The 121,896-nt window shown below is 35.0% G+C and overlaps 3 protein-coding genes across 14 annotated transcripts; 2 read left to right on the top strand and 1 right to left on the bottom strand.

Moving 5' to 3' along the window:
* The first annotated feature begins 29,182 nt into the window (after nt 1-29,182).
* LOC127240908 (agamous-like MADS-box protein AGL61) lies at nt 29,183-29,860 on the top strand. Its single transcript, XM_051259758.1, has one exon. It carries the CDS (start codon nt 29,183-29,185, stop codon nt 29,858-29,860), a length of 678 nt encoding a protein of 225 aa, XP_051115715.1.
* A 3,622-nt stretch (nt 29,861-33,482) lies between these two features.
* Nucleotides 33,483-35,194, top strand: LOC127241087 (uncharacterized). 2 transcript variants are annotated; one of them, XR_007836454.1, is made up of 5 exons: nt 33,483-33,663; nt 33,768-33,856; nt 34,348-34,468; nt 34,567-34,689; nt 34,775-35,194. XR_007836454.1 is itself a non-coding variant. In XM_051259977.1 (4 exons), exons 2-4 carry the CDS (start codon nt 34,400-34,402, stop codon nt 34,913-34,915), a joined length of 333 nt encoding a protein of 110 aa, XP_051115934.1. In that variant the 5' UTR covers nt 33,483-33,663; nt 34,348-34,399; the 3' UTR covers nt 34,916-35,194. The 2 variants fall into 2 exon arrangements, 1 of the variants encoding a protein (XP_051115934.1); XM_051259977.1 differs by lacking the exon at nt 33,768-33,856.
* Nucleotides 35,195-57,246: 22,052 nt separating this feature from the next.
* LOC127241033 (putative late blight resistance protein homolog R1A-10) lies at nt 57,247-110,726 on the bottom strand. 11 transcript variants are annotated; one of them, XR_007836431.1, is made up of 15 exons: nt 110,585-110,726; nt 108,947-109,107; nt 106,554-106,713; nt 105,184-105,344; nt 95,500-95,570; nt 92,082-92,161; nt 79,798-79,958; nt 77,422-77,486; nt 67,610-68,090; nt 67,407-67,507; nt 67,161-67,286; nt 67,010-67,058; nt 66,387-66,929; nt 65,043-66,270; nt 64,799-64,933 (listed from the first exon to the last, which is right to left on the bottom strand). XR_007836431.1 is itself a non-coding variant. In XM_051259911.1 (14 exons), the coding sequence occupies exon 14, from the start codon at nt 60,157-60,159 to the stop codon at nt 57,481-57,483; it is 2,679 nt and encodes an 892-aa protein (XP_051115868.1). In that variant the 5' UTR covers nt 60,160-60,180; nt 79,798-79,958; nt 82,179-82,338; nt 90,268-90,403; nt 90,524-90,624; nt 90,730-91,113; nt 92,082-92,161; nt 95,500-95,570; nt 95,798-95,992; nt 103,739-103,898; nt 105,184-105,344; nt 106,554-106,713; nt 108,947-109,107; nt 110,585-110,726; the 3' UTR covers nt 57,247-57,480. The 11 variants fall into 11 exon arrangements, 5 of the variants coding, with proteins under 5 accessions (XP_051115868.1, XP_051115869.1, XP_051115870.1 ...); XM_051259911.1 differs by lacking the exons at nt 64,799-64,933; nt 65,043-66,270; nt 66,387-66,929; ... (3 more) ...; nt 67,610-68,090; nt 77,422-77,486 and adding exons at nt 57,247-60,180; nt 82,179-82,338; nt 90,268-90,403; ... (2 more) ...; nt 95,798-95,992; nt 103,739-103,898; XR_007836429.1 differs by lacking the exon at nt 77,422-77,486.
* Nucleotides 110,727-121,896: the final 11,170 nt, after the last annotated feature.

Below are 121,896 nucleotides of genomic sequence, written 5' to 3' on the forward strand. Positions count from 1 at the left end.
GGAAGCTAAGGCTTTGAACGTTATTAAAGTTGGAAGCAGAACTTTGAATCAAATTAGAGTCAGAAGCAGAGAAACAAGACTCTCAATGTCATTAAAATCGGAAACAAAACTCTCAACTATGTAAGGGTCGGAAACATGACTTTGTCTTTAGGAATCGAAGTGGTGGCAACAACATCGTGAAAATAGATCCATAAAAAATTATATCAACTAACACGGAAGATAACTGATCAGTCATGTACTTGGAGAGAATTTGACTTTGATACTATTTTAAAATATAAAGATAAAATTATCTATATCAATCATAAGAACTTGTACATATTTATATTGATACACAAATCGTCTACAAATCTTTTAAATAAGAAAAGATTGCGGTTAATGTGCTAACAAGATGAAATTTTGGATATGTTTGTGTGTTGTGTCTTGTGGAATGTGTATTTATTAATCTATTTATAACCCTAACAATTAGGAGCAGCCCACTTTCTAATTTTAAGATATTAATTATTCTAATTTAACTCCTCTCACGTCTTCATGTAGTTCTCATCATCATATATGGTCTCCAACTGGCTTTCCTATATATTACGGCCCATGATTATCTTTGACCTTGCCAAATTTTCTTTTGTTGTCGGAGGACTTTGGTGGCATGATGCCTGGCTTCACTACAAAAAAAAAAATGGAAATTGCAATGGAATATTGCTACGGAATATAATCTATTGCAAAATTGCAACAGAACTTGCTAGGCAACAAAGAAATAGTCTCAATTGCGATATGTTGTGAGAAAATACTGCAATAGAATAGATTTGTCACAAATATTTTAGAAATTACACAAGGAATATAATATTCCGTTGCAAAATTGCGACGGAAATAGTAACATATTAAACTTGTTGAAGATTTCCCAAAAATTATGTAAAGAATAAAATATTCTGTTGCAAAATTATGATGGAAATAGCAATAGATTAAATCTGTTGCGATAGAAATGACTGTCACTAATTCTATTGCAATTCTCTGCAACGGAAAATTTTAATTGTCACATTGGGTTACTACAATAATATTTACTACAACTTCCACTTGGTCGCAAATTCCGTTGTAATTGTAAGTTATGACAGAAATTTTGTCAGTTGTGACGGGATTTTTCCGTAGTAATTTGTAATTTTTTTTTAGTGCTTGTGGGAAGGCTCTGTATTCGGGAGGCTCTGACCCTGTCTTGTGCCCAGCTACTCGAGGTGTCTTCTTATTTTTTAGGTTCGGCCATGGGCCTCTTTCTTTGGGGTCCTCATAGCAGAGGCCTTGGGCCTTAGGCCCAGGTCCAACAATATTCTACATTCACCTTAAATATTTATTGTATTAAACTAATAATGGTAAAGACATCACAAACAATTAATTTACAACCTATTAAATTTTTCACAAATTGTTTGTGAGGGACAAAGAAGGCAGGCTGTATACTAATACTATTATTCACCAAAAATTTGAAAGGGGCATAAATGTCTCACAAATTCCCCAACAATCTTTGCTTGTGAAGATATATTTCATTTTTTATTCCAAATAATTAAGTTGTAAATCACAAGTTTATTTGGTAATGAAACTTATATTTATAACTTATTTGTACATATATTATAGATTTTTAAACAGTGTTGATAAAAAATAGTTGTTCATCGTGTAATTCGATCAAAAAATTTCTATTTCAACTCAGCAAAATTTAATATCAACTTATACTTAATTTTGGGTTTGTTCTTTTAATTTTTTTTATATATATTTTAATATTTTGGTGAATTAGTTATATATTAACATAAATGATGTGTTGTATGAAATAGCTGTATATTTTATATTTCTTTGATTTTTTTATTAAATAAAATATTATTTAAATCTACCATGGTGACATCAAATTACTCTCATGCTTCATTGCTTCGATGTGATGAATTTCGTTGACGGCTCTAAGAGGGCGCCTGCACCTACTGTGACTGAAACATTGGGAAATTCTTCTCCCAAACCTGACCACTCAATGTGGTTCACAACAGATCGAAAGCTTTTCAGCATTATCTTCTCCACCCTCTCTAAAGAATTGATGACCGAAGTTATTGACTGCACAACAACATGAGATGCTTGATTTGCCCTCCAATAACTCTTCTCTCATTCTTCTATCTCTTGCACACATCAATTGCACTAAGAACTCCTCTCACTTCGTCGTGGTTCTCTTCCCATCAAAGAATATGGTAAACACTTTAAGGTTCTCTGTGATCAGTTATCTGCCATTGGAATACCATTTGATGAATCGAACAAGTGCCACTTGTTCTTACAAGGTCTTGGTGCCTCATTTGCCAACTTTGCAGAAACTCGAATGTCCATGAACCATATTCCTTCCATTATGGACCTGTTACACCAAGCTGCTCAATTTTGAGTTAATGACAAAAGCAATGGATCCTCCCACATCCCAGGTTGCTCCAAGGTGGGACTCTCCCTCTAATTCCCATCAGCATCAATCTCGCAATCAACATCAATCTAGTTGTTTCTCTTATTGGGGCGGTAACGGTCTTTTGGGGTTCGTTCATAAGTCACGTTGTCAAATTTTTTTGTGGCGAACACTATACGGAAAAATATCCAAAATATCTTTGAATAACCGGCTCTGAACATTTTGCTGAGGGTTTCTCCTCTCCTGTAACATCTCCGGACCATCCTCAGATGCTTCTTAGACTTCTCCACATTGACCCATATGACTGCCAATTCTTTAAGTCTTCATAATGTTCATCCCTATTCTGGAAATGGTAATGTTGTTGGTCATGGGCATTTATTACTGCTATGAGAAAACAAAAAATAAAGCAAATAAAGAACACAAATATTTTACGTGGTTCGATGACGGTGTGTCAACCTACGTCCACGGGCAGGAACCGGAGAGATTTTATTATCCTGATTTAGAGAGTTACAATCATGTCATACGACTAGGGACCATAGCTATATATTTATAAGCACCTCAAAACACCCTAAACCCTAAGCCTATTTGTTATTAATTAGGATAAGCCCAAAAGGGACCCTGCCAATTAAAACAGCCCCATCGCTTTGGCTTTGGGTTGGATAGACAACTAAATCCAAGTCACGTTTTAACAATCTCCACCTTGACTTGGAGTTTCTCTAACTGCCAAAGGTTCTTCAGTATCTCTCAGTCGTCTCCTTTTTGCCAGATGCTCCGAGAGGACTTTACCTCCTATGAATATTCACCAAGTTCAAGCAGTTCTCGAACTTCTTCGTCGGTAGCGCCTTTGTCAACATATCAGCTTGATTGTGTTATGTAGCTATTTTTTGAATATAAAACTTGTCTTCCTCTAGAACATCACGGATAAAATTCAACCTTACATCAATATGCCTTGTTCTCTCATGATACACTGGATTTTTAGCCAAACTCAAAGCACTCTGACTATCACAGAATAACACCGGTTTCTCCACCTTCAGACCCAAAATCTGGACCAGACCATGTAACCAGATACCCTCAGTCATTGACATGTATTCCGCCTCAGTCGTTGACAGTGCAACCGTAGGTTATAAAGTAGACTTCCAACTGACTGTGCATCCAAACATATTGAAGATAAAGCAAGTCAGTGATATTCGTTTCACCAAGTCAGCCCCGTAATCAGAGTCTGCATAGCCAACCAGACCATCACCATGGCCTTTATCATCATATACCAGAAAAATATCACGCGCTCCTTTCAAATATCGCAAAATCACTTTATAGCTCCCCAATGAGCTTTACCCAGATTAGCCATAAACCTGCTCACCACACTAACCACATAAGCGAGATCTGGTCTTGTACATACCATCGCATACATAAGACTTCCAACTGCACTTGAATATGGAACCGGCTTCATGTAGCTAACCTCTCCACCTGTAGCCGGCATAGTGCTTCGATCAAGTTTAAAGTGTGCCGCCAAAGGGGTATTTACCGGTTTGGACTGATCAATAGAGAATCCTGCAGAACTTTCTCAATATACGTTTCTTAAGAAACCCATAGCCGTCCTGCTTCTCTATCACCCTAGATCTCCATACCTAGTATTTTCTTTGCCGCACCCAAATCTTTCATCGCAAACTCACCCTTTAGTAAAGCCTTCAAGTCATTAATTACAACAATGTTTTTAGTTGCAATTAACATATCATCCACATACAACAACAGATACACAAAGGAATCCGTAGATACTTTATTCGAGTAAACATAGTTATCAAACTGATTACGAGTATAACCATTAGACACCATGAAAGAGTCAAATCTCTTGTACCATTGCCTCGGAGACTGTTTCAAGCCATACAGAGATTTCTTTAACTAGCATACCTGGTCCCCTGTAGAACTGTCAAATCCCTCCTGTTGAGACATGTAAATCCGTTCTACTAAATTACCATGAAGAAATGTTGTTTTTACATCAAGTTGCTCCAGCTCCAGATCGAAAGCACCCACCATTGCTAAAAGAACCCGGATGGTTTTGTGTTTCACCACAGGAGAAAAGACTTCATGATAATCGATTACTTCCTTCTGTGAGAACCCTTTTGCCACGAGTTTGGCCTTGAACCTAGCAGGTTTAACACCAGGAATTACCTCATTCCTTTTAAAGACCCACTTGCATCCCACTGGCTTCATCCCTTTTGGTAGTGCAACAAGATCCCAAGTTTTGTTCTTTTCAAGAGACTGCATCTCTTCGTTCATTGATATAATCCAGGTTTCTGCATCTTTACTCGCCATAGCTTCTTTATATGTCTTTGGCTCATCAGAGCCAAGATCATCACCAACCACCAGTGCATAAGCCATAGAATTCATGTCACATATATTGACACATCCTGCAAACCTAGTTGGTTTCTGAATATTTCTCTTTCCCTTTCTTGCTGCTATGGAATCTTCAACCCCAGTACCAGCGTCATCAACATCCCCCTCAACCGGTTTCCCTTGAGGTTTTGACTAATCTGGTTGATCGGATAGATCAATAGTATTATCCTGTTGCTTTTCCTCTAACACAACTCTGTCAGGAGTCTCAAACTCCACCATCTGGTCAGCACCACAATGTTTTGTACCTCTAATACTTTCACAACCTCTACTCTAATCAAGTATAGCAGATTCATCAAAGGTTACATTTATGCTAATAAAAAATTTACCAGGATTTTTACCTTCTGTACACCACAGTCAATAACCTTTTACTGCTATTGTATACCCTAGAAATATGCATTTTACTGCCCTCGGCTCCTAGTTACCATCATTCACATGAGCGTATGCAGGACATCCAAATATTCTTAGATTAGAGTAATTAGAGGGTTTACTGGACCATACCTCTTGAGGAGCCTTTCAGTCAATTGCAGTTGATGGAGATCTATTAACCAGATAGCTAACAGTGTTAACTGCTTAAGCCCAAAATTGCTTAGATAAGCCAGCAAATATGCACATACACCTAGCACGCGCCATGAGGGTTTGGTTCATTTGCTCTGCAACTCCATTTTGTTGTGGTGTGTGTCGTACGGTGCGGTACCTCACTATATGTTCTTTCTTGCAGAAATCATCAAATGGAGCGTTGCAGAACTCCAACCCATTATCAGTTCTTAGAGTCTTGACCTGTTTACCCATCCATTTTTCAACCATGCTCTTCCACTCCTTGAACTTCCCAAACACCTCATCTTTAGTGTTCAGAAAGTACAACCAGACTTTTCTCGAATAATCATCTATGAAAGTGACAAAGTAAGAGCACCCGCTCTGTGATTTTCACCGGAGAGGGACCCCATAGATCTGAATGAATATATTCCAGAATTTCTTTTGAGGTGTGATGACCGGTACTAAACCTAACACGACCTGACCGTGTATTATTATAGCCAATATAATTTTCTTACCCGCAAAGTTCAATAGAACAAATGGATTGAGAATAAGAATAAAAGAAAAGATAGTGCAGAGAACATGAATTGGTATGGATGATAACCAACTACGAGAATAAGTCTTGGACCTGAAATCACTACATAGGTAAAACATAAACAATAGGCTAAATCCCACTGCAAATGATTGGAAGGCACGAACCGATGGAATCACTCCAAAGACCCGATTTGAGATTCTAAATGCGAGGAAATCACTCCCTAACACTAGAAAATTATAAAAGTGAAATTCAATTCAAGATGTAAAAAAGTTCCCATTACAATGATAGGCAAGGACCTTATATAGAGATCTTTGAGGAAACAAACCAAAAGGTAAGTCTAACTATAAGGAAATAAATAATTAGGAAAGTTTTAGATATGAAGTTATACTATATGGAAACTTATAATAAAAGGAAATATATATTAAGGTAACTTCTAAAAGCCTCCATAAGTGATGATTCCCTTTATAATCTTCCATGATTAGCGATTCTCTCCATAATTAATGATTCCCTTGGTAATCTTCCATGATTAACGATTCTCTCCATAAGTGATGATTCCCTTGATAATCTTCCATGATTAGCGATTCTAGCCATAAGTGATGATTCCCTGGATAATCTTTCATGATTAGCAATTCTCTTGATCTTTCAATTGGATTCTTGTGGGTCCTTTTGAAGGAGCGTCAGGTGAGGGCTAAGTGGTCTCCAAGCATCATCCTTATATTGATTCTCCATGAAAAATCGTCGAATCAATGCAGTGACGGATTTATGAAATTGACAAGCTTGGCTTCGAGTGATTGGTCCCACGGGCATTTGAATTCTTGATGATTGGACGTCCTCTTCATTCCCTCCTTCTTGAAAAGCTTTCTTGTTCTCCCGAACAATATATTCATCCGCTGCATAAAAAGCTTAAGTCAGAAACATTAAAAGTAGCGTGAACTTGGTACTCACTTGGGAGATCAAGTTTGTAGGCATTATCATTTATGCGTTTCAATACTCGAAAAGGCCCATCGCCACGGGGAGTAAGTTTTGACTTTCACAATTCTGAAAGTCTTTCCTTCCTTAAGTGTTCTCGAATACAACTTTCTTGCACCCACGGTTAGCTTGTTTTACGTAATTGTCAGCTGCCTTTTGTAGGTTATCCCGAACTTAAGAATGAAGTTGTTGGACAAATTCTGCCCTTTTTGTGCTCATTGCATGGCGATGACATAAGATCAAGATGAGTTAATGGGTTAAAACCGTAAACAACCTCAAATGAAGAACAATTCGTAGAGCTATGAATCATAAGGTTATATGCAAATTTAGTATTAGCTAATCAATCTCCCAAACTCTTCAAATTCTCATTAACTAAGGCACGTAACAAGCTACCCATAGTTCAATTAACAACTTCTGTTTGACCATCAGTTTGTGGGTGGTGTGATGTGGAAAACATTAATTGTGTACCTAATTTAGCCAAAAGTGTTTTCCAAAAATAACTTAAAAATCGAGAATCCCTATCAGAAATAATGGATCTTGGAACACCATGCAATCTAATAACCTCTTTGAAAAATAATAAAGCAACATGCGAAGCATCAATGGTTTTTGTGCATGGAATAAAATGTGCAATTTTTGAAAATCGATCAACCACAACAAATATCGAATCTTTAGCAGACCTACTCCTAGGCAAACCTAATATTAAATCCATAGAAATATCAACCCAGGGGGATTCAGGAATAGGTAGCGGAGTATACAAACCGTGTGGATGAATAGTAGACTTTGACGAGAAGCATGTTCTACACCGACGAATTGCGGCATCAACTTTGGCTTTCATTCGTGGCAAAAAAAATGTTCCTGCAGCAAGATTTTCTACCTAAGTGTCCCATCAAAACCCCCGAATGACTTTCCCGAATAAAAAATTCTCTCCAAGAGCGTTTAGGCACGCATAATTTATTTTCTCGCAGCAAATACCCTCATGTACATGATATCTGCGTGACAATGCATCCGTAATGATGTTTTCCTTACCCTTCTTGTATTTAACAACATAGAGGAAGGTGTCAATGAAGGAGATCCATCGGATGTGTCTAGTACTCAACTTACTTTGGGATTTAATATGCTTGAGGGACTCATGATCAGTGTACACAACAAACTCACGAGGACGTAAGTAATGTTGCCATGTTTGCAGGGCCCATACTAAGGAGTACAATTCCTTATCGTAGGTTGAGCAATTCAACGCAGCGCAATGTAGCTTTTCATGGAAAAATGTAACGAGTCTCTTTTCTTGCGAGAGGACGGCGCCAATACATACACCAGAGGCATCACAATCAAGTTCAAAGAGTTTAGAGAAATCAGGTAAAGCAAGTATGGGTGCACATGTAAGTTTTGATTTCCAAGTACCAAAAGCATTTTCTTGTTCACTTCCCCAATCAAACTTATCCTTTTTTTTGGTAATTGCAGTTAAGGGTGCTGCAATAGTGCTGAAGTTTCGCCCAAATCGACAGTAGAAACCTGCAAGGCCATGGAAACTGTGGACATCACGTACACTAATAGGTGTAGGCCACTCCTGGATGGTTGCAACCTTTGCAGGATCTACACATACTCCATCTTTTCCTACAATAAAACCCAAAAAATTGCACTTGTTAACAAAAAAGTCGTATTTTTTTAAGTTAGCATATAACTTTTAAGCCCGTAAAACATCTAAAACTGCTTGTAAATGTTCAACATGTGTTTCAATAGAAGTACTATAAACAAGTATCTCATCAAAGTATACTACCACAAAATTATTTATAAAATTCCTTAAAACACGATTCATCAATCGCATGAAGGTGCTTGGGGCATTAGTAAGTCCAAATGGCATAACTAACCACTCATATAGACCAACAGAAGTCTCGAAGGCAGTTTTCCATTCATCACCTTAATTCATCTGAATTTGGTGATAGCCACTTTTTAAATCATTTTTTGAAAAAATTACAGAACCACACAAATTATCAAGCATGTCATCTAATCTAGGAATGGGATGACGATACTTAACTGTTATAGCATTGACGGCTCGGCAATCCACACACATGCGCCAACCTCCATCTTTCTTTGGCACAAATAGGACAGGTACAACACAAGGACTTAGGCTTTCACGAATCCAACCTTTGCTCAGTAGATCCTTCACTTGCCTTCGTATTTCTTTTATCTCATCCGGGTTGGCTCGATAGGCTGGCCGATTAGGAATTGATGCTCCCGAGACAAAATCAATTTAGCACTCAATTCCATGAGTGGTTGGTAAACCATGGGGTACTTCATTAGGAAAAACATCATCATACGCCTGCAATAAGTTAGCAAAACTAGATGAAAGTTTGTTAGAGTCATTCATGGAAAAATAAGTAGATTTAGAAAGTAATAGCAAACAACGAACTCCATGTTCTAAGCATAAAGCTTCCTTCTTACACATAAAAATATTAGACCTCTCACTTTCGTGCTTAAGATTCCAGCTGGTTTCACCCTGAATCATTACACTCGTATTTGATTTTTGAGTAGAAGGGTAGAGTATTTGAGAGTGGCTCGGGGCAGATGTATTTATTGGCGAGGATGAAGATTTGAGAGGTTGTGGTGCAATCAAGCTATATGAAATAATAGATGCACTTGTATGCGGAGTACCTCTTGTTACGGGTGATTCTAAGGAGGACTTCAAATTGGACTCCTCTTTTCCTTTGTTGATATGTTGTGGAAGCGGCACTTTAGGTAACCCCACAATTGGAGAAAGTTTAAATGGATTACCTTGCATCCACTTTGATTTTAGTTTCTTCTCCACCTTTATGGCTAAGTGTACCATCTCCTCGAGGTCCACGTATTGGTACATCTCTACCGCATTAGCAATATCGCTTTGAAGCCCATTCGAAAATCTAGGCATCGTTTGATCCTGATCTTCATGGATATCGGCTTGTAGAAGAAGTGTTTCAAGCTCCTTATAGTACTCCTTCATTGACCGAGACCCTTGTTGTATACTCTGCAATCTCCGAAATACTTCACGATGGTAATGAGGAGGAACAAACCTCTTTCGCATGAGTGTACGAAGTTCTATCCAAGTACGCATTGGAGCCTCCATATTTCTGCGGCGGTTGATGCTCAATTGGTCCTACCATGCAAGGGCAGAATCTGAAAACTCTATTAAGGCCACACAGAGTTTTTGTTGGTCAGTTAATTGTTAAACATCAAATATTAGTTCTAACCTTCGTTCCTATTGCAAAAATACTTCAGGTTTGGATTTTCCTTGGAACGGTGGCACTTGAAACTTGATCGAGTTGATAGCCTCCGGTAACGGTCGGATATTCTCTTGTAACTTTTGTTGATTCTTTTCCAGTTGATCCATCCTATTATTCATCAATTCCAATCTAGAATGGTGAAGATTTTTAAACTCTTGTAGAATGGTATTGAGAAGACCTTGTACATCAAATTATTGAGAATTGGATCCTACAACCTGTGCCATTAGAAACAGAAGAAAAAAAAAAACCTCACAAGAACTCTCGTGTATCACTCCACACCTTATGTACCTCTCCATCTCGCAAAAAAAAAAAGACTCAAATCAAATCGATGAAATTCTCCTAAAGACGATAGCCAAAAAATCCAAAACAATAGTGAAAACAAAATAAATATAAGTTCATAATGAAGGTAGAAGACAAATAATCTAAGTAGATTTTTTATTTTTTTTTATAAAAGAAAAGATGATTTGAGAGCTAGAAGTAAATAACAAATATCTTGATATCTGATAATAACTTCCTCATTTTTATAGCCAATATAATTTTCTTACCCACAAAGTTCAATAGAACAAATGGATTAAGAATAAGAATAAAAGAAAAGAGAAGGAAGAAGAAAAGATAGTGCAGAAAACGTGAATTAGTATGGATGATAACCAACCACGAGAATAAGTCTCGGACCTGAAATCAATTCATAGGTAAAACACAAACAATAGGCTAAATCCTACTGCAAAGGATTGGAAGCCACGAACCGATGAAATCACTCCAAAGACCCGATTTGAGATTCTAAATGCGAGGAAATCACTCCCTAACACTAGAAAATTATAAAAGTGAAATTCAATTCAAGATGTAAAAAAAAGGTTCCCAATACAATGATAGGCAAGGACCTTATATAGAGATCTTTGAGGAAACAAACCAAAAGGTAAGTCTAACTATAAGGAAATAAATAATTAGGGAAGTTTTAGATATGAAGTTATACTATATGGAAACTTATAATAAAAAGAAATATATATTAAGGTAACTTCTAGAAGCCTCCATAAGTGATGATTCCCTTGATAACATGATTAGCGATTCTCTCCATAATTAATGATTCCCTTGGTAATTTTCCATGATTAGCGATTCTCTCCATAAGTGATAATTCTCTTGATAATCTTCCATGATTAGCGATTCTAGCCATATGTGATGATTCCCTGGATAATCTTTCATGATTAGCAATTCTTTTGATTTTTCAATTGGATTCTTGTGGGTCCCATTGAAGGAGCGTCAGGTGAGGGCTAAGTGGTCTCCAAGCATCATCCTTAAATTGATTCTCCATGAAAAATTGTCCGATCAATGCAGTGACGGATTTATGAAACTAACGAGCTTGGCTTCAAATGATTGGTCCCGCGGGCATTTTAATGCTTGATTATTGGATGTCCTCATCAAAACCTCACCCTGCGTTGCTTCCTTTTTACACAAGCCTCAGAGAATTGAATTTTACCTATCACATCCCCACAAAATAAACCCTGCTTGCTCAACACAGACAACCCTAGCTCACTCATGTGACCTAATCGACGGTGCCACAAATTTGTCCTGTCATCATGTTTATCTAAGGACTGGGATACCGTCGCTGTTCCCATCACTGAACTGCCCTGTAGAAAATAAATTCCATGCTGCAGTTTTCTCTTCATCGTTACCAGAGCACCTTTCAGGACTTTCACCCACTCACCTTCACCATGATATTTTAAACCATTCTTGGCTAAGGTGCCAAGAGAAATCAAATTCTTTCTGAGTTCAGGAACATAGCAACAGCCAAATTTCCTGACAATACCATCATGCAATTTTACATGCACTATCTCGCTCCCCTTTATGGCTAGAACCCCATTATCACCTAACTTCACCGTTCCATTCCATTCCTTAAAAGAAGTAAGTAGATCATAAGAGAACGTCATATGGTGAGAAACACCGGTATCCATAATCCAGGAATCAGCAGTACTAGCACTACACGCTGTCAGAACTTCACCAAAGTCCCCATCATAAGAACTGTCTTGTACCACAGCAGCGCTATTGCCACTGTTACTAGAATCAACTTTTGTATTTCCTTTCTTCTGTGAACAATCCTTTTTAATGTGCCCCTTCTCCTTGCAGAGATAACACTTAACTTTGCTAGAGGATTTTGATTTTAAACGCGACCTCCCATTCCCATTACCCCTCTTCTGTGGTCTTCCCCTACCTGCAAACAAACCTAAACCAGAACCCTCTTCTAGAGAAACCTTTCTTTTCAATTCTTCGGACATAAGGGCATCTTTCACATCATTAACATAAATTGTAGTTCTACCATATAGCATAGTATCTACAAAATTCTTATATGAACCAGGTAGTGAACACAGTAAAATTAGGGCTTGATCTTTATCATCTATTTTAACCTCAACCCCTTGAATATCAAGAATAATACAGTGAAAGGTATCAAGATGATCCTTTATTTGAGTATTTTCGGACATCCGGAGGGTGTAAAGATGTTGCTTCTGATATAGCCTGTTCGTGAGAGAGTTTTTTTGGTACTTCTCACACAGTTTATTCCATAGCCCAAAAGCCGTCGTCTGATCTACAACCTCCCGTAACACCTCATCAGTAACTGACAGCAAGATCGCAGAATGAGCCCTTGCCAAAATCTCCTTATTTATCTCCTCATTCGTGTCTTTAGGGAATTTGTCTTCTCCCTCCAACGCAGCCGCACATCCTTGTTGAATCAGAAGTGCCCTCATCTTCACCTTCCAGAGCGTGAAGTCATTCGACCCATTAAACTTCTCCAGATCAAACTTATACGAGGACATCTTCAATCAATGAGATATAGCTCTGATACCACTTGTTATGAGAAAAAAAACAAAGAAAGCAAACAAAGAACACAAATGTTTTACGTGGTTTGGTAACGGTGTGTCAACCTACGTCCACGGGTAGGAACCGGAAAGATTTTATTATACTGATTCAGAGAGTTACAATCATGTCATAAGACTAGGAACCATAGCTATCTATTTATAAGCACCCTAAAACACCCTAAATCCTAATCCTATTTGTTATTAATTAGGATAAGCACAAAAGGGACCCTGCCAATTGAAACAGCCCTTTCGCTTTGGTTTCGGGTTGAATAGACAACTAAATCCAAGTTACGTTTTAACAATTACCTATCTCTCATACGGGTTCTTCTTTATTGAATAATGTTATGCATTTACTTGATGTATTGGTGGTTCCTCACATAACTAAGAACCTGCTTTTCATTAGCAAGTTAACATGTGATTATCCCATTGATGTGTTACTCTCTGATAATAACTTTGTTATTTAGAATCAAGCAACAAAGAAAACCATAGCATAAGGCCATTGTGATCATAGGTTGTATGTCTTGAACCGTGGCACACTCTTCTTGTTGTTGTTCACTCACAATGCTCAATAGCTAGTTTTGAACTTTGACATCTTCGTTTGTGACATCGCCTGTTTCCAATTATTTTGCTACTAAATAAATTGGGCCACTTTTCATGACTTTGTAATGTCATCTCCTCGTATTTGCTCTTCATGTTAGTTTGGTAAAAGTAAAGAAACTCAGTTTTACTGTAAATAACAAATGTGTTGCGACTGTGTTAGAATTGATTCATTGTGACTTGTGGGGACCTACACCCATTACCTCTATTGATGGAGTTCGGTATTATGTTATTTTTGTTGATTACTTCCCACGTTTTACTTGGCTCTATCGTTTACATGCCAAGTCAAATTTCTATGATATATTGATCAAATTTCATATGTTTGTGTGCACTCAAGTTTTTGCCAATATGAAACAATTGCAGAGTGATTGAGGTTCTGAATTTGTCAAGTCTCGGGTTTGTGCGTTCTTTGAATCCAAAGGTATCCATCATTGTATGTTGTATCCTCATACTCCACAGAAGAAAGGGTGCATTGAGCGCAAGCATTGGCATGTCACTGTAATGGGATTATCCATGTTATTTCACTCTCACGCAGCGGCACATATTTGGTTTGATGCCATTGTAATTGTAGCTAACGTTGTAAATTGGTTGCCCTCCAATGTCGCATATTCCCTCATTTTTGCGTCTATTCATCCTACAAGCTTGCTCCTCAAAGTGCTCCATGTATTTTCTTGGGATACAATCCAAAATATAAGGGTTTTTACGATTCATGTACAACTTGTACTTATATTACACGGCATGCTCAATTTGATGAGTTGTTCCCTTTTTCTGAATCGAGTTCTCGCACACCGTGTCATGCTTTGGACATCTTCTCTTTCTTTGATCATGATATTGTCGATGCCCTTAAACCATATGATGTGGAGAATGTCACACCCTAACTCGACCACGATATGTCTTATGCACTTCTCATATACCCCCTACTATGCGTATGATTCACTACCAAAAAATTGAGCTTTTGTTGAGGACTAATGTCCGTAACAATTATTGCATCACAAAAAGTGGTTTATCTTACGTTTTATGTCGAGACAAAAAAAAAATTAGTGGTCAACCTTTTTTTCTTTTGTTATGAAAAATTATCAGTACCAAATACAATTTTGACAAGAAATTGTCTTATATATATTTGTTACGAGGACACACCGTAATAAAAAAGGTAAATATTATAAATTAAAAAATTACTGAAAATTGAATCTAAAATTATTTACAAAAAGAAATAAATACACGCTTTTCATGACTTTAAAAATTATTTACAATAATATTTTTTAAATCAAAATAAATTCAATAAAAAATTATTAAAAATAAAAAATAAAAATGAAAAGCGTAAATGTGCTTTCTATGACTTTCATATGGGTTTATATATACAATCAAACACTTAGAAATATTCTAAGTCTTTCTTCATCGACGAAATTACAGAGTAGCCTCCGATCCGAGTTGCCGTTGCCATTGCCTCCACCCATTCTCCGCCGTCGCCTCCACCCTCGCTCCTCCGTCGCTGGTGGAAGGTAGCCCAGAAATCACCATAAGCTGGCGACCTTCATCGGCGAAGTTTGAAGGCGGTCGTTTGCGCTACGTTTTAGGGAGCAAAATCGACGGGTGAGTTAAAAAGATAGGTTAACCTAACGTGTTTGTATGTTTGAGGTTTTTTATATAGTATAGTACTCATTTAGTTGATGTTAATCTGTTCGATTAAGCTTTTGCAACATAGATTTTTGGATATAAAACCTAGGTTTCCTATCAACTGCTTAAAATTCGATTTTGTTGCTTTTAGATAACACTATGGTTGAAATTATTTCATTAGTAATTACAAAAATGTAATGGGTATGATAACTCTTGATTTTGCCATATTTTATAGCTTATATTTATTTAATTATTTATTTATTTATTTAATTGTATTCATTTCATCTTGTTTGTATAATATAAAATTATTAGTTTTTAAGTGCAATTTATAATTATTTTCGTGTGTAAATTAAATTAATTGATGTGTTTCTTGAATTATATTTATGGCATTATTTATGTGCTATTTAAGTATTTAATTTTGGCTAAATTAATTTTATTTATTATCTATTTTAAATAAATATTTATAAGATGTTCATTACTTATATAGGTAAAATAATGCTTGAAAACTGATATGGGAGTCCAAAACTGGCCTTAAAAAGTGAAAAAAATGGCTTCAGAAGCGAAAAAATAGTCACCAGCGTGAAAGTCAACAAAAGTCAATGGTCAATGCCAGAAAGTCAACGCACGAAGTCAAAGTCAACCGAGCGCGGAAGACAAGCGACGGCTGCACGAAAGTGCGCAAGCGCGGAAGGCGAGGGGCGGCTGTATTTATGAGCGCGGAAAGCAAGCGGCGGCTGTATTTATGAGCGCGGAAGGCAAGCAGCGGCCGCATAGGAGTGCGCAAGCGACGACCGCGCGGAAGACAAGCGACGGCCGCGCGGAAAACAAGCGACGGCTGACACGGAAGACGAGCGACGGCTGACACGGAAGGCAAGCGACGGCTGACACATGAAGCGATGACGGTTGCGCGGAAACTTTGGCATTGAAGTGAGCGAAGCGATGGCGGCTGGCACGGAAGGCAAGCGGCGGCTGACACGGAAATATGAGCGGAGCGGAAAGCCATACGTGGAAGTGAGCGAAGCAGCGGCTGCATTAATTCTCGCTACATTTATTGCCGCTTGTCAGCGGTGCATTTACTACGCCGCCACAATAATTCCTACACAGAATTCCGCTGCATTTATATCTCCTGCACCCTCAGCTCCTCCATTTACTACACTCTCCCAGCTCCCTTAATTAAAATCCTGCACTACTTTTTAGCCAAATTTTGGCTATTTTTGTGTAATTTTTATTCTAGAACCTTCTAGGAAATAGGTAGTTATTAGTAGTTATATTAGTAGCTATTTTTAGAGTTAGTTATTTATGGTTATTTTTAGAGGTAGTTAGTAGTTATTTTTAGAATTAGTTATTTATTGGCGGTTGTAACCGCCAAGCTTCTAGAAGCTTTTCCCCTATAAATATCCCCTCTAATTGCACCATATAGAATATATATACCATAGATAGATATAGATACACCATAGATATATATATATATACATACACACCATATATACACAATAATATACATTCCATTTTCTCCATTTCTTTTCTTCCGTATTTTTATCCAGTTTAATAATACGAGATTTTCGGTTTTGTGTCGCGAGCAAACTGATTTTCTCCCCCTTTTTCTTTTAATTTCAGCAGAGTATTTTAGCTAGTAAAATTCCTATCATATTTCTCCACCTCACTTTTACCCAAAAATTCCATGTTCGATTTGAATTGTTCAAGTTGGATTTCGACAAGGTTGCGGAAGGGCGATAGAAGAATCGACTATTTCAGCCCTGTTATGCGCCAAAAGCGGTTTCCGGGTAGTTCAACGTAGCTAAGTACGCGGGAGCCTTGTCGACCTGCTTAGTTGTTGTTCTGAATTCGATTCCGATTAAAGAGAGGTAATAACAGGGGTAGAGCCACTAGCGGAACGGTTGGAAGAATAATTCATGGGGCATAGGCGGGGGTTTATTGGGTCACAGAGATTCCTAGTGACAGTAGGGTTTCTTGCTTATAATGTTCTTCGTCGGGTGTCGTTGAAACCTCGTTGTAAATCCCCCAAGATCAAGTACCAACCGAGTCGAGAATCGGCTTAAGCGAGCAAATGTGATCACGTTCATTTCTCTGTGCCGCCTCGCAATTATACATATATTTTTCGCTATCACGCCATCGTCATCCCGCTCATTTCATCCATGGAAATCTAGCCATTAAGGAACGCAAAAGTCAGACACAAACGCCTCGCTTCATCCTTTTCGAGATACGTGTATTTTATCATTTTTTTAGTTAGATTTAATTTCCGCAATTTATCTTTTCAGTTTCTTCGATTGCATTAACTCATTGCACTTTTTCTAATTAAATATAGGATATTCGCATATTCCCTGAGTTCGACCCGGACACTCACCGGTTAAAGAGATTTTTTATTTTTGACGAAGTTTTTGGAGTGACTACACGAACACACACGACACTATTTTCATTTTATACATATATCATTTTTTTTTTGTATCTTAAAAGATATTTTAAAAACTCTCCAAAAATATTCGATCAGGGTATAAAAGAAGTGGTATTAAGGTTTTCTCGAGTTTTTGAAGGGGATTAGTGGCATTTGTAATGTTTGAGTTTTTAGAGGGGATTAGCAGGATTTGTATAAAACATATTGTATTAGTTTGTTTATAGTGTAGAGCTTGTTTGGATGTGTTTAAGGAGAAGTAGTTTTTTTGTCTCAATCTACTCCTAACACCAGATTTTTGGTTTACCAGTTTGGAGTGTGTATTTGTATAGGAGGATTGCATTGGTAAATTATGTGTGGAATGTTGTCAGAGGAGTACGAACAAATCTCTATTTCTTACACACATTTAATCTATTTACTACCATTATTAGCATATACCAATTTCTATTGTGTATGGAAATGTTTTTTTAGAGTTTATAAAGCTTATGAAAATGTACTTAACTTCATCTTAAAATTTAACTTTTCAAGTGTACAGAGCGTTTGCATTATGCTGCATGTGCCAGTGCAGCTGGTTCATTCCCTCTTGGAGAATTATCCTGGACAAAATAAACAAGTACATTATGATAAGGCTTAGTAAGTAAACAGAAAACTTTAATGAGAATAAGGTTAACGAGACACCGACAACATTTCTTACTCAGCAGATTCTAATTTCTCTTCACCTACTTCAGACGCCATCCTTGCTTGCTTTAGCTCTTCATTCATTGAGAGCAAATCCATGCAGCGGTTAAGTTTCGGCAAATTCTACAATCATCATTGTTTTTTAACTATTTTAATAGAATTTGTATTCATATCATTTGGGAAATGATATTATTAAGGACATCATCCACAACAGAATTTTAGTAAACATACCTTTGGGATTAGAAATGGGAAGTCCTCTGTTAATAGATTGCCCCTTTTGGATGCAATGTCTTGAGCTTTATGGACTTGATAGTATATCATTAACAATGTTCCTGTAATGAATGAAAAGAGGACTACACTACCTATTGTATAAGATATAAAGAAGTTTACCAGCAAACACTTATCATAACTGTGACATACTCCACAACAATAGCCTCAACAAGCGAAACAGTTTTGGGAAGTGGCTGAAATAAAAAAAATTGCAACATAAGTGTCATTTCACTGGATGTAGAGGATAAAAACAAATTGATAAAGGATGCATCACATAGATTATAAGGGATAATCTTGCCAGCATCTAAGTTACATACTGCTTTAAGAAATATAGATATACTTCCGAATTGTAACCATGTATATCTCAAGATTAGAAACTTCTGTTGGCCTATAACTTTATAAACAGCAAGCATGTGTTGAATTTCAATGCCCTCTAATCACATTTTGGTAGTTTTAACAAGGAATTAAATACGTCAAAACATTTGGATCAGCTGCCTACATAATTAAATAGGTATATTGCAAGGAAAAGAAGTTTAATAGTACATGACAACAAATGCTGGAATTTCATTTCCATCTAATGGATTTGGAACAACTGAGCTTGCACGATTATTTTGCTTTGTTTAGACACGCATGCTGGGTTGCAATTATGAATTTATTCATTAGTCTAGAACATTCTAGAAAGAGTAATCTGTCTTATGAAATCTTTAAATCAGAATCTGACTATCATGCAAGAGCTTAGGCGGATAAGAGGAGGTCACTTCTACCGATGTGATCCTAATTCTGATGGTGCTGGTGCTCCAGTATTGTGATTTCTTACTCATTTTGGATGATATTTCTTTTTATTTTCCATATTTTTTTTTTATTGTTGGACTTATTTCATATTTTTTGAGAAGATACTTTATCTAGTTTTGTTTGATCTTAGATATTTTGGGTGATAATTTAACATTCAATCAATGTTAATGCATGTATTTTTATTATTGTTACAAGTTTGTTTATTGTTTAGGCTTTATTATTTTTAAGAATGGTATGCATTTCAACGTTGATATTTGATTGCTTAATATTTAGATATTGGAAAGGAAAAAATTAGGCGGAAATAACTTTTACTACGAAAAATTGCTACAAATACTATCCAAGGAATTTGCTACAAATATCACCCTAGAAATTTGCGACAAAATCATGTAGCAGTATTGTCTACAGAATGCCGTAGAAGATATTTGTAGCAAAAAAGTTTGTCACGGATTCCATCACAATTTTATGTCGCAAATCTTTGCTATAACATATTGTAGCAAATAGTTGTAGTAGATAAAAATGTTGATGCAATGCTTGCGTCACAATTATAATTGTGATTAAAATTTTGTGATAAAATAAAATGTGTTGCAGTTTCCATAACTGATTAGTATTTACTACGCCCAAAATCATATTTGCGATGAAAATATTCCGTAGCAAAAGCTGATTTTTTTTGTAGTAATTCATAGGGCTACAAATTGTTCACCATTCGAAATTATGTATGGCTTTAACCAACTAGCACCTTATGATCTTATGTCATTGTCTCGCAATGCGTAAACCAATCTTGATGGTAGGAAGAAAGCAAAATTTATACGGCAATTGCAAGATGAAGTCCGCACAAGACTCCAAAAGACAGTTGAGCAATACACAAAGCAAACAAACAAGGGTAGAGTCAAAACATCGTATAAGGAAAGCAAATATACGCGACTCAAAGTATATCCTGTATACCGTACAAAAGTGGACATGTCGACGTTGAAGTAGACGCACACTACCAAAAAAAACAGTTTTCTGCTACGGCCGGAAATTCGTAACAAAAAGCCAATTTTCGTGCAATTTGCGTATTTGCTACGCCTTAGTGACGACTTTTATCCGTAATGTGTACTCGCGTAACAAATGTTTTTTGCCACGCACATTTTCGTAACTACTACTCTTGGTCAACGATCTTATGGCAAGCTTTTTGTTACAATATTTGTTACAAATTTTTTCTCGTAACAAAAAGTCGAGCTTTCCACGCGTGTGCCAGGTCTTTTAGTCACGATATTTGTTACATCAATGCCCCGCGTTACGAAAAAATTTTACTTTGATCCCTTGTCAGAATACGGTTTTGTTACAATTTTTTGTTACGTCATTGAATCCGTAATTAACAATATATTCTCTTATGGTCACGAAACCGGCCATAACAAAAATATCCTTTCATATTTGTTACATCGAAAAACCACTGTTTGTTACAACATTTCATATTTTTGTTACATCATTTTTTTTTTTTACGTCATTGAACCCTTAACAAAAATATCCATTCTTATGGTCACAGAACCGGTCGTAACAACAAACACCAAAACCAACATTTTTGTTACGTCATTTCTCGTTTTTGTTACGAAAAAATAGCGTCTCATAAAAAGAGTAGTTGTGGAACAGTTGAATTTGTGCGTAACAAATTAACTTGTTGTGATCTTTCTTATACAACCATGCTATAAATATTACGATCGGCCATAATTGCAAACTATAAACACTATAAGGAAATCCCAACATAGGATAATAACATAACAGTATTTACTAGTCGATGTCCTCCAGCAAACAACAAAGTAAATTAACCAATCAAACAAGGCTACCAACATCTCCACTTCGACATTATGTTCCGTCAAACACAAGCATTTCAAACATCCAACCTAGTAATAAGCAAGTGGGGAGATCCATCAATCCATAGCAACAATTCTTACCACACAAAAGATACATCCAAATGTCTGTACATCTATTCCATAGGTATTTCACATAGCCATTAGAACCTACCATCCAACCACATCCACGCCATGCAATTGATAATGCAAACAGAGGCAAAATATAAAGGAACCGGTTGATATGCTTCAGGGGTGGCGCATGAGCTGCAATTACGAACAGAATAAGGTTTAGTTTAAGTAATAATTATTTTAATTTTGGAAGCCATATGTGAAAATTGTGAAAGTAGATCCATACATCCTTATAGTTCCACTCAATAGGATCTTCACCGACCACCTCGCGAAAGGTAGTGCCCCAGCAATTGTCGGCAAAATAAGAGGTGTGTCTGCGACTGCGACGGATGTAACGAAAACCTTGACCAGGGAAAGTGTGTCACCTACAACATTCACAAGAGCAATTTAAAAGTATGTAGTTTACCGTATATATCAACACATTAAACTGTACGTAAAACATGTCATAAATTATTTGAAGTGTATATTTCCCACCTTATATACCACGAGTATGTACATTCGGACATGTACTACGATACATGATATTTGACCCATTAATTAGGCACCAAACTACACTACTTTCTACTTTTCAATTCGTTTGCAACTCGAACTATAAACTAGCCATCCACAAATAAAACCTACGTAAAGCAGTAGATCATGTACAATATTAAAATAATAATTTCAATAATTAATAATTCCTTACGGTTACCCCCAAAACCGGGCTGCTCCATGTATGTGTTGTACTATCTTGCCATTGGAGATTAATTATCATTTATGCACTAAATATGAGCAGACCCCCGCAGATGAGTTCAAGTTCAAAGTAACAACCACTGATAAATCAAAATATATGTTAGTGGTCCTCATCACATAAAAACCTATTTTGTGCAGGTCGGGACTACACAAATACTCAATAATAAAGCATCCATTCATCGGTTTTTGGGACTGTAGTATGCGCCTAAATAGTATGATAACAGCATAGCCATAAACAATATCATGTCAGCGATAAAACATATAAGATCAGCACAGAATCAGCATTACACCAACATAGCCACTGTCCCTACAATAACAGCCTATATATACACAATACTCTAACTACCATATATGTCAAATTAAAGATACCCATACATAATAAAACCATAATCAACTGCACTATGACACATGTACGGTCACAACATCGACAATGCGGTATGAACATCATATTGACGAAACTGGTGCAAAAAGTCCCTTAGCAACAACTTCTTTCTCTCCGGTACGAGATAATATAAGCACACGGGTGCCAACCTACAATAGAGATTGCAGAAGAGTTGGAAGCATACAGGTTGGAAATGAAGGTTAGCCTAAAGTTGACACTTAGTTAACTTTAGGGTTTCACAAAATCATACCGTCATAGGTGATTCAGAGACAGGCCTAAGAAGCTCAGAGACCGTATCAATACGAGTTATGGCCTATGAAGAATAAACAGATCGTAGTGAGTTTTTTAGCCATTCAAAGCTCGTGGGATGCAATTAAAGGAAGTATGAATATTAAGAATACTTACAGATGGGCCACTAACTGCTCCGGAGTTTCTGTGCATGAATGCATACACATCAGCCTTGATGGTTCGCATCGTCTATCCAACTCCTATCCATCTAAAAAGGCAATATACATATGATTCCATCAACATAACACGCATTCAAACTCGTAATGTTTAAGTCTTGATACGGGCGTGCACCCTCAATTTAAAAGAACAAAGTTATAGCATCGGATTTAAGAAACTGCATTTCGGTACCTATAAGTCCATGTACTGCACTTATAAGTAAAACATAACATTCATCACAACATTAAGGCTCATGGTTTAAAATAAGCCATTTTCTCCACTTCAGAACCTTTTATGGATGCAATTGAATGAGAATTGAATGATTTCTACGCTCCACAAAAAATTCTGATCCGTCATCTCTAGATACTAGAGCAACAAGAATTATCCATACCCTACTTGTGTCTAGAAAAATTTCTAAATATTCTAAATTTTTACTTGCCCTTTTGTACGAATATGAAAAAACTCCTCAAATCTGATGTCCAAAGAATATTTCAGGTTTGTGGGAATGCACACACCACTTAACTACACCACGACCCGAAAAAACATAGACCACTTAGAAGCTTTGCACAGTGAAAATGCATTAAAAAGAAATCAGACCTTCCGTTAAACCCAAGTATGCTTATCCTGAATTCACACTGTACGCTTTTGTCTCCACAATTTACTATCCTATAAAAAAACACAAGTTAAATATGCACTCATTTTCAGTAACAATAGCACAAACTACTACAAAAGTTAAATACACACTACGTTGCAATATCCATTCTTTATTGTAGGATTGAATTGGTACATATATATCACTTTTAGTATAACATGCTGATGAAGGGACTGAAACTGCAACATAAGCCTTTGAATTAGTTTCTTCATTAATTTATCATAAGTTACAGTTCTTTCCCCTATAAATTCTAGGATGTCGAAACTATGTGAAATTAACACACATACTAAAACCATGTTGCATATTTTTTACCCAGGTATACATTGTTTCATAAGAAGAACGAGGTTATTCACATTGTTTAGAAACAAATGACATTTATGTATATGCAAGGCACATATTGTGTATTCATAACTAACAAAATCTTCACAATATAAAGGGAAAACCGACGTTGTATACCTCCCTAACAGGAGTAACAAATATAAAAAACATGGCCAAATACTTTTCGGTAGTCACAAATCTTTCTTATAAAACCGACACACAATATAAAGGGAAAACCGACGTTGTATTACATAAAATGTGTGTCGGGTCTCATACCAACTGTTTATTTAAATTTGAGATCAGAATCAACTTTGATGTATCGAGTTCCACCCTGATTTTAGGTGTTTTGTATGTTTAAAATCATCATTATCATGTTCGTCATCTTAACTCTATCCTAACTAGTCGTGGCTCTATTTAAGTCTAAGATACAAGGATTAAATACATTATACAACATAGTGTTAGTTTTTTCATCCATTTAGATGTTTGCAAATGAACAATGAGATACTTGAAGCCCATAATCATGCAGGATTTAGATAAGATGACCTCCAGTTTTAAGAGGTATTCAGAATTTTCTGCAGCAGACCTGAAAAGAAGACTTTAGAACCAATAGGTTTGAGCTGGAGAAAACTTAAAGAAAAAAAAAAATATGCTTTTCGTATCCTTATTTAATCGGTAAATACAGACTAAACCGCAACAAATACAACTAATTAACAAAAAAATGCAGGTTTTGCACCTTAGCAATCCATTTACAACTATGCTACCTCCAACCTTTTATACATCCCGGTGTCTAATGCCTATCCCTAATACTGAATCATAAGTTGTACAATAAATTCGCAGAACAGCAATATATTGTAAGATCGGAAGTGTAAACAATGCTATTTCAATCCATTCATAGAGATGAAATGGAAAACATATCCAACACTATAACATACAACATTTAAGCGGAAATCTGAACAATTATCAAGTGAGTTGTGTAAGGTATCTCCATTCCTGATCAACATTTTGGTTTAACCTATTATGCTTTATCAATCAGATTTCATTTACTAAATTTAAATCTCTTCCCGTTTTCTTTTTTTCCTGTTTATTGAATCCAAATTCACAAGCATCTGTTGAGCTGAACAAATTGATTCCTCAATTATACAAACTGAACATTGAACTACACCTAATGCCATCACTTGATCATTCATATCCCAAACTGACTAGGCGTACGAATCACACTAAGAACCCTTCTGATTTTATGTTTTCCTCATTGATTAGCAAATATCAAACAGTAAAAGCACAACAAATCACCATCAAAACTGTGATTATCCATCGTTTCCCTAACAAAAATAAAAAATGCCCATAACACATTACATCCGATATCGAAACCCAGAACGACAAAAGTTGCACATAACCTAGGGCAGCCCGCTGTGTAGATTTCAACTACGGAATCTCGTTCTAAATTTAGTTCAATTAAATCATACCAATCACCGGAGAAATCCTAGAGTCTTACTAGATATCATTAACAAACGATCTTTCTGCAAAAAAAATTAAAAAAATCGACCTCAAAAGCTTGCTCTAGACACAAACATGAACAAAGAGAAAGCAATCATGGCATACCCAAACCCGTATGAACCTAAAGAAGCCAATTTTTTGTGTTCCTCAAAATATCAGTTTGAGAATGCAACGGACGAAGAACCGTAGGTCCACACTGAATCTTATTGGACAAAACCTAAACACCTTACCTGAATGCCGGTGCCGGAGTAGCTTGTCAATCCAACCAATTTGACTATGAGGATTGTGTCGACGGAAGGAGGGGGGAGTACAGTGCAGTGCGAGGGAGGGAGGAGAACAGTGCGAGGGGGAGAAGAATATGTGCCCTAATTTCTGTATTTGAGATTTTTGGGTGAAGACTTACCAATGCGTGTTTATATATATATATATATATATTATCTTTGGAAAATTTCAAATATTAAATTTAAATGGAAAAAAATAAATTAATATCATTAGTCACGAATTTGATTGTAACTAATATTATTTTGACCAAAGTTTTCCTTCTTCTTAATTGTTACATAAAATTCTGCGTAACAACTGTGCCTGAAACGTTGACCGAACAAAAATTGTTTTATCACGGTTTTTATCGTAACCAAAATATCTATTTGTTACGATGATATTGTTACGAACCCTCAGCCTGTGGTTCATACCCTGTTTTTTTAGTAGTGGCAGCTGGAGCTAAAGTGGTTGCTGACCTGGCTGATAGACAATGATGACATGACAAATAAAATATTCATTTTTGTGTTTATTACTATTTGTGTTGATTGGACTAAATAGAAATTAAGACATTTGTATCTATTAATACACAATTAATTCAACCCGACCTCGAAATTTAAAAATCAATTCATACCCATTTCAATTTGATCCATGAACAAATGCAAAGCCAATGGAAGAGTAAAATCAAATAAATCAATAGAACTGTGGTAAGTTTATATTCTGGATTCGATCAAACCTCATAAACAAAATTACAAATTCAAGTATGAATTCGAATGAAGCCAAATTAATAAAACAAAAAAGAAAATAAAATTAACAATATTAAACAGAGGCAATATTCTGAAATTTATTACATGAAAACCAAAGGACCACAACCTTGAATTAAAATTAAAGCGAACTAGGTTTTCCTGTTCGTTGAGCTTCAAAAATTGGGGAGAAACCAAATAAACCCATCTATGATTTTAGATCACGCCCAGACCTTAGACGATTTAGCAGATAACAACAATGGTCATTCCGGAAGCGCGCGGCGGCCGGCCGTTTCAAGCGGCGATTGGCAGCACCTCGACGGCGAGAAGCGGCGACTCTTGAAGCATTTCCGGCAGCAGTGCACAATTTCCGGCGGATGGTTTTCTTTGGCGACAGCTCTCCACAGGGGTTCCAAATGGCGATTAGCTCCCAACTCAAGTAATGATGACAATAGTACAAACCAAATTAAACTAAAGATAAATTATTTTATTAGTTTTTTAAAAAAATAAAATCAATTTTCCATATCATCGTCCCTGATTGACCGGATAACGTGCTAGCTCTGACTACATCAACCTCAGCTCTAGGATGTTCACGTAGGTGTACCTGACTGTCAAGTGCTTATTTCTAGAGCCGGAGAACAAAAATAAGGTTGATGTGTGGACATATTGTCCTAAATTAAAAAATAAAACATGTATCTTAAAATTATAATTTAATTTACATATAGGACAAAATTTGCAAATTTCATGCAAAAAATTATGCATTTATAGTCAATAACAATTTGTTTTTTATGCATGACAAGTGGTAAAACAAAACCTTTATGTTATGGTTCTTCATGGTAACAAGTACAAGATGAGTGAATTTATTTCCAATAAAAATTTGTCCCGAAAGCTTGTCACTTGTTGCAAACTTAACCCCTTGTCATTACCAAGTACATGTTATAACTTGATTATTTGTATCGCTGAGTACATCTTATTTGTAAGGAAATGATTTAATAAACAATTACAAATGGAAAAACTAAAGAAGACTTAAAAAATTGAGTGAGAGAGAAAGAAGAAACAAAGAGACCATAGCCATGTTGTTTTAAATAATTAGATCGCTTTTCTTTAAGTTTAATTTATTTATTTATTTAAATTAATAATAAATTAAACTTTTGCTCTTATAGTCCGCAGTCTCAAATGAAATGGGTCATTTAGGAGTTTTATAAAATAATAATATTTTATTACTTAGTAGTACGTAAGAATTCTTTATATTTTTGTAATTTAAATAAAAATTAAGGGTATTTTAGTATTAATGCATGATTATTTTTTCTAAAATAAAAAAATAGATATTTGAAGTGCGAACAAAAATGGTAAAATAGATTCTTTGAATTGAGAAGGAGAGACTATTTATTTTGGTTTTCACATTTAATAAACACCTTCTAGTGTTCATATACATGTATATGTACATAAATCAATTGATATTTTCCGTTTTTGCATTATTGTTTGCAATTTTTTGTTTTCATTATTTATGTTGATATTCTCATCATCGAACAAAATTAAATTTTATGTTATATTTAGTAAAATTATAATGAAAAAATCCGTTCTTATTAAAAGGAATAGATACGTAACAATGATGTGTACCAACGTTTCTCCACTATAAATATTATTGTATATTTAGTTGGTATCACAACATCACAATAGGCTACCATAGCTACTATTTTGTTTTTCTTATTTTTATTATTCCGCGAGTGAATATTAAAATTTTCTGTGATCCCTTATGTATATTTATGTGTTTTCTAAATAGAACATATTAAACATTCTTAGATTTGAATGATTGATCCAAGCTTCAAAGATATATATATATATATTACGGTAATTGTTCCATTCATTGTTTGAATGAGATTTTTGGGTTGGATGTAATTGTCTCGATTAAATCTAAAACTCTAATCTACTACTTAGATATAAAAAAAAAAAAAAAAAAAAAAAAAAACATTTCATTTAATAAAATCATCAAAAAAAAAAAAAAAACAAACACCATTTTGGAGATAGTCTAATATAAAATTTGTTTTGTGAAAATATATGAAGTATATCATCAATTAGAATTGCGACTATATATACAAGCATTTTCAAAATTAAACTATAATTTCTTGTTGGAAAATCTTGAATGTCAATCAACGCTATGCTTTATTTTACTACAAAAAAATATCAATTTTGTAACAAGATTTTTTTGTTGTTAAATCCACTTTTTTCGTTACTAATGATATTAGAGACGGAATTTGAGATGGAATTACGTTAGCTACGTGAACTTTAGTAACGAAATTTCGTTACAAATATACTTTTTTTTGTAGTGTTTATACGAGAAAATATATATTTTGTTATAAAGTTCATTGGTGTATCTGTTCTTTATTTGTGTGATCATTATTTTATTAAAAGTATCAAATATTTTTCTTCCACAAAATATCTTATGCACAACTACATTTTAGTGTTTATATTATATTTTTTAAACTGAGAAGTTTTTTGGTTGAATGTTTTCAATGGAAAATTAATATTATATGCTATATATATTTTTATTAACATGATATAACTTGAGTAGTACAATATAAAAAACAACACTATCAGTTATTACTTATAATTCCATGATTTTGTGACAAAAACAAGGAAAATTTCAATATCCAAATTTGATTAACAATAATTAATAATGTAATTTTTTTTAATATGTTTTCAAATTCGTATAAATAAAAGTGGATATAATCCATCAATCCAATTTTCCTACCAAAAAATAAAAGTAATCAAGAATGATTGGACTAGTATAAATATTCAACATCCATGCATGAAAACACACACACCAATATACCAATGCATCCTTCTTTTGTTTCCTCTTTTCTTGTCTAAGTTCTTACAAGTTAGAAGCATTTCTTATTTTCCATCTTCGATAACATGAGCAGTTCTGAAGATCAATCGGGATCGTCGCAGCGAAAGCCTGGCCGTCGCAAGATCCCTTTGCAAAAGATAGAAAAGGAGAGCAACCGTCAAGTTACTTTCTCCAAGCGCCGAGAAGGGCTTTTCAAGAAAGCTAGCGAGCTCTGCACTCTTACCGGTGCAGAGGCTGGGGTCGTAGTCTTCTCACCCGGGGACAAACCCCATTCATTTGGGCATCCAGGTATAAACTCTGTATCCGACAAGTTCCTCACCCCAGAGAATATTGGTGTAGGTAATCAGCAGATAGAGGGTCAATACATGGAGGGGATGCAGCAAAATGGACTTGATGGTTTGGCTCAAGCTGAGGCCGGGATAACTGCGGAGAAAGCAAAAAAAGAAGAGCTAGAGAGGCTAAGGAGGGAGAGTATGATGCCCCTGGGAGGCGCAGGTTTGGAGGGACTCGGATACAACCAACTCCAAGTCTTGAAAGAAGCTGTTACCGATTTTGGAAAGAATGTGAGCGATTTAGTTGGGCGAGTGTCTGCTGCCCCACCAGCTGCGAATGTGAGTGTAGATTGTCCATTTGGGGTCGGTCCCAGCATTATGGTGCAATATAATGGAAGGACGGGGCAGGGTGCCAGTGGCAGCAGCAGCAGCAACAGCAACACAACCGACAAGAACAATAAAGGTGGTTAGTAAATGAGTCAATGTTGGTGCTGGGATTGTTTTCGTCGTGCGTGGTTATCATAATAAATCAAGAGTGAAAGTTAAATTTATGTTTGATTTACAGATAATGAATTTCGTGTCTATGTTGAACACTGTTGACGACAATAAATTGTTGGTCTTTGTTTGCGTTTTTTTTATTATTATTACATACTTGTTATTTTGGAATCTTTTTCTTGAAAAACTACATAATAACATCTTATTTTAGTTTCTAAATTTCATCCAAACATAGATTTTATTGAAATGCAACAACAAATGTTATTTAGACTAATGTCCAATTATACATGTTATTTTATTAAAACATCGACCTTACGTCACATTGAATCCTCATATTAATCTTCCAATTACTGAATTCAATACAATTCAAACTAGAAACAATACAAAACAACTTTTTTTTTTTTTTTATTTTTGATAGGAGTGCACAATAGTTTCTTGTATTCACAGTTTGTGGGGTAACAATAAGTATAATGCACAATAGTTTATAGTGTACTAATTCCTTATCCTTTTATCAAATTGATGATTGATATGTATACTTTCAAATAATTTCATACTTTAATGAACGTGCAGACATATATATTTATAAAATATTCTTAATAACTTTTGCAATACAATAATAATTTATTATATTCTGCATATATAATAATTGCGAGCTGATTGTAAATTTGTTTTAAATATATTTGATTTATTATTTAATGTTATAGAAAAAGTATTAAATCGAAGGCGAACTTATAAAATTGTATGAACATTAGTATTGAATTGCTTGATCGTTGTGTAAATTTATTAAATATTATGTACTAAAATGTCATAAAGATATTGAAGTGTGATGTAAATTAATATTTTCAACCATACAAGAAAATTTTTGAAGTAATACCAAAATATATTGAGAGATAAGTTGTGCCTAAACCACATAAAAATTTATTGCATTACGTATCACATATTGTAATATCGGTTCAGTATAAAAACCCAATGCGATAATAATACAACAATATACACGGAACGCTCAGGAGACATTCACAATTAATCATTAGAAGTTATAGTCTAATTGTTTCAATAATTCGATCATTTTTAGAAACTTAAAAGCATTGATTTATGTAATTTTTATATTTAATGATTTGCAAACAAGTTCATAATACACCTTCATAACACGATAGTATCTGCAAATTTCTGCATACATTATTAACTTCAAAATTCCCACATGAAGAAGGAGTTTGCTTGTATCTCTGCAAACTTAAGCATGCATTATTACATTCAAAATTCTTGAGATCAAGCTAGATCTTACCTTCAACAAGTACGTGCAAACCTTAGCAGATTATTCTGGTTAAAAACTACTGCCACTTACACAAATGCTTACTGGATTCACATGAGCCTGTTTGTGCAGACATGAATGGATTGTTTTACTTTCTGTTCGAGAAAGCTAGTTCTAGTGTGGGCCACAAAGTAGTTATTTCAAGCTTTAGTTCACTCTGATTTGAATAAGTTTGTTGAGCCCAAATTCGTTTAAATTACAACTTCATTGTTCTTCGTGTCTTCCTTATATATTTCCTTCTGGTTTGGGAAATTTCGTGCTAGTGAGATTTAGTTCGACCTAATAGTACACTGTACAAGTCTTAAAGTAGGATTGGACAAAAGTCTTGTGTGTTTTGATTTATCTTCAAATTAATATAATCATCACAGAAAAAATACCTTTAGTAGTCCAATGTAGGGTTTCTTTGGTCACCTATATTATAATTTATCTGTTACCTTAAAAACCCATCCCATTAACCTAGAATGTAGGAGTAATTTCATCAAATTATTCTGAAACCAATATAAAGGATTATATATATGATTTTATATTTTCGAAAGTTCATGTTAATTACTAACATATTCGTGTTTCTGCGTCGGTAAACATAGATGGTTCAAGCACCGTAATTAATGGCCATAACTTGGTTACTATGATCCCATAGATCAGCCATAGGATAAGTATACCGGATTTATTTGTAATCAAAGGTAAAGTATAGGAGAAACATAAATAGTTTCTAGTACTAAATAAGTCAACTAACATTAAATAATGGCGCTGGAAACAAAACTCAAAAAGTTGAAGAAAAAAGTGGGTTTATTTCGAAAAATTTCATGAAAAGACGAGTGTTTTGTATAGTATTTTGAATAGATTATATATGTTGGATGTAATATTTTTTAAAGAATATAACACAGTATATACTAATGTTGAAAAGATAGGTTGTTAGATATGATCTTTTTCCGAAAAATAAGCTTTCTGTATAATATTTTTTAGATTAATTAGTATGTACATTTAATAACTAATGTTTTCTCTTGTTTGAGTTTGTCTTACTCTTTCTGCTCCTTTGAAAGCTTTAGTAGAAATCACTGGGGCTTTTCCTCTTTAATGTCCAATAGTTACCCCAGCCCAAATATAAATTGTAGGTTCTCTCGCCTAGTTTATGCGGAGCACTTCCGGTCAAAATTTATTATGTACTACAAAATTAATTGTCATAAAAATTCTTTTGCTAGAAAATCTTATTTTCATAGAAGAAGGGCTTTACCTAAAAAATCATCATTCATAGCTAAAATCATTTGGATAAAAAAATATGCTTATTTTGTATTTAAAACTCTTTTATTATAAATTTTATTTTTATAGTAAAAAGAGGTTTTATCTACGAAATCACATTTTCGTAGCCACATCTATTTTTTTTTAACTTTCATTGTGAAAAACTTATTTTTCATTTCAAAAGTCAAATTTGTCACCAAAGATCATACCAACACGGTATAGACGACATAAACTTATTTCACACAAAAACCTTTATGTCATGAATTCATTACCTAAATTTTGACTTTTTTTTGTAGTGACCTTCGGGATAGTGATTCATTTTGGGTACCTAAGCCTATATTTCATTTTGTTAACTCAAGGTGAAATATTGAAATAAATATTTTTTCGTATTTGGTTTGATTTTAATCGATCTAATGTTTTCTTGAATTGTTCCTATTTGCATTATATTAGCTTGTAAAACTTTTTATTGATCTTTTGAAAACACTATAGTATTGTTGTTGTGTATAATAGAGTTCATATTTTATAAAAGAAATTCTACAATTAATTTTCTATTGTAATTGCATAGTTCATTACCCTATAACATAATAACATAATTGAAATTGTTAAGTAGGGAAGAAGCATTGACACATTCAATAATCTCACTAGGGTCTTTCAATATATTTTATATATAAATAATATAAAAAAATAATAATTAAATAAAAAAATATATGAAAAATAAACTTAACAAAAAATACATATATAGAGGAATATATTTATAGATATATACCAAATATAAATAGTAAATTATAAGGAATTGATTAAAAAAATTAGTAAGCGCCAACAAAGAATCTAGAACAAAGTTGTTCTAGAAACATCTTCTTGGTGCTATAAAAAATAAGTGTATTGAGTAAGTGACCAACACGAAAACATGAGGATTGTCTGATAGGGTTTATCAGAAAATAAATTTCTATTTTATTTTTAAGATTGTACTTTCATTCTCTGCCGATCAATTGTACAAAGGTTCCTATTTGGCTGTGATTTTTATCTTTTTTTTTTTTTTTTATATGAAGTTTTTGTTGGAACTATGAGATGAGATAGACGAGGGAGGCAGCAGATCCGATTCAGTTAATTTTCTTTGAGGCTCGATTAGGAACAGAACTATGGATGGTAGCGAGAGTATTCTTCATTGGTCTGGGCGGAGGCTTTGGAGATGAATCGACATCTACATCTGTTGCCAACGGCTGCTGCTTCCAGGGTACGTATATGTATATATATATATATATATATATGACTGACTGACTAACTAATCATCTCTCTCTTTCTACTTTCTTAATTATGTAATTGTTGTTAATATATCAGATAAAGTCGATCTGATACAAAAGAAAGGAAAGGTACAAATATTTGGAGAATGCTATTGGAGTTTAATAAAGTCCAGAAGAGAATAGATGGTAATGCTGTAATGCCTCAATTGTATTGTGTAATTTTCTTTATTCTCATATCAGTTTTTCAGTCATGGGATTTGTTGGTATGTTATTTAAACTGGGATGTTCAGATCTGTCTTCATCAGCTTCCTATAGTTTTTGTCTCTATTTCAAAACTCTGGTGCAAGGAGATCTGGTACTAAAGGCCATAGTTGTCAATGGAAGCCAGTCTCCATGCCTTGAGTGAGGCTTGCGTCACTTGTCCAACTGTGGTTAACAAATCCATGGCTTTGATAGATTTACATTCCTAAACCAAACTTGACTTGTTTCTTTTCATACCTTGCTACTGTCTTTCTATTATCCTTGCCTGTTGATTTTGCTAACAAAATCTATTTCTATTTATCCATTGTTTATATGCATTTTTATTAAAGTTGATTTTAGCATTTTTATGCTTCCTTCTATAGGTGCTGCTATTTTTTCCGAGCAAATATATTCAATGTATCTTCTTCTTTTTTCAGCTAATTTCCCGCAGATCGCCAGTATTTATAAAGAGCATACCCGAGATACATAATGGTTAACACTAGAAATCGCGTCTCGAGAACTCGTGTGTCTCAGCGTAGCACCCTCTTGGACAATGAGGTGATTAACCTATCTTTTGTTGTAGATTTTAGTTTTTCATATTATGTAAATAATGGCCTCACAATGATTTCCTAACCCAAGAGTTTTCTTACTCTCAGATGGTAGAATCCAGAAAGTTTGTTGAACAAGATTCAAAAATTCAATGGTCTAATGCGTCTTGGGAGTGTGGTAAGAAGCTGAAGCACTACAATTCTTTTCTCCGGAAAGGAATTTCCATATTTGTGAGTAGTATTCTTCAAATTTTGACTCCAATTTTGCATTCTCTCTGTATTCAGCATTTTTAATGTGTTAGAATGATCCTTGTAGATCTGGTCTTTCGTTTGCGTCTGGGGGGAAGATAATAGAAGCTACATCGGCTATGTAGAAGATCTGTTTGAAAACCGGAGAATGGAGAAAGCAGCCCTTATACACTGGTTTCTGCGCAGCGAGGATGTTGAAGGCCGATAGTTTCCGCTGAACAGGGCATCAGTGATGTCTTTCTGTCTGTGCTAGGTCTGCATCGACTATGCATTTTCGAGGTTGGGGTGTGCATAAGCGATGCATTCTCCAATAATTCCATTGATCACTGATGGTTTTTCCTTATTGTAAACAAATTTAGATTGTTTCAAATATTTGATTTTCTCATTTGTGACAAATAGTTTTCGATAGTGCTGATGGCATCCAGTGGGGCTTGCATTGGCTTTCGGAATGCGGTGGCATTTATTAATTGTAGTTGGTTGCAACGAATGCACTAGAATTTGAGTGTTGAGAATCGATATCTAGTCGAATCATGATATTCAAATTGTAAAAATGTTTAACATTGGGGACATACTCCAAAAAAACATTTATATTTCGAATGGTCGTTAGAACTGTCGGTCCTATATTTTGAAGGATTCTATGCTCGTATGGTTATGTTATGTCATAGAACCAAATATTTATAAATTCCAATTTGGTTAAGAAAAGAGTTTTCTATGTTATATACGATGGGATTAATCCTGTCTAGTGATAATCTTATTATAATGTTTAAGTGGTGTATGTAAAAACTAAAATGGAAGTATTATATGTTTGGAAATAATATTTGTCGAAATCTAAGATATGGCTAAATTCGAAAATACAAAATCAAATAGATGCAAAATCAAATTAGCTTTAAGATTGTTGGAAAATCGTTTTTGGAGAAATCTGAGATAGGGCTAAATCCGAAAATACAAAATCAAATAGATGCGAAATAATCAAATCCAAATCTCGCATGGAACACGATTTCCTTGAAGCGAATTCCGCCATCCACCGATCACCTCCCAAATAGAACGAATTAGAAAACTTTTGGAAGAAAATTTTCATAGAATTTTATAAGATTTAGAAGGACCAGATTATTTTGTATTTAACTATTTGTATTATAGATGAGATGAGGTCATAATCGTCATCCTAATAATAATAAGAAGAAGAAAATAGTAATTAGATAAATGTCTGTTTTAAGTAAACTAATTATTAGGCTAAAGTTTATGAAATAGTATTTTGTAAACTTCAATTTTTTAATAAAATTTTTGTGCTTTATTATTTATTTTTTGAAATGGTACAAAGCTCAAAACTTGATATTCCATTTTGACAAAACCCTAACAGTACCTATAAAAATCAATGCATAAAAATTGTCTAATTAGCTTCATTATATTTAGCAGCAAAATATTTTTGTACTTAAAATGTCATTTAGCAAGAAAAATGAATTTATCAGTAAAATTTATTATGTACTATAAAATTAATTTTATTGCTAATTATTTTGCTAGAAGATCATATTTTCGTAGCAAAGGGATTTTAGCTGCACAATCATCTTTCATAGTTAAAATCATTTGAAAAAAAAAAAAAAACTATACATATTTTGTTGCTAAAATTCTATTGTTATGAATTTTATTTTTAAGAGTTTTAGCTACGACATTATATTTTCATAATTATATCTTTTTTATTAACCTTCATTGCGAAAAACTTGTATTTCATTAGGATCATAAAATTTGTCCTCAAAGACCTTTACTAACACATTATAGGCGACGAAACTAATTTCATCGCAAAAGCTTTTTGCTACTTTTGCTACAAAATTTTTTGTACCTAAATTTTAATTCGTTTTTGCAGTGAACCCTTCTTCTTTCTTTGAAGCTGTAATAAGATATCACTGCTGTGGTTGGAAAACAAACAAGATTTACACATTTGTTGTTCTTATTCTAACACTCTACGAGGAGAAAATTCGGTCGGTACTTATCCTCTTTGTGATTTAGAGATACAAAACAAGCTTATAAAAAATAAGGTTATAAAAAATCTGAAATTGTATCATTCATCTTTGGGGTTAGATAGAAAATAGACCTTCAATCCCTTAAACGATTGGAAACTAAAGATCTATTCCCATATGTCAAAGAAAATCTAATCTGTGTATGAATTTCTCCGTCTTTACTATCTGCATAACTAGACCTATATAGAATGTGTATAATATTTGTTAAGATATTCTAGATATTCAGTCTTAGATTCAGTAGATTTATATCTGGATTTGATTTTATTCATAGATTAGATTACTTAGATTTGAGTCTATCGAGTCTATTTTGTATTTCCTAGGTTCCGTATTTTGATGATCAATAAGACAATCTTATTATTTTCCCCCAAAAAATTTCTAACATGGTACCAGAACCTACTTTTCTCGTGCCGTAGATACAGCCTATCAATCCGCTTTTCTCTGGGTACATTCAACCTGGGATGTACCCGGAGGACTCCCAATTTTGAAATTTTTTCTATAGTTTCTAGCCCTTTCTTTTTCTAATTTTAATTTTATCTTGAGTCCTGATTTTGTCTATGATTGAAGTCATGTTTGCGCATCTGTTTGAGATTCTGCGATCTGTCTGCTTCGTTTCTTCAGAGCCATATTTCTGATTGCAATGAGAGTTTTGTTGTTTCCGACTTTGTTGAGAGTACTCCCGTCGTTTTCGACTCCAGTAAAGAGTCATGTCGCTTTCGGCTCCGGTGAAGTCATCTCGTTTTCGGCTCCGATGGAGTCATGTCATTTTTTGCTCCAGTGGAGAGTCATCTCATTTTTTGCTCCAGTGGGTGGAGAGTCAATTGCTAATTTCCCGTCGTTTTCGACTCCAATAGAGAGTCATGTCGCTATCGGCTCCAGTGGAGTCATCTCGTTTTCGGCTCCGGTGGAGTCATCTCGTTTTCGCCTCCGGTGGAGAGTCATCTCATTTTTCGGCTCCAGTGGAGTAATCTCGTTTTCGGCTCCGGTGGAGTCATGTCGTTTTAGGCTCCGGTGGAGTCATCTCGTTTTCGCCTCCGGTGAAGTTATGTGGTTTCCGGCTCCGATGGAGTCATCTCGTTTTTTGCTCCGGTGAAGTCATGTCATTTTCGGCGGCTCCGGTGGAGTCATGTCGTTTTCGACTCCGGCGGAGTCATCTCATTTTCGGCTCCGGTGGAGTCATGTCGTTTTAGGCTTCGGTGGAGTCATCTCATTTTCGGCTCCGGTGGAGAGTCATCTCGTGCTCGGCTTCGGTGGAGTCATGTCGTTTTCGGCTCCGATGGAGTCATGTCGTTTTCGACTCCGGTGGAGAGTCATCTCGTTTTTTGCTCCGGTGGGTGGAGAGTCAACTACTAATTTTATTTATGTTTTCTTTTTGCGTTTATATTCAAATTTCTTATCAAATTCAAGTTGGTTTATGTTATACCACTTGAGTTTGAGGGGGACGTTGAAATATTTTAGATATTCAGTTTTAGATTTAGTAGATTTATATTTTGATTTTATTTTATTCATATATTAGATTACTTAGATTTGAGTCTATCGAGTCTATTTTGTATTGCCTATATATAGGCTCCTTATTTTGATGTCAATAAGAAAATCTCATTATTTTCCTCCAAAATTTCTAACATTATTATTTCCATAATTATTACTCGATAATCTTCTTATTTTTTAATTCTAACATATAATATTTAGTTACAATTTATATATGATTGTGTTACTAACATTATCGGTAATTAATAGTAACAAAAGTACTTTGTATAAATTTAGTAGATTATTCTAACTTTTATGCATCTAAATAAACGTTACGAAAAGTTTAATGAAGATATAAAACAACGATAATTAAAAGCATGTGAGATAGAATAATAGTATTTTATGTACTAAAAAATCGAGGCATTACATATATGTATATATGTAAATATGTGATGAGGATGAGGAGGGGATTTTGTTATCTGAAAACTACAACTGCATCGTGAAGAGGAGGAAACTGGATAATGCCATAGGGGAAAATGCTTTGCTGGAAAGATTCAGATGTTTTGGAAGAGATAGATGTAGTACATACATTCTCTTTCAATGATTTTATGATATGTAGGAGTTGTCTTACTCAAATTCTGTGCCGACATGCGAAAATCAAAGGGACTTTTTAAGGGTTGTAACGGAGATTTTTGTTGGGATAGGAAAAAAAATGATTTAATGCCTCAAGTGTTAATAATGCATATCAAGTTCATCATATAGCCTATGTTTTTCAATTTCACACCCAAAGTGAAGCATATCCTCCGCTTTAAATATACAACTTATAAATCCACATGAACTCCTTTTTTATTATTTTATAATAGTATTATTTTTAATAAAATATATAAATTTTAATATATATAGGGTCCGAGTTCGGGTCGAATTTTATAATTGTAAAAGATTTTTTCGGGTCTGTTGGGTCCATTGGGTCTTGTCGGGTATTATTCGGGTCGAGTCCGGGTATAACTTGGTCCAATTCGGGTCTCAGGTCCAGCCATGTGTGTTCGGGTGGGGTCTCGGGTCTTGTTGGACCCGACCCATTCCCGACCCAATGCCATCCCTAGGTTCAAAGGAGTTTGTTGGTTGAATGCATGACATTGGGCATTGGTTGTGGTTTTTAGAAATCTTCGTTAACCTCGTGATTAGAATCTGTGGTGGTGCTTTGTGTCAAAACGTCTTCTGATGTCGTGGTGATCAGTTGGATGTTTGGTCAGGCAGGGGTACCTTTGTGATAGACGGTGAAAGGTAGGTAGATCAATGAAATAACACTGGAGGAGAGGCTCATACATTGTTTGAGGGGAGAATATACAGCTGAGATGGAAATCCAAGTCTCATATGGAAAGATTTGAAGAAAAAATCTACTACATATAAATCCACACAAACTCCACTTGTATGAGGCTTTAGAAAAAAGTTTAAAAACAAATCCGTGCGAACTCGGCCCAAAGCGGACGATATCATAAAATAGTCTATAGTATGTATACATATTCATAAGATTTCATAAACCAAAAAGTTACAATAATAATAATAATAATAATAATAATAATAATAATAAAAGAAATAGAGCAATTTCATACGCAAAAATGCTAAGATTTTTCAATGTCATTAAAGAATAAATACACTACTTCAAAACAAGTATGAATGAATTCAAAACCTTCAAACATCTTGGGGGTAACAATGCAAGCCATATAAAGTACGATCTGCAGCAAAAAACTCTTTTTCGTCATTTGTTGCAACAGGAACACAATGAGAGATGAGCTAAAGACCTCCACTTTCATTGTAATCTTCCTTATCAGGCTTTACATTAATGCCCTCAGAAACAGTTGAGAATATTTTTAATGGAGGAGGGAGATTCGTGGGATGGAAAATTGCAGGAAATGATTGGTGATGCAGCTATGGATCCCGAAGAGGAGGCTGCAGCTCAAGATGAATCAAACTTGGGAAATTTACCTCTATACTCGATGGCAGGATTTACAGGACCTCGTACTATGAAAATTAAAGGACTTTTGCAGGATAAAAGTGTGATTGTGTTGATCGACAGCGGAGCAAGTCACAATTTCATTTCGCATTCTATCGTAACAGAGATGGGATTATTGACAGAGCCTACAGGCAAGTTTGGAGTCACACTAGGGGATGGGCGGCGTTTCGAATGCCGAGGAGTATGCCCAGGCTTACAGATTACCTTCGAAGGATGCATTGTCCAAGCTGATTGTTATGTTTTCCCGTTGCGTTGCGTGGGGTGGATATGATCTTGGAAGTTGCATGGCTGGAGACATTAGGGAATGTGCGGATAAATTGGCATGCAATGTCAATGTCTTTCAAAGTGGATGGAGTTCCGACCACCTTACAAGGAGATCCAGCTCTTAACCATTCCTCGGTAGCCATCCGATCCATGCTCCGCACTACCCAATAAGAATTTTGTGCCATCGTAGTGGACTCGGCATGGTGTTTGATGCTGCAGAAAGAGGATGCAGAAACCTCTCAAACCAGTGCAGCCCTCGAAACCTTGCTAAATACATACGTAGAGGTGTTTGGTGAGCCCACGGAACTCCCTCCAACCAGATCGGTGGACCACCGTATCATCTTGCATAATAGAGCAAAGCCTATCTCCGTTCGTCCCTACCGTTATGGGCATGGGCAAAAGAACGAAATCGAAAGACTAGTGGAAGATATGTTGTGCGCAGGCATCATAAGGCCAAGCTCAAGCCCATTCTTGAGCCCCGTGTTGCTCGTGAAGAAAAAAGATGGTAATTGGCGATTTTGTATCGATTACCGGGAACTAAACAAGCTTACTATCCCGAACAAATATCCGATTCCTGTTATTCAAGAGATGTTAGATGAGCTTTCGGGTGAAGTGGTCTTCTCAAAGATTGATCTTAGTTCGGGCTATCACCAAATTTGAGTTGCACCATCCGATATACCAAAGACGGCATTTAGGACACACAATGGCCATTACGAATTTCTAGTCATGCCATTTGGCCTCATGAATGCTCCGGAAACATTTCAGGCTACCATGAATGATCTATTTCGGCCACTCTTACAGAAGTTTGTCTTGGTTTTCTTTGACGATATACTTATATATAGTCGATCGTGGGAAGCCCATCTCGGTCACTTATCTCGTGTTTTAGCGATTTTGCAGGAAAATGAATTTAAAGCCAACAGAAAAAAGTACTCTTTTGGCTGCACTTCAGTGGAATACTTGGGGCATGTCGTGTCGGAAAAAGGAGTAGCGATGGACCCGGAGAAAATTACTGCAGTGGTAAATTGGTCGATTCCTAAATCGGTAAGGGAAGTAAGAGGATTTCTTGGTCTACTATAGGCGCTTTATCCGACATTTTGGAGTCATAGCTCGTCCGCTTACACAACCACTGAAGAAAACAGCCACGTCAGTCTTATGGACAGCCCCTGCGCTGCACAGGCTGCATTTGATGCCTTAAAGGCTGCTGTTACTACGGCGCCCTTACTAGCTATGCCTGACTTTCAAAAGCACTTCACAATAAAGTGTGATGCATCCGGAACGGGTGTAAGAGCTGTTCTTATGCAAGATTAAAGACCTATTGCATTCTTTAGTAAGGAGTTAGCAAGATAGAACCCTTGCCAGATCCGCCTATGAAAATGAATTGATGGGTTTAGTTCTTGCGATTTAACATTGGCGTCCTTATCTAATTGGTCGAAGGTTCACAGTATGGACATACCACCATAGTCTGAAATACTTGCTCACACAACAAATTGCTACCCCTTCACAGCAAGCGTGGATGGCCAAACTATTAGGGTACTGTTTTGATATCGTCTATAAGCCGGGCCGAGTTAACTCTACAGCTGATTATTTGTCGCGGCGTGGTGAGAAGGGAGAGGAGTTAGGAGCCATAAGTGCACCCACATGGCTAGGTTGGGAGGAGATACGCGATGAACAATGTAGAGATCCTTCTCTCCAAGCAATCCGAAAAGAGTTACAAAATGGAGGCACAACGCAAAGTAACTTTGAGCTGATTGATGGCCAACTGCTCTATTGAGGTCGGCTGGTCATCCCGGAGGGTTCTGAATGGATTCAGCATCTGCTTTGTGAGTTTGATTGAACCCCGGATGGAGGACATTCGGGTGTTTATCGCACATATCGTCGTCTTGCCGCTAGTGTGTATTGGCGGGGTATGTACCGTAAGGTACGGGATTATGTGGCTAGTTGCATCGTTTGCCAGAAGGCTAAATATGAAGCATCTTCTCCGGCGGGTCTTCTACAACCGTTGCCGATTCCGATGATGATTTAGGAAGATATCTTTATGGACTTCATCACCTCATTGCCTAAATCTCAAGGGTTCTCTTGTGTCGTAGTGGTGGTGGACTGCTAAACCAAGTATGCGCACTTTATTGCTTTACGCATGCCTTTTTCAGCCTGTTATGTTGCTGAAATATTCACTAAGGAGGTGGTGCGCCTGCATGGTGTACCTCGTTCGATAGTTAGTGATCGAGATGCGGTATTCTTAAGCACATTTTGGAAGGAACTTTTTATGCTGCAAGGGACTACTCTCAAATTCAGTTCTACATATCACCATGAGACTGATGGGCAAACAGAGGTACTTAATCGTATCTTGGAAACATATCTTCAATGTTTTTCATCGGAGCAACCACGTAAATGGGTTGGGTTTCTTCCATGGGCGGAGTATTGGTACAATACTGCTTTCCAAACAGCTGCCAAGATCACCCCATTTGAAGCAGTTTATGGGCGGCCACCACCAGATTCACGTCGCTACCTCCCAGGGGAATGTAAGGTAGCAGTTGTGGCTGAACTTCTAGGTGGTCAAGATGCAGCGCTTCGGCTGTTAGGATTCAACCTAGAACGGGCGCAGATGCGGATGCAAAGGTACGCAAATGCGAACCGCCGAGAGGTTGAATTTGATGTTGGGGATGCAGTGTTCTTGAAGGTTCGACCGTATAGGCAAACATCGATTCACACCACAAGCCACCACAAGTTGTCTGCACGTTATTATGGCTTTTTCCGAGTAGAGAAGTATATTGGTGCTACAGCATATCCCTCGTGACTCCAGGAATCCAACCGAATTCACCCTGTTTTTCATGTCTCACAACTAAGAAAAGAGTAGTCGGGGATCATCCAGTCGAATCTGAGCTGCCCCATGGGTTAGATATTTCTGACATTCCTTTATTTGAACCGGAGCGAGTGTTGGGGAAGCGAGTGCAACACCAGGAAGAGAGAGATGTAACTCAAGTTTTGGTCAAGTGGCAAGGTCTTTCCGAGGATGATGCCACCTGGATGGATATTGAGGATTTGCATGGCCAATTTTCAGAATTTCACCTTGAGGACAAGGCTTTTTCGGAGGGGGATAGAGTTGATATGAAACAACCGCCAAGTACCGGAAACAATGGCCTGGTACTACTGCGTGTCTATACACGACGCGGAAAAAGGCATTTTGGTCTAATCTCTGCATTACCATAATTACTATATATTTGCATTGCAAATTAGTCTTTATCTTATTTATAATTATATTTATAAGTTGATATAAATAAATGGAATTAGGGTTAGAGAAGTTTATCGAGAACATAAGAAATGTGAACGGCTAGGGCTGGGCAGAAGATATCAATCTTCTTCTGAGTAATAAATTTGGTTCTTAATTCTATTAAATTGTGTTCTTGTTCGTATCAGTAGTATCATTGGATAATTTATTCATGACCAGCGAGGAATTTGGACTGGTATGTAGAGTCTGCTCTAATTTATTACACATCCCCGCACCCCATTTTTAATGCTTGGAAATTATCTTGTCTCAAGTCTTTCCCATCACATATTCTCTGCATTATTCCTTTGCTAGTATTTCGGTTTATTTGGTCCAAAAGAAATGATACAAAACATAGAAATACTAATTTTCTTTGGCGCAAGATTGTTTTGAAGATTTACAAACATTTACATGTTATACGTAACTGACTCCTCACCATCGGAATGGCGATGAGCATGCTGCTTTAACGCCCGACAGTCGCTTACAAATAATTGCTCCAACATTTCCCTGTGTGGTTACACAGCGAAACCAGCCGAAGGATGGGTCAAACTCAACATAGATGGAGCTTTGATAGGAAACTGACAACATTTGTTACACGGTGCAAAATTAAATATAATTGTTGATGCAATTTTTCAACAATAAAAAGTAAAATCCGAAAATAGGAAACTATCTTCGAATTTGATATAATTAGTGCCTGACATTAGGAATCTCTAAACACTGTAGGATACATAAATAAAATAGGAACATAAAACTACATATTGAAAAAATAAAGTGGTGATCCCCAAAGGCAATTCTTTTGAATTTGATGTCGATTGAAGATGATTTTTCAGAACAGACCCGAATCCTTAAATAACCCCTTAAAGAAAACATTTCAGAACCGTCGCCTGGTTGATTACAGCAACCGCCCACCAATTCCTCATTCATTGACACGTGTCTTTAACCGTCTCGCCAACCGCATAACCCAACCGACCAATCTAGAGACTAACTGATCGCTAGACCAAACAAATCCTTGGCCGCCCCACCAAGCGACCACCGTCTCGCCAAACGTTTCAACCAATTCCAGAACTCAACTGGCCCGACCGACCATTCCAGAGACTAACTGGTCGCTAGACCAAACGACTTATCGGTCGCCCCATCAAGCGACCAACATCTGATCTCTCCAGACGATTCAATAGTCGCCCTAAACTAGCGACTGAACTACTGTTCACTTAATTGGGCGACCAATTAACAGACCTTTCTTCGCCCTACTTCCTCTTTCGACCGACCTCCGTGTCAGCCGTCCTTCTTTGTCCGACTTTCTCTTTCGACCGAGCTCTGTAACAGCCGTGCTTCTTCGCCCCACTTCCTCTTTCGACCGACCTCCGTGTCAGCCGTCCTTCTTTGTCCGACTTCCTCTTTCGACCGACCTCTGTATCAGCCGTCCTTCTTTGCCCGACTTCCTCTTCACCGTATCAACCGTCCTTCTTCGCCCGACTTCATCCTGCCCGATCTATATGCCGTCCGACCTTGATGCATATCATTTCCTTCATCCGTCCGATCTCCGTGCCCGACCTTGTCATGTCCGACCTTTGTGTCTGACCTTATTACGTCCGATCTTCCGTGCCCGACCTTGTCCTGTCCGACCTCCGTATCGGTCGATCATCCTTCTTTAAGACCCTGCTACCATTATAATTATTATTATTATTATTATATTTTGTGCTCAACAACTTGTCTCCTCCGTCCGACTCCTAAACGTCACTTCTCGTGATGTTTAGGAGTTTGCAGGCCAGCATCCGAGGCTACGTCAGCCTCGGATACAACCTCTATCGTCCAAGGCTACGTCAGACCCGACCTTCATTTATCGCGGACTGGTGGTGGCCTGCATGTTGGTCGATCTTGCACTACCATTTCTTCAGCACCTCCCCCTTGACGGAAGTCATGATCATTTTCTCTAAAAAGGGATACTAACCTCCCTGCCTTGGATGCGAGACTCGTCAGATCTTCCACATCATGAGTAGTGAGTGCCTCTCTCAACCGAACATGCATATTGCAGACCACTAAATTGGTCATCTTTTTTTCATTGATTACTGTAGGACATCGTCCTTTCATCAATCGTATCCTTTCGATGAACTGTGAGGCTGACTCTTCTGGACATTGTTTCATTTCCAACAAATCGGAAAGAGAGACGGCTGGTAAAGGGTTGAAGAATCTAGCATGGAACGCCATCTATAAACCTTCCCAGGTTTGTATTTGCCCAGGGGGCAGATTTACAACCATGAAAAACTATCCTGGTAAGAGACAAACCAAATAGTTGCAGTTTATAAAAAAAGTTATTACCGACTTCTCCTAACTGTGCTGTGAACCGACCCACATGCTCTATGGTGGAGGATCCGTCTTCTCCCGAGAAAGCATGAAATTCTGGCGGTCGATAATTCTTTGGGAGAGGAAAATCGTTAATGATCCTTTCTGGAAAAGGTCTTTGATATGCCGGCCTATTCACCATTTGCGGATTCATTCCAAAACGCACCCACAGAACTTGAGCGATGTCTTATGGATCTACTCTAGGTGGAACAGGGTCGAATACAGGAATGGGATTATGAGCCTGTCCCCCCAACTTCTCTTCCCTAGAGAAGGCTGGCTCGGCTGGGATGGGATTATGAGTCTGTTCCCCAAACCTCTCTTCCTTAGAGAAGGCTGGTTCGGTTAGGATGGGATTACGAGTCGGTTCCCCCAATTTCTCTTCCCTAGAGAAGGCTGGTTCGGCTCTGACATCCAATGGAACATTATTTGGGTATGTTAGAGTAGTTTTTCCCTATCAACCCTAGTAGTGGCACTTGGAAATGTGTTATCTACATATAAAGGCCCCACCAAATTTGCTTGAAATCTGGATGGTGATAATTCTGGCGGTGTCTGGGTGGGTTGCAGAGTAACCCTTGATAACGTCTGATATAGCATATTTTGCATAAGGTTTTGTTGCTCACGCAAGATTTGTTGTTCACGCAACATGTTTTGCATAGCCAGATTATGCTGATTGTTCAATTGTTGAACATAAGACACCTAATCGGCAGGTACTTGTGGTGCTTCCCCTGCATTCGGCATAGCAGGTGGTGAAATTGTTTCCCCCATTGGTGTTGAAACGACTTGGGGCTGTGAGCCTGCTATATGGATCCTTCTGATGATTCGGCCGGACCTCAGTCGTATAAAATTCTTGCTTGACGTAGGATCAGCAATCTTACCTTTCTCCCACTGTGGTCGCCAAATTGTTGATGCAATTTTTCAACAATAAAAAGTAAAATCCGAAAATAGGAAATTATCTTCGAATTAGATATAATTAGTGCCTGAGATTAGAAATATCTAAACACTGTATGATACATAAATAAAATAGAAAAATAAAACTACATATTGAAAAAATAAAGTGGTGATCCCCAAAGGTAATTTTTTGAATTTGATGTCGATTGACGATGATTTTTCAGAACAGACCCGAATCCTTAAATAACCCCTTAAAGAAAATGTTTCAGAACCGTCGCCTGGTTGGTTACAGCAACCGCCCACCAATTCCTTCTTCATTACGTGTCTTTAACCGTCTCGCAAACCGCATAACCCAGCCAACCAATTCAGAGACTAACTGATCGCTAGACCAAACGAATCCTTGGCCGCCCCACCAAGCGACCACCGTCTTGCTAAACGCTTCTACCAATTCCAGAACTCAACTGGCCTGACCGACCATTCCAGAGACTAACTGGTCGCTAGACCAAACGACTTATTGGGCGCCCCATCAAGCGACCAACATCTGATCTCTCCAGACGATTCAATGGTCGCCCCAAACGAACGACTGAACTACTGTGCACTTAATTGGGCGACCAATTAACAGACCTTTCTTCGCCCGACTTCCTCTTTCGACCGACCTCCGTGTCAGCCGTCCTTCTTTGTCCGATTTCCTCTTTCGACCGAGCTCTGTATCAGCCGTCCTTCTTCGCCTGACTTCCTCTTTCGACCGACCTCCGTGTCAGCCGTCCTTCTTTGTCCGACTTCCTCTTTCGACCGAGCTCTGTATCAGCCGTCCTTCTTTGCCCGACTTCCTCTTTCGACCGACCTCCGTGTCAGCCGTCCTTCTTTGTCCGACTTCCTCTTTCAACCGACCTCTGTATCAGCCGTCCTTCTTCGCTCGACTTCCTCTTTCGACCGACCTCCGTATCAACCGTCCTTCTTCGTCCGACTTCATCCTGCCTAATCTATATGCCGTCCGACCTGGATGCATATCATTTCCTTCATCCGTCCGATCTCCGTGCCCGACCTTGTCCTGTCCGATCTCCGTATCTGACCTTATTACGTCCGATCTTCTATGTCCGACCTTGTTCTGTCCGACCTCCGTATCGGCCGATCATCCTTCTTTAAGACCCTGTTACCATTATCATTATTATTATTATTATTATTTTTTGTGCTCGAACAATAATAAACTTACTTCTACGATGAAGATAAACGTAATTATTATTAGCTTTTTATAATTTTTCTTCTCATATAACATGTAACTTTTCATAGTTATGATTTGTTTAGAAAAATAAAAAATAATTTTATTAATAAAATTTCTTATTTAGCAAAAAGTAAGAAATTTGTTTATGTCAAACTACTTCCAACGTCTAAAAAGGATTAAAATTTTTACTAACGTCCATAAAAGCCAAATTGTACTATGAAAGCATTGCGGGGCCCACATGTCTCTTGATTTTATTCAAAGTTAAAAACGTTCAAAAATTAATATACAATCATATTTTCCACAAAGTGTCTATACATAGAATTAATAAGAATGTAACCATATAAACTCTAAACTTATTGTCACTATTTTTCCATTTATGGTCTAACTTTTGTGAAGTCTTTTTATTTTAAAACTATTGTCACTATTTTATTAATGGGTTCAATCATAAAATAAAATGTGTATGGTTAAAAATTATAATTCACTTGTAATAACGAACAAGTTATAACTATTGGTTTGATGCAGGACATTTTGGGTTAGTTTGGTTAGGTTTGAGCTGGGCATGTGATTAAATTTTTTTTATGTAAATAGTATTTTATATTGATATTTTGTGAAATTAAATAATATATTTTTATTAAAAATTATAGGGACGGAAGACTGGTGATTTGAATTTGAAACTCAAACCAAACCAACATTTTATTTCCTATCTAAAGAATAGTAAGTCCTTAAATTGCTAAACTATATTAAATTAGTAAATGCATGTATATACAATTTCCCATAACAATCCAACAATATAAGTTAATATTGTCACTTTGAGTTTGTTTGATTTTGATTTGAATTTGACATTTAGTTCAAATAGCATTTTGATTTGATATTTTTGTGAGAAAAAATAATATATTTTTATTAGGAATCTTATGAACTGTATAGACTAAATACCAAAAATATCGGCTTGAAACCCAAACCAAATACACCTATATATATGAAATGTATAATATAGTCAACAAATTCCACTACAAGAAAAAATCATTTTTGTAACAAAATTTTTTTGTCTTTAAATCTAATTTTTCCGTTACTAATGACATTAGAGACGGAATTAGGAACGGAATTACGTTAGCTACGTGAACTTTAGGGACGGAATTCCGTTACAAATATATTATTTTTTTATAGTGATTCAGAATCCTACTAAAATAATATACATATCAAAATAAATTTTTTTATCATGTAAATAATTTAAAAATTCACATATAATGTAAGTTCATGTTCCCTTCAACAAATATAAAAATATATATTGTTGGAAAATGAAATTGAATATCTCTTAAATAAAAAATAAAAAATAAAATAAAATTGTTTAACATACTATATATATTTTTAAAATGAAATGCTTAACATCTCTGTTCAAATTTAAGAGAGAATCATACCAACTTAAGTTTACCAAGAGAGACAAAATGTAGACTATATTATCCACTGTATGAAAGCCAGAAGCTAGACTCCCAGTATTGTTAAGTTGGAAGAAGGTTTCTTAATGACATTAGAGTAAAAAACAAAGCTCTAAACCGCATTAGAGTTAGAGATAGGGCTCTCAACTTTGATACAGTTGGAAGCTAAGGCTTTCAACATTATTAAGGTTCACTATAAAAAAATAATATATTTGCAACGGAATTCTGTCCCTAAAGTTCACGTAGCTAACATAATTTCATTCATATTTCCGTCTCTAATGTCATTAGTAACGGAAAAAATAGATTTAGAGACAAAAAAGTTTTGTTACAAAAATAATTTTTTCTTGTAGTGGTTGGAAGCAAAACTCTCAATCAAATTAAAGTCAGAAGCAGAGCTCTCAAGATCGTTGGAATCGAAACAAGACTCTCAATATCATTAAAATCGGAAACAAAACTCTCAACATTGTAAGAGTCGGAAACATGACTTTTTCTTTAGGGATCGAAGTGATGGCAACAACATGGTGAAAATAGATCCATACAAAGTCATATCAACTAACACAGAAGATAACTGATCATTGATGTACTCGGAGAGAATTTGACTTTAATACTATTTTAAAATATCACTACAAAAGAATAATATATTTGTAACAGAATTCCGTCCCTAAAGTTCACGTAGTTAACGTAATTTCATCTCTAATTCCGTCTCTAATGTCATTAGTAACGGAAAATTTGGATTTAGAGACGAAAAAACCTTGTTACAAAATTGATATTTTCTTGTAGTGTATGAATATGAAATTATGTTATATCAATCGTAAGAACTTGTACATATTTATATTGATACACAAATAAAAGGTTGCGGTTAGTGTGCTGACAAGATCAAATCAGCACCTTGGTTATTTGACCAAATAAGCAAATCAACATGAAATAATTAATAATTAGTCACAAAGCAGATAAGTTTTTGGATATGTCGTGTGTTGTGTCTTGTGGAATGTGTATTTATTGATCTATTTATAACTCTAGAAATTAGGAGCAATCCACTTTCTAATTTTAAGGGGATCATCATGGTCTCCAACCGGGTTTCCTATATCTTATGGCCCATGACTACCTTTGACCTTGCCAAATTTTCTTTTGTGGTAGGAGGATCTTGATGGCATGATGTTTGGCTTGTGAGAAGGCTCCGTATTGGAGAGGCTCTGACCTTGTCTTGTTCCCAGCTACTTATCTCTTCTTATTTTTTAGGTTTGGCCATGTGCCTCTTTCTTTGGGTCCTCATGGCAGAGGCCTTGGGCCTTAGGCTCAGGTCCAATAATATTCTTCACTCACCTTAAATATTTATTGTATTAAACTAATTGTAAAGACATCACAAGCAATTAATTTGCAACCTATTAGATTTTCCGCAAATTGTTTGCGAGGGACAAAGAAGGGCAGGCATTATACTACTCCATCCGTCCCACATAATTTGTCTCTATTTTCTATTTTCGTCCGTCCCACATAACTTGTCATTTCTATTTTTGAAAATATAATTATGCACTTTAATCGCATTTTAAATTTTAAATTTTATAATTTTCTTAATTTTAATTAAACTATTTACTTATCTTAATCTTAATTTATAATAATTTTTACTAAATAATAGTTATTTTTACTAATACACTTCTTAATTACTTACTAATTATACTTTACCTAAATTTCCGTGTCTACATTAATACACCCATATTACATGGGACGGAGGGAATAATACTATTACTTACCAAAGATTTGTAAGGGGCATAAATCTGTCACAAATTCCCCAACAATCTTTGCTTGTGAACATATATTTCATTTTTTATACCGAATAATTAAGTTGTAAATCACAAGTTTATTTGATAATGAAACTTATATTTAGAACTTGTTTGTATATATATTTAGATTTCTAAACATTGTTGATAAAAGATAGTTGTTCATCGTTTAATTCGATCAAAAAAATTCTATTTCAACTCAGCAAATTTAATAGCAACTTATACTTAATTTTGGGTTTGTTCTTTTAATTTTTTTTATATGTATTTAAATATTTTGATGAATTAGTTATATATTAACATATATGATGGTTTGTATGAAATAGTTGTATATTTTATATTTCTTTGAATTTTTTATTAAATAAAATATTATTTAAATCTATACCTATACCTATATATATATATATAGGTATATTTTACAACAATAGAATATTTATTTGTTATATGTATCTAAATCCATGGTATCACCCTAACCACAAAAAACCCTATTTTCTTTCCTCTCATTCCATCCGAGCTCCCCCTCTCTGCTTCTTCTGATTTGCTCCCTATTGCCACCATAAGCCATAGGGCGACAATCAAGCTATCTTCCAGTAAGTTTCTGTTATGGTGACATCAAATTACTCTCATGCTTTATTGCTTCGATGTGATGAATTTCGTCAACAGCTCTAAGAGGGCGTCTGCACCTACTGTGATTGAAACATTGGGAAATTCTTCTCTCAAACCTGACCACTCAATGTGGTTCACAACAGATCAAAAGCTTATCAGCATCATCTTCTCCACCTTCTCTAATGAAGTGATAGCCGTAGTTATTGACTGCACAACAACATGAGATGCTTTGTTTGCCCTCGAATAAGCCTTCTCATTGTTCTATCTCTTGCACACATCAATTGCACAAATAACTCCTCTCACTTCATCTTGGTTTTCTTCCCATCAAAGAATATGGTAAACACTTTAAGGTTCTCTGCTACCAGTTGTCTGCCATTGGAATACCATTTGATGAAAAAACCAACCGCACCACGGCGTAGGAAACTAAAGCAGGAGGCGAAGACCGAAAAATGACGACCAGAGAAGGGCGGACGATGGACGGCGAACAACGGCAACGGCTAGGTTTTTGGTTTTGGAAAACCATGCTCTAAAACCATGTTAGAAATTTTGGAGGAAAATAATGAGATTGTATTATTATTATCAAAATAAGAGGCCTATATATAGACGATACAAAAGAGATTTGATAGATTGTAATCTAATTTATAGATAAGACCAAATCTAAATATAAATTATACTAAATCTAAAATAGAATATCTAATTTATCTAAGAGTTAATTTATTATATGAAGCTCAATTTCATGCACATATTTGGTCGAATTGTGTCCTTCTTGTTTAGTTTCGCTAATATAAACGTATACACAAGGTTCTTCTTTCTAGTAGTTTTCCACAAATTAAAAATTAGGGTTTCAGTAGTGATCTTTTGACAAGTTTGTTTTACACTTCTACCAATATAACTAAATTTATTTAAAACAATCGTTAAATTTTATTTTTACCCTATAAATACTTACACTATTGATTGATCCCCTATGCATGATCCTAATGTCTTCTCTTAGTCACACGTACTCTATAACTTTGAGTTTGAGTTTTTGTGTATCTAACTAGGTTTCAAGTAGTTATGGAGGCACTTTATTGAGATTTGTCTCATTTCTTTCTTTGAATCTAATTGAATGATTAATTTATTATATTGAAGCTCAATTTCTTTCAGATATTTGGTCGGATTGTGTTCTTCTTGTTCAGTTTGGGTAATGTAAACAAATACATAACGTTCTTTTTTCTGATAGTTTTACACAAATTAAAATTAAGGTTTCAGTAGTGATCTTTAGAAGAGTAAGTTTTACACTTCTACCAATACAACTAAATCTATTTAAAACCCTTGTTAATTTGATTTTTACCCTAAAGATACTTACACTATTGATTGATCCCTATGCATAATCCTAACGTCTTCTCTTAGTTGCACTTGCTCCATAAATTTGAGTTTGAGTTATATAAATGCTCACGTTTATTTTTACTAAAGTTTTTATCAAATGGAATCATCTATATACTATATTCAATCTTGTTGTCCGCTAGCTGGTAGTTAAGATTTTTGGGAAGTTAAGATTTTTTTTACCAATTGGTTAACAAATTCCTCCCTCTCTCTACCTCTCCCCAAATAATCGCTCTCACATTTTCTCGTTCTACACCTTCGGAACTCTCTCACTCTCCTTCCCCTTATTTTGCACAAGTGTAGAGGTATGTATATATATTTTTGTGTATCTAACTAGGTTTTAAGTAGTTATGGAGGCTCTTTATCGAGTTACGTCTCTTTTTTTTTCTCTAAATCTAAATGAACGGTTAATTTATTGTTTTGTAGCTCAATTATGTTCAATCAATTTTAAATAAATTATATTTTGTTTTTGTTTCAATTATTAAATATAAGTATTGGTAGAAAATTTTATTAGAGTTAATCCTTATACGAGAAAAAAATATTAAATGTGGCAAAATCCAAAGAAAACTTATTGCTAAATAATGTGTCAAAATTATTTTATTAATTGTGGCAAAATTCGTAGATTTTTTTTTTTTTTTAAATTGCCAAATAATGTGTTAAATAATTTTGTGGAAATGTTATTGCAAATGGTCATTTCAGTTTTTTTTTTTTTTTAAAATATCTATGATCATTTTAGCTACTAAATACTTTTTGATAGCTAATACATTTTTATGAATGATTTTATAACAAAACTATTGGTCACATATATTTTACAAAATTTTCATTACTTTTTTTTTAAAAATATTAATCTCTTGTTTTGTGAATTCTTAATTATCTAAAGAAATAGCAAATGATATCAAGGTGTAAAACATGACAATGTGCATGCATGACATTGTGATAATATTTTTCATCAAAGTTGTATAGTATTTCATTATTATTATAAATGAAATAACTTTAAAAGTATAATTAAAGAATACTATATTTTATATTCAAATATAATATAATTATATATTATTTTTTTCTTCTATAGAAAAATAATATTTGAAATATAGTTTATAGTAATTCAATTTTATCATTACAATAAGATTGCAAAAATAATTACATGTAAATAATTATAAAAGTGAGCCCATATATTTGTTACTTAAACATGTCTATATTATTTTCTTATTTTATTATACTTTGTAATAAAAATATACGAGGTGTTAAAATAATAGGACCTTGGTGTATTGCACTTGATGACAGAAAATCCAAAAACCCACCTCCCTCATTTTTTATATAAGATAAAAAAATTTCTGACGGAGAGTGCTAGTTCCTTTCTCTCTTCTCGTCAATTTAAAAGCTATTTTCTGTTCTACATCCACCCAACTATCTTTTTTTCTTCTAGCAAAATTGTATGTTTTCCAAATCATCTAGCTTTTATGTCTTTTTTTTAGATGAAACAAATAAAAATGTTAAAAGTTAAAATAGGAATATGATACTTTTGATGGAGTAGACAATGGAATAAATTTCATAAAACATGTTTTAATAATTTTACATAATAGAGGTGACTTGTATTATTTTTTTATTTGAATATTGTGATGAAGAAATTAGGTTTCAAAACTATAATATGAACTCTAGCGTTTTTTTTCTTTTTTTTAAAGCATAAAGGATAATCATACGTTGATATGCCTTAAATTTAGGGATATGATATAGATATTAAATATTATATCATATATTTAGGGATATGATTTGGATATTATTGACATAGGTTATCTTATAAATAGGCATGTATTTCCATTCTAATAGACGGCCAACAGGCTCAAATCTGTAACCTAGCCGTCGTGAATAAAATCTGTTCTCCATTCATGTCTGTGGATGTAGTCAACACATTGTTGGTGAATCACGTAAATCAGTGTCTTCTTTACATTTTTTGTTTGTTATTAGATCATCAACCCTAATCCATCACAACAAACTGGTATCAGAGTCTGGTCGTTTCGATCAGAGTTTTGGTTATTTCTGCACTGCTAGGGTTTCGAGAGTCGATCAACAATGTCTGCTTTCAAAGTAAAGGTTGAAAAATTCATCGGAGGGAATAGTTTTGGTTTATGGAAGATCAAGATGCTATATTTGCCAAAGCATCAGGTTTTGTGGGCGCCACTATCTGAAAAACCGAGAGGTGCAAACGTAGATGATGAAGAGTGGGATACCACAGAGGAGAAGGCCCACTCGACAATCATGTTGTGTCTGTCCGATGATGTAATTATCGAAGTTGTCGATCAGAAAACTGTTGTTGGCCTTTCGAAGAAGTTGGAGAGTTTGTACATGACGAAATCCCTAACTAATAAGTTGTTTTTGAAGTAATGCTGTTCAAGCTACGAATGCAGGAAGGAACTGCTGATATGTTCACCAAATTGGTCTCTCATAGCAAGTTTCTACGCTGTTTGAACTTGCTAAATGTTACAAGCTGGTAGTTGCCCGAGGGCCAAATCTGAGACAGAATGGAGGAGTCTGTTCATCTGGCATTGTAATAATTCATCTTGAAGTGAGATTCAAGTCAAGGTAGAGATTTGTTGATATGTCTTCTAGCTAATTTGTCACTTGTTCATCTGCCATTGTAATGATGCATCTTGAGTGGGATTCAAGTCAAGGTGGAGATTTGTTTATATGCCTTGAAGCTAGTTTGTCACTTGTTCATCTGACATTGTAATGATGCATCTGGTGAGATTCAAATCAAGGTGCAGATTTGTTGATATGCCTTGAATCTAGGGGTATGATATAGATATTAGATATTATATCCTAAATTTAGAGATATGATTTGAATATTATTGGCATAGGCTTACCATGTAAATAGACATGCATTCCCATTCTAATAGGCCGCCAAGCAGCTCAAATCTATAACATGTGACCTAGTCGTCCTTAATAAAGGTAGATAACACGTTGTCGGTGAACCACGTAAATCTGTGTCTTCTTTACGTTTTATGTTTTTTATTTGATCATCAACCCTAATCCGTCACAATATTATACAATTTATAGTATGAGTTGTGTTTCAGAGGTAGCGATAACGTTTGTTAGGTTGTTAAAGAAAAATCTAAATATATATATATATCGACATGGTTTTCCAAATTTGTTGAATGAAATTGCTAGGCCCGACATTCAAGTCATACTAGGTGAACCATGTGTGGTAGGTGACCTGGAGGCGTTGGGGTTTGAACCCATGATCTCATGGTCATAAGTCCATCCCCACACTACTAGGCCATCCCTTACGGGACGAAGGAGCAGTGACATTTGTTGCTGCGGACATACATTTGTGTTAAGAATTCGGTTATTAGGTTTTAAGTTTAGGTTTATTAACGGGCTTGTATAATAATTTTAATTGAAATTATTGGTGTGTAGACATTGCCACATGGGCATTACATTAAATAGGAAATATTTTACCGTAAAAAACCTATGCACATATACAAGTTTAAGAGAAACATTTTTGGTCTATTTTGTCCGTGTCTCGATTAGTTTTAATCTATATATTCTTGAAATAAGAATTTTGATCCCTTATCTATTAATATCATTCAGATACTCTTCTCCATACCTAAATTCCGAAGAAACAAACTGAAACAAATAGGAAATCCCATCTCAAATTCAGCTGGACATTTCATCGAAACATTGAATCCAAAACAACAATTTTCCAATAGGATGAATTGAATAAGAAAAATATAGCAAATAAGCCGATCCTGTAATGACCATCAGACTTTTCCTGCAAACAAATAGGAAATCCCATCTCAAATTCAGCTGGACATTTCATCGAAACATTGAATCCAAAACAACAATTTTCCAATAGGATGAATTGAATAAGAAAAATATAGCAAATAAGCTGATCCTGTAACGACCATCAAACGTTTCCTGCATTCTAAAACTACTTCTTAATCAATAAACACTGCAATCTTCGCATAGCAATATTTCTTAACTATTACAACAACATTATCAGTAGATACATTAACAAAAACAACATATCTTCTTGTATACCTGAGAAAGCCAGCAAGTTGAAGACAGAAAACAAATAAAATGATCACAAGTATTACAATTTCATATATGAAATAAACAATGGATCCTCAAAATTACCTGTTAATCATCTCCGTTTTTGTCTTCATGCTGGAACTCCTCTTCGTCTTCATGTTCAGACTCATGTTGTCGAATGAATTTACTGATAGGGTGCCATTCCCAACGGTACTTGACAAGAATCTCGAGGGTATCATTTTCCATGCTCTGTTGCTCCTCCCATATTTGGCAAGCCGAATCGAAAGCAGATGGACCGCAGTCTTCCAACTCAATTCTATGTAACGTTGGAATATCTCCAATGCCCGAAGGAATTTCTTCCAACGAATCTATAAACTGTAGCCGAAGCGCTTCAAGAGTAGGGAAATGTTCCCTATCAGCTCTCCATTGCACTAAATCAGAATACCAAATTGTCAACTTTTTCAGTCGAAGAAATTCCCCCTCAACTGGATACCATTCTGACCCCTCAGTGGCTTCCCTCAGTTTAAGTTTCTCAAGATTGGGTAATGAGCCAATGATCGACAATCCACTCCAGGGAATTTTGTAGGTGCTTCGCTCCAGACACAGCTCTTTAAGAGAACTCGGAAATGCAATGTTCTTCGGAGCAAATGCTATTTTCAGTGACTGAAGTTTCTGTAGTTGGATAAGATTACAAAGGGAATGGTTCGATGATTCAGTACTACCTTCACCCTTGGACTTATAAGAGACTTCCAGTGTATTTAGATTCGGAATTCTATCCAATGCATCCTTTGTCCAGTTGAAGTTTCGAATTCCAGAAAGGGTCTGCAACTTTTCGAGAACAATGGACTCTCTACCCTCAGCATGTGTAGCTGTGGCAGGATCTGGAAAAATAGCCATACGAGGAGTGACTACTAAATGCCTAAGTTGCGGCATTTCCCAGATTTCATCGGGAAATACTAATTGATATGATGGCTCATAAACAGTAATTTTTAAAGTCTGGAGATTCCAGAGTAATTGTAACGATGGCCATACGTATACCACATCTTCACGGGTTGTAACAGAAACATACCGCGCTTGAGTAGGATGCAAAAAGTCGAATTCATCGTGGCTACCGCTCATGATCCCCGCCAACCTTTCCCTCGTAATATGCGAATACATCATTCTGCATGAACCACAAATGGATGGAGGACTTACTCCTGATGGCGACGGGAATATAAGTTTCGAGACATCTATCACATCGTCCGGGGATGCGTCGCCACAAAGAAAGCACACTGCAGCTCCGTCGTTTTTAGTGTCTTGCACCTTCGGGGATCGTATAAACTGTTCCTTTTCAACCTCTTTTAGGCATAAGTGGCGTAACAGATCATGAATACCGCAAACTTTTATTTTACCAATGATCGTCTGTTTGCGGACAAAAATAAGATTCCTGGCAAAGAGATCTTTGATAAATTCCATAGCAATGTCCTCCGAACTTCTCTCATCCACAGCTCTTATTAATCCGTTAGCAATCCATCTGCGAGTTAGGTCGGCGACAACAATCTTACTATCTTCAGGATAAGAGCCGAGAAAGAGGAAACATGATTTGAGAGGAATGGGCAAATGGTTATAGCTTAGAGATAATATCTTCAAGCAATGTTCGTCGTACCCTGAATTACCAAATGAGCTTACATTTTTCGCAACAGATTCCCAATATTCTCTAGACATGTCGGATTTTGAAAGTAGACCGCCAATCACAACAATTTCCAAAGGAAGTCCTTTACAATTTTCGACAATCCCTCTCCCGAACTCCTGTAACTCGGGATACGGGCAATCTTTTTCTCCAAAAGTTGTCTGACAAAATAAATTCCAACTTTTTTCGGAATCTAAAAATGTCATGGGATAGGTGGAAGACCCGAGATAAGCAGCCACATCATAGAGCCTTGTAGTTATCAGAATCCGACTTCGATTACAATTATCCGGGAAATACTTCCTTAAATCATCCCATGCTTGCACACTCCAGACATCATCCATAACAATCAAATACCGTCTCTTGAATAATTCTTTGTGCAAAGATTCCCCCAATCTATCAATATTTCCATCATTCGCTTTAACTTTACCGTCATTTAGAAGGCCTACTAGGATGTCCTGGACCTTATACTCTTGTGATACTGTAAGCCAAATGCATCTATCAAAATGATCGGCAATATATTGATTATCGAAAACAGCTTTTGCTAGAGTTGTCTTGCCATTTCCCCCCATCCCCACAATAGGGATGATTTGGAGATTCGGTTCATCTCTCGTCAGCACATCCATAATCGCGACCTCATGTTCATCAAATCCCACTATTGTGTTCTTCCCATCTGAAGGAGTAACCGACGAAGTTTCCCCATGCTCAGAAAGTTTAGGTTGTTTTCCAGGTTGAACATCCTTCGGTACCTCTTCCTCAGCTAAAATCTCATTCTTGATGTATTCAATACTATCGATCACTTGCTCGATATCTTCTTTGAAAGCTGAAAGGCCGGAAACACCCGTTTCTCCCTGATATCGGAGACGGATTTCATAGACTACGTGGAAATCAATTATCTGCTCTGCAGCAAAGACAACCTCACCTAATTGCTTCCATAGATCTCCGTTTACTTCTCCTCTTCCAGAGTTAACTTCAAGGAATTTCAAAAAGAAATTGACACCTTCTTCAAGATATTCAATCTGTTTCATGTCCACATGAAGGCGTCCAAGCTGAGCACGGCAATGAACGTTGTCGAGGACATGAGCAAGAGAAACCAACGACGCGTAAGCAGCTACAGCCATATCTGAGTTCTCACAAGGGATCTGAAGAAGAGAGAAATTGGAGAGGCAGCTGATGGCTTACTTTTGTTTGGATGAAGAGATTAAACTGACGACTTTTAATTCAACAACTTTTAGGCATAATTTGTTCATTTCCCATGTACAATTGACAAATATATTTTCCATTATTGCATCAAGTTGATGATTAATATACATTAAATTCCAACATCAAAGCTGAAAAGCATATCCAATTTTAATTAAGCTACATTAATACTCAAACAATTGCAAGTGGATTGAGAACCTTAGCTGTTACTCACTGCAGAATAAACCAGGCTCATATTCTTGTCAGAATACTTCCAAATCTGGTGTCAAATATGTATAGCTTATTAATTAATTCAGAAACACACCATGTCCAAACTGGATATATAGCCTGCTGTATATTAACCACAACCCTTAATTTTAAAAATGATTTTTATCTTTTAGTTGTATGTTCTTAGATTTTTTGTACAATAGTTTTGTGATTTAGTGATCTGGAAAAGCAATGTATTGGGAATGGAAAAAGAGATGATCCATAATTAAAGAGATGATTAATCCTGTCAAATAGAGTTTTAGTGTAATGGAAATCCGTAAAGAAATATCTCTAATGTAATCAGTTGGTGATTTGTATTTTTTGTTTTTGATTATTATTATTATTATTTATTATTGTTGTTGTATACGTGATAAATAATACGATAATATTTTATTAATATTATTATATTTTTTTAATAAAAGTAATAATTGAAAGTAAAATATATTAGCAAATTATTATCATTTTTCTTGAAAATATATATATTTTTATTATAAATATAATATTAAAAAGATATTATTATCATAATTATGGAATATAGTATATTCTCATTTCGATGTCGTTGTCCGATTTCATATATCAAATACACTATATTGTCATATCGGTCACAGTGGAATAAATATTTATATGTATATTTTTTGTAGAACCGTTAACTTATACTTATTTACTTATTATTATAATATTTTTTTCAAAAATTTTAAATTATGTTTTTTATTTTATTTATATACATATATATTTTTTATGTGAAAATATTATAGTATATATAATAATAATAACTAATAAAAAATATAAAAATAATTTGATATATTGAATGATAAATAATACTAAATTATAAAATTAAAAATATTAATATACAATATAGTAGTGTTATATATGTTATAAGGTTTCTACATTATTAATAAGTATATATCATTTATTTATTTATTTTATAAAAATATAATAATATATAATAACTTTAATTATAAATATATTATATTTATAAAACTTGTGTTTGATATAAATTTATACAATTATATATATCAATAAAAGAATTATTCTTCAATTCTGCAAAATTCATATAAATTCATAAAAAATTCAAACAAATCTATAAAAATTCCATTGAATTCTCAATTAAAGACACACCTTTAAAAATCATTGATTAATATAGATATCATAAAAACAGAAATGAAGAAATAATCGATTTCAGATATTAGAATTATCTTATCTAAACAGACGAGGAAAATATAACAATTAGTCTACATAACAAGGAGACACTGAATGCTTCAAAAAATATTGTCAATCTTACTGCCAAGTACAAACTGTGCACTTACTCATAGTTTGTATAACAATCTTGCTGCTTGACCTCGTAACAATATGATATTGCATACAAAAATTCATTAAAAAAAAAAAAAAAACACTATACCAAAATTCCAAAAATAAAAGTGCATCATTTTTAATTTTAATTTTCCAAACCAATCCAATCAAAGTAGTTGTTTCATGCTCTAACCATTCCTTCATTTTCTCACCACTAAATGAATCTAACTGATCAGAGTTGCAAACAACCAATCCAATCAAAACAGTTCGTCATTCTGAATATTCTTTAACTTATCCAACAAAAAGAATTAAATCATACCGGAATTTCTATTAGGCGTCACTAACCTGCGAGATGCCAGTGAAAGAATGGACAACAATGACTTTTATTTATTACATATAATGATTGAATTTACGATTTACCAGACAATGTCAACGGTGTGTTTGTTCTATTTTTGAATTATAGTCTACCCGTAACTATATATAGTTTTAAGAAAAAATATATATAGTTATTAAATACTTTAGGTGTGTTTGTCTATGGGTTTTAGTTTTTGGGTTAAGATTTTTTAACAGTAAAACGTTGAATTTGAATAGTTGTTTGATGTGATATTTAAAATGTAAAATAAATTTATAGTATAGTATAATAAAAAATAATTGTTTAATATGATATTTTTTTGAGGAAAAAAAAATCTGTATAGTAAAAATCTGCAACAAAACTCACAAAAGAACACAATCTTAAATTTTTCTTTTTCTGGACTTTTCATTTGTGTTTCGGTTACTTTTTTTATTATAAAAATAAGAATATAATTATTTCTCACAAAATCACATCAAATTAAACTATTGTTTAAACAAAAATAATAAAAATAACCATAATACAAGTGAAAATTCCAAAAAAGAGACTAAATTAAGTATTTAATAACTATATATTTTTTCTTAAAACTATATATACTTAGGAGCATACTAATAAGTCAAAAGTAGAACAAACATGTCCAATCCACAAAAGGAAAAAGCAGAATAAATGTACCCTTTACGTTGTTTGGTAAATTGTAAAGTTAAGTAATTATATGTAATAAATAACAGTTCATTGTTGAACATTTTACATCTTGCAAGAATTTTGGGGTGCATGTGAAAAATTTAATGGATAAGTTAGTTTCAACTTCTGATGTTTAATGGAGAAATCGAGGTATAATTTAATTCTTTTTGTTGGATAAGTCAAACAATATTAGAAGGATGAAATGCTTTGATTGGATTAGTTATTTGACATTCTTTCTGTTAGACTAATTTAGTGGTATGAAAATTAAATTTAGGCTAATTAAGGGAACTGAATTGATAAATATTTTTGTCAAATATTTTAATATTTTCATTGCATACATCAAGTATTATGAAGATTAATTTATTTCTAAATCTTTTTAACCATATTGTCTCATTATTATATAGACTAATTAAATTATAAATCTCTGTTTACTGTTTTTATCTTTTACAATTAAACATTTACGAAACTTTTAAAATTATTTTAATTTTTCAAAAAAAAATTAAGAAAAAAACACAAATCACCAATTAAATATGTAGGAAATATATATATTTTTCTACTGATTCTCTTTTCATTAAAAATCTCTTTTACTCAATTCATCATGTCCATGCATCATCTCTTTTTCCATTAGCAATACCTTGCCTTTTCTAAATCTCTAAATAACAAAAGTATTGTTTGTACAAAAAAATTTAACAATAGACAACTAAAAGATAAAAGTTATTTCAAAATTTTGTCATATATAATAAACTTATCTAATAGAATGATAACAAAGTACACTAACAAACAATCACTATCAAAATATCAAGAGAACATTCTTAAAATCTTATAACTTAATCTATCAAATCGAACACATTTAGTGCAAATTTAGAGCAATTTCAAATTAACAATCGGTCAAAATAAAATAAATTAAAAAGTTACAAAATTCATCATAAATCTATACAAATCACAACCTATTCTACATATTACTGCATTTCAAAATCATCAGAAACCTATACTAATAATGACAATATATTATACTTGGATAAACTAAACTGTTTTTTAGTCATGTAACTGGACCCCTTATCATTTTAGTCCCGTAAGTGGAGCCTGTCGCAAACTAGTCCCATAAGTGAAAATTTTTTCGCTGTTTTAGTCCTCCGGCGCCGGAGACGCCCGCATGGCTCGCCGGAGGCGACATGTTCGCCAGGTCAGCGACACTTGGCGGACACGTGGATTTTATTATATATTTTTTTAATTTTTTAAAATTGATTTTAAATTGATTTTTCATTTTATTTGCCTTTTTTAATTTTTTTTATTTGGTCCAATTGAAAAAAAATTAAAAAAGAACTAAAAATAAAATAAAATTCACGTGTCCGCCTGGTGTCGCTGATTTGGCGGGACACCCGGCGAACACGTGGCTTCCGGCAGGCCACGCGGGCGTCTGTTGAGCCGGAAGACTAAAAGAATGAAAAATTTTCACTTATAAAACTATAAAACTAGTTTGGGACGGGCTCTACTTAGGGGAGGATCCAGTGCTAGGTTATAGGCTAAACAACAGTTTACCCATTGTTTATGCCATAAAACAAGGTAATTTATAAGAGAGAAACAATATAATTCCCGACTTCTTCCAAAACTGCACAATCAATCGCATTTTGTTTCTGGCAACAAATCAACGAAACAATTCCCAAACAAAAATGATCAACCAACTCATCAATTTATTTCCTCGAAAAAACTTTAACTCAACACGTAACTTTATATGTACTCCCGGGAATATTCTTAACCTCTGATGCCCAAGGACTGGATCAAGTCAGCGTTCTTCGGCTGGTGGATGACCTTTTAAAGTATATCTTTGTCTTGGTGTGCTGGATCATATCTTCCAGAATCCTGTCCTCAATCTCCGGCATCTGCTGCTTTGATATAATCCTTCTCGTTCGAAGAAAAGCCGAAGACAAATTCTGATAGTTCGCGTTCAGACCCTCTTTCATCCGATCCAAGGGCGGAATATAATAAAGACTGGTCAAGAATTTTCTCGATCACCGGAATCTCCGACGAGCAGCAAAGTCCGACCACATCGAAGTAGCACTTCTCCAGCTTCGCCGCCGCCATATCTCTTCACCTCGGAAGCTCCTCTTTCTTTCTCTCTCTCTCTCTTCCTGTATGACCGCAAGAAACAAAAAAAAATCAAATCAAACAACCTGCGTACACATTAATAATGGAAAATTGAAGTTAGGACACAGAGCTATCTAGGAAATTAAAGGAAACCTGAATTGAGGAGAAATTGGAGAAACAGAGTGCAGAAAAGGAGGAAGTTTGAGATTCTTCACATAAAGAAGAAGGAGAATGGAAAACGGGTAGGGCGAATGAATTAATTTATTGGATTTGGGTTGTGTAAGGGAGTAATAATAATGTAATGAAATGCATTGTAATGAGAATGAGAAAGACAATCGGTTGGGGAATAAAGAAGGAGAGTGCGGGTGGGGTGGGGTGTGGATTCAACGTGTAATTGCTGAAAATGAGCACTTTTTCATTCAGCATCATACTAGTATGAGGTGGACAAAGTTGAGGATGAATTTTATTTTGACCCTTCGTCAGGAATGAGCTTTGATGCCTCGACTGCTTGCATATCAATTCGATTGGTTGCACTTGCGACTTGCATTTTTGGGTGAGGTAAGGATGAACAGATACCAAGGAGAATCCAAATTCACTCTTAAATGGTTTCTTTAACTTAACAGTACCCCTTCCAACCTGTCGATCAGCTTCTTTTGCAATCCAGTCGGTTTCAGGAGGATGACACAGTCTCTTTTGTAGGACAGTTCCCAAACGGTGAGATGGAGACTTTAATGCTCTCCACTACACGATTGATTGCTCCGGGAAGTAAAGCAGGCCGAGAGCTATGGGCTTACCATCTTCAGGGTGTTGAACAGCTCTTTGAAGTTGTTTTGGAACGGCGTCCCAGACAATATGACACACTTTTCTCCGGGACGCCGTTCCAAAACAGCTTCAAAGAGTTGTTCGACACTCTGAAGATCGTAAGTCCGACAGCAGCAAAAGAGATTATGCAGGATCGGACATTTGCTGAAATTCTGCATTCAGATAAGAAAGCCCATAGCTATCGCCCTGCTTTGCTTCCTGAAGCAGTCAATTGTGCAGTGGAGAGGCTTAAAGTCTCCATGTCGCCGTTTGTGCACGTGCACAAGGGAACTATCCTGCAAAAGAATCTCCTCACACTAAGAGACTCCTGAAACCGACTGGACTGCAAAAGGAGCTGATCGACATATTGGAAGGGGAACGGTTAAAGAGAACAATTACGAACGAAAATGCATTTTCTTTGGCATCTATTCATCCTGACCTCATCCAAAAAATGCAAGTCGCAAGTGCCCACCGATGGAATTGATATGCAAGCAGTCGAGGCATCTGTTCTGTGCTTCTGCAGCCCTCGAGCACATCTGCGCTCCTGAGTGTCTTCCTCCTCCTCATTCACTTGAACAGCCTGCAGGCCATAAATGCAACGCTAGTTATAATATTGATTTCTGAATTAAAATAGTGCTGAATAAGTTCTGAATCCGTGTCGAATCAGTTATTCTCTATTGAAACTAAATGACTTACCTCACGGCCAGTAATCGTCCCCATTTCTACCATAGCGAGGTTAAAGTTCAACTCATCAATCAAATCGACCACCTCCTTCATCAACTCAGCTTCTCTCTGCTCCTCTTCTGTCAGTGGCACGACATTGTCTTCAAAACTGAACTTCTTCGGAAGTGCAGGGTAGTCTTCAGCTTCGCTGGTATGCATTGTCCCAGATGGTGGTCCGAGAATGGATTCTTCTAGAAACTTGGAGATGTCAAATTGTTTTGGCCTCGTCCTCTGCTACTGCTGCTGCTGACACTATCCCCCGAATCTCCTTCCAAATTGTCAGTTTCATGGCATTCTTCAAGGAGAGCCTCCGTATCGGGAGGGGCTGTCAGAATTATCCTGGTTGGAGTGGCAGTCCAGTTCCGAAAGTGTGCACTCATTGCCAAAAATTCTAGCATAAGTATGAGCTTGATTCCTCAAATACTCTAAAATTTCATGAATTCTTCTTCCAAAGACTACATCTTGCCGTGCTGCTTTTCTTCTGCAACATTTTCCTCTCATTTTCAGTTACTTTCCCTGAAATCAGAGACGCAAATATGAGACTGTCAATCAGTGATAATTTTCAAATGTTAAAATTTTATCTAGTCAGCCATTACCTTTTTTATCATTTACCTCTTCAAAGCTTTCGAAACAAGCGTTGTCCACCTACAAAAGCGAAAGCAATTGCCGATATGATGATGATTATATTTCTCAAAATGGAAGCAGGTATAGCTTCAACAACAATATAATTACGCACGAGCTCAAAACCTGGTATGCGTCAAGCTCCACATGAGCACAAGACGTTCAAATCAATCTTCGGCTACCCATATAGGACAGGTCATGGTTTTCACCGGTGCATCCTTCATTTTGAGCTGCTTGCAGCTCTTCATTAACCTGCAGCTCATGGAAGTTCAATTTCAATATCGAATATAAGATTAGAAATGCATATTTGGTGAAGATATTGTTAACGGGAAGCATTAAATAACAAATGGGAACCAATAGAATTATTGGAACCTTATCGTCAAATCCAATTGTAGTGGGAAGATCATCTCCTGTCTCAGGTTGGTCATTGCATCTTTTTGTTTCAAGAACACGATGGCTCTCCATTTCAGAATCTACAACCATGTTGGAGAAATCAACTGTAAATTTTTTCTCCGTTTGAAGATTTTATTGATAAGCAAACAAAAAAGAAAAAAAGGCAAACATTAAAACATCACCGCTTCCAAATATATGCTTGATCATTGCAGATATCTTATTTCGTGTTTCTTCAGTTACTACAGGTTCCGCCTCCAGCGATGGCACATCTCTCACAGGCTCAACCCACTCGAGCATGGGTGGTGTTGGGTAGTGATGGGCCACTTCATCCCCGTCGACCATATATCAGCTGCACTAACCCTTCCAATGCACCAGCAGGAATCTCCAGCATCTTCGGTGTTATCTCGTACAGAAGAACTCTATCAATCCTCAGTGCAGGAGACGCCAATTCCCTTCTCTAATCTCTTAGTATGATGGCTATGCCATTCCCCTCGTGCCTCCAAGGAGAATCCCTTCTCTCGTCTCTAACTACAATAACTCCGTTGTACATTCCCAATGTTGATTCTGAGCTCATGATGTCGTTTGTTGGTTCAAATGTATCATTTCTGTTATCTAATTTGAACTCAATTGGAATGTTCTTAATGCATACTTTGATTATAATCACTGCATAATTTAAAAAGTAGTGGGATAAAGAAAATAATCATTTTCATGGGAATAGTCAATAGTTGTGTTGGGCATTCTATTTAGTAATAAATAAATTATAACAAATAATTTTTGTAAAACTAATTAGCCTGGCATTCTATTTTTATTTTATTTTTATAAATAATGGTTCTGATATTTAGTTTTATAACAGATGATTGAAAAAGAAAGAAAAGAACAAAAAACATCAACATGCAATATAGACAAATGCGCACTAACTTTATAAATAATAATAAAAAAATAACATAAAAGTATATTTGTATTGGAATTTGGAACAAAAACAAAAATTAATTTTATACTTAGAAAATATATAAATGGAAGGTCAACTCAAATTCTTCACAAACTACAAATAGATTATTTGACATAGGAATATTCTCACTTTAATTTATACCAAACATATATCTAATAGATCTAATAAGTTATTTGATGTCATAAAAAAGCTGTGACATTGATAACAAAAAGGGAGTGGATTGTGTGCTGATTTAAATCAGCACACATGCTGATCATGTAAATATAAATTATGTTAATATATTTTATTAAGCTATATAATTAAGATAATTATGTGTACTTATTTTTACACGCTCAGCATGGGTGCTGATTTTAAACAATCAGCACACAATCCCTTCCCTAACAAAAAAAATATTTAATCTTTGTCCATATAAAACTAAGGGTATGTTTCTTTACCTAAATTTCCCCAAAAATTTACTATTTGGATTCTACGTTTCTCAAAAAAAAAAAAAAAAAAAAAAAAAAATTCTCATCAAACATTATTCTAATATCAAACTCAAACTAATTTTTTTCAAACTCAACCAAAAGAAACACACCATAAGTGAGGCAAATAGTAAGTATCTTAAATAATTTGACAAATTTTCACAATATATTACTAAAAGACAAATATTTGTATTTTCTCTTAAAATAACATCCTACATAAAAATGTAATACATTCTTTTTTACAATACTATATTAACGTGATACAAAACTTAAACTGGTTACAAATATTCAAATTTAGATATATTTGATGTCTTCTCAAATAATTAGACCTAGTCTATTACAATAGCTACGTTAAACCCATCAAAAGTAATATTATTTAAAAAAATTGTAAATACAAATAAATATTTAAAAAATAAATAAAATAAAAAATCTTTCCATTATGTAGAAATTGAAATTTCAACAAATTAAGAGAATTTGTTGTGTCTTTCTCTGCCTTCAAATTTGCCTCAAGAATACTACATAAATGGAATATTTTAGAATATGGAGTTGATAAAAATGACATTAAAAATCCATAACATATTTACTTTATTTTCACAATCTCGTTGATTTGAGTTTTTCGTTAAGCATAGAAAAAAACTAATTGAATAACAATGACGACACAATGTATCAAACGAAAAATAAATAGGAATCTGAAAATAGATTGAAAAATATTCACCTAAAGATCAAATAATATTATTTGACTCTCCTAGATTAGATGCATTTAGTTTGAAATATCCTAATACTCACTCAATTCTAGATTCTAGATATAATAAACATGAGTCCGAAAAATAACTTAGTTTAATTCAAATTGTGGCCGACATTAAAAAAATAAAAGATAAATCATATCACCGGGAAAGAGACAGAAATTAATTATGTAAAAATCATATTTTACTTGTGGCTTTGAATTCAATTTTAAGATTATTTTACCGTAAAAACTATCTTGATCTCAAACATCAATATAAAATCAAATCACAAGTAAACACACCCTAAAATTCATCTATCAAATAGATAAATAAAATATCATGAATATAAATGAATAAATAAATTTATAATTTGCTATTTTAACAAATTTCATGAATATATCGAAACAATTTGTAGAAATTGTTAAGCCTGTCTTGTTTCTATATAGCAACTCCGTCTGATGTAAAACATGAGGAAGCAAAGTGAGAGTACGAAGTTTTAGTAAATCTCATACATAGCATTGGTTTCCAAAAAAAAAAAAAACAAGGAGAATATGCCACTTGAATCAAGATTAAGGTTTACATAAAATCCTTCTCCCCCCTTCTCTTTTTATGATCTCAAACTTCAGTTGTGATCACTCTGGACAAATTGTCCAAAACTGGGATCAGTGTTGTAGGCGCAAAGAAATCAAACATAAAGCTAATCTTTCCAGACACATATATCACCAAAATGAAAGCAAAAAACATTGTCATTGTTTCATAAACGATGAACATATGCTTTAATGCTAGAAGTGGTTGCGAAGTCAAGAGAAAGCAAAGAAATAGCGATCGTTATTATATGTATTGATTGAAATCAAGAGACCAATATGTTTCTTTTCTTTTCTGATTAAGTTTTTGGATATTAAATAAATTTTCCTCGAGAAAACATCATCATCGAATCTAATTTTTAATTAAAATTTATAATCTAATAATTATTTAAAAATTCAAAATTCATTAATATTTATAAAATAGCAAAAAAAAAACTTAAAAAAAAAATATATATATACATACTCCACGAATGATTGGTTTAGTGCAATAACTTCGCTACTACAAAAAAATATCAATTTTGTAACAAAATTTTTTTGTCTCTAAATCCCCCTTTTCCGTTACCAAAGATATTAGAGACGGAATTAGAGAGTAAATTGCATTAACTACACACACTTTAGGAACGGAATTCCGTTATTAATATATTATTTTTTTGTAGTTATAATCATTACAAAAGTCATCTTTTAACAATGATTCTTTATCATCACCATCTAATAATTAATTATTTTATAAAATGATATTTTCAGATTGATAAAAAAGAAAGACGTATATAAAAAATGAACCAACCATCGAAAACAATTACATCATCGACCATATTTTAAAAAATTGCAAAGAAAAATAATGAGTTCTCTCACTGAATCCAAAATGTTTAGACAAACTTTCCAATTAATATTATAAAAAATACCATGTATAAATGTTTTTACACAAATTATATAATATATTATATCTTCTAAAAAATCAAAAGTTTAATATAAAATATTATATTTTATATTACCGATACACTTCCTTTTATCTAACATTAACAAAATGCATCAAACACAAAACAAATACACTCAAATATACAAAACAAATACACTCAAATATACAAAACAATAAAACATACTTACAAGTTTGTAAAAATTGGACAAAGGATGATAAATTCCTGTCTTCTTCAGTTTTCAAAATTGCTTCTAACAAAACTGTATACATGGAATAAATTTCACAAAATATTTATATTTAATAATTGGAACATTTATTTTTCTATTTTATTGTTTATTTTTATCCATGTTGGACTATGCCTATAAATAGGTCTTTGTTTTATTATTATGCAATTAATTATTTTTCCTCAAAATTTTAAATGATATGAGAGCCAATAGATTATGTTCGTCGACTCTTGGCCGTCACCGACTGTCACCTCTGGCACCACTGTGTTCCTCGTCGTCCGCCGACCCTTCTCCGGAAAAATCTCGCCGATTAGCGGCGCATATAGGTCACATGCGCCGGTCAACTCTCACGCTACCAAAACTTCGACCGGTGTGTGAGAGCCACCCCGACATTAATCGCGGCCATCTTTTGTTTGCCGCCTCATCTCATCCTCCTCTACATCATGATGCCATTGAATTTTATTTTTGTGATAGTTTTATTTTTTGGATTTTTCTGTCTTCTTTCTGTAATCTACCGGTTGTTGTATTATATCGGTGAAGTATTGTTACTGTCATCGTCAAGGTCATGCCATTCAGAATTATCATGTTAGACCACTTCGGAATGTGTCAAATATTCGGTCTTCTTATCACCCTGCATCTGCAACCCTCTAGAATATCATGACTCGCACGCATCAAGTTCTTGCTTCCAGTTTCCCTCATGTCATGGTAATTTTATGTAGTCCTTTGATTTTGGTCGTTGCAATCATATGACAACTACACTTGGTGTCTTGACCGGTGCGTACCTTGTGTCATCTTCATCACCTATACAGACTACTAATGGGAGTTGCATGGATATTACTCATTATGGACAAGTATCTTTACAATTTACACATCTTTCTCATACTTAACGCATTCTCTAGTTGACTATATAAATCATGTATCAAGAGACCAATTAATTTACTAGAGACTTACTGTTACTTTCTCCTTTACAGGTGTGCAGGTTTAGGATCAATGTACAAGTCAAATTCTTAAGACAAGTCTAAATGTGGGTCATCGATTTCTGGTACAATCTTTGAAAATTGCTCCCTGTAATTTTTATGCTGTTGCTACTCATACTCCCCTTACTATCCTTCCTTCCCCTAGTCTGTAGTGGCCCGTTTGTATTGGTCATGCACCTTCATCTAAAATTTAGTCTCTGTTTAGTAAAGATCATTGGGTTCTACTAGTTTTGAGTCATTTTACTGCTTACACTATCGTTTGGAAAATTAATCAGCCTTATCCTTTCCACAAATGTGTAGATCGTAAGTAAACCATTTTCTTTGGTTCATTTTGATATTTTGAGTCATTCTCTTGTTCCCTATATAAGTGAGAGTCATTTTTATGTCATATTCATAAATGATTACTCTCACTTTATATGGATATATTTTTTGAAACACATCAAAATTACCTCAAATATGGTATCCTCAGTCCATTCAGTGGTGTTGGTTTTATCCTTATTCCTCTGCATGAACGTTTCAAATTGGAACCACGTGCATGTTTATATTGTCTTCTCGGTTATGGGATAGTGCACAAAGGTTATAGACTTTGGGATCTGATCTCTAAATAGTTGCGTATCTATCATCATTTACATTTTGAGAGAGTGTAATACTTTCTATCATGTCTACATTCCATGCATTATCTCTTTTTGGTTTACCTTCATTCATGTCATATCTCATCGACCACATCAAGTAAGTCATCCACCTACTCATTTGCGTGATTATTATTATTTCTGCTATGCTAACTCTACATGGGAGTAGTTCATTTCATGCATAAAATTATGATCCGTTGTGGCAAGAAAAGATATCTCAACAATTGCAAACTTTAGAGAAGACTCATTCATAGGTTTTTGTTGATTTACCTCCAAAGAAAACACCTATTGGCTGCAAATTGTTTTTAAATATTAAAACTATGTTTGACAGTGTCAGTTGAGTGTTATAAGGCTCGTTTAGTTGTGAAAGGCTAATAATAGGAACATGACATTCATTACGAGGAAACCTTTGCTCTGGTGGCACATCTTACCTCCTTTTTTTGTTTATTTGTAATTGTTGTTCGTTAGTGGTCTCTTTTGCAGTTAGACGTCAAGAATGACCTTCTCCATGATGATGTCTTCGAGAATGTTTATATGGCATTGTCTGTTGGTTCTTTACCTTCTTCTGAAGTCTGCAAGATACGACGTGCCCTTTATGGCTTAATACAGACTCCTAGTGCTTGGTTTTCCAAGTTAAGTTCAGCTCTTCTTCAGTTTGGCATCACTTCTAGTTCGCACGACTCTGCCGTTTTTGTTCAACGAAGTATTTATGGTATCATTGTCTTACTTCTCTATGTTGATGATATGATCTTCATTGGGGATGATCAGTCTAGCATATTTTATTTACAAAACTACCTTTGGAAGCATTTTGATATGAAAAGTCTTTTCCATCTTCGGTATTTCTTGGGTCTTGAGTTTTTTTATGTTTCAAATGTATATTACATGTCTCAAGCTAAGTATGCTTTTGATATGTTGTAGCGTTCCGGTTTCACTAATTGCAAGATATATTTGACACCCCTCATTGTTGGACGTTGTCTTACATCAATGGATGGAACTCTTCTTGAAGAGCCTTCTCTTTATCGTCAGCTTATTAGCATATTGATTTACTCGACAGTACCTCATTCAAATATTTCTTACGCTGTCCATCATCTGCTAGTCAATTCATGTATGCACCTCGCACTGCTCGTTACTCTGTAGTTCTGCGTATACTTCGTTGTGTTAAGGGAACACTATTGCATAGATTAAACTTCTCAAATCAGTCTCTTTTAACTTTATCGGGTTACTCTGATGCTGATTGGCCAAGTGATCCTACAGATCGTTGCCCCACCACTGGTTTTTGCTTCTTTATTGGTGATTCTTTTGTCTTCTGGCGTAGAAAGAAACAAATAGTTGTCTCTTATTCTAGTACTAAATTCGAATATCGTGTTGTTGCTGATGCTACTTTTGTGCTCCTGTGGTTTTGTTGACTACTTGATGACCTTGAAGTACCGCAGTCATCTCTTATTCCTTTGCATTGAGACAATAGAAGTGCTATCCTGATTTTTCACAATGATATTTTTCAAGAGCGCACCAAATAAATCGAGATTGATTGACATCTTGTTAATCATCATATTACTTATGGAAACGTCAAGTTAGGCCTCGTATATTCCAACAATCAAACTGCAGATGTTTTTACCAAGTCACATTGTAATACCTCCGGAGTTGGATCGGTGTTAGGCTAACTCCCGTGGATGAGCTGGTGTGAGGCCATCCGAAATTGAATACTAATTAAATGGATTGAATAGACTACTTATGTAAAAATGTGCACATTTCTTTTCGGTAGCTGTATTGACGATGGGTGACCCACTAAGAAATCTCCGACGGTGCGTGTTAGTGAGGACAAAAGCACACTGGAATGACTCGTGTTGACCTATGAGGCCATTCTATAATCTTGGCACACCCGGCATTGTAGGGCTTGCAAGCCGTGGTGTCACAGTTGATATAAGAGCTGACCTGCGATAGCCCAAAGTTGTTAACCTGATTGTTGAAAGGCCTAGCAATTTTTTATTTTTTTTATAAGCAAAGGCTGAACCCAAATTGGGCTGCCTACGTACCCGAATGGGATCAAGCCATACGTAGTTTTTCTGATACAAACTATATAGTCCCAGCCAAGCAAGCAGACCAGACAAGCCTAGGTATGCCTAAAGCATCAACACCAACAAGCCTATCAAGTCTAAGCATAAGTGTCCCAAGGAGAAGTAAGAAGGTGAAGCCTGCTATCTGAAACGGAAAGTTGGGAGACCGTCTGCATCCGCTCGAAATAGGCCTCTAGTCAATAAAGGGATATCCGTCGGGAGAAGCATCTGTCAAATTGGAAGAGAAAATGCTAAAGTCGCTAAGGCATCTGTGACACAGTTCCCCTCTATATATATAAGATATCCGCCAAGTCGTATCCCTAAGCCACAATCGAATACACATAAGGCATCGCTGGAGAGTCCAGTCGCTTGTTTCGGAGGAGATCAAAGAGATGCATGTTGTCGAATCTGTCTCAATCCATAGTGGCATAAGTCCTTGATCAATCGCTATCCAAACTCTAGTCTGAATCGCCATCATCTCTGCCAAAGTGTTCGTCGCCTATGGAATCGGGGTTTGAAACACTATGAGTATTGCTCATTCCGAATCTCGCATAATACTTGCCGCTCTAGATTTCCAAGCGAAGCATCATCTGTGTTAAGCTTGAACCATCCCGTAGATGGTGCCTCCCAACACACCATAATTGGAGGCCGAGGAATCAGAGCAGGATGTCAAAATCAAAGCCCATCAGCTATATGAAAATCACCCTCCCAATGTCGACGTAGAAGAATCCTAGCACGCCAAAGAGTCTGCAAGTGTGAATGAATCCGCAAGAAGACCCGCGAAGCCCCCTGTGCTTCGCATCGTTCCGAGCAATCCAAATGAACCATAGTATCAACAACGGAACATAAGCTCTAATACACTGAGAATATTCTGAAGAATGCCTCCATGAGGACACAAATAGATGCAGAGTATGTGTTTCCGGCAAAGATAGCCTGAAAAGCGCCGTAAAAAGCTCCAACACTCGCAGACAACCGCCGAAACAATGAAGAGATGTGGAATAGTCTCCATTTCTATGTGACAACAATGACATCGTGATGCAATCGAGACCCTATAGTACTGAAGGATCTCGTCCATCGGAATCCTTCACCGAAATAATCCCCATAGGAATATTGACATCGTCGCAGTCAAGATACATGACCATAGTATCCCCATAGAGGCCTAGTAATTGATAGATCATTGGTGTGCAACATGGACGTTTCATTTTTAAGTGCGAGAGGATGTAATACCCCGAAGTTGGGCCGATGCTAGCCCAACTCCCGTGGATGAGCCAATGTCAGACCATCCGGGATTGAATAGTAAATAAATTGGTTGAATATACTACTTATGTCAACAATGTGCATATTTCTTTTCAGAAGCCCTACTGAAAGAACTCTAGAGTTAAGCGTGCTTATCTTAGAGTAATTTAAGGAGGGGTGATCCCCTGAAAAGTCTCCCATGGTACACGTGAGTAACGAAAAAACTCTGCTAAAATGACTCGTGTTGGCATGCGTGCCGTAGTGACACACATTATCTTGCTCAGTTATGCTCTCTTACACAAACTCGGGTTGACATTTACGGCTTAGAATATTTATTTGTTTATCTCATTATTCATTTTTATCCATTTTAGACTATGGCTATAAATAGGCATTGGCTTTATTTTTAATGTACATAATTTTTTTCCTCCCAAAATATTATAGTAATGAGAACAACAATTCATGTAACCTTTACTTTATTTCTATGATCTAGTTTATTATAAAGGTTTTTTCCATCTTCACCAATTTTGGTTTTTAATTTTGGCAAATTATTTTATGTTTTAGTCAAACTTTGGGTGTATTGAAATAAACTTTAATGTGTGTGTGTATATACATATATATATATGTATAAAGGCTAGATCTAATCAAATAACAGTTAATGCATAGCAACATCAAAAGAGAAAAGGAAAACATATACAAAAAAAATATATTGAAAATGAAACATCATCTTGAGTTTTTATTCAACGCTCCAAATAATATATGTAAAGTATGAAATCATTGAATTATCGATTACTTCATTAAGGATTTAAGAAACATTTGACAAAATCATTTGCCCAAGAAAGAGAGAAAATAATTTTGAATTATAGTCCGACCTTGAGTATATAAAAACCTTAGATCCAGTTGACTCGTAGCCTAAAACTGAATGAATAACAATATCAACAATCAATCAAATGAGTAACAAGAATGCATATATATATAAATCGAAAAGTGAGATGTAGTTACGTCGTACCTAAAAAGCAAATGAATGGCAATATTCATAATGAATCGAATCTAGACTAGTCAATTCTTCAAATTAATTTTTAGTTTTTGTCCGACCTCAAGTATATAAAAAAAAAATCTTGAGTATATCAAAAACATAAATCCGGTCGAATTGTAGCTAAAAGTTGAATGAATAAAAATACCATAAGTATATCAAATTAGAAATGAAAACGCATAAATACGAATAGAATGAAAAAGCAACGTAACCTTATGTTTAGATGCCACTCTGCGAATAATGGATCACAAATGCGTAATCTCCAAAATCTCGACTTCTAAAATTCTCCGAAATAATTTTGAGTTATTGTCAAACTTTGAGTATATTGAACAATTCTAGAGTGTATCAAAAACTTAAATCCAATTGATTAGTACCTAAGAACGAAATGAGTAGTAATATCAACATTGTATTAAGTTCTCAACTACGCAATTCTCCAAATTAGTTTGGAGTTTTTGTCCAACATCAAGTATATCGAAAAAACTCTTGAGTATATCAAAAACATAGATCCGGTTGAATCGTAGCTAAAATTTGAATGAATAACAATACCAACAATGTATCAAACCAGAAACGAAAATGCATGTATAATAATAGATTGTAACAGAAGCATAATTTTATTTTTAAATTCCACTCTCCAAATAATGGATCTAAAATGTGAAATCTCCAATTTCTAAACTGCTTAATTATCCGAAATAATTTTGATTTTTTTCCAACCTTGAGTATATTGAAAATATCTTGACCTCATCAAAAACTTAGATCCAACTAAATTATACCTAAAAACTAAAGGAATAGCAGTATCAACAGTGCTTTTTATTCTCGCCATCTCAATTCTTCGAACTAATTTTGAGGTTTTATCCAACCTCTAGTACAGGGGAAAAAATCTTGATTACATCAAAAACTTAGATCTAGTCGAATTGTAGCGAAGAATTAAATGAATAACAATACCAACAATGTACAAAGCAGAATGGAAAATGTATGTATAAGAATAGATTGAAAAAGAAACATAGACTTGTGTTTAGATGCCACTCTGCAAATAATGGATCTAAGAATATCTAAAACATAAAATCTTTAATTTCTCAACTACTTAAATTTACGGAATTAATTTTTAGTTTTGTCCAACCTCAAGTACATTGAAAAAATCTATAGTGTATCGAAAAGTGAGATGCAGTTAAGTCGTACTTAAAAAGTAAATGAATGGCAATATCAATAATGAATCGAATCTAGACTAGTCAATTCTCCAAATTAATTTTTAGTTTTTGTCCAACCTCAAGTATATAAAAAAAATCTTGAGTATATCAAAAACATAAATCCGGTCGAATAGTAGCTAGAAGTTGAATGAATAACAATACAATTAGTATATCAAAGGACAAATGAAAACGCATAAATAAGAATAGATTGAAAAAACAACATAACGTTGTGTTTAGATGCCACTCTGCGAATAATGGATCACAAATGCGTAATCTCCAAATTCTCGACTTCTTATATTCATTTTTAATAATTTTGAGTTATTGTCCAACTTTGAGTATATTGAACAATTCTCGAGTGTATCAAAAACTTAAATCCAGTTCAATCGTACCTAAAAACTAAATGAATAGTTTTATTAACAATGTTTCGAGTCCTCAATTATGCAATCCTCCAAATTAGTTTGGAGTTTTTGTCCAACCTCAAGTATATCGAAAAAAATCTTGAGTATATCAAAAACTTATATCCGGTTGAATCGTAGCCTAAAATTGAATGAATAACTATACGAACAATGTATCAAACCAGAAACGAAAATGCATGTATAAGAATAGATTATAATAGTTACATAACTTTATTTTTAAATTCCACTCTCCAAATAATTAATCTAAAATGTGAAATCTTCAATTTCTCGACTACTTAATTATCTGAAATAATTTTGATTTTTGTCGAACCTTGAGAATATTGAAAATATGTTGACCTCATCAAAAACTTAGATCCAACTGAATCATACTTAAAAATAAATGAGTAGCAATATCAAGAATACTGTAAATTCTCGCCATCTCAATTCTCCGAATTAATTTTGAGGTTTTATCCAACCTCGAGTATATCGAAAAAGATCTTGATTACATTAAAAACTTAGATCTACTCGAATCGTAGTGGAGAATTGAATGAATAACGATACCAACAATGTACAAAGCAAAAAGGAAATTGCATGTATAATAATAGATTGAAAAAGAAACATAACATTGTAATAGAAGCCACTCTGCAAAGTAAAGCATAAAATCTTGAAATTCTCGACTACTTAATTCTTCGGAATTAGTTTTCAGTTTTTTCCAACCTCAAGTATATTGAAAAAATCTCGAGTGTATCAAAAAGTGAGATGCAGTTGAGTCATACCTAAAAACTAAATGAATGGCAATATCAACAATTTTACGAATCTAGAGTAGTCAATTCTCGAAATTAATTTTTAGTTTATGTCCGACCTCGAGTATATAAAAAAATCTTGGGTATATCAAAAACATGGATCCGGTCGAATAGTAGCTAAAAGTTGAATGAATAACAATACCATAAGTATATCAAAGTAGAAATGAAAACACATAAATAAGAATATATTGAAAAAACAACGTAACCTTGTGTTTAGATGCCACTCTACGAATATCGGATCACAAATGCGTAATCTCCAAATTCTCCACTTCTTAATTCTCCGAAATAATTTTGAGTTATTGTCCAACTTTGAGTATATTGAACAATCCTCGAGTGTATCAAAAACTTAAATCCACTTGAATCGTACCTAAAAACAAAATGAATAGTAATATCAACAATGTATTGAGTTCTTAATTACACAATTCTTCAAGTTAGTTTGGAGTTTTTATCTGACCTCAAGTATATTGCAAAAAATCTTGAATATATAAAAAGCTTAGATCCGGTTGAATCTTAGCTAAAAATTGAATGAATAACAATACCAACAATGTATCAAACCAGAAATGAAAATGCGTGTATAAGAATAGATTGTAACAGAAACATAACTTTATTTTTAAATTCCACTCTCCAAATAATGGATCTAAAATGTGAAATCTCCCATTTCTCGACAACTTAATTATCCGAAATAATTTTGATTTTTTTCCAACCTTGAGTATATTGAAAATATCTTGACCTCATCAAAAACTTAGATCCAACTAAATCATACCTAAAAACTAAATGAGTAGCAATATCAACAATTCTTTTAATTCTCGCCATCTCAATTCTCCGAATTAATTTTTAGGTTTTATCCAACCTCGAGTATATCGAAAAAAATCTTGATTACATCAAAAACTTAGATCTTGTTGAATCGTTGGCGAAGAATTGAATGAATAACAATATCAACAATGTACAAAGCACAATGGAAAATGTATGTATAATAATAGATTGAAAAGAAACATAACATTGTTTTTAGAAGCCACTCTGCAAATCATGCATCTAAAATGATACAAAACGTAAAATCTTGACTTTCTTGACTACTTAATTCTCCGGAATTAGTTTTTCCAACCTCAACTATATTGAAAAAATCTCGAGTCTATCGAAAAGTGAGATGCAGTTGAGTCGTACCTAAAAACTATATGAATGGAAATATCAACAATGAATCGAATCTAGACTAGTAAATTCTCCAAATTAACTTTTAGTTTTTGTCCGACCTCAAGTATTTACAAAATCTTGAGTACATCAAAAACATAAATCCGGTCAAATAGTAGCTAAAAGTTGAATGAATAGCAATACCATTAGTATATCAAAGGAGAAATGAAAATGCATGAATAAGAGTAGATTGAAAAGGCAACATAACCTTGTGTTTAGATGCCACTCTGCGAATAATAGATCACAAATACGTAATCTCCAAATTTTTGACTTCTTAATTTTCCGAAATAATTTTGAGTTTTGTCCAACGTTAAATATATTGAACAATTCTCGAGTGTATCAAAAACTTAAATCCAGTTCAATCGTACCTAAAAACTAAATGAATAATAATATCAATAATGTATCGAGTTCTGAATTACGCAATTCTCCAAATTAATTTGGAGTTTATGTCCGACCTCAAGTATATCGAAAAAAATCTTGAGTATATCAAAAACTTAGATCCAGTTGAATCATAGCAAAAAATTGAATGATTAACAATACGAACAATGTATCAAACCAGAAACAAAAATGCATGCCTAAGAATTGATTGTAACAGAAACATAACTTTATTTTTAAATTCCACTCTCCAAATAATGGATCTAAAATGTAAAATCTCCAATTTCTCGACTACTTAATTATCTGAAATAATTTTGATTTTAGTCCAACCTTGAATTTATTGAAAATATCTTGATCTCATCAATAACTTAGATCCAACTGAATCATACCTAAAAAATAAATGAATAGCTATATCAACAATACTTTTAATTCTCGCCATCTCAATTCTCTGAATAGATTTTGAGGTTTTATCCAACCTCGAGTATATGGAAAAAAATCTTGATTACATCAAAAATTTAGAACTAGTCGAATCGTAGCGAAGAATTGAATGAAAAACAATACCAACTATGTACAAAGCAAAAAGGAAAATGCATGTATAAGAATAGACCGAAAAAGAAACATAACATTGTGTTTAGAAGCCACTCTGCAAATCATGGATCTAAAACGATCTAAAACATAAAATCTTGAAATTCTTGAGTATTTACTTCTCCGGAATTAGTTTTGAGTTTTTTCCAACCTCAACTATATTGAAAAGATCTCGAGTGTATCGAAAAGTGAGATGCAGTTGAGTCTTACCTAAAAAGTAAATAAATGGAAAAATCAACAATGAATCGAATCTAGACTAGTCAATTCTCCAAATTAATTTTTAGTTTATGTCTGACCACGAGTATATAAGACAAATCTTGACTATCAAAAATATAGATCGGGTGCAATAGTAGCTAAAAGTTGAATGAATAACAATACCATAAGTATATCAGAGGAGAAATGAAAATGCACGAATAAGAGTGGATTGAAAAAGTAACATAACCTTGTGTTTAGATGCCACTCTGCGAATAATGGATCGCAAATGCGAAATCTCCAAATTCTCGACTACTTAATTCTCCGAAATAATTTTGAGTTTTGTCCAAGTTTGAGTATATTGAACAATTCTCTAGTGTATCTAAAATTTAGATCCATTTGAATCGTACCTAAAAAGTAAATCTAAAACTGGATTAAAGAAACTAAATAGAACTTTTATTAGAATAGAAAAGACCCAAGAACACAGTAGGAACACAAAAGCACAAACTATTGTAGCTCAGATTTTACGAGGTATACTCTTATAGATGAAGAGCAACCAAAAACAGTAGTGCAACGGTTGACGGCTAACGGACACCCACCGAAAACCTAGTCTACAACACCAAAGCAAGAAACCCTAACACTCTATTGAAAACAATTCGATTTAAGGAGAATCGAACCGTTGAAATCCTCACCAAACACTCCCCAAGGCACACAGAAGAATCACCTCTCCATTCTATGGTAAATTGGCCAGAAAGGACCAACTTTGAACACAAGGCAATTGGAGAAGAGTGACTTGCTAGAGGGAGACGATATTTTAGAGAGAGAGATTTCTGGAGTGGCACATCTATACTTCTGTATAATGAGGGACAATACTATATATATTACTCAAGATGGACGGCTCAGACGTTATCCCTAAAATGAATGGCTGGGATTCACTCCTGAGGAGACAAGGGTTAGACACAGTTGGTTGGGCCATCTGAACTGGGTCGGAGATGCAGGTCGCGCACCAAACAGACATTGGAGTGGGTCCGAAAGGCTGGAGAACAATTCGACCAAAATAAATCCCAACAATAATCTTAGTCATGAAAATTAAGGATTATTAATTTACCTAAATCACAACTATGAAAAATCACAAAATCAAATTAATAATAAATAAGTATACAATGCAAGAAATATAAGAGGCACTTTATTTTGTATCTATTTTTACGCTATGCAACATTCAGTATACCTGTATTTATGTTCAAAACGTCAAATTCAACATCTCCATTTTCTTTTTAACTTAAAATTTAAAATTTATTTTTCATAACGATCATTATATTTGTTAAAGATATGAAAAGAATTAATTGATAGATGAACCATTTTAAGGTGTCTCTTGAATTTTGTTGTGAAGTTCTAAATTTTATATTTTGAGATATACATACACTAATTAATTTTATTAATTAGTGTATGTATATTTTGAATGAAAAAAAATAGAGATTGTGTACGGTATATAAGAGTACATTGAAAACTGTGAAAATAAAAAATAAGTAAACAAACACTTAATAATCCATTATTTTTAAATTTACCCATTTTGGATTTTTTTAACGTTCTTGGCCCAACCCAATTCAATTTGTAGTACCGACCTTGAATATTAATAATAAAATTCCTATGTGATTATCTACAGAGAGTGAACTTGCACATTTTTTAAATCTTGGATTGAGTGATTGAGAGTTCGAAGATTGAAATTCTAAATCTAACTATTTGGAGAGTCGCATCCAAACTCTAGGTGATGTCTCTTTTTCAATATATTACCATATTCTTCATTTTCTCTTTTAATAGATTGTTGATGCAATTATCATTTGTTTTAACTAAAATACGAGTGAACCTACTTTTCGATGCACTTGAGGTTCGATTCTACGACACACTCTAGGTTCGAGAAAAAGCTCATATCTCTTCCCTTATAGGAATATTAATGTTTTTAATTATATAAATCAAACCACACACATGTCCTAAATCAAGAATTTGGTCATAAGGAATTAAGAGATTTCACATTCTACATCTATTATTGGGAGAGCCGAACCTAAACTTAAGGTGATGTTTGTTTTTTACTCTATTCTCATATTCCTTTTCTCTTTCTCTTTTGATAAATTGTTGATGTTGTCAATCATTTAGATACACTTGCAATTATTTCGATACACTCGAGGTTCTTCCGATACACTCAAGGTTTGACAAAAACTTGAGATTATTTATCTCCTTCTCGATCAGATGATATTGTGGATTTCCAATCAAAATTTATAAAAAAAGTGATATAATATTGTTTTTTTCCATCTCTATAATTCAGTACTAAGGAATTCGGAGATCTGACATTTTAAATCCATTATTTGGTGAGTGCCATCTAAAATTAGGTGATGTTTTTTTTTTTATCAATCTATTCTTATATGCACTCTCTTATTCCTTTGATGCATTGTGGATACTGTTATTCCTTCATTTTTTTAAAGCTAAACATCATATTATAGAAGGGGGAAGAAGGGTTTTAAGGAATCCTTAATCTTGATTCGAGAGGCATATTATAATTTATTATTTTTTTCTTTGAAAATGTAAGCATTGGTAAGTATGAAATTTACTAAAACTTCATTGTCTCACTTTGCTTCTATATATGTTTTACATGGGAGGGAGTTACTACAATGAAAGAAGATAGGCTTGACAATTTTTTTAAAATAGCAAACTAGTAATTTATGTGCTTATTTATTTATATTTATGAAATTTTATTTGTTTATTAGATAGATGAACTTTAGGGTGTTACTTGTGATTTGGTTTTATTTTAATGTTTCAGATCTAGATGATTTCAACGGTAAAATAATTAAAAAAGTAAATTTGAAGCCATGTGTAAAATAGGAATTTTATAGTCTTAATTAATTTCTTTTCTCTTTTCCAATCATCATATGTGTTAAAATATATTTAGACGCAACATATTATATTTATGGTAGTTATCTTATTTAAGAGATTTGTGAGATTCTTGTCTTATTTAGACGATTTATATATCACTATAAATATGTGCGTATTCTTATGATTGAAAAAGAGAATTTCAGTATCATATTCTAACATGGTATTAGAGTCAAATTCTCTCCGGATACCATTATAACCGTTATATCCCGTATATATTTTTATATTTTATTAATGTATTTGCTTCTATCCACGATCATGTTGTTATTTTCATGTCGCCTCCGTCTATACTACTACATTGACAGAGTTTACTTTCGACTCTAATGCCGTTGAGAGTCCTATTTTCGACTCTAACTCTATTGAGAGTGTGGGAGTCCTGTTTCCGACTCTAGCTTTGTTGTGAGCGAGCGAGTCTTGTTTCCGACTCTAGCTCTATAGAGTGAGCGAGTCTTGTTTTCGGCTCTAGTTCCGTTGAGAATGAGTGAGTCATGTTTCCAATTATAACTGTGTTGAGAGTTCTGCTTCTGACTCTGATCCAGTGGACAACTACACCACTTTCAGTTAGTCTTGGCCAATTCAAATCTCGGCTATATCTTTTTCGGTCACTTCTGACAAACTCAAGTTTGTTCCATCTTATCTTGAGTTTGAGGAGGGGTGTTAAAATAAATTTAGAAGCGGTATATTATATTTATGGTAGTTATTTTATTTAAAAGATTCATGTGATTATTGTCTTATTTAGACGATTTATATATCACTATAAATATGTACGTATTCTTACGATTGAAAAAGAGAATTTCAGTTTCATATTTTAACAATATGATTTATCTTTTTTATTCTTAATGTTGGCAACAATTTTTAAATTAAATCATACATCGATTTCTGTTAGAAGTCAAAAGTTGAAACTAACTTATCCATTGAATTTTTCACATTGACCGAAAAATCCTTACAAAATGTCAGCGAAAGACTGGAGAACAATGAATTTTATTTATTATATATAATAATTGAATTTACCATTTACCAAGACAATGTCAATGGTGTGTTTATTCTATTTTTTAATTATAGTCTGCAAGGTAAATATATATAGTTTTAAGAAAAAAAAATATATAGTTATTAAATACTTAAACTTTTCTTTTTTTGGACTTTTTATTTGTATTATAGTTACTTTTTATTATTTTTCTTTAAACAATAGTAACAAATAAAAAATCTCATTGTTGACCATTTTTTCCCTGACATCTTGCACGGATTTTTCGGTGTATGTAAAAAATTCAATGGATAAGTTAGTTCCAAGTTCTGATTTCTAACAAAAATTAAGGTATGATTTAATTATTTTTGTTGGATAAGTCAAAGAGTATTCAAAAGGATGAACCGCCTTGATTGGACTAGTTGTTTGAAATTCTCAGTTACGATTAATGTAGTGGTGTGAAAATTAAATTTCCTGTTTGCACATGAAATATTTGATGCATAAGTTACTTTCTCTGAGAACTCTGACACCTAACTCAAAGTCAGGTTTTGATTAGTTTCTTTGTGAGTTAGATAAGTTAAAGAATGTTTACAACAAAAAACAACCCGTTTGATTGGATTGATTTTTGGAACATTGAAATTAGAAATGATGCACTGTTGTTATTTGGATTTAAGTAATCTTAAATCTGAATTTTAAACGATATTGTGTTTTCAGTAGGAATTTTGGAATTAGAGAGTTTTCTTTTTTCTTTTTCTTTTGAAAATTCTTTTGTGTGCATTATTATGTTGGTAAGGGGAACTGAAATTGATACACATATTTGACTCAAACATATTGAATGGGACGTAAAGAAATAATATAGTCAAGCATTATGAAAACTAATTGATTTTTAAATTTTTTAACCATGTTTGCCTCATTGTAATGTAGACTAATTAATTTCTAAATCTCTGTTTATTATTTTTATTTTTAACAATTAAACTTTCACGAAATTTTGTAAGAGTATTTTAGTTTTACAAATAATCACCTTCAAATTATTATTCACACACAAAAAAAAAAAAAAAAAACTATAAAAAAACACAAATCACAAACTAAATACATAGGAAATATTTCTTTAGGGATTCCTATTTCACTAAAATTTTCTTTTACTCAATTCATAAAATTCTCTTTTACTCAATTCATCATGTCTGCTTAATGGATGCATCATCTCTTTTTCCATTAGCAATACATTGTCTTTTCTAAATCACTAATAACGAAAGTATCGTTTGTACAAAAAAATTTAACAAGAGAAAACTAAAAGATAATTATTTTAAAATTTTATTATATATAACACACTTATATAATAGAAGGACAACAAAGTAGACTGACAAAAAATCACTATCAAAATATTAAGAGAACATTCTTAAAACCTTATAACTTAGTCTATCCAATCAAACATATTTAGTGCAAACTTAGAGCAATTTTAAATTAACAATCGTTCAAAAAAAGAGAAATTAAAAATTCACAAAATTCGTCATTAGTCTACACAAATCACATCCTATTTTATATATTTCTGCATTTGAAAATCAGTGGAAACCTATAGGAATGACAATCAATTATATTTTGTTTTTGCCATAGAACAAGCGAAAATTACCAAATGATAAGAGGGAAAAAATATAGTTCCCAACTTCTTAAAAAACTGCACAATCAATACATTTTGTTTCTTACAACAAATCAACCAAACAATTCCCAAACAAAAATGATCAATCAACTCATCAATTTGTTTCCTCGAAAAAGCTTTAACTCAACATGTAACTTTATACATACTCCCGGGAATATTCTCAACCTCTGATGCCCAAGGACTGGATCAAGTCAGCTTTCTTCGGCTGGTGGATGACCTTTTAAAGTATATCTTTGTCTTCGTGTGCTGGATCATATCTTCCAGAATCCTGTCCTCAATCTCCGGCATCTGCTGCTTTGATATATCCTTCTAGTTTGAAGAAGAGCAGAAGACATTGTCTGATAGGTCGCGGTCAGATCCTCTTTCATCCGATCCAAGGGCAGAATATACTGGCTGAAGATGAATTTTCATTCAGCATCATACTGAGGTGGACAAACTTGAGGATCAATTTTATTTTGACCCTTCGCCAGGAATGAGCTTTGACGCCTCGACTGCTTGCATATGACTTGGATTGGTTGGCACTTGCGACTTGTATTTTTGGGTGAGGTAAGGATGTATAGATACCAAAGAAAATCTAAATTCACTCTTAACCTTCCTCTTCCAACCTGTCGATTAGTTTCTTTTGCAGGACAGTTCCCTTGTGCACATGCACAAACGGTGACATGAAGACTTTGAGCATCTGCACTGCACAGCCTTACGATCTTCAGGGTGTTGAACAGCTCTTTGAAGTTGTTTTGGAACAGTGTCCCGGAAAATATGACGTGCTTTTCTCTCTTGAGCTGAACCAGGGATGTCCAAATCTTACTCCTGTTGTTACGAGGAGTATGGCCTTCATCAAGAATCACTAGTTCAGGCATCTCAAGAAGTGTCGACCTCAGAACTTCTAACTTCTATTCAGAAACTGTCGTCTGCCCCTCCTCGCCTACATTTGCTTCATCCACGTGCCTCTGCACCGTTAATTTCTCGAAACGATTGTAGCTAATCCCCAAAAGGCCTCCCCCTCTCTTCCACGAATATATTTTCACCATGCGGATAGCCTCCACATTCTGATCTCTGCTTTCCAAGTACAAAGTATGTTGGCTGGCACGATGTTTATCGACAGATAGTTTGGAAACATCTTTAGATACGTATCAAGGAATACTATTGTCAGACATGTCTTTCCAGTACCTGGTAGATTTGAGTTCTTTAACTCGGCAATATCAGTACTTCCTGCCAAGTCCTTCCAGAGGAACTTAAATCCTTCTCGCTGGTGTTAGTACATATATTCTCGTACACCAACCTTGATGCTCCAAATAGAGCCGCTAGTCATATAAATAGGGGTAGCTGCACAAATTTTAAATCAACCTAAAATTAAACTGACCTACTTTCGGATAAAATAGTAGTGCAGAATTAGGGAGAATAGATAAATTAAAAGGAACAATTTTGATGTTACCAACACTTGGATGATTTTCTAATTTTAGTTTTTTGGATGAATCGCCACATGTTGACAGCAAATACAATACAGTCCTTGATCGTCTTCTAATGTAAATTCATGAAGCCCTCGAGCACATCTACGCTGCTGAGAGTCTTCGTCCTCCCCTCCTCTTGCACATAAACAGCCTGCAGGCCGTGTTAGTTATCATATTGCTTTCTTCATAATAATAATGCTGAATTGATCCTCAATCCGTGTTGAATCAATTATTCTCCATTGAAACTAATTGACTTACCTCATGGCAGGTAATTGTTTCCATTTCTTCCATACCACAGTTAACTCATCAATCAAATTGTCCACCTCCTTCATCAACTCAGCTTTTCTCTGCTCCTCGTCTGTCAGTGGAACGACATTGTCCTCAAAACTGAACTTCTTCGGAAGTGCAGTAGTTTTCAGCTTCGGTGGTATGCATTGTCCCAGATGGTAGTCCAAGAATGGATTCTTCTAGAAACTTGGAGATGTCAAATCGTTTTGGCGTCATCTTCTTCGCTTTGGCCCCTGTCATGAGCTTAAATCATCCCTTTAAGCCAACAGGGCATGTCATCTCCATTACCACTGTTTCTGCTAGTCTGTGGAGCTTTCTAACGCTGTGCCTTTGAGACTGCACTCTCCTGCTCCAATCTGTGTTCTTCGACTTCACAGATTTCCGACAGCCTCCTCCACTTCGTCTTCCTTTGAGGAGAGTTCACTGCAGCCTTCCGTTTTGGAGTTCCCATTCTGCGCTGCCCTGAAGCATCCACAGGCGCGCTGTCCTCTGCAGTGTCAACTCTTTCGTCATTTTTCACTTTTCGGCTCTTTGTGAGAGCGAAGTCTTCATCGCCAGACAGCTCATCCACAACATAAATTATTGAACCTTTGGTAAAAGTATCCACCGAATTGGAGGGCCTATCGGAAGGGCTGTCAGAATTATCCTGGTTGGTGCGGCGATAAGAAAATTTGCATGATCGACGGGGCCTATAAGAAGGGCGGCTGTGCAGCGACTAGCAATGGGAATTGTGAAAACCAAAGAATGGACAATGCTAGAGTGGGCATGAAGGCTCCGAATTTTAAACTATTCGGAAATTATCCTCTTGCAGGTGTCGGGGCAGCTACAGAGAGTGTCTCGAGTTTTAAACTATTTGGTGTGACGGCATCTACTACTGTTTCGGGAAACAATGGTGTTGAGACACCTCTGGAAAATTGCCCGAGTTTCAAACTCTTTGGTACGGACGTAGCTACTGATGCTTATGGGGGTATGAAGGGGCCTGTGGAAAATGGGTTGGGTTTTCGACTGTTTGGGGTGACGACACCAATTGTTGCAGACAAGAGTTCTCTTGGGGGAATGAATGTACCCTTAGAAAATGGGTCGGGTTTTAAGCTGTTTGGCGTGAAGGCCGTGCAAATCACTCCTCGGCTACCCATATATGACCGGCCATGGTTTTCGCCTGTGTGTCCTTCATTTTGAGCTGCTTGGAGCTCTTCATCGACCTGCAGCTCATGGAAGTTCAATTTCAGTATCGAATAAAAGATTAAAACTGCATATTTAGTGAAGATATTGTTCACAGGAGGCATTCAATAACAAATGAGAACTAACAAAATTATTGGAACCTTATCATAAAATCCAGTTGTAGTGGGAAGTTCATCTCCTGTTTCAGGTTGGTCATCCCATCATGTCATGTCAAGAACATGACGGCTCTCCATTTCTTAATCTACAACCATGTTGGAGAAATCATAATGTTACATTTTTCCTCCCTTTGAAGTTTTTACTGATAAGCAAATGAAAAAGAAAAAAAAGGCAAATATTAAAACATTACCACTTCCAAATATATGCTTGATCAATGCAGATATCTAGTTTTGTGTTTCTTCAGTCAGTATAGGTGCCGCCTCCAGCAGCAGCACATCTCTCACAGGATCAACCAACTCGAGAAACGGTACCTGTGCCACTTCATCCTTGTCGAGCAGCCCCATGCTCATCAGTTCAATAGAGATTTTTCTCTCAACCATATCTCGGCTGCACTAACCCTTTCAATGCACCAAAAGTAATCTCCAGCATCTTCGGTGTTATCTCGTACAGAAGAACTCTAATCCTCAGTGCAGGAGACACCAATTCCCTTCTCTCATCTCTTAGTACGATGGCTCTGCCATTCCCCTCGTGCCTCGACCGAGAATCCCTTCTCTCGTCTCTAACCACAATAACTCTGTCGTACATTCCCATTGTTGATTCTGAGTTCATGATTTTGTTGTTGGTTCAAATGTATCATTTCTTTAGCTAATTTGAACTCAATTGGAATATTCTCAATGCATATTTTGATTATAATCAGTACAGAATTTAAAAAGTAGTGGGATAAAAAAAAATTATTATTTTCATGGGAGTAGTTGTGTTGGGTATTCTATTTAGTAATAAATAAATTATAACATATAATTTTTGTAAGACTAACTAGGCTGACATTCCATTTTGTTTTTGTAGAAATAATGGTTTTGACATTTAGTTTTATAACCCATGATTGCAAAACAAGGAAAGAACAAAAAAAAAACCAACATGCAATATAGGCAAAATGTGCATTAACTTTATAAATAACAAAAAAAAATGATATCAATGTATATTTGCATTAGAATTTGGAACAAAAAAAAAAATTAATTTTATACTTACAAAGCACATAAATGGAAGGTCAACTCAAATTCTTCACAAACGACAAATAGAATATTCGACATAGGAATATTTTAACTTTAATGTATACCAAACATATATCTAATAGACCTAATAAGTTATCTGATGTCATATATAAAAACTATGACATTGATAATAAATAAAAATATTTAATCTTTGTCCAATAAAACTAAGTGAGGCAAATAATAAATATCTAAAATAATTTGACAAATTTTCACAATATATTACTAAAAGACAAATATTTGCATTTTCTTTTAAAATAACATCCTACTTAAAAATACAATGTATTCTTTTTTACAATACTATATTAACAGGCTACAAAATTTAAATTGAATACAAATATTCAAATCTAGATATATTTGATGTTCAATCATCTTTTTAAATAATTAGACTTAGCCCATTACAATAGCTACCTTAAACCCATCAAAAGCAATATTATTTTAAGAAATTGTAAATACAAATAAATATTTAAAAATTAAATAAAATAGAAAATGTTACCATTCTGTAGAAATTGAAATCTCATCAAATAATAATAATTTGTTGTGTCTTTTTCTGCCTTCAAACTTGTCTCAAGAATCCTGCAGAAATAGAATATTTTAAAATATCGAGTTATAAAAATGACATTAACAATCCATAAAATATTTGCTTTATTTCCACAATCTCGTTGATTTGAGTTCTTTGTTAAGCATAGAAAAAACTAATTGAATAACAATGATGACACAATCTATCAAACGAAAAATAAAAAGGAATCATAAAAATAGATTGAAAAATATTCACCTCAAGTCAAATAATATTATTTGACTCTCCAAGATTATATGCATGTAGTTTGAAATATTCTAATATTCAATCAATTCTAGATTCTTGATTTAATAAACATAAGAGTCCGAAAAATAAAATAAACTAAAATAAAGTCTTAGTTTAATTCAAATTGTGCCAGACATTTAAAAGAAAAAAAAAAAAAAAAAAAAAAAGATAAATCATATGACCGGGAAAGAGAAAGAAATAAGGGAAAAAATCAATTTTGGTCCCAATATAACTAAAATTTATCAATTTTGGTTCCAATATAAAAAAATTCATCAATTTTGGTCTCAATATAAAAAACTCATCAATTTTGGTCTCAATATAACCAAAATTGATCAATTTTGGTCCCAATATAAAAAACTCATCAATTTTACTCCCAATATAAACAATTTCAATCAATTTTGGTCCAATTATAAACAATTTTAATAAATTTTGGTCCAATTATAAATAATTTTAATCAATTTTGGTCATACCGTTAAAAAACTAACGGAAATTGCTGACGTGGACACGACGGAGGTGACGTGGCAGTGAACCTGGAAAGTACACGGCCATGTACAATTATACACGGCCATGTTGTTACATGGACATACATATTTCAGTGTATAATTATACATGGCCATGTTGTTACACGGTGTACAATTATACACGGTCATGTTGTTACATGACTATGTATATTTCAGTGTATAATTATACATGGTCATGTTGTTACACGGCCATGTACAATTTTACACGGCCATGTTGTTACATGACCTTATACATGACCATGTTTTTACATGGCCATGTATAATTCTACACGGCCGGGTACCTTTCGCTTTCGGTCTAAAATTTTAATTTTTTGTTATATTTTTTAATTTTTAATATTTGAATTTAGAATAGTTGATATAGTTAAAATGGAAAAAAAATCAATAATAATCATAATATATTTAAAATATATCAATTGTAGTTCAAATATAAGTATTTATGGAGTGCGTTCTTTTGAAAGATTTTGTCTAATATTCTATTATTTAACAAAACAAATTCTTTTACAAACATCAATTAATGTATTGAAATAATAAATTAATTTTTAATACTACTATAATATACAAAATTTAAAAATAGTTATGTAATTGGAGGATTGTAAGAGAAAATTTTTTTTATGAATAATAAAATTTTAGACAAAACATTTCGAAAGAATATATCTTATAAATTTTTACATTTGAATCAAATTAATAAATTTTAATTATATTATAATTACTATTGATTTTGTCCATTTTAACTATATCAACTATTTTAAATTCAAAATATTTTTTTTTTAAAAAAAAATATAACAAAAAAATAAAATTTTAAACTAAAATAGAAATGTACATGGCCGTGTATAATTGTACATGGCCGTGTATAATTGTACATGGCCGTGTAACAACATGACCATGTATAATTATACACTGAAATATACATGGCCATGTAACAACATGACCGTGTATAATTGTACATGGCCGTGTACTTTCCAGGTCAATTGCCACGTCACCTCCGTCATGTCTACATTAGCAATTTTCGTTAGTTTTTTAATGGTGGGACCAAAATTGATTAAAATTGTTTATAATGGGACTAAAATTGATGAGTTTTTTATATTGGGACCAAAATTGATAAATTTTGATTATATTGAGACCAAAATTGATGAGTTTTTTTATATTGGGACCAAAATTATCAATTTTGGTTATATTGGGACCCAAATTAATTTTTTCCCAAAAAAATAAATCAAGTATATAAAAATCCTATTTTACTTGTAGCTTTGAATTCGATTTTAAAACTATTTTAACCTCGATACTATCTAGATCCGAAACATCAAAATACAACCAAATCACAAGTAAACACACCCTAAAGTTCATCTACCAAATAAATAAATTAAATTTCATGAATATAAATGAATAAATAAATTTATACTTTGCTATTTTAACAAAATTTTATGAATATATCTAAACAATTTGCAGAAATACTCAAACTAATTTCTTTCTGCAAAATATAAAAATTCCACATAGAATTCTTTTTTCTTTCTTTTTTTAATGTTTATTAGGGCACACCTTTTTATTTATTTTTTTTTTCTTTTTTCAATTTTGATACTACAAAACTAATTCAACAAAATGCTCGTACCCTATGTCCTCTAATCTAATGCAATTAAAGCAGTTTTTATGTTTTGAACATCATCATCCTTATAACTTACCAAAACCCACAGTTCATGAAAATGAAACTCTAAACTTCGGTTATGATCACTCTGGACAAATGGTCAAAAACTGGAATAAATCTTGTAGGCGCAAAGAAATCAAACATAAAGCTAATCTTTCCAGACATATATATCACCAAAATGAATACAAAAAAAATTGTCATTGTTTTATAAACGATGAACATATGCTTTAATGCTGGAAGTGGTTGCCAAGTCAAGAGAAAGCCAAAAAATAGCGATCTTTATTATATGTAATGATTGAAATCAAGAGAGCAATGTGTTTTTTTTTTCTTTTCCGATTAAATTTTTGGATATTAAATAAGTTTTCCTCAAGAAAACATCATCATCGAATCTAATTTTAAATTAAAATTTATAATCTAATAATTATTTAAAATTTTCAAAATTTGTTAATATTTTTAAAATAGCAAAAAAAAAAAAAAAAAAACTTCAAAACACAAATATATACGCCACAAATTATTAATTTAGTACAATAACTTCAACTATAATTATTACATAAGTCATCTCTTAACAATGACTTTTTATCATCACCATCTAATAATTAATTATTTTATAAAATGATAGTTTCTGATTGAGAAAAAAGAAAGCATATATGAAAAATGAACCAGTCATCGAAAACAACTACATATTCGACCATATTTTAAGAAATTGCAAAGAAAAATAACGAATTTTTTCACTGAACCCAAAATATTTTGACACACTTTCTAATTAATATTATAAAAATACCATGTATAAATATATTTACACAAATTATAAAATACATTATATCTATTTAAAAAAATCAATAATTCAATATAAAATAGTATTTTATATTCAATGCACTTCCTTATATCTAACCTTAAAAATACATCAAACACAAAACAAATACACTCAAATATACCAAACAAAATAAATACTTACAGTTTTTGTAGAAATTGGAAAGGAACGGGAATTCCTATCTTCTTCTGTTTTCAAAATTGCCTATAAGAAAACTGCATACATAGAATATATTTTACAAACGTTAGATTTATATATAATCATTGGAACATTTATTGTTTTATTTTATTTTTTATTTATATCCATATTGTGCTATGCCTATAAATAAATGTTTGTTTTATTATTTATGCAATTAATTATTTTCCTCTCAAATTTTTACATCATATCAGAGCCAATAGATCAAAATTATGTTTGGCAACTTCCGGCCATCACCGACTCTCACCTCTGGCACCATTGTGTTCCTCGTCGTCCGGAGACCCTTCTCCAGAAAAATCTCGCTGATTAGCGGCGCATGTAGGTCACATGCGCCGGTCAACTCTCATGCTACCAGAACTTTGACCGGTGCGTGAGAGCCAACCCGACATCAATCGCTGCCATCTTTTGTTTGCCGCCTCATCTCGTCCTCCTCTACATCAAGCTGTCATTGGATTTGATTTTTGTGACAGTTTTATTTTTTGGATTTTTCTGTCATGTTTATGTAATCTACCGGTTGTTGTATGATAACCGAATTTTTTGTATTATTTAATCTTGTACAAATCCACAGGAAATTTATATTCGAAAATCAGTGAGTGGAAGTTTATAGAAAAGCGATCAGATATAGTAATTGTCGTGGTTGTAGACCCTGAGTAGTTATCACAATTATTTATACTCTTTTTACTGGTGAGTTTCCAGGTCGAACACAAGGATTTTAAGTCATGAATTTCAACGGTGAAAATCTTGAAAAGGGGACGAAAAAATGCAAGAAGGGATCCGCTTGCAGCGGACCCAAAAGCTAGACTATAGAAAGCAGTAATTAAAGCGGTAAAAATGAAGTGAGCGAAAGTGAACGAAGCGAGGGCAGAAGATGAAGTGCCAGCGGTAACTAGATGATTGGGACATGAGCGGAAATGGGGACCAGATGAATGGGACATGGATTGATGGTGGTTAGTGAGTGAACGGGACATGAGCGAGCGGCACATTATATGTATATATATATGAGCGACAAAGAGTGAATGAGATATGTTGTGTCTGAACTGTGCGTTACTAAATGGATAGATTTCCCTGGATGTAGTGAGCGAGCGATGTAAGTGTGTTATCGAAAATATATGTATTTTACGGACGCGGAGAGAAGGGGGTAATGTAATTATATAAACTGAATGTAAAGAATTCATAACACTGGAATTTGACCTTAAGGGATTCACAACAAGACTTCAATGACACCCAGAATCGAGACATTATAAGAAAGAAACCCTACTGTCACTAGGAATCTCTGTGACCTAATAGATCACCACCTATGCCCCGTTAATTTTCCCAATATCTGCCTCATTAGTGGTTTTACCCTTCTATTACCTCTTTTTAATCAAAATTGAATTCAAAACAGTAGTTAAGCAGGTCGACAAGGCTCCCGCGCACTTAACTACATTGAACTACCTTGAAACTGCTTTTGGCGCATAACAAGGCTCAAATAATCAATTCTTCTCTTGCTCTAAACCAGTAAAATGAAATTCTCTAAATTCAAACTTTATACAAGTGTGTAAAAAGTTGGAAGAAATGAGGATGAAGACCTGAATGATATTTCATTATCTACTATGAAAGCAGGAAAAGACTAGAGCTATAAAGATGTAAAGGAAAACAGTAATCTAATCTAAGAAAGCTGTAAAGACTTGGCCAAGGGAGAAGGGAAACCCCTACTCCCTTGGCCATTCCTGTGGAGAATTCCCTGACAGGGTTGGAGCTCTCGAAGACAGGAAGACGACTTGCTTACGAAAAGTAATTGCTAAGAGTATTTTTAATCGAAGTATCGATCTCTTTTCGTAAAGATATCTGGCGCTATTTATAGCAGGTGGAATGGGGCGGTTGCAATCGGTTGCTGGGCGGTCCAACCGCTGGGTAGTTAGGCGGTTACTGGTAGTTATTCTGTTGAAACAGTTGCTGGCCATAACTCCCAGGGCGTTCGCTTTGATTGCATTGAACTGTAAGTGCTCAGATCTTCCTTGCTTGCCGGAGAGCTGGAGGGCATCAGCACAGCTAGGCTCGCTTGTGCTGGTTGGAAATGAAATGGTTGTACCGCTGCAGTTGGAACACTTAGTTAGAATCTGGTGATACTCTGCAGCGGTGGGCGTCTTGGCTGTTGCTTGCAAGCGGGAGAGGCTATCGCTTGCGGGCGGTGAAGGCTGCCGCTTGCCTCTCATGCCTTAGTATTTTTCAGGAAGTATTCTGGGCGCTTGTGAGCGGAGGTGGCTGTCGCTTGTGGCGTCTGCCTTAGCTTTTTTGGCACCAGACTACCGCTTAAAAAGGGCAAAAATCGTTAATAATCTCAACAACGAATTCTGGATCATGCCAAGCGATATAGATCATTAATGTATGCCATTAATGAGTCATTGTGATGATTTTTATATAGAAATTCAAGTAATACACAGTTTCGTCAAGCTATTAATGAGTCATTGTGATGGTTTTTATATAGAAATTCAAGTAATACACAGTTTCGTCAAGCTAAGAATATGCTCAGATTTGGAGTCATCATTGTATTATATCGGTTTAGTATTAATACTGTCATCGTCAAGGTCATGAAATTCAGAATTATCATGTTAGACCGCTCTGGAATGCGTGAAATATTCGGTCTTCTTATCACCCTGCATCTGCAACCCTTTAAAATATCATGAATCATACGCATCAAGTTCTTGCTTCCAGTTTCTCTCATGTCATGGCCATTTCATGTAGTCCTTTGATTTTGGTTGTTGCAAACATATGACACCTACACTTGGTCTCTTGACTGGTGCATACCATGTGTCATCTTCATCACCTATACAAACTACTAATGGGAGCCACATGATTATCACACATTCGAGATGTATATCTTTACAATTTATACATCTTTCTGATACTTACTGCATTCTCTACTTGACATTAAATCATGTATCAGTTGACCAATTAATTGGGTAGAGACTTATTGTTACTTTCTCCTCTTCAGGTGTGCAGGTTCAGGATCAATGTACGAGTCAAATTCTTGAGACAGGTCTACGAGTGGGTCATCGATTTTTGGTACAATCTTTAAAAATTGCTCTCTATAATTTTTCTGCTGTTTCTACTAACACTCCCCTTACTATCCTTCCTTCCCCTAGTCTCTAGTGGCCCGTTTGTCTATGTCATGCATCTTCATCTAAAATTCAGTCTCTATTTAGTAAAAGTCATTTGAGTTCTACTAGTTTTGAGTCATTTGACTATTTACACTATCGTTTGGAAAATTAATCAGCCTTATCCTTTCCAGAAATGTGTTGATCGCAAGTAAACCATTTTCTTTAGTTCATTTTGATATTTTGAGTCCTTCTCTTGATCCCTATATAAGTAAGTGTCCTTATTATGTCATATTTATAGATGATTACTCCCACTTTATATGGATATATTGTTTGAAACACATCAAAATTACCTGAAATATGGTATCCTCCGTCCACTCAATGGTGTTGATTTTATCCTTATTCCTTTGGATGAGCGTTTCAAATTAGAACCTCCTGCATGTTTATATTGTCTTCTCGTTTATGGGATAGTGCACAAAGGTTATAGGCTTTAGGATCTAATCTCTAAATGGTTGTGTATCTATCATCATTTACATTTTGAGATAGTGTAATACTTTCTATCATGTCTAAATTCCATATCTTATCTCTTTTTGGTTCACCTTCATTCATGTCATATCTCATCGACCACATCAAGTAAGTCATCTACCTAGTCATTTGTGTGATTATTATTATTTTCTACTATGTTAACTCTACATTAGCCTAGTTCATTTCATGAAGAAAATTATGATCCATTGTGGCGACAAACAATGTCTCAACAATTGCAAACTTTAGAGAAGACTAATTCATAAGTCTTTGTTGATTAGCCTATTGGCTGCAAATGGATTTTCAATATTAAAACTAAGTTTGATGTGTCATTTGAGTGTTACAAGGCTCGTTTAGTTGTGAAAGGCTAATAATAGGGACATGACATTAAGTACAAGGAAACCTTTGCTCTAGTGGCACGTCTTACCTATGTTTGTTGTTTAATTGTAATTTCAGTTGTTCGTAAGTGATCTCTTTTTCAGTTAGACGTCAAGAATGACCTTCTCCATGTTGATCTCTTTGAGAATTTTTATATGGCATTTCCTGTTGGTTCTTTACCTTCTTCTAAAGTCTGCAAATTGTGACGTGCTCTTTATGGCTTAATACAGACTCTTAGTTCTTGGTTTTCCAAGTTAAGTTCAGCTCTTCTTCAGTTTGGCATCACTTCTAGTTCACATAACTCTGTCGTTTTTTGTTCAACGAAGTATTTGTGGTATCATTGTGTTACTTCTCTATGTTGATGATATGATCCTCATTGGGAATGATCATTCTAGCATATTTGATTTACATAACTACCTTTGTAAGCATTTTTCTATGAAAAGTCTTTTCCATCTTCGGTATTTCTTGGGTCTTGAGTTTTTGGATGGTTCTAATGTATATTACATGTCTCAAGCCAAGTCGGTCTCACTAATTGCAAGATAGATATGACACCTCTCGATGTTGGATGTTGTCTTACATCAATGGATGGGACTCTTCTTGAAGAGCCTTCTCTTTATCGCCAAGTTATTGGCATATTGATTTACTTGACAGTCGCTCATTCTAATATTGTTTACGTTGTCCATCTGCTAATCAATTCATGTATGCACCTCGCACTACTCGTTACTCTGCAGTTCTGCGTATTCTTCGTTGTCTTAAGGGAACACTATTGCATAGATTAAACTTCTCAAATCAGTCTCTTTTAACTTTATCTGGTTACTCTGATGCTGATTGGGCAAGTGATCCTGCGGATCGTCGCCCCATCACTGGTTTTTGCTTCTTTATTGGCGATTATTTTGTCTTCTGGCGTAGAAAGAAACAAATAGTTGGCTCTCATTCCAGTACTAAATTCGAATATTGTGCCCTTGCTGATCGCTACTTTTGAGCTCCTGTGGTTTTATTGATTACTTGATGACCTTAAAGTATCGCATTCATCTCTTATTCCTTTGTATTGCGACAATAGAAGTGCTATCCTTATTTTTTACAATGATATTTTTCACGAGCCCACCAAATAAATCGAGATTGATTGGCATCTTGTTAATCATCATAATACTTATGGACATGTTAAGTTAGGCCCTGTATATTCAAACAATCGAACTGCAGATGTTTTTCATACCTCCGGAGTTGGATCGGTGCTAGGCCAACTCCCGTGGATGAGCCGGCTTGAGTCCATTCGAAATTGAATATTAATTAAATTGATTGAATAGACTACTCATGTAAGAAATGGGCACATTCCTTTTCCGTAGCGGTATTGACGATGGGTGACCACTATGAAATCTCCTACGGTGCGTGTTACTAAGGACAAAATTGTGCTAGAATGACTCGTGTTGACCTGTGGGACCAATCTATGATCCTGGCACACCCGGATTTGCGGGGCTTGCAACCCGGGGTGTCACAGTTGATATCAGAGTTGACCTGCGACAGACAAAAATTTTTAGCCTGACTGTGGAGAGGCCTAGCAATTATTTTTTTTTTATAGCAAAGGTTGCGACCAAATTGGGCTGCCTACTTACCCGAATGGGATCAAGTCATATGTAGTTCTGCTGATACAAGCTATAAAGTCCAAGCCAAGCATGCATACCAGACAAGCCTAGGTATGCCTAAGGCATCAACACTAACAAGCCTATTAAGTCTAAGCATAAGTGTCCCAAAGACAAATAAGTAGGTGAAACCTGCTACCTGAAACGGGAAGTTGGGAGACCGTTTGCATCCGCTCAAAAGAGGCCTCTAGTCGATGAAGGGATATCTTTCGGGAGAAGTGTCTGTGAAATTGGAAGAGAAACTGCTAAAGTCGCTAAGGCATCCGCGACATAGTTCCCCTATATATATATATATAAGGTATCCGCAAAGTCGCATCCCTAAGCCACAATCGAATACACATAAGGCATCGCTAGAGAGTTCAGTCACTTGTCTCGGAGGAGATCAAAGAGATGCATGTTGTCGAATCTGTCTCAATCCATAGTGCTATCAGTCCTTGATCAATCGCTATCCAAACTCCAGTTTGAATAATCGTCAGCTCTGCCAAAGTGTTCGTCGCCTACAGAATCAGAGTCTGAAACACTATGAGTACTACTCTTTCCGAATCTCGGATAATACCTGCCGCTCCAGATTGCCAAGCGAAGAACCATTTGTGTTAAGCTTAAACCATCCCGGAGACGGTGCCTCCCAACGCACCATAATTGGAGGCCAAGGAATCAGAGCGGGATATCAAAATCCAAGCCCATCAGTTATATGAATATTGCCTTCCCAATGTCGACGTTGAAGAATCCTAGCACGGCAAAAAGTATGCAAGTGTGAATGAATCCGCAAGAAGACACGCGAAGCCCCCTGTGCTTCGCATTGTTCCGAGCAATCCAAATGAACTATAGTATCAACAACGGAACATAAGCTCTAATACTCTGAGAATATGCCAAAGAAAGCCTCTATGAGGACACAAATAGATGCAGTGCATGTGTTTTCGGCAAAGATAGCCTGAAAAGCTCCGTAAAATGCTCCAACACTCGCTAGGCAACCGCCGAACCAATAAAGAGATGTGGAATAGTCTCCACCTCTATATGATAACAATGACATCGTGATGCAATCGAGACCCTATAGTGCTAAAGGATCGCGTCCGTCAGAATTCGTCGCTGAAATAATCTCCATAGGAATACTGACATCATCGCAGTCAAGATACATGACCATAGTATCCCTATAGAGGCCTAGTAGTTGATAGATCATTGGGGTACAACATGGACGTTTCATTCTTAAGTGCGGGAGGATGTAATACCCCCAAAGTTGGGCCGGTGCTAGCCCAACTCCCGTAGATGAGCCAGTGTCAGGCCATCAAAGATTGAATAGTAAATAAATTGGTTGAATATACTACTCATGTCAATAATGTGCATATTTCTTTTTAGAAGCCCTACTGAAAGAACTCTAGAGTTAAGCGTGCTTATCTTAGAGTAATTTAAGGATGTGTGACCCCCTGAAAAGTCTCTCACAGTGCACATGAGTAAGGACAGAACTCTGCTAGAAGAACTCGTGTTGACTTGTGGGCTAGTCTATGATCCGGGCAAGCCCGGCTTTGCGGGGCTTGCGGGCCGGGGTGACACACACATTATGTCGCTCAGTTTTGTTCTCTCTTACACAAACTCAAGTTGACATTTACGGCTTGGAATATTTATTTGTTTATCTTATTATTCATTTTTATCCATTTTAGACTATGCCTATAAATAGGCATTGGCTTTATTTTTAATGTACCTAATTATTCTCCTCCCAAAATATTATAGTAATGAGAACAACAATTCATGTAACCTTTACTATAAAGGTTTTTCCATCTTCACCAATTTTGGTTTTTAAATTTGGCAAATTAGTTTAAGTTTTAGTCAAACTTGGGGTGTAATTAATTAAACTTTAATGTATATAGATATGTATATATATAAAGGCTAGATCTAATCAAATAACAGTTAATGCATAACAACATCAAAAGAGAAAAGGAAAACATATAAAAAATATATATATATTGAAAATGAAACATCATCTTGAGTTTTTATTTAACGCTCCAAATAATATATATAAATATGAAATCATTGAATTATCGACTACTTAATTAAGGATTTAAGAAGCATATGATAAAATCATTTTGCCAAGAAAGAGATAAAATAATTTTGAATTATAGTCCGACCTTAAGTACATAAAAACCTTAGATCCAGTTGAATCATAGCCTAAAACTGAATGAATTACAATATCAAAAATCAATCAAATGAGTAACAAGAATCCATATAAAAATAGATTGAATATCTCGACTACTTAATTCTCTGGAATTAGTTTTGATCGTTTTCCAAACTCAAATATATTGAAAATATCTCAAGTGTATCGAAAAGTGAGATGCAGTTGAGTCGTACCTAAAAAGTAAATGAATGGAAATATCAACAACGAATCGAATCTAGACTAGTCAATTCTATGAAATAATTTTTAGTTTATGTTTGACCTTGAGTATGTAAAAAATATCTTGAGTATATCAAAAACAATGATCCGGTCGAATAGTAGCTAAAAGTGGAATGAATAACAATACCATAAGAATATCAAAGGAGAAATGAAAACACAATAATGTGAATAGATTGAAAAAGCAACATAACCTTTTGTTAAGATGTCACTCCGCGAATAATGGATCACAAATGTGTAATCTCCAAATTCTCAAGTACTTAATTCTCCGAAATAATTTTGAGTTTTGTCTAACTTTGAGTATATTGAAAAATTCTCGAGTGTATCAAAAATTTAGATCCAGTTGAATCGTACCTAAAAACCAAATGAATAGTAATATCAACAATGTATCGAGTTCTAAATTACGCAGTTCTCCAAATTAATTTGGATTTTTTGTCCAACCTCAAGTATATCGAAAAAAATCTTGAGTATATAAAAAGCTTATATCCGGTTGAATTGAAGCTAGAAATTGAATGAATAACAATACCAACAATGTATCAAAGCAGAAATGAAAATGCATGTATAAGAATAGATTTTAAAGGAAACATAACCTTTTTTTAAAAAACTCAACTCTCCAAATAATTGATCGAAAATGTGAAATCTCCAATCTCTTGACTACTTAATTATCCAAAATAATATTGATTTTTGTCCAACCTTGAGTATATTGAAAATATCTTGACCTCATAAAAAACTTAGATCCAACTAAATCATACCTAAAAACTAAATGAATAACAATATCAACAATGGTTTGAATTCACGCCATCTCAGTTCTCTGACTTAATTTTGAGGTTTTATCCAACCTCGACTATATGGAAAAAAATATTGATTACATAAAAAACTTAGTTCTAGTCGAATCATAGCGGATAATTGAATGAATAACAATACCAACAATTTACAAAGCAAAAAGTAAAATGCATGTATAAGAATAGATTGAAAAAGAAACATAACATTGTGTTTAAAAGCCACTCTATAAATCATGGATCTAAAACATAAAATCTTGAAATTCTCGACTACTTAATTCTCCATAATTAGTTTTGAGTTTTTCCAACCTCGAGTATATCAAAAATAATCTTGATTACTTCAAAAACTTAGATCTACTGGAATCGTAGTGAAGAATTACATGAATAACAATACCAACAATGTACAAAGCTAAAAGGAAAATGCATGTATAAGAATAGATTGAAAAAGAAACATAGACTTGTGTTTAGATACCACTCTGCAAATAATGGACCTAAGAAGATCTAAAACATAAAATCTTTAAATTCTCAACAACTTAATTCTTCGGAATTAGTTTTTAGTTTTGTCCAACCTCAAGTACATTGAAAAAATCTCGAGTGTATCGAAAAGTGAGATGCAATTAAGTCATACCTAAAAAGTAAATGATTTGCAATATCAACAATGAATCAAATCTAGACTAGTCAATCCAAATCAATTTTTAGTTTTTGTCCGACCTCAAGTATATAAAAAAAAATCTTGAGTATATCATAAACATAAATCTGGTCGAATAGTAACTAAAAGTTAAATGAATAACAATACCATTAGTATATCAAAGGAGAAATGAAAATGCATGAATTAGAATAGATTGAAAAAACAACATAACCTTGTGTTTTGATGCCACTATGCGAAAAATGAATCACAAATGTGTAATCTCCAAGTTCTCGACTTCGTAATTCTCCGAAATAATTTTGAGTTATTGTCCAACTTTGAGTATATTGAACAATTCTCGAGTGTATCAAAAACTTAAATCCGGTGAAATCGTACCTAAAAACAAAATGAATAGTAATATCAACAATGTATCGAGTTCTCAATTACACAATTCTTCAAATTACTTTGGAGTTTTTGTCCAACCTCAAGTATATCGTAAAAACTCTCAAGTAAATCAAAAAAAATCTTGAGTATATCAAAAACTTAGATCCGGTTGAATCGTAGCTAGAAATTGAATGAATATTAATACTAAAAATTTTTCGAGTTCTCAATTACGCAATTCTCCAAATTAGTTTGGAGTTTTTTGTCCGACCTCAAGTATATCGAAAAAAAAATCTTGAGTATATCAAAAACTTATATCTGGTTGAACCGTAGCTGAAAATTGAATAAATAACAATACGAACAATATATCAAACCAGACACCAAAATGCATGTATAAAAATAGATGATAATAGAAACATAACTTTACTTTTAAATTCCACTATCCAAATAATTCATCTAAAATGTGAAATCTTAAATTTCTCTACTACTTAATTATCTGAAATAATTTTGATTTTTGTCCAACCTTGAGTAAATTGAAAATATCTTGACCTCATCAAAAACTTAGATCCAACTGAATCACACCTAAAAACTAAATGAATAACAATATAAAAAATGCTTTGAATTCACGCCATCTCAGTTCTCTGACTTAATTTTGAAGTTTTATCCAACCTCGAGTATATGGAAAAAAAATATTGATTACATAAAAAACTTAGTTCTAGTCGAATCATAGCGGAGAATTAAATTAATAATAATACCAACAATGTACAAAGCAAAAAGGAAAATGCATGTATAAAAATAGATTGAAATAGAAACATAACATTGTGTTTAAAAGCCACTTTGTAAATCATGGATCTAAAACGATCTGAAACATAAAATCTTGAAATTCTCGACTACTTAATTCTCCGGATTTAGTTTTGAGTTTTTCCCAACCTCAAGTATATTGAAAAAATCTCGAGTGTGTCAAAAAGTTAGATGCAGTTAAGTCGTACCAAAAAAGTAAATGAATGGCAATATCAATAATGAATCGAATCTAGACTAGTTAATTATCCAAATTAAATCTTAGTTTTTGTCCGACCTAAGTATATAAAAAAAAAATCTTGAGTATATCAAAAACATAAATCCGGTCGAATAGTAACTAAAAGTTAAATGAATAACAATACCATTAGTATATCAAAGGAGAAATGAAAATGCATGAATTAGAATAGATTGAAAAAGCAAGATAACCTTGTGTTTTGATGCCACCCTGCGAATAATGAATCCCAAATGCGTAATCTGCAAGTCTCGACTTCTTAATTCTCCGAAATAATTTTGAGTTATTTTCCAACTTTGAGTATATTGAACAATTCTCGAGTGTATCAAAAACTTAAATCCGGTTGAATCGTACCTAAAAACAAAATTAATAGTAATATCAACAAAATGTATCGAGTTCTCAATTATGCAATTTCTCAAATTAGTTTGGAGTTTTTATCCAACCTCAAGTATATCGAAAAAAATCTTGAATATATCAAAAACTTAGATCTGGTTGAGTCATAGCTAAAAATTGAATGAATAACAATACCAACAATGTATCAAACCAGAAACGAAAATGCGTGTATAAGAATAGATTGTAACAGAAACATAACTTTATTTTTAAATTCAACTCTCCAAATAATGGATCTAAAATGTGAAATCTCCAATTTTTCTACTACTTAATTATCTGAAATAATTTTTATTTTTGTCCAACCTTAGTATGTTGAAAGCATCTTGACGTCATCAAAAACTTAGATCCAACTGAATCACACCTAAAAACTAAATGAATAACAATATCAACAATGCTTTGAATTCACGCCATCTCAGTTCTCTGACTTAATTTTGAGGTTTTATCCAACCTCGAGTATATGAAAAAAATATTGATTACATAAAAAACTTAGTACGTGTAGAATCGTAGCGGAGAATTGAATGAATAACAATACCAACAATATACAAAGCAAAAAGGAAAATGCATGTCTAAAAATAGATTGAAAAAGCAACATAACATTGTTTTTAGAAGCCACTCTGCAAATCATGGATCTAAAACGATCTAAAATATAAAATCTTTAAATTCTCGACTACTTAATTCTCTGGAATTAGTTCTAAGTTTTTTCCAACCTTAACTATATTGAGAAAATCTCGAGTGTATCAAAAAGTGAGATGCAGTTAAGCCGTACCTAAAAACTCTATGAATGGAAATGTCAACAATGAATCGAATCTAGACTAGTCAATTCTCCAAATTAACTTTTAGTTTTTGTCCGACCTCAAGTATATAAGAAAAAATCTTGAGTATATCAAAAACATAAATCCAGTCGAATAGTAGCTAAAAGTTTAATGAATAACAATACCATTAGTATATCAAATGAGAAATGAAAACGCATGAATAAGAATGGATTGAAAAAGCAACATAACCTTGTGTTTAGATGCCACTCTGAGTATAATGGATAAAAAATGTATAATCTCAAAATTCTCAACTACTTAATTGTTTGAAATAATTTTGAGTTTTGTCCCACTTTGAGTATATTGAATAATTCTCAAGTGTATCAAAAATTTAGATCCAATTGAACCGTACCAAAAAACTAAATGAATAGTAATATCAACAATGCATCGAATTGTTGATTACGGAAATCTGCAAATCAATTTGGAGTTTTTGTCCAACTTCAAGTATATCAAAAAATATCTTGACTATATCAAAAACTTAGATCCGGTTGAATCGTAACTAAAAATTGAATGAATAACAATACAACCAATGTATCAAACCATAAACGAAAGTGCATGTATAAGAATCGATTGTAAGAGAAATAAAACTTTATTTTTAAATTCCACTCTCCAAATAATGGATCTAAAATTTGAAATGTCCAATTTCTCGACTACTTAATTACCCAAAGTAATTTTGATTTTTGTCCAACCTTGAGTATATTGAAAATATCTTGACCTCATCAAAAACTTATATCCAATGAGTCATACCTAAAAACTAAATGAATATCAATATCAACAATACTTTTAATTCTCGCCATCTCAATTCTTCAAATTAATTTTGAGGTTTTATCCAACCTCGAGTATATAGAAAAATATCTTGATTACATCAAAAACTTAGATTTAGTCTAATCGTAAGCAAAGAATAGAACTAAGAACAATACCAACTATGTACAAAGCAAAAAGGAAAATGCATGTTTAAGAATATATTGAAAAAGAAACATAGACTTTTTTTTAGATGTCACTCTACAAATAATGGATCTAAGACGATCTAAAACATAGAATCTTTAAATTATCAACTTCTTAATTCTCCGGAATTAATTTTTAGTTTTGTCCAACCTCAAGTACATTGAAAAAATCTCGAGTGTATCGAAAAGTGAGATGCACTTAAGTCGTACCTAAAAAGTAAATGAATGGAAATATCAACAATGAATCTAATCTAGACTAGTCAATTCTCCAAATTAATTTTTAGTTTTTGTCCGACCTCAAGTATATAAAAAAAATCTTGAATATATAAAAAACATAAATCCGGTCCAATAGTAGCTAAAAGCTGAATGAATAACAATACCATTAGTATATCAAATGAGAAATGAAAACGCATCAATAAGAATAGATTGAAAAAACAACATAACCTTGTGTTCAGATGCCATTCTGCGAATAATGGATCACAAATGCGTAATCTCCAAATTCTCGACTTCTTAATATTCCAAAATAATTTTGAGTTATTGTCCAACTTTGAATATATTGAACAATTCTCGAGTGTATCGAAAACTTAGATCCAGTTGAATCGTACCTAAAAACAGAATAAATAGTAATATCAACAATTTATCGAGTTCTCAATTAAACAATTCTCCAAATTAGTTTGGAGTTTTTGTCCAACCTCAAGTATATTGAAAAAAATCTTGAGTATATCAAAAACTTATATCCAGTTGAATCGTAGCTGAAAATTGATTGAATAACAATAACAACAATGTCTCAAAACAGAAACGGAAATGCATGTATAAGAATATATGATAATAGAAACATAACTTTATTTTTAAATTCCACTCTCCAAATAATTAATCTAAAATGTGAAAACTCCAATTTCTTGACTACTTAATTATACGAAATAACTTTGATTTTCGTCGAACCTTGAGTATATTGAAAATATCTTGACCTCATCAAAAACTTCGATCCAACTTAATCATACCTAAAAACTAAATGAGTAGCAATATCAACAATACTTTTAATTCTCGCAATCTCAATTCTCCGAAATAATTTTGAGGTTTTAACCAACCTCCAGTATATCAGAAAAAGTCTTGATTACATGAAAAATCTGGACCTAGTCGAATCGTAGTGAAGAATTGAATGAATAACAATACCAACAATTTACAAAGCAAAAAGGAAAATGCATGTATAAGAATAGATTAAAAAAGAAACATAACATTGTGTTTAAAAGTCACTCTGTAAATCATGGATCTAAAACGATCTAAAACATAAAATCTTGAAATTCTCAACTACTTAATTCTCCGGAATTAGTTTTGAATTTTTTCCAACCTCAACTATATTGAAAAAATCTCGAGTGTATCGAAAAGTGAGATGCAGTTAAGTCATACCTAAAAAGTAAATGAATGGCAATATCAATAATGAATCGAATCTAGACTAGTCAATTCTTCAAATTAATTTTTATTTTTTGTCCGACCTCGAGTATATAAGAAAAATCTTGACTATCAAAAACATAGATCCAGTCCAATAGTAGCTAAAAGTTGAATGAATAACAATACAATAAGTATATCAAAGGAGAAATGAAAACGCACGAATAAGAGACAATTGAAAAAGTAACATATCCTTTTGTTTAGATGCCACTCTGCGAATAATGGATCACAAATGCAAAATCTCCAAATACTCCACTACTTAATTCTCCGAAATAATTTTGAGTTTTGTGCAACTTTGAGTATATTGAACAATTCTCTAGTGTATCTAAAATTTATATCCATTTGAATCCGTACCTAAAAAGTAAATCTAAAACAAGATTAAAGAAACTAAATAGAACTTCTATTAGAATCGAAAAGACCCAAGAACACAGTAGGAACGCAAAGGCACAAACTATTGTAGCTCAGATTTTACAAGGTATACTCTTATAGATGAAAAGCAACCAAAAACAGTAATGCAACGGTTGACGGCTAACGGACCCTCACCGAAAACCTAGTCTACAACATCAAAGCAACAAACCCTAACACTCTATTAGAAACAATTTGATTTAAGGAGAATCGAACCGTTGAAATCCTCACCTAACACTCCCGAAGGCACACAGAAGAATCACCTCTCCATTCTATGGTAAATCTGCCAGAAAGGACCAACTTCGAATACAAGGCAACTGAAGAAGAGAGACTTGCTAGAGGGAGACGAAATTTCAGAGAGAGCGATTTCAGCAGTGGCACATCTATGCTTCTGTATAATGAGGGACAACACTATATATATAACTCAAGATGGACGGCTCAGACGTGATCCCTAAAATGAATGGCTGGGATTCACTCCTGAGGAGACAGGGGTTAGACACAGTTGGTTGGGCCATGTGAACTGGGTTGGAGATGCAGGTCACGCACCAAACAGACACTGGAGTGGGTCCGAAAGGCTGGAGGACAATTCGGCCAAAATAAATCCCAACAATAATCTTAGTCATGAAAATTAATGATTTTTAATTTACCTAAATCACAATTATGAAAAATCACAAGATCAAATTAATAATAAATAAGTATACAATGCAACAAATATAAGAGGCACTTTCTTTTGTATCTATTTTTAGGCTATGCAACATTCAGTATACCTATATTTATGTTAAAAACGTCAAATTCAACATCACCATTTTCTTTTAACATAAAATTTAAAATTTATTTTTCATAAGGATCATTATATTTGTTAAAGATATGAAAAGAATTAATTATTGATAGATGTACCATTATAAGGTGTCTCTTGAATTTTGTTGTGAAGTTCTAAATTTTATATTTTGAGATAAAAATATAGTGTATGTATATTTTTGAATGAAAAAAAATAGAGATTGTATACAATATATAGTCTTTTTAATAAGAGTACATTGAAAACTGTGAAAATAAAAAATAAGTAAACAAACACTTAATAATCCATTATTTTTAAATTTACCGATTTTGGATTTTTCTAACGTTCTTGGCCCAACCCAATTCAATTTGTAGTACCGACCTTGAACATTAATAATAAAATTCCTATATAATTATCTACAGAGAGTGAACTTGCACATTTCTTAAATCTTGAATTGAGTGATCACGAGATTGAAGATTGAAATTCTACCTCTAACTATTTGGAGAGTCGCATTCAAACTAAGGTGATGTCTCTTTTTCAATATATTACCATATTCTTCATTTTCTCTTTTGATAGATTGTTGATGCAATTATCATTTGGTTTTAACTAAATTGCGAGTGAACCTACTTTTTCGATGCACTTGAGGTTCGATTCTATGACACACTCTAGGTTCGAGAAAAAGCTCATACCTCTTCCCTTATAGGAATATTATTTTGTTTAATTATATAAAGCAAACCACACGCATGTCCTAAATCTGGAATTGTGTCATAAGGAAAAGAGATTTTACATTCTACATCTATTATTCGGAGAGCCGAACCTAAACTTAAGGTGATGCTTGTTTTTTACTCCATTCTCATATTCCTTCTGTCTTTCTCTTTGGATAAATTGTTGATGTTGTCAATCATTTAGATTTAACAACATTTAGATTGAATTTCCATTTTTGAAACACTTGCGATTCTTTCGATACACTCGAGGTTCTTCCGATACACCCAAGGTTTGACAAAAACTTGAAATTATTTATCTCTTTCTCGATCAGATGATATTGTAGATTTCCAATCAAAATTTATAACAAAGTGATATAAAATTGTTGTTTTGATGCTGTCTCGAATGCGAACTGCTTGGTAGTTAGGGTTGTTGATAGCCAAGGAATTTCGGGATTCCAAAACTTCCCTCATCCGATTTGAGTCTTCAGGAGTAGTGCAATATGGGCGGATCGTCGGAGTTAGTACTTTCGAGGCTGAAAATGGGCCCTCTGGGAGGGTTCCGTCGAAAGGAAGGGCAGGAATGTATTGATTCGCCATGGTTAGAGTGTTTTGGGATTGTGATTCACAAAAGCTCGTATTGCGGAGAAGGAAGTTAATCAGGAGTGTTGCAGTAACTGGTGCAGTTGCTAAGGGAATTTTTCAAGAGGGTAGTGATTTATGAACTTCCAAACATTGATTGTTAGATGGCGTTTGAAAGTCCCTTGGCGGCGGGCAGGTTGTTACGTACGAAATTTAGAATTAGGTTAAAAGCCCAAGGTAAAAAGAAGAATGGGCCTGGCAATAGAGTTGATTGAACTGGCTGAAGGACACCGTGAGGAAATCAAGGAAAATAGGTTTATTTCTAAGGAAAGTCCTCAGGACGGAAGGACCTCAGGTCGGTAGGTCCTCAAGACGGAAAGACTTCAGGTCGGAAGGTCTTCAGGTCGGTAGGTCCTCAAGACGGAAAGACCTCAGGTCGGAAGGTCTTCAGGTCGGGAGGTCCTCAAGACGGAAAGTCATCAGGACGGAAGGACCTCAGGTCGGTAGGTCCTCAAGACGGAAAGACCTCAAGTCGGAAGGTCTTCAGGTCGGGAGGTCCTCAAGACGGAAAGTCATCAGGACGGAAGGACCTCAGGTCGGTAGGTCCTCAAGACGGAAAGACCTCAAGTCGGAAGGTTTTCAGGTCGGGAGGTCCTCAAGATGGAAAGTCATCAGGACGGGAAGTCCGCAGGTCGGGAGGCCTTCAGGACGGGAAGTCCGCAGGTCGGGTGGCCTTCAGGACGGGAAGTCCGCAAGTCGGGAGGTCCTCAGGTCGGGAAGTTCTCAGGTCGGAATTCTGCGGCAGAACCAACAAATCGGTTGGTTTGTTAATCGGGGTGTCTGTAGCTAATCCAAACAAGTCAGATGGTTTGCAAGTCGGGAGGATTGGCAGTCGGACCCATACTATTGTAGATTGGCAGTCGGGCCTAAAGGGCGGAAGGTCTGTGGTTGGCTCAAAGGGTGAAATATAGGGATAATTTCGGTTTGCTGAGGACACGTGTCAGCAGGAGAAGGGTTGGAAGACGGTTGGGAAGGAGACGTTGTAACCGTTCGGGTGACGGTTTTCAGTACAGTTTCCCAGAGAATATTTAAGGGTTTGGATCATCATTTGGCAAGGGATCTTCAATCAACTTCAACAAAGCAAAGTCAGATTTGGGGATCACCACTTTAAATTTCAGTCTTTTATTTTCCAGTTTATTTTCTGTACCATACAGTGTTTAGAGATTCCTAATCTCAGGCACTAATTAATCAAGTTTAAGGATATTTTCTATATCTTTGAATTTTACTTTATTTTTGTTGAAAAATTACATCAACAAATTGGCGACCACAGTGGGAGCAAGACAAAATTGCTCATTCCAATTCCGGCGATAATTTCATACGTCTTAGATCCGGCCGTATCATCGGAAGGGTCCATATGGCAGGTTCACAACCTCAATCATCTTCGGCACCGGTGGGAGAATCCGTTCCACCACCTATTGTGCCAAATGCCGGGGAAATCCCACAACCACCAACTGATTGGTGGTCTTATGTTCAACAAATGAACAACCAGCACACTTTGGTTATGCAGAATATGTTGCGTGAGCAACAAACGAACATGTTGCGTGAGCAACAGAGTTTGATGCAGAACATGATAGATCAAGCACTATCAAGGGTTAGTCTTCGACCTACTCAAACTCCACCAGGAGTATCACCATCCAGACTACAGGCAAATTTCGCAGGGCCATCATTCGTGGATAGTACATTCCCAAGTGCCACAAATCCCAACCGAATGGATAGGGGAAAATCTCCTCTGACTTTTCCCAACACTGTTCCACTGGGACCAAGGGTTACCAATCCGCAGCCGAACAATACAAGGGAGGACAGGCCTGAAGGATATATACATGATCCTATTCATATTCCTGTGCAGGATCCGTTCCATGTTCCTGATCATCAACGCTTTCATGTAGATCCTGATGAGATTGCACATATATTAAGGGATCAGTATGGATTAACTCCTCAGATGGCTAACCGCCCTGCATATCAGAGACCTTTCCCAGAAAGGATCATTAATGAACACCCTCTCCCAAGGAATTATCGACCACCCGATTTTCATGCATTCTCTGGGGAGGACGGATCTTCCACCATAGAACATGTTGGTCGGTTCACAGCACAATTAGGAGAAGTTGGCAATAACCCTTTTTATAAGTTGCAGCTGTTTGGTTTATCTCTTACTAGAACAGCGTTTTCATGGTTTGCAAGTCTGCCTCCTGGACAAATTCAGACGTGGGAAGGACTGGAGATGGCATTTCATGCCAGATTCTTCAATCCTTTACCAACTGTTTCTTTAACTGATTTACTAGAATTGAGACAGTATCCAGAAGAATCTGCTTCACAGTTTATAGAAAGGGTGCGATTGATGAAGGGACGATGTCCTACGGTAATCAGTGAGAAAGAGATGACCAATTTAGTGGTCCGGAATATGCATACTCGCTTAAGAAAGGCACTCACTGCCCTGGATGTTGAGGATTTGGCAAGTCTTGCATCCAAGGCAGGACGTTTAGAGTCTTTGTTCAGAGAGGAAGATCAGCATAACAGGCGTAATAGAGGCCAACATATGGCGAGTATGGGAACAGAAACATGTGACTTTGATTTTAATCAGTCAGAAGAGATGGCAGCCGAAATCCTTTCTGGAAAACCTTATGTATGCCCTAAATTGAAGCCAGTACCAGGATCTGAAAGAAAGGAGCAACCGACGTTTGATAGTTCGAAAGCTGATGAAATCTTTGATATCCTACTGACTGATGGGCAGATCCGTATTCCAAAGGGGCAAAGATTGGCCACTAAAGAAGAAATCAAAGGGAGACCATATTGTAAGTGGCATAATTCTTTTACACACAACACAAGTCAGTGTACTCATTTCAGGAAGGAAATTCAAAAGGCCATCAAGACAGGTCGGCTCAAATACATCACTCTAGGTGTAGATCAGCAACCGTTTCCGAAAGTAACAACGGCAATGGTTGACATCCAACCAAGTTCAGAAACAGGGAAAATTTTGGCCAATAGTGGACAAACAGGGGAACGAACTCAGGCAAGCCCCGGAACAAAGAAAGGAACTCAGCCAAATAGCAGCCGACCGGAAGAACGACTCAAAGTTTGTGAGAAGCCAGTCGCTGAAAAATGGGACCATCCAGACGGTTCTTTTAATGTGGAGGTGAAAGAAAAGGTTTTAGTACGTGATCACCCGACCAGAAAAACAGGGCCAGTCGGGAACAATTGGGCTCGAAATAAAAAGCCTTTACCAGTTGATATAGATCCTCGTTTCCCAGGTATGAATCGTACACAGATTCGCAATGCCAAACGCAGGTATGCTGCGAAGTATGGGAAACGAGTTCCTTCAGTAAAACAACGAACCGACGAACAAAAAGCAGCCGACCACTTGGCAGGAGATCAGTCCATTAGAGTCTTTACAGAACAAACGACCAACGAACAGGGAGCAGCCATTCAGTCTCCAAAAAGTCGGTCCAGTTGGGTCTGTTCAGGAAAGCAACCGAACGACGGATTAGGCACTTCCGACTATACCAAAAGAAGTTCGTCGGGACAGGGGAAAGGTAAAGGAATGGCAGATGAAATAATCAGAGGTTTTCGATGCCAACATTGTGAACGGATCAACATCAATCCATCTCTTGAAGAATTCCGTATAGAATCTTTGACGGTTCAATCTCGGAATAAGACAAAGGAAGAAGTTGTAACTACAGAGGAAAATTTGAGATCTGTTAAATCTCGTCTGGGACCACGAATCCCTTGTCGAATGACAGAGATTAATCAGATTAGAGATGAACCGATGTGGGCGAGTCTGGTAGATGATACTATGGACGAACCTTTATGGGCATTCTTGGCAGATGACGAATTAGAGGAAACAGAGTGGGCAAAGACTTCAGATTCCGAGCCTCAGCCGGAGGCACCTTCGATTGTGTTTCCTCCTATTCCAGAGGGTGCGATCTCCCATTTGAAACCTCTGTATGTTAATGCTCACATTTGTGGGAAACCAATCACAAAGGTTTTCGTGGATAATGGAGCAGTCTTTAATGTTATGCCATTGAAGACTCTCAAGAAGCTAGGGAAAGGAATTCATGATCTGTCTCCTGTGGAATTCGAAATGACATGTTTTACAGGGCAGCCGACTAAGCCTGAAGGCATGATGGTTGCCACAATCGAGGTCGGACCAAAGAAGATCTCCACTGTTTTCTTTATTGTGGACGCAGATACTACATACTCTCTCTTGCTAGGAAGAGACTGGATTCATGCCTCTCAATGTGTGCCATCAACCTTGCACCAACAATTAATGTTCTGGGAAGGAAATCAGGTCTTCAAAATGGAAGCGAATGACAAGCCATTCGATGTATCAGAACAAGTTGAAGAGTCAGTGTTTTATTCCAGTCATTTGGCTCCGATGTCTCAGTTGTATATGGCCAGGGAATACCCAAACAAGGGTTATAAAGTCACTGGCCAGAACTCGATGTTCTATTAAAAGAACACCTTTATTGCATGGCTCATGATAAAGCCACACCCATTCCCATATAATTTGTTTGTTATGGATGATACAAGTTTAGAAGTATGTAGTTCTTTTATTAATAAGTTCTATTTAAAGCAGTTATTACATAAAGCAGAAAATAGTAAAGAGATTCTTGATGTTCACCTCCAAGAAGATGAACAATTTCGTTGGCCTGATTTATTGGAGAAAACAGAACCAACAGCTTCATCACAAGACCCATTATTAGAGTTTAATTTAGGAACCGAATTGGTTCCAAAAGTGATCAGGCTAAGTGGTTATTTGTCTAAAGAGCAACAGACAATGATGCTCGAAGTTATTAGAAACAACATTGATTGTTTAGCATGGGATTATTTAGAAATGCCTGGTTTGACAAGAAGTCTAATAGAGCATCGATTGCCTATCAAGGAAGGTTGCAAACCTTACAAACAACCTCCAAGGCGAATGAGCCCGGATCTGATGCCTCAAATCAAGGAAGAAATCCAAAAACTTCTCAAAGTGGGTTTCATTCAGCCTTGCCGTTATGCGGAGTGGCTGGCTAACATTGTGCCAGTGGTCAAGAAAAATGGTAAGATAAGGATATGCATCGATTTCAGGGATTTGAATCTAGCTACCCCTAAGGACGAATATGTGATGCCTATGGCCGACATGTTGATAGATGCAGCAGCAGGGCATAAAGTTCTTAGTCTGATGGATGGTTATGCAGGTTATAACCAAATATTTCTGGCAGAAGAAGACATTCCTAAGACAGCATTTAGGTGCCCAGGGGCTTTAGGTATTTATGAATGGACAGTCATGCCATTCGGTTTAAAGAATGCAGGGGCAACTTACCAAAGAGCCATGAATTCAATCTTTCATGATTTAATTGGCAGATCTATGGAAGTTTATATTGATGATGTTATTGTTAAATCTGCCAGTTTTGACGAACATTTGAGAAATCTTGAAGAGGCATTCGAAAGAATGAAGAAGTACAAGTTGAAGATGAATCCAACCAAATGTGCTTTTGGAATATCAGCCGGGAGCTTTTTAGGATTTTTAGTTCATGAGAGAGGAATTGAAATCGATGCCAATAAAGCTAAAGCCATTCTTGACAGTCGGCCACCCAAGACGGTTAAAGAAATCCAAAGTTTTTTGGGTAAGGTGAACTATTTGAGGCGTTTCATTTCTAATGCTGCTGGCAAGGTCCGACCCATTACTAAATTGTTGAAAGCTAGAAAAAATGCTTTTGAATGGGGTCCCGATCAACAGACGGCTTTAGATGCTATCAAGCAGGCATTGGTTCATCCTCCAGTCTTGATGCCTCCTAAACAAGGTCGGCCACTCAAACTTTATTTGGCAAATACATATGAAGTGGTTAGCTGTTTGTTGGCACAGGATGGTGATGACGGGAAGGAAAGGGCAATCTACTATCTCAGTAAAACCCTTACAGGACCAGAATTGAATTACACTATGCCAGAAAAAATGTGTTATTCATTGGTCTTCGCTTGTACTAAACTCGAGCATTATTTGCTGCCCAGAAGAATTGAGGTCATATCAAAGGTGGATCTCATCAAATTGATTTTACAGAGACCTACTATGAAGGGCAGACTCATGAAGTGGGCCATCAAATTGGCTCCTTTTGATCTTCAACATTCCCCGCTGAGGGCAATCAAGGGACAAGCAGTAGCCGACTTCTTAGCAGAATTCTCACAAGTCGGGTATTCTCTTTGTGATAGTGTCCGACCATTTAGTTGTTCATCATATCTGGATAATCTACAGGTCGGATGTGTGCCTTATATAAGTACCAGAACATGGTTGATGTTCTTTGATGGTTCTACCTCTGGAAACAAATCAGGGGCAGGGGTCTTTTTGCAAGGACCTGATGGTCAAAAGATCAACTTACAACTACGATTGGAAGCCATGACCCATAATTCGGCAGAATATGAAGCTTTAATTTTGGGTTTGGAGGCTTTAATAGCCAGGAAGGTCCAGTCTGTAATCATAAGGGGGGATTCTCAATTAGTAGTCAACCAGGTAAACAATCAATATGTTTGCAATTACCCTCATCTTCGCAGATACAGGGACATTGTGGGTCGGTTACTGACAAAAATCTCAGAAGTAATAATTGAGTTCATTCCGAGGAAAGAAAACCAACGTGCTGATGAGTTGGCTCAAAGGGCCTGTAAAGGAATTCTGGAGGATATGTGGTCGGAGGTCAAGTCGGGCATAGGAGAAAAGACAGACCCAATATGTGATCGAATGGTCGGGCAGGAGACTGTCGGACAGGAGCCCGACTGCGAAGTTACGGTCGGGCAGGAGATTGTCGGACAGGAGCCCGACTGCGAAGCGGTCGGGCAGGAGATTGTCGGACAGGAGCCCGACTGCGAAGTGGTCGGGCAGGAGATTGTCGGACAGGAGCCCGACTGCGAAGTTGTCGGGCAGGAGACTGTCGGTCAGGAGCCCGACTGCGAAGTTATTGTCGGACAGGAGCCCGACTGCGTAGTTACTATCGGGCAGGAGTCCGGCGGCGAAACAGTGCCCGATTGGAGAACAGAGCTTATCATGTATTTACAGAATCCAGGTGCGAGTGTTTCGATTGCGACACGATTGAAAGCTTTACGTTTTCAATTGATAAATGGAATTTTGTATAAGAGATCATTTGAAGGTTTACTTTTGAAATGTTTGGGGTCTAAAGAAGCTCTAGAGGTAATGACAGAAGTACATGGTGGGATATGTGGAGCTCATCGGGCAGGTCTGAATATGAGGTGGGCCATTCATCGTTTGGGTTTTTTCTGGCCAAAGATTTTTGAAGATTGCATACAATTTGCCAAAGGCTGTCAGGAATGTCAGAGACATGGAAATTTAAACCATTTGCCAGTAACCGAATTGCAATTCTTGGCAAAACCATGGCCTTTTAAATCATGGGCTATGGATATTATTGGTAAGATACATCCTGCTTCATCGAAACATCATTGTTTCATATTGGTCGCGACTGACTACTTTACCAAATGGGTAGAAGCAGTTGCTTTGAAAAATGTGGATCAGAAAGAAGTGATAGACTTCGTTTTGAATCAAATTATTTACAGATATGGTATTCCTCAGTCTATAACAACCGACCAAGGCCTGGTTTTCACAGGGGAAAAGTTCTCTAGTTTCTTGACAGAATTCGGTGTTCGATTACATCATTCGTCACCTTATTATCCCCAAGCCAATGGACAAGCGGAAGCAGCAAATAAGATTATTATTGGGATTATAAAGAAGATGGTTGAAGGGAACCCAAGAAAGTGGCATTTGTTATTGTCTCAGGCTTTATGGGCACATAGGAATACCAGAAATACGGCCACAGGGTTCTCACCTTACCAACTCACGTTTGGCCAAGATGCTGTTTTACCAGCCGAAATCCGAGTATCATCTGGCCGAACAGAGTTTACTGATGGTGATCTTACCAAAGAATACCAACAACTTATGATGCAACAGTTGGAGGATTTGGATGTTAGCCGACTTCATGCAATAAGTCGAAGTGTGAAACAGAGTGAAATCAGAGCAAGGAATTACGGAAAGAAAGTTCTTCACAGGACATTCCAAAAAGGAGACCTAGTCTGGAAGACCATTCTTCCTACATATAAGAAAACTGACCAATTGGGAAAGTGGTCACCGAATTGGGAAGGACCATACATTGTTCAAAAAGATATTGGGAATGGCGCTTTCATTATTGTAAATCATGAAGGTAAGAGAGTACATGATTGTATTAATGCTAAATATCTGAAGAGGTATTATCCTGCCTTTTCAGATAACAAAACCGCTTGAAGCAAAATATTATTCAGAACCCATTTATGGGGTTCGAACCTATTTAAAGGTTCATTTCTGTTAGTCATCATGTATTTGTGAGAAATTTTCTGCCTCTGAATCAGAATTTTCATTCCAGTGAGTGGATATTAATTCTGGTTCTTCTTCAATAAGATCTTCCAAATCTGGTCGGTACCTTTCCCATTGGCTTTGCATGTCGTCTAGATCTTGATTGGTACGTGCTTGCATGTCTGTTATGGCTTGATATTCACGGTCAACAATGGTACGTAATCTTGAAAAGACTTTTCGTTGATTGGAAAATATATTATCCCAACCAAGGTCTGGAAGTATGGTTGTTGCGTGATTTTCAATCATTTCCATGTGATAATGGAGGTCAGGAATGCGACTAAGGATGTCACGGAGAGGTTCATACCCCTCAATGATTTTTTCCATTAGGCGGATGACGCGATGAATGGTTCTTCTACCTCGTTGGGAGAATCGGAATTTGAAGTCTAGTTGCTTGAGTATATGTAACAAGTCTTCTGCATGGCCTCCAATAGGGTGATTACCTACAAAGAAGGGTTGAAGAACACCCTCCCAGTTGCTTGATGGAACATGAGGTCGGTCATTCGCCATGTTTGTTAACACTTCAAGTGTTTTGGTTTTCAAAATATGCCTTGGAATGTGTCTCTTAAAATGTGAGAAACAGTGTTCTTTTAAAGAAGGAGTTTGTTTCGATTCCTACAAAGTTGGAAATTGAAAGGTGATCCTTGTTTTGTGAGAAGAAGGAAAACTGTATTACTAAGTCAAATGTTGTTACAGAGGGGGAAGTATTACAAAAGTGCCCCTAGGGCAGTTTTTATATGTGTCCATTTGACTTCATCCCTGGATAGCCTTCTGGTATTAGCAGCCGTCTGATATCTTCTGATGAATTGGGATCGGGCTTGGGTTTTCAGCTCTTGATCCAATTCGGCCTCGTTTTTTGTATACTTCTCAAGCAGACGCTGCTCATTGGTAACTTGCTTATCCAAGGTAGACTGTTCTTTCCTTAGCTCCCGCAATTCTGCCTCCTTTTTCTGGATGGATTCATCAACTTGAGCCTTCGTGCTAAGGAGACCGCCCAGCCTTCCGGTAGTTTGCTGAAGGGATTCTCGGGTCTTAGCCAAAGAATTTTCCAGCGTTGTTTGATCGA

The sequence above is a fragment of the Andrographis paniculata genome, unplaced genomic scaffold (genome assembly GCF_009805555.1).
Source record: "Andrographis paniculata isolate CXL003 unplaced genomic scaffold, ASM980555v1 Contig80END, whole genome shotgun sequence".
In the NCBI taxonomy this organism is placed as follows: domain Eukaryota; kingdom Viridiplantae; phylum Streptophyta; class Magnoliopsida; order Lamiales; family Acanthaceae; genus Andrographis; species Andrographis paniculata.

Excerpts from the sequence above, each read along its gene's own strand:
- LOC127240908 (XM_051259758.1), top strand. The coding sequence starts at position 29,183 with ATGAGCAGTTCTGAAGATCAATCGGGATCGTCGCAGCGAAAGCCTGGC.
- LOC127241087 (XM_051259977.1), top strand. The coding sequence starts at position 34,400 with ATGGTTAACACTAGAAATCGCGTCTCGAGAACTCGTGTGTCTCAGCGT. Across the intron at positions 34,469-34,566 it reads GCACCCTCTTGGACAATGAG|ATGGTAGAATCCAGAAAGTT; the intron begins GTGATTAACCTA and ends TCTTACTCTCAG. Across the intron at positions 34,690-34,774 it reads GGAAAGGAATTTCCATATTT|ATCTGGTCTTTCGTTTGCGT; the intron begins GTGAGTAGTATT and ends TGATCCTTGTAG.
- LOC127241033 (XM_051259913.1), bottom strand. The coding sequence starts at position 60,159 with ATGGCTGTAGCTGCTTACGCGTCGTTGGTTTCTCTTGCTCATGTCCTC.